This window comes from Tympanuchus pallidicinctus, unplaced genomic scaffold (genome assembly GCF_026119805.1).
Source record: "Tympanuchus pallidicinctus isolate F22 unplaced genomic scaffold, pur_lepc_1.0 scaffold16, whole genome shotgun sequence".
Classification (NCBI taxonomy): domain Eukaryota; kingdom Metazoa; phylum Chordata; class Aves; order Galliformes; family Phasianidae; genus Tympanuchus; species Tympanuchus pallidicinctus.
The window spans coordinates 4,499,979-4,644,157 of NW_026294679.1; the positions used below are offsets into that span (position 1 = coordinate 4,499,979).

Here is a 144,179-nt window from a genome sequence, read left to right on the forward strand (position 1 = left end):
TATTAAGTCATGCTCAATTTTAGATACCGATGTTATGCACCGCCTTAAATGAGCGTGTGCAGTGCTACCCGACTGCCGTCCTTCTTCGGGCACCGCTGCTGCTCTCAAACATCACCCACACGCACAGCCGACCCCACGCTGTGCATACGGGCAGTGTTTGCTGGGTGTCACCAGTAACCCCTCAGGACCCCCAAATCCTGCCGGGTACCACCCTTGCAGTCAGGTGGCGGCGGTGGTACCGCGAGCGGGTGCCGACAGGGCGTGAGGGCTGCGTGCGGGCTGGGGGCGGCCGCCTCGCCCTCCCCGCCGGGCCGAGCAGCGACCGGAGCGGGGCAGGAGCCGGGACCGAGGGCGCAGCGCTGCGGGCCGGGTTGGGCGACGGGGGCAGGGGCTCCGTACCGCGGCCGCAGCGATTGGCAGAGCCGAGCAGCGCCGTCCAGGAAACGGCTCGGATTGCAGCGGGGGGAGTGACCAGGGGAGGAGGGAGGAAGGAGTTGGAGGAGCGTGTGGAGTGAGAGAGAGGGAGAGAGAGAGAGGGAGGAGGAAAAAGAGGGGAAAAAAAAAAAAAAAAAAAAAAAAGGAGGGGGGTTGTCGACTTGACAAAGCTGCTGCGGCACGGGGAGGGCGGCTGGATGGAGCGGAGCGGGACCCGCGGCGATGCCCGCGCGGGGGAGGAGGCTGCTGGCGCCGGGCACGGCGGGCTCGCCCCTGTGAGGCGGTAGCGCCGCAGCGAAGCGAGGGGACGGGACGCCGGGCGGGCTCCTGCCTCGCCGCCCCGCCGCCGCCAGCCCCGCGCCCCGCGGGGGATGCGCCGCGCTGCCCTGCGGGGCCCCCAGCCCGCCCCGCCGGGGCTGCCCGCCGAGTGAGCGCGGCCGCGGAGCGCTTCGTCCCCCCCTTCCGTGCCGCGGAGCCGCCGCTCGGCGCCTCGCCTCGGCGGAGCCTTCCCGCGGAGCCCTTCGGCTGCAGGTAATGGCACGGCCGGCGGTGGGGAGGAGCGGGAGATGGGGGTGAAGGCGAGGAGGCGAGGGCTCGCGGCGCCCCCGACGGGACGGGGAGGCTCGGGATGCTGCGCTCCCCCCGCGGCTCGGACTGCGGTCCCGTCCGGTGCGGCGAAACCTTTAGGGGACGGTGACAGCGGAGCTGAGGGCAGCGGCCCTCACGGGAGCTCCGCACGGAGCGATGCTCGGCGGAACCGCCCCCGTCCCGCACCGGGAAAGAATAAAAAAAAAGAAATCCTCGGTGATATATAGGTTTAAATGCAAAACGGCGCGTTCAAACAGTGAGCCATTATGCGGTCGGTGTGAAACGCTATCAACATTTAAAACTTCATTGTCTCCTTTGTACCAAATCCCTGTAAATCTTCCACTAGCCTTTACTCATTTTCATCTGAAAAGCCTGTTTGGGCTGAATAGACAGCAATCAACAGCCTCTGGACTTCTCTCTCTCTCTCTCTGGAATGTCAATTAAAATGCAGATTTTTTTTTTTTTTTCTTTTCTTTCCCCCTCCTCATCTCTTAGTGGTAAAAGACTTGAGAAAAACAGGACAGTCTTGGAAAGCGAATGAAAGAAGTTCAAACAATGCGAAAGTACGGAGGCTGCCAGCCGGTTCCCATTAGTCGTCCAGAATTAATGTTTAATAGCTGTGATGCTCAGATTTGCTCGGAGACGCGTGCGTACGTATGGCTGCATCTCTGTATAAATAGGTGTCGGTATTTGAACGCATCTGCGCTCGCTGGGGAGCTCGGTGTGCCTGGATGGTTGTGGGGAAGGCTACTGGGTGCTGGCACTGGGGGAAGGTCCGTATTTCATTCAGATTTCGCTGTTCCCCACCTAATAGGGAGCACTGCTAAGAGCTGCCCGATGAGCAGCGTATTGATTTGGTTAACATGCTCTACAAATTGGACTCTCCCTGGGGAGTGATAAACATCTTATAAACAACAATGGGAGTAGATTAAAAAGAACGCTGAGCGTTGAATTTAATTAATGCCACTGCTGAACAAGAACTACTTGTTTGTGCGCGAGTGTGCTCGAAGTGGAGGAGAGCTCGGAGGAATTTGGTTGGGCTCCCAAACCAGTCTGCGTTCCCATGCTCGTCAGTTTGGCACAGAAATTTGGGCAGGTATGTGACGAGGTGAAAATTGACTTGATGAGCGAGTGGCGAGGAGAGCCATCAATCATTGGGGGCTGACAACTCCTCCCCGAAGTGTAGGCTGAGAGGAGAGACAGAGTTCCCTTTCAAGGGGAAAAATAAACACTACGTGTGGCTTTCACTGAGTCTGAGACTCCAGGAGGGATTATGGTATTGTAGTCAGGAAGCCAGAATTGTGGAGGCCAAAAAGCATGCTGGGGCTGTGTTCCAAACATTGAGATAGAGGTACATAATTACCCAGCGCAGGAGGTCCTTCCAGGGAGCCGTCCCCTGGTGACTGTGGCTATCAAACTATGAGAAGAATTTGGGTTCGTTTTGTCTTCATTGGACTCCGCTCGATTTGGGAACAGGAAGCACTCGAACTGTGATTGTAGAGTTGGGTTCTGTGGATGGACCCAGGGCTCCGGCCGTTGCTTTGCTGCACCTTTTTGAGCCTCTGCTTTGAATTTAGTGTTGCCCTGCGGAGGAAGAGTCCCTCCGTGCTGCTGTTGGATGCTCAATGTGAGAGCTTTCAGCCGCTTCCAGGTGAGCAGTGCTGTCAAGTGGCCTTGGGCTGCCATTCGGGATGGGCGCTGGGGCAGGAGCAGGCACACACTCTAAATGGTATTGGGTGCAGCCTGAGAGTCCTGTGCTGCTGAATTGTAGGTGGGATTAACGCTGTTTAGAAAAGAGTCTGGGAATATATGCTAGCGTTCTGGTATGTTTTCTTTTTGCAAAAATATGGTTAAGCTTTGCATTTATATACGTAGCCTTTAATCGGGCTTTACAGGATGATTTATGGAAATTAAATTAGCTTTACCTCCAGCCTGTTAATTAGGATTTATACCCGCTTTACAGCTGGATAAACTGAGCTGCAGAGCTGGGGCCGTGGGGCTGTGAGTCAGAGGCTGAGACCCGTCCTGGGGGCAGAACTTTGGCTCCACACCTGCATTGCCCTCTCATAGGAAGGTGCTCTGTGGGCTCTTCTCCAGTGTCTGTGAAGTGGTCTGGTGGTGGTTCTGCTGGAGGTAGAGCAGTTGCGCACTTGTGGTCTCATGCTCTGCTTCAATCTCTGAAGAAGCAGCAGAGCACTGAGCTGGGATGGGAAAAGATCCCATCCCCAGAGGTTCACCTGAAATGCTGTGTATGAACCTTTTTCCCAACTTGATCTCTTCTAAAATCTGGTTCTGCTGACCCTGGGAGTTCCAGGGGTGCCCTGCAGAATGCCTGGCCTCAGTGCTGGGAGCCGGGGTTGGGTTCCAGCCCTGAGCGAGAGGTTGAAGAAGTCTGAATTCACTCTTTAATGGTGGACTCCATAAAGGGAGAAGGTTTGTTCATTTTGTTGAGTTCTGCATGCTGTGGTACTGCAGCTCAGGCTTCTTTTTTCCTTCTCTATTTAAGGATGGGGGCAGGAGGGGACAAAAGAGGTTTTATGCTATTCTTTCCCCAAGACCAGTGTTCTCTAAGCTTTAGTTGTGTCTCATTACTTCTAAGATGAATTGTTGGCTGATTTGAACAGCTTGCTTGATTTATCCATTGACAGTGGTGTACCACCTTGTATTTTTTGGGGAGGAGAATACAGTGTGAGTTGTCAGGGTGAGCTGTTGGGTCACCCTGTGAGGATGATCTCAGTGTGGTGCTTGTGAGGTCCCCTAAAGTTTCTTTGGCACTGCTTCTCATCTATCTTCCATCAGCCCATGGCAGTGCTAACAAAACACTCAGCTCCATCTATTGAAATTAATTTTACGGGGAATGAAATGAACTTCTATCTGAAACACGTATTAATGAGGACCGTTGAAAAGAGGACGCTTGTGTTCATGTGTGTGCGTGCTGTACAGTTGAGCATGTAGAAGTGATGCTGGGGAGGTCTTCTGTACAATTCCTGCCCAGGTTTATATGTCTTTTACTTGCTGGAATGCAGCATAGTTAACCAGTACCTCTGTGAAGATGGGTCCCTGTTACCTGCATGGGGCGCTCAGATGTTAAAAGGCACTGAACTGAGGTGGAAGAGGGTACACCTAGAGGAGAGCTGGAATTGTTGAGGCAAAGTGAGGTTTTATGGGCTGTCTGAGCCTACGGAGTGTTTTTCAACTGTTATTATAGTGGAAAACTACTGAATTATTGAAAGTTCAGCTGCCTGCAGAGCTGCCTCGGTGAGGGAATGAGAAAACTTACATAAACCTTCAAACAATAACAAGAATATAATTTGTGTAATTGTGGTAATTTTGCAGCATTACAGGTTATGTGTCTGTACATGTGTGCGCCTTTATTATTTGTTTTAAACTGTATATTTTTTCTGTCAGTAAAATAGCTCTCTAAATACGTGCTGAGAAGTGATTTTGTGAAAACAAGGAGGACTTGGTTACACCTCGGGTGATGATGGAAACTGCTAACAGAAAATGAAAAGTCACTCACTTTTCACATATACTTGAAGCTGGAAAAGTATTTTTCCCATCCTCCTCCTCCTCCTCCCCTCTTCTCCTCAGCTCTGTTTGGGGCTTTGCGGGGTTTTTCGGTTTGCATGCAGGATGGTTTTGCTGACAGCATTTAATCTCTCTCCCTGCAGCCGCCGCCGTTCCTGGTGAGGAGGGATTGCCCTGGCCGAAGGCACTGCGTTCTGTCCATGCTCCTGTAGAGGTGCTCAGATGGGATTAAAGTCCACATGGAGATATGGAAACGGACCAGGAACTTACTCTAAAAAGATGGTCAGCTGGGATTTGGGTTGCCTTATCTGCCTGGTGGTGGTCACCATGGCTGGACTTTCCCTGGCTCGACCGTCATTTAACTTAGTTGTTGAAGATGCCACTTTGGAACCCGAAGGTAAATCATTCTAGAGTACTTAATTCTGCAAAAGGCGTTAAGTTTAAATACGTCAACATCTGAAATTGAAGTCAACAGCTTTATGTGCGTTGGTAAATAGAAGGCAAGTAACAGATTTGCCCTCAAGAGTTATGTTTTCCAACTTTCCCTATTCACACGCAGACTGCGTTCATGCAAGCATGCGTTTATTTAATCTTGTGCAAGCAGTGGTGTCAATGATTTCACTTGGGATTGTCATCGCGTTGTATAATCACAGTGTACAGCTGAAAGCTTTCAGGAACGGGTCTTTAAGGAAACCTGCTGCGCTTATGTACCTGTTATGTATTGCTCAAGAAGGGACACTGCTGGGTAGCTGTACGTCACTGTGATTTGAGCTACCTGGAAAGCTGGAAGGAAAAAGAAACGCCAGTTGTTTTTAATCACGCGCCCTGATTGTTTAGCTTTGCAGGGCGCTCTGCAAAGGCAGGTGTCACAGCCCTATTGGTGTGTGTGGCTGGTTGCTATAAATTTCCCTATTGTTGTTAATGTCCAAGAACAATCAGTACGCTGTCTGGATCGCAGGGTATGGAAGTGCACATGAGGAGATCTGAATAGCAAGGAGAGATTATTGCTGTGAAAGCAAAAACTAATTGAAACCTTTGCATTGAAAGAGACGTTCTGATAAAATCTCCTGCCTTGAGCCTGCACCTGTTGGTATGTTCTTGTAGGTTATCCCACCCTCAAACTTCCCAAAGTGTTTTTCTTTATGGAGCTAAGGAAGGGCTGCTTTTCTTCTTGCCCTGAGCCACTTGTATTGTGATCTTATGAGAGCATAGGATCGTTTCTGCCCACTGAACACCCTAGAGAAAAGCAAGGCTTCCTTCTTATAGTTTTATTTGTCATTTGGAGGGCTGATTGCACTTCTGTTAACTGTCAAAACAATGTAATAACCCATAAACCATATTTCGTCAGGCAAGCTTTCTGGGGGGAATTTGGCCTATCCGTGTCCTGCTACCCATGTCCAGGGATACAGCCTTGTTTTTATTTAATCCACTTTCATGCAAAACGTATTTGTTTCTATCCACTGCCTCTAAAAATAGACGTCACCAGCTAACGCATTTCTAGAACCTCTTCCAAGTACATTTTTATTGATGGCAGGGGAAAAATTATTTAGAGACGATGAGCCCTCCTCCCTAGCAAGCATTCCTGAAAAAAAAATTAATGCAGTGTAGCAATATTGTCATCTGTTACGGACAGGGACTGTTGATAGCAAAGCCTCTTTGGTTCATCCCCTCCCCTTTTGAAGGTAACATGAGAATTTGAGAAAGCTCAACTCTCATCAGCACTTACTGTATGATTTGTTAATTGCACATCTGGTGCCTTTTTTGGCTTTTCAGAGGAGAGACAAAATAGGGATAATCCTGATTTCAGATGAGCTGTTTATAGGGAAGTCCACTAGTTTTAGGGGTAAATGGGGAAGAATGTGACTGCATGAATCATGCAGGGAGAAGGGTTAACACTTTTGACTTGTGCCTTAACAGTTTTCTTTTAAAAAATGTTTTTTCCATGAGGAATACCCAGCGGGTGAGAATCAAAGTGTAAATTGCTAAAAACTACTGAAAACTTCTTCCCTGGGCTGGAGTGTTAACTTACATGAGATAATCTTAGACGTAAGAACTTGAATCATTACCAGAAAGGGGGAAAAAGAGCTTCTCAGTTAATGGTATAATATTAATGGTATAATAAGAGCTTTTATGCTGTAGAATACAGGCAATTGTGTGGGATTTATATCTGAGATTTGGGAAATAAAACCTCTTTTATATACTTTGTTAAACCCTTCTCTAAAAAAAAAAAATACCCTCTCTTTACTGAATCACCTTCATTGGTTCCACTGCTGCCACCCACAAGCTCTCCGTGCTGAAAGGAGAACAAAATGCTCTTTTAAAAAAATCCCTTCAAAGACAAAGCTGACTTTTATTGTTATTATTTTTTTAATTTAGTGAATGCCAAACATTTTGGTCACAGCTAATTTGAGGCAGTCAGGTGCTCCAAAAACATATGCTTTTGGTTGGGTTGCTGACTGAGCAGTCATTAGAGCAGTGACATTTTGGACCAGCTGAGAAGGTCGCCAGGGCTGTGACCTTTTGTGACATACTTTGATCTGTTCCTTAGTCTTCCTTCGTGGACATGCCCTGGATTTTGTCTTTTTTTTGGTGCTAAGTGCTTGTGTTGTTGTTCTTTATTGTCTTAGTGACTCAGAATATTCAAGAAGCTGCATGCAATGTTAACAGGAATTGAGATTGTGGCTTTTGTTCTTTTGGCTGTAATAAATAACCCCTGGTTGAAATACAGTAAACACGGCTTTAAGGACATTGCAACCACTTTCTTCATGGTCTGTAGTTAAATACGTGCTTTAGCACAAGCAGTATTCATCTCTGGGGGATTCAGCTGCATGGCTGTGTGTACACGTGCACTGAGGTGCTTTGCTTTGTTACCTGCAGTATATCTGATGCCTTTGGTAGCACCCTTCTCTGAGCTGCTTTCATACAGCATCAGGCTCTGGATCTGATCTGTGCTTGTTTGCTGTTACTCTGGGACACGTAAAGATGCTCATGCTGAAGAGGGTATCTTGAGCCATAGTAAACTATAGTGTCAATATTGTTATCATGGATACCCACTAGGGACTGGGTCCTGGGTCTCTTTATCGTTGGTTGCAGTGCTTCCTTTCTTATTCTGTGATGGCAAGAACAAGGCTGAGGTGGTGTAAGCAGAAGCATGACCCGTAGGAGCTGGTTTGGAGACTGTCAGCAATCGATTTCTGCCTTGTATCAAGTGTTTACAGATATGTTTTTTTATCCCGGGGAGCACAAAGACTTTCTGCTTCTAAATATTTAGAAATGAGTCTGCCCCAGCGTGCATAAAGGAGCCATTCTCTTTCTGTGTACCCAGCCCGTGAAGGCCTTTGACAGCCAATGTTACAAAAGGGCTTTGACCGCACACATGGCTTGAAGGGTTACTTTGTGAACTGAATAATTAGTTTAGACGTAAATTTGATAAATAGCAAGCTCTCCCTTGACCTTTCCTTGCCCAGGCTGTGTGTTATCGTTCTGCTGGGCAGCTAATTTAGCCTCTTCCCCATGCAGTGATGCTAGCCTTGGAGTGCCCGCTCGGAGCCTTCGTCTGGTGCAATAACAACGTGTTTCAGTTCTTTTGATTTAGGTCAAATTTCAAAGGACTAATTTAAGCTTTCCACAAGGGACAGCCTAATTCTGTGTCCCACAAAAACATCATAGTTTAAAATGGCCCTGAATGCTTGTTTGGGTATCTGCTAGGAGCTGTGATGAGCGAGGCTTTCTGTGGACTCCAGAGTGACCAAAGATTTGTCACCTGAGCTCTATCTCAGTTCATGGACACTGAACAACATACAAACACGTTCAGTGTGGTACCCAGAGGAGTACGGAGCTTTTTGTAAGCACACTGCTTTATCCGCAGGCTTGAAGGGTAACGTTGCAGGTGGTCACAGCGTGGTGAGCTGATGGGGGTTGCTTCATTAAGTGTTGTGCCCCACCTGATGAGGTCATGGGGTCCTGCAGGGTGTTTCAGGAACCATTCTGTGATGATTCTGTGACCATGCAGCAGATGGAAGAAAGGCTGCGTGGCAATGGGATGTCTGCTGTCACCTGGAGCAGTGTGCAATCTTGGTGCACCTGGCTCTCTCTATGCTGTGGGCTCTAAGGCCTGGATGCACCTCTGGGTCAGGTAGGGAAAATAAAGCAAAAGCATCCAACCAGAATTGCCTTGCAATGTTGCAATTTTCAGAAGATGAGCGCCTGTAAGTTGAGATTAACACTTCAAACTGATTAGTTAAATCCGAGGGCAATTACTGCAGGCAGTTACAGAGGAATGTGCCATCCCCACAGATTCAGGTGTGGATTGGATGTCCTTTTAGAGATCCAATTCCATAAGTTTTGGCCCAGGGCAGGAATTGCTAGCTGAGATTTTGGGGAATTGGACAGGTAATCAGATTTAATTGGTTTTAATGCGTCCATTCTGCTCTGAAAATCCACTGTCCATCAGTAGCACTGCAGCCTGGAGCTGCAGGCAGATGGACTGCAGGCATAGCTGCTGTTTATGTTTGGTGTTGGTAGGCATTGCAAACTGGTGATGGGTCAGCATGGCAACTGTTTTGCAGAGCGGCGCAAATAATTGGATATTTCAAACTAAACTGCCAATTTAAAAATCATATTTTTTTGGTGCATGTTTTTGTAGGGGGGAGGGCTAATTTTCTGGAATTTGATTCCTTCAGTGTTTTTTTGGAGCCAGAAGGTTTTCAAACATGCTGAGCTTTTTTTTTTTTTTTTTCTTTTTTTTTTTTTCCTCCTTTGACTGACTCCAATGGCAACACAGTTTTTAATTTTGAAATAGTTGTTCCTTGGCAGAGGATGTGCAGTGAATTTCAGGCTATCGTAACTTTTTACAGGCAAGTTGCAAGCCTTTGAGAGCAGCGTTTACAATGGAAATGCTGACAGCCCCGGTTATGCAAGGTTGTGTATGCATGAGATGATGGACTATTGTGGTGTTGCAATAACAACTGTCGCATAGCCCTTAATGAGTGTATGGCTATATCCAGCTTCAGCACGAATGATTGCTTGCCTTTTAGGAAATAAGTTCGAAGACCTTTTTTTTTTCTTGGTGTGAATATCAAATTTAGATAGAAATGGAAATGTGAGAAAAACGCACAGCAACCCTTAACTGTCAGATTTTAATCTGTGAAGCATTTTGTGAGCCTTTATGATTGGAGCTTTACAGTGAAAGCAGAGACTTTCCCTTTTGGAAGCAGCACTCTTTAGTGATACAAATCCATATTTTTTCAAAAGAACCATCATTCACTTAAACAAGTTGCATCTTGTCTACTTGCAGTAGCTCACCTGGCTTAACTAAAAGAGAGAGCTTATTTCAGGGCAGTTAAATGCAAAATCTGTGCTGAAAATTTGCCAGAAACCCCAAGCAAGTCTGAAAAGATGAGACGTGTTGCAGCAGTGTGACCTTATTCCCTGGTTTTTGCCCAGACCTGGTCAGATATGAGTGTTTTTTGGTCAGAATGTGGTAATTTGTGCTTGGGATGGCTGTGGGGAGCAGGGCAGTGCTCAGCACAGAGCCTGTGGGGTAAACTTAGGGAGTAATGCTCATCTTCAGTGTGTCCTGTCTCATCTCTTAACTATTGTGAAAGGTGTCTTTGTAAGACGAACTCGTTTTGTAGGAACACAGAGCGCTGGCTTCCTGTTTTAGAGCATCAGAGCATCCGGCACCTAGCACAGAGATGTGCCCCATGGATTTCAGTTTGTCCTTGCACTGCTTGTCGCCTTGCAAATGACATTATCCATCTCAAGGAGAGGGACAGAAGGGCAAGCTCAGTGCTGGCAGAATTCTACTGTGCAGCTTCCTTCAGCTGCCATGCTATTTTTATTTTAATTGTATTTTTAAAATTACTGTACTGAAAGCATTTGGTGAACCTCAGAGAAGCCGAGGAGCTCGGAGATGTGACCTACTTTAATTCCCTTCCTCACATGCCATTGCAAGTTCTGTGTAATTATTGCTTTTCCTCCCCCACAAAAGAACTGGCTCATCAGTTTGGGACATTGACTGATTTCGAGCTGCCTCGCCTCACAAGCTGAGAGGAAAGGAAAGTCAGTTTGTCCAGGGGGAAAACAGCCTTCGTTTTGGAAAGTTCAGCGGGGTAGGCAGTGTCGTGTGCTGGGGGACTGGTGAGGAGGAAAGGGAGAGGATGAGACGTTGGTTGAGGAGGAGAAAATTGTGGTGGTTTTTTTTTCCCCCACTGTTTTCTCTCCCTCTTAGTTTTCGTGAGTTTTGTTTGGAACAGGGTTCTGTGACATCGGAGTTATCGCCTCAGACTTTCTCCCGGGGGGCTTGTCCAAATTGTGGCCAAGTTTAAATGGGATTCGGGGCTGGATGCTGCGGCCAGGCGTGCTGTAGCAGTCTGTGCTATGCAGGATGTGTCTGTAGGAGGTTAAATCACGGTTGGGTGGAAGAGAAGTGGATCAGAACACCGTGCTACGACTCAGTTCTCGCACGTAATAAAATGATGTGGTATATAAAGGAAAAAACAACTACATAAGGTTCACTATATTCTTTAGGATGGCCTGGGCCGAGGTGAGCAGCTGGCAGGACAGGACAGCCGGGCATCCAACCAGCTCTGCCAGTTTGCAAAGTGCCCTGCTCAGTGTCTGTGTTGCAATGTTTAATTTGTTTCAAGAAAAGCAACATTTATAATTGTGAAGGCTGCTTTAGGCCACCCAGCTGTTTTTAATAATTAAAGAAAAAATAAAAAAGTTTAAATGTTGAGCAGTTCCTGAGCTTGGTTGTGTTGAGCATTGTTTAATCACAAAAAAATAGCTGTGCTTAGATCCTATGGTGTTGAAGTACCCAGATTCAGCTGATGTTGTTTACTCAGCCGGGGAGCACAGGTATTTCAGCCGGGCGGGATTAGCACGGAGGCATTGTAATAAATCTGCGGTGCGTGGCTGCTCGCTAATAGCCCTTCTACTAACAATTCAGAAACATTCGAACCATCTTCCATTAGTATGGCACAGTGCCCAGGAGTGGCTGCTACAATAACGAGTGACCCTGGTGTCTGCAAGTTCAGAATAACCCTTTGTGGGACGCCTGGAAGGGCAGCCCTCCAGCCTGGCTTTAACTCTGGGGCTTGCTCAGTGCTCCTCCTTGCAGCCAGGTACGTGGTCCTCACACTGCAGAGCTCCACTACCTGCTGATTAAATACTACAATCAGTTAAAAGTCTTTTTTCTTTTTTTTTTTTTTTTTTTCTTCCAAATCCCACCTTAGGAAGTGGGGAAGATGAATTTCAGAGGCAGAGTGGGGAATAAGCAAGATGAGACTTCCAGACGAGCTGCTGAAATTAAAGAGGATTTGTATAGTCAAGTAAAAATGGGACCATGTACAAAAGAAACAACTGCCGACTTGCTTATAGGCAATCTGAATAGATGTTCTCAGCCTCCAGAACTAGTGCTCGAAGGTGGAATTGTGCAATTTTTAACCTCTCGGTTGTAATTTACTACTTTTACATGTTGAATAGTAATAGTCCCAAGCACAGCCTTTGGCAAACCTGGAAAAGAAGTAGGGTTGTGTTTTTATTGTCTGGATTTATGCTGTGTTCTGTTTTGTTTTTATGCTGCTCTTGCAATGCAAATAAGGGACCTGGAGAAAAGCTGTAGATGGGAATGGATGCAAGAAAATATGGAAAACAGTAAAACCCTATTCAACTAAATATATATGCTCATACCTTTTGCCTAGGCTGTCTGTAATAAACAGAGCCTTTCCCAAGCAAATTCTAGCACTAAGCTGGACAATGAAGTTCGTTAAATTGCTTTGCTACTTGGTTGTATGTAGAATATGGTCAGGAAGATTTCATATCCTGCTGTTGCTGAAAGTAAAAACAACGAGCAAATGATCCCAGCCTCTTCCTGAATTTTACCTTAATGACATAGAAATTTCTTTTTTTTTTTTTTTTACCGTTCTTCATTTGAGATTCTGGAAAAAGGTGATACGTTTCCTTCCCCTTTGTACTGTATAATAGATTACATGAGAAGATTCTTCTGTAATGACTCTTCATTAGTTAATTATTTTTGAGATTGCGTTACAGATATGTTACATTCATATTATATTTCCCAGTACTCTCAGTTAGCTTAGGGACCAGAACTCTGTTGCTTTGTGCATCTAATGGAGTTTTTGTCTTAAAGTGAAATTTGATGCATGGAACCAAAGGTTCAAATCCTGGAGGTGACCTGTAGCTTCTCATCACATCAGTGACATATTGAAAGGCACTGTAATCATTTTAGGGTTTTTGGTGTGGCGATTCAAGCTTGGGGGTGATTTCTCTCTCCCTTGTTATCAAGCCTTTGTGCAGAAGACATGCTGATGTTTTACTGCCTCTTACTTTGTCGCTTGTCTGGAACCATGTCTTACGCTGGCTATTGTATAAAGAAGTCTTCATCCTGTAAGGAGCAGACCGTGAAGAACTGGGACAAACAGGAAGAAATCACAGGGCCGTTCCCAGCAGCAGGAGGTGGCCTTGCTGGTCTCTCTGCTGTTTACTTTGAACTTGGCATGCTCCATGTCTTCCCTGGCTTGGCTTCCAGAAACATGAAGCACACAGCCAAGCCCATGAGCATGTGATAGTTGGCATTTTTGATGTGTGTTATGTGGTTGTGCAGCCGTAACTCAACGATCGCAGCCATAAAGACAGGTAGGAGCAAGCAGGCTACAAGTTATAGGAATCTTAATCTCTGTACAAAGCCTGGACACGTACAGTTTTTTTTTTTCCTGCTTCTGAGGAGCAGTCTGCTTGCTTTAAACACGGGTATGGGGTGTGAGGTGTCAGTATGACTGCTTTGCAGCCATGACAGCTGGGCTCAAGAACCTTGGGCACCACAGGAGAATGGGGCTGAGGTCCAGTTTGCCCCTACAGCTCAGCCCAGCTGGGCCTGACTCAGACCCTTGTGGTTCGATCTCCCCTGGGTGCTGCAGTTCTGAAACTGCTGGCATGCTACAGAACACGATGCATAGCAGATAGATGTATTCATCTGTTGATAACTTTTTGGTGCATCTTTGCTCTTGGCCCAGCGATCTGCAAGTGATGGAACTCTGCTGATCACCAGAATTATTTATTTTTCTAAGTCTTCAAAGCTTAGGAAAACAAGTTAGGGCCACGTAATATTTTCCCTTAGCAGTGATGACATTGGCAAGTATTTCAATTGGAGCCAATTCTTTTATTTCATTTTTCTTAATGATCTTGGTATATGCAACCCTCAGTAGGATATTGGCACGGTGCTGTGGGCTCAGAGCAGACCAGGGTGGCTGGAAGCTCTACGCTTGCTGGGGTACCCTGCATGTATAACGTGGCAATACTTGCTGCATTTTGCAAGTCTTCACTTCCAGAGCAAAAGGATTCTTTCTGTACTTCACATCTTCACCTCAGCCCATCTTTTGCCTGGTTTTATCTCCCATGCAACCATCAGATGACTCGATCCTTATAGAGCAGGGATAATAGGGTTAAAGAAGATGCCAGGAGAAACACCTCAGTTTATTTTGGAGTCTGCTGCATGATGTTTTTGGAAGTTGCTGTGTTTTCAAATAGAACGTCCCAGGAGCTTGTTTTAAAGCAAGAGGGGAAGACTTAGACTGCCACTTTTTAATGTTTGTAGCTGTCACATGTATCCCCTGCTTGTTGTGTGGGTTTGGTGAAGGTTTCTATAAGGCCTTTGTGGTTTCTATAAGATTTGAACAATTACTATTTTTAAACAGTAAAGGGGAGAAAAAATGATTTGCGCTCTTTAGAGTGCTGTTCATAATGACAGGGGGTGTTTTCATGTTTTAAAATTATGAAAGGAAGATGAGTAGCTCTGAAAGGAAAGTATTTTATCAGAGCACAGAGACTTCCTGATTTCCTGGCCAAGGCAGAGCCTGGCATAGCTGGCAGCTAGCTGGCATAAGCACTGCACAAATAGGACAGCAGGGAATCCAGTGACTTCGGAGAAACAGATGGATGAATTGCAAACACTGTGTTGTCCTCCTTTGTGTAAGGAGACGTGCTCAGCCTTGGTGACTTTGGTTCCCTGTTGGCTAACAGCAGTTAGTCACAGCTGCCAGGAGCCACTCTGCATTTTTGAACCGGTGGCCATTGCTTTTGTAAGTTGAGTTTGCTGTCCATCATCCTATGAGAAGAAGACATGGAGCTGCTCTTAACATTAGGCTGGCACCTTGTACTGTAGGCTTGTACCAGGGAGATGAGAAGGTTGCAAACCTGGTTGATGCCTGGGCTTTCGTTAGCTGCCGAGGCTATCTCCTGCAGAGAAACAGGAAGTTTTGGTGTTTGTCTCAGTCCCTGGGGTCTGTGGCTATTCTGCTTCAGGCATAGTTCAGTGTTTCCATTCCATGAAGCTCACCCAGAGTGGTTTTGGATCTTCTGCAATTCTCAGAAAAACAGCAGGGCAGGAGAAGCAGCGGGAGGAGTGTTTGCCAGCCTGGCATCTCCCATGGGGACATTCAATTTTGCAATGAACCTCTTGGATTTGTGACAGGTCAGGTCTGTTGACCCTTCTGGGCATGCTGTAGTGAGTGTTTAGTTATTTACTAAAGCCTTTTGAAGCGAAAGTGGCTTGATGGGATCTGAGGCTTTTGTGTTATGGAGAGTTGTGTGAGAATCTTTGCTGGGGTTAGCTATTAGCTGATTGTTTAATTATTTGGCTCTGTAACTAAGTAACTAAATGCCTTGAGCTTTAAGATAAGCAGCTCTTTGTTAACGTTTTAATAAATGGAGACAATTAATAATTATTTAAAATCTAAGGAAGTATAAATCTCTCGTTTCAGTGACCAGTCTTGAATAGAAATGTGACTTGGAATATGATTCTGCACCTCATAATAATATTTAATGGGGCTTTCAGGTTCTCAGTCCTCCATTGTGGTCGCAGCTTTCATACAAACAGTATTTACTCCATTTGATGGCTGGGTTGCGTTAACCATGTTGTGACCACGTGTGAGCAGGTGAACAAAAAGTTCCCATCATGTGTTTATTTATCAGGGACTTAGTTTTCCATGGGGTGCTGTTCAGTGGCTCCACCTATAAAGTTTCAATATGCTTACGTTGATTGCAGCACTATTACAAATAAGGATGTAGCTGGGAGTAAACAATAGCAGAAGCAGTGTTCCTTGCCTTGTCCTCCCAGTGCTTTAGAATGTCAACAGAAATGTTACACATGCCTTTTGTTTGTTTGTTTTTTAAGGGTGATAGGCAGGTGTTAAAGCACCTTTGCAGTGGGATCTGATGCCACAATTATAGGATTTGCAGGTGAAGTCCCTAAGAGAGGAATCCTGGGCTGTGCAATTCTCACCAAATGAAGTGTTGGGTGATGACTAGCAGCTTATGGGGATGGCTCAGGGATACAGTTTTAGGCAGGAGGAGCATAAACGCGTTATCGAGTCATCAGATGTGATGCCAGGTCATCAAGCCTTGCTTGGCAGCTTGTGCTCTGCTGGGCCATCTCCTCCTTCCTCCTGCCTGAGACATAGCTGGTTCTTTTTGCTTAGTATCTTTATGTTTGGGAGAACTGTAGAGGACGCTGCCCCAAACACCAGAGGATGGGTGTGAGTAAAAGCTGAGCATGGCTCATTTCTTCGGTACGCTGCGAAGATGTGCAAGTGGGGAAATAATCCTCGTGTAATCCTCAGGGGCGGCGTTGCTGTGATTGTTATACAGTGTGCAAATGTGTCCCTAAATCTTAGAGCAGTGTACAAATAGCTTCTGAAGGGGTGCAGTGTCCTGGGGGAGTTGACTTTGCAGGGTACGGCTGTTTATGCACTGCTGGGAATTTGTTAACAGTTTGAACCCGTCGATTTTCACTGTGAAGCTATTGGACAGGCTAATAATGCCTCTGAATCCCACCTGTTCTCTGTTTGCATTTGGGCACCATTTCAAACCCACACTGGAAAAGTTTATAGGCAAACATTATAAAAAGTGACAGTCTTAAGTGCTGCTACATTCTAGTTTGGCAACACAAAGGCTCACCTGAAAGAGCTCACTATTTCCAAACATGACTTCATTACTTCACGACAACGCTTGGTGATGGATCTTCTCTGATACTCTGATGAGAGAGACATGCAGCAAGATAGCATTTACTAAACTCTAATTCCTTAATACTACTCTTTTTTTAATTATTATTATTTTTATGTTTTGCTGCTAGCTTTCCTTTTAAAACTGTATTTGAGTTTGGATTTGTGTTGGAAGAGTTGAACTAAATTGGAGATAGTCACTTTAGAAAACAAGGATGAGAAGTAGAAAATGATTTTATTTGCAACCTGTGTGAGCATCCTGCAAGTGTCCCAGTGCTGCTCAGCACAGCCTCACAGGCACTTCTGGGGGGGCTGAGCTGTCCTCACCCATGGTGGCTTTAACAAAGACCTTTTAAAAGACTCTCGGTACGTTTTCAGCGCAGTGTAAACTCTGTAAAAGAAATGTACTTTGCAGGTGGAGTGCATACAAAGACGTCTTGTAAACGTCGAAGTAAATTAGCAAGCCAGTGTCAGCTATTTTTTTTTAAGCTTATTTTGACACTGGATTCTGTATTACAAATATTCTCCTGTATACTCAAATGTATTTATTACAGATGTATGTGCAGCAGCAGCCCATGCTTCTTCTGGAAATGAGATTTTGAGCAGCACAGTGCTGTGCTCAGTGAAACACCTGCACTGCAGACCCATGGATTCCTGGCTGCATCAGCAAGACTGAATGAGTTTGTAAAACGTGAAGCTGCGTTGTAGCTTGTTGTAGGCTTCGAGATGGAGTTTTGCACTCTGGGAAATGCAGAGACCCAGTTATAAGATCTAAATCTGTGAAATGTTATAGTGCCCATAAACGGTCTCGCTCAGGTTTTGCTGAAATGGTTCTCCCAGCCACTGCCCTGCTGTGATGTGTGCCACTTCTGCTGTCTGAAAAACACACTTGCCTTAGGGGAAGAGATGGGAAGAGCTTTGCTGGCTTTGCAGGGGCTCGTCCTTGGATCCGGTCTCTTTTTGCATCAGGCAAACTACCATCCAGCTCCCTGAAATTGTGCGGTTTCCGAATGAGCAGGAGGGCAAACTGGGCTCGCTGCTTTCAAGTAGAACAAAAGATTGAAATGCCCAAGTGTCCCACTGGGGTTCTGAGAGAGCTTCAGCATGACCAAGCATCCACCTAATGGCTAGCTTGGACCTGGCGCTTGTTTCAGCCTTCTCTGTTGAAGGTGATGAAGGCAATGTGAGAAATGAGCACATGGGAGGAATGTGGTTTTCAGGGCATGGTATTCTTAGAAGCAAGGGTGGACACTGAGGGAATATTAAAAGGGGTGGCTCCCAACAAACAGAAAGCAGCATGTGTTGTGCTTATTTGCACACCCATGGGAGCACAGTTGGTGTCTGTGTAGGACACGTGTCAGGATGAGAGCAGCAGCCAGCTGGGAGACGTGACCATCAGGAGCAAGCAGAAAATGTGTTCACGTTTTTCTCCCATATTTGTTATTTTATCTTGATGAGGGAAAGGAGGTGGTGGGAGAGGGATGCTGTGGCTGTCAGGTGGAACCAGTGACAAAAGCAGTCCCTCAATAAATAAATAAATAAATGCATGGCACTGTTGGGGTGCTTTATAGTGGTGGCTTGGAGGGGTCCCTCCACCCCATACTGCTGCCCCATGGGGATGATGCATCTGTAGTAACTACAGGCAGATGTCATTTTGCAAGGATTTTTTTTTTAATTTTTATTTTAAAGACTGTGGTTTGATGCGCTCAATGTTTTGTTACAAAAGGGAACTGAGGGGTGAGCAGGTTTGCTCTGAATGGCTGCGAAAAACATGCCTTTAGAAGTTTTGTGTTTCTAGGTGTCTGCTGTGCTCTGCTCAGAGAGGTTGTAAAGTAGGGAATGGAGAGGAAAAAATAAAAAAGGGAAAAGTTAGTGTTGCTTGGAGCAGAGCTGGCAGTGTAGAGAGCAAATGCTGAAGCTTTGGAAAAGGTGAAAACTAAAGGGCACCGTATAGGCTGTGTATGGAACTTTGTGTTTACTAGCTTACTGTGTGTTTTCTCGGCTATTTTTCTCCAAAATAGCTCTCTTAAGGTTTAAAAAGAACCCAAAATCTAAAATCAGATGAGGACACATAAATGTTGAATTACGGACAAAAAAGCTGTGATATGAAACTGAAGTTTTTGTTTCAAGCTCTTCCTGCCTCCTCCAAGCTCTCTTTGTGCCCTTAGGTTCAGTTCTTCTCTCGCTGGGGTTGGCATGGTGTGGCTGTGGGGTGGATTCTGACTCTGTGGCAGCTGAGATAAAGGGCATGACAAGGGACCTATCAAAGGGGAATGAGCTTTCTGTGTGGTCATTTTTTTTTTTTTTTTTTTGGAAAATACAGCTTATCTGTATCTTCATGTGATTCAGTTTTACAAGGCAGGTTGCTGGGCTAATCTGGATGAAACTTTTTATTGAACGTGATTTCTGTGGATAAAAAGGGCCTTCACTGACTTGTGTTGGAAATTCTCTCCTTTCCTTCTTTCTTCTTTTTCCTCCTTCCCTTCAACCTTCGCAGAGCCGCCAACCAAATACCAAATCTCTCAGCCAGATGTACACTCAGCACTTCCAGGAGAACCACTTGAGTTGCGCTGTCAATTGAAAGACGCCGTCATGATCAGTTGGACTAAGGATGGGGTCCCTTTGGGGCCCGACAATAGGACAGTGATTATTGGGGAGTACTTACAAATTAAAGATGCTTCACCCAGAGATTCGGGCCTCTATGCTTGCACTGCTATTAGGACCCTAGACAGTGATACTCTGTACTTCATTGTAAATGTTACAGGTGAGTGAGCTAAACATAGGTTTTGCATGTAGAAGCTGTAAAATGTCATATAAAAATATATAATAATATAACTTGAAACAGTCCAGTTGGGCACAGAAAGTTTAGCTGAGTTCTGCAGTTGAGGTATTTTGGGTATTTTCCCCTTTGTCCTGATTCTAAAATGGCATTGGTTTGTATATACAACTTCTGCTTCGTGGGGTCTGTACTAATAGCTGCCGAGTAGCCCTCTGTTTTATGCCTCCATGACAGGTTTAAATTGTACAGAATTGCTGTTATGATGATGATAAAACCAGTAAAATGAATATGAGTTTTTTTCCCCCCAGTCCAAAGAGGAAAAAAGGCTGTCCTACATCCTTTTACATGGCTTTGTTTAGAGACAAATCGCTCTCCAGGCACTCAGTTCTGGTCAGCTGAATGTCTCAAAGAGAAGCAAAGCTTTTTCAGTCCAAAGATTTTTGGAGTTAATGGGGTCTCTTTGGAAGCTTCTGTAGTGTTTAAGGTTTATTAGCTAGTTTTGTTAGGATTTTGTAAGAACACGCATTCGTGTATTTTCTATAGTTTCTGCACAACTAACATAACTTCTCTTCTTGGTAGATAATATAAGACGTAGCTTATTGGTTTATCTGTCTATAAAATACTCTCTTTTAAAGCCTTGGTTGTTTTTAATGTGCAGATGCTCTTTCTTCTGGGGATGATGAAGATGACAATGATGGGTCTGAGGACTTTGTGAATGACAGCAACCAGATGAGTAAGTAACAGCACGCTGCCGGAGGTGCCTGGCAAGATAAGCTTCACATGGAAAATAGCATCCAGTTTCTTGCACTCCTGCCTTCAGAGCTCCTCGACTGTTAACTGCATGTGCTATCAAATGGTATCTTTTGTCCTCTTCCATTTTCTGTTTCTCCTGGTTCGTCATTTGGAGCAAAAAGATAAAATAAACTAATATAATTTTAAACACGCTTTCCTGGTCTGTACTTTCTGTCTCCCTTCTTGCTTGCATTTCTGAAGTTTCCTGTCTTCTTAAATTGCAATTTGGTCTTTATCTGTTTTAGTTAATCTTTGAGAATCTTATGTTTCTCTGTACCTGAGCTGAAATCTAGAAAAAGCAAAGATCCAACTCACGTTGTTAAAAGGCGGTAGTGTCGAAGCCTTACAAATGTAATTGAGGCTTTCTGAGGCAAACCCCTCAGTCCTTAACCAGGGCAGAAATATCATGGGAAAGAAGGGATTTGGATGCAATGGATTTGGTTTTGTCGTGGCTTTTTTTTTTTTGTCTGCAAAGGACCTCAAGGTTTGTGACAAATAAGGCAATCTCTCACCAAAACCACATTTTGTGTTACTTACGCTTGGTGAAAATAAGGCTAAAAGAATCTTAAACCTAGCTGGATGTTCAACTTCAATCCCTCTGGAGAATTTGGAAAGCTATTAATAGACTCTAAATAGAACAGCCGCTAAGAAAAAAAGGAAAGTAAAATACATATTGGTTCCTTATGTTCCCATGCACCACTGCAAAAGCCCATTGGGTGGCTGGTATTTCGCTACTACTCATGCTTTGGAAAGTCAATAACACAACAAACACAGAAGTCCTCCATTAGAGTTGTCAGCTGGTTGCAGAAGCAGTAGCCAGCAGTGCGTTTGCTCCGTGGACGTGTTAGCACGTGGCAGTGATACTAAATACTTGAAGCACTTGTTGGGATGAAGGAGCACGTGCCTTACTTCAGCTACCCTAGTTAGTTACTACTGTATACGACTGCTCTGTTCTGAAGCTGTGAAACATTAGATGCTATTTAAAGTGATATAAGCAGTTAGCTGCCGGCTTGGTCCCTGCCATCTGTTAGTGCATTACCCCAGTCTGATGCACAGGTGCAGCTTGAAGTGGCCGGAGTTAAGCAGATGTAGGCTGTTCAGACAAAGGAATGCAGTGGCAGAGATAATTGGTGAGTTTGGATAGGAGACATTGCTTTTAAAAGAAATTGTATGGGCAAAGACTCCAAGCCCAGGCAGTGTTAGTATTCCCCTGAAAAGAGCTTGTAGGGAGGAATTCTTTTTAGGAAACATCCCTGTATCTGTTGTCACTTCAGGGTTTTATTGGTGCCTGTCAGAAAATGGCTTGCAAGATTTTCAGAGCACAGTTGTTCTTAGGAGCTTTGGAGATGAACTGGGAAGAAATGGATTTTGGAAGCGCGTGCAGCAGGAGAAAGGCAAGGACCTGATTTCAAGGCAGCTGGTTGATGTGGTAGCCATTCCTCACCTTTCATTGAATGGGGTTAACTACCCTGTGGTATCTCCAGTAACGCAGCTGATACTGTGGCAGTACCAGCATCATTTTGAGCCACTGTGAATGCGTTTTTATTCAGGAGCTGTTGGAAGGGCGCTGACAGCTTCTGCTTGCTGGGGGTGGGCTGAGTGCTTTAGCAGGGGTCAGCTACGCTTTCCCTGCTCAGAATGAAAGCTGCCTCTGAAGCGTGACTCTTCAGGCTTCTCAGGTGGTGGGGAGCATGCAAACTTCTGCAGAGTGGAACTGAGGCAACACCAGCTGGGTAGATGGCACCCAAGCAGAGCATTTCCCAGACAAGTGCTCATAAGAGTGCCTTTCACAAGGTACCCACAGGCTGCTGGTCCCCTTGTGAGCTGCAGGTGGGCACAGGGTGCAGCCCAGCCTTCCTTCTCCTGTATGAGCATTCAACAGCAAGCGTGGGAGCCAGAAAAAGGATTGTGGCACAGCATTCCTGCAGTCTGTTTTCAATGAAAAGTTGCATCATAGTAACTCAGTTGGTTTAATACAACTTTGCTGAAAGATGATTGTGATTTGGCATGATCAGAGCTGCCTGAAAGTTAGGAGTGGGACTCAATTTGATCCTTTTGAAAACCACTGAAGCTTGCCTATCTGATACCTTGTGAGCCTTCCCATCAGCATTCTTGGCCATTACTCTTGTACTACTCTTACAGATTTTGTGTTGCACCCGAAAGGCCACATCTAAATTAAGAAATGGAGTTGTAAAACTCATTGAAAAGTGAACGTGGAGTTGAAGAGTAGTTTAAGTCTATGCTGAGAGTGCCATGGGAGAGGCAGTGCTGTGCAGTGCTCAAACTCCCTTGCTCACCTTCCTGCTGTTGGGCAGAGCCTGCAGAAGTCGGGATCCCACCAGTCGCTGGTTGCTGCTCCTTAAGAGGAGCTCCTTAAGTGTTTCCTGAATCAGAGTTTGAGCACTGCAGATCTAAAACCATTTAACTGATAATTTACATGCAAATTACAGCTGTGATCATTAAGGATAAGCAATGGAAATTGGCCTGGTTATGCCTTTAGTGATGGAAACAAAAGGCCATGGTCTTCAAAGGTTGTTGCTTTTTGATGAAACAATTCTGATAAAGTCCAGCTGTCTTGGCATGTTAATTATAATGTGATGAGGCAGGAAATGGCTGCAGTGCCTTTCAGGGAAGCTGAACCTTGGCATCCTCATTCCTGCATATTTAAATCCAAAGCTAGCCTTTTAGAACTGTTTTATTTACTAGTTCAAGTACTCCTTTAAGCTTTTGGAGAATTTTTCTTTGCCTCTGTTACAAATGTATTTACTGAGGCCAAGGTTTTCAAATGCAGGCGAAGGGATTGAGGAGGAAATCCTGCGCTCCAAGGCTGCCCTGAAAACACAACTGCTCCTGGAGGACTGAGGTGTGGGTGCTCAGGAGCCCGAGCAGCAGCTTGCTCTCAGGAGATGAGGGCACTCGTGTTGCACACGTGTGCATTCATTCAGCCACTTGGCCTGTGTGTATTTTTAAGTAAAAGGCATGCATAGCAGATTTCACACTGCGTTTGGTGTCCTCCTAGCCTGACAGATATCTTAACTGTCTGAAAAAAAAAAAACACACAACAATGTGGTAGATTTGTTCCAGACTGCATCCTGAATAGCTTTTTATTACTTCCAGCTTTTGTTGAAATGATTAGCGCTCACAGGGAAGGTGCAGGGCTGTTGCACTGCAAAACCAGTCCTCACTGTCCACACAACGGCTGTGTTGGATGCTCAGTTCTGCTCCTAGTGAGGTGCCTCAGCCTGCTGCCAGAGGGCCATCTCTAGGCGTAGGCCTAGATTTCCTATCACAAAGCTAAGGGCTGTCCTCCATCAGTTCTTACTGGTAGTGGCTCTTTGTTGGTGCTTGTTGCTTTGTCATCACTGGGATTTTGAGAGATAACCCTAACTTCAAGTGTTCCTATAGTCCTGACAAGGTTGCACTGATATTGGGGTTGCACCGAGGCCAGCCAGCAGTCGTTTGCTGGGTAACACGGGGTAGCACTGAGGATGCTTCTGGTCTGCCTTCAACTCTGATCAGGTGATGGGAAGTTTATAGCTTTTTTTTTTCTTTCTTCCTTATCATCCTTTAAACAAATTCTTCTGGGCCAAGCAATGGTAAATTGGCACTAAGAACAAAAAGTATCTAAATGTAATCCACATGCTGTGCTTTTCATGCCTTGAAGAATTTCGGAAAGGATAAAACAAGATTCAAATTCATCAGATCCTGCAGAGTGGAAACCCGCTTAAGGGAGCAGCAAAAATTGGATGCTGCCTAGAAGTGTTTTTTAATTAAAGGTCAAATACAATTGCACTGAAAAGCTCGGGGTGACTTGGTGTGGTCATTCCAGGTGCACTGAGTGGCTCAAGGTGCTCCTCGGGCGAGTTTGGAATGGACTTCTTCTTTATTTCTTTGTATTAGGTGTGTTCAGAGAAAAAAAAATAATCAAGAAATTCTGAACTGGTCCCCTGGGCCGCCTAATTTCAATTTCACATGCAGGAGATTTGCCTGATTAGATGTAATGTATTTGCAGCAGAGTTCAGTGAGGGTCAGCAGGATATTTTCTTCGCTAATGAGAGCTCTAAAAGCGATCAGGAATTCCCACTCCTTCCCCTGCTGCTTGCTGCTGCTGCTTATGGGGCTGGCACTGGTTGCTAGCGGGAGCGTCTCCAGAGATGTGTCCTTCATCCCATAAGCAGAGTGGCATGTCACAGAGGTGGTCTGTAAGGGGTCAGCCTGTGCTGGTACACTACATTTATTCTTCGTTTTAAGATGGATTTGCTCTCAAAACAAAAGCAGAAATATGCTTTTAGGTTTTGTTAAGTTTCTCTACAAAGAGAAAGACTATGCATTGCTGTAAGAAACCACAAAAGGAGTGTGAGTGGCACAGTTTAGGGATATTGCTGCCTTTCTCGTTTTCCTTAAATGTGCTGGTGAGCTGCCAATATGCATTGCTGGTACCTAGTGAAAAATGGCAGAGTATCCTACTGATCTCAGACAGTGGTTTCAGCATGTGATGTCTGCATGTTTTTCTCAGAGTTCCCCTGTAATTCAGGAACTCTAGAGGGTATTCTGATGTGAAGCTTGAGGGAAAGCTTTCCAAGTACAGCCCTTGCTCCTAGCCTGGAGTTTCCCTCCCTCTCTCCATCCCTCCCTCCTTCCCTCTGTGGCTGCTTTTCTTTATTCCTGCCAGCATCCTCCCAGCCTGTTTTCTGCTCCCACATTTTCCATGGAGTAAATTGTTTCTTCGCTGTGTATTTCTTGTATTTGAGAATTATCTGGGCACTTCTTTACAGGAGACTTTTCAAGGATGGGTGAACAAGGAAATATTGTGCAAGACAACCATAGGATGAGCTGCACTGTAATGCAATACAAGCTAGTATTTGTATAGAACGTTTTTATAAGAACTTGGCTGAATGAGGCATTTGAATACTGACCTACTCACATGCCTTGATCCTCAGTTGGGTCCCATGGAGAGCTTCCCACTGAGCTGGGTGCAGGTTGCAGAGCATTGCTTCCTTAGAGGGGTTGTGGAGCCTGAGCTTAGAGCTCCTGCTTGCCCATTGGTGCTTCCTGAGCCATCAGTGCTTTGGACACATGCAAATGCGTGAGATAGATGTGATGAGGAGGGACAATGATTGCTGCAGAGCTTTGGAGTCAGAGGAGCCTATTTGGGGCATAGAGTCAATTAATCGTTTGGGTTGGAGGGGCTTTAAAGGCCACCTGCAGGGCAGGGACACCTCCCACCAGGCTGTCCAAAGCCTTATCCAGCCTGGTCTTGAACACCTCCAGGGATAGGACATCCACTGCTTCCCTAAATCTACCCTGTTTTAGTTTAAATTTGTTACCCCATGTCCTGTCACTACACGAGCTGCTGAAGAGTCCCTCCCCCTGTTTCCTGTAGACCCCTTTAGGTGCTGGAAAGCCACAATAATGTCATGCTGCAGGCTGAACAAGCTCAGCTCCATCAACCTTTCTCTGTAGGAGAGGTGTTCCAGCCCTCTGATCAGCCTCATGGCCTCCTCTGGACCCTTTTCATCAGCTCCACATCTTTTCCTGGGCTCTGAGATGGCAATACAACCAGTTAGGGTGGTTGAAGGTCTGACGTGCTGCAGTTTGGTATTGGTCATCTTACGTTGCCCTGTGAGATGTATCTACACATCCAGGGAAAATATCCTTGTGACATATCACCACCAGCCTGTAATTCTGCCCTCGCTGCATACAGACCTAATGTAATTTGGTCTTTGAGTGTAGTATGTAATTCCTTTGGTTGGCTTTGTTTAAACTATTCTGTTGGTTTAATGTGATCCTGGTTTCAGCAAATAACATTAGCAGTAATTTTCCTTGCATTTCTAATTCACTTTAGTCTGTGTAACAATTTCTTAGTGTGCTAGTTAAATTTCCAATAGTTACCTGATTTTCTGTTTTGATTGCATGCACAAATTTGCTTTGCTTTTCTACTTCATTAGTTTTAACTCTAATTGCCACTGCAGGCAAAAAAAAAAAAAAAAATCACTTATCGTTCTTAGCATCATTTTAAGACTTGCTTTTGGAATGTTTTCTTTATACACAAAGAGATGTTGTTAAAGAACTTATTCCTGTATTTTCTATCCAGCTGTATTTTTATTTAGGGAGGGGGGCAGCAGGATTTCTGAGTTTACACTGATTGTAAGAGCTGCTATAAATATTTGAGGAACGGAAGAGTTTATTTATAGTGGAGTGTAAGGCTGCTAATGAAGGAAATGAAACAGGGCTGAGAGAAATAGAGTTCTTATTCTGGACCCCTCTAGTCCTCAAAATTCCACAGTAATCTGATTTGCTTCGGGAAAATGCCATTGTAAAAGAAATTAATGTTTCCTAGTGTTAAACAGATCTTGAATACTTAACTTTTTTTTCAGCTGTAATGGAGATATAACCAAAGTGATGTCAGGAAAGCACTGTGCAATGTAGCCAAAGTGGCATATGGGTTCAGAGCATGGGCTGGTCCTCGATGTTTTGGGTAAAAATGCATTGGGTAAAGGAAGATGGGTAGACATGTTCTGTTGTGCTGCGTTTGTCATTCTAGTGCATGACAGAGGATTGATGTTTCAGACAGTAGAGGCATTTTCCACGCTTCTCTGTGCTGGTGGGCACTAAATGACAAACTTGCTGAGTTTTGCTGATCCTCTCTCCTCTTTGGTTAAGTTTTTGGCAATATATTCCATTTGCAGATAGATTTTAATGGCATCTCAACAGTGCAATCAGCTTTGCCGTGTTGCTCTGCGAGCGTTAGCAGGCTTTCGGCAGGTAGTTGTGCTTGTCTCCCTTCAGATGGGGAGAAGATTAAGGCTGAGACTTCAAATGGTTCTGCCTTTGTCCAGCTTCACAACTGGGCTTTGCTGAGTGCTTGCAGTAACTCAAATGGGGATCCTGATCACTGGAATCTGCTGAAAGCTTGGTCCCTCTGTCTTACTCAACATCCACAAAGCGAGGAATATCTGTGGTTAATTATTGGAATTCTCTCATAAATCGTGTATTCAAGGCTGCAGACTGAGCTGCTTACAAAACTCTTGCTGCAGATGATTTTCAGTCCTGTACCCTTCCCGGAACACACTGTCCCCACTAAAACACATGCAGCTTCCATCCATGGAAGGGGCTGAGAAGGGAGGTTGGGTGCCAAGCACTGATGTTTCTGGATGTTTCTCCTTGCAACAGGGGCGCCTTATTGGACACACACAGACAAAATGGAGAAAAGGTTACATGCAGTGCCAGCAGCAAACACTGTCAAGTTTCGTTGCCCAGCTATGGGAAACCCAACACCAACCATGAGATGGCTGAAAAATGGGAAAGAGTTTAAACAAGAACATCGTATTGGTGGCTATAAGGTAAGAAGATCTCATTATTTTGCAATTTCTGATCTTGACCAATGCTGAAAAAAATACAAAAACCCAAAACAACAACAACTTGCTGAGGTCAACAGAAAGTCGTTAAATGGGCTTGGATCAAATTTAGAAGCAAAAAAAAAAAAAATTGTTTTCTTCTGAGGGAGGCAGGGTGGTTTCTTTGGCTGCTACTGCTTTAATTCTGATTTTTTTTTTCCCTATTATTCAATACCAGTGCAACTAAAGTTTGTTTATAAAGACTTATTTGGAAAACTAAAGACTGACGCTGCAAAATGCAGTAAGACCTGAAGATTTTTCTTCATTTATTTTCACCTGCATTGTTAAAGCCATGACCATCCTCAGTGGTGATTATAGGCAGTTTAATAGCAGAAGGGTCGGAAGTCAAAAGTTATTATTTTCTATACAGTTTATGGTCTGTGAAACTGAAATGGGAAGCAGAATTTGAGGGAAAGCAATAATTACTTAGAAGGGTTTGTTTGAATTTTAAATAGGTTCAGATTAGATGTCTCATTCAAAGCTGGTGGTTACTTATTATGAGAGTGGTTTGGGAAGGCCAGCTTGTTCTCTGGCTTAGTGCATGGACCTTTAACCTCCAGGTATCTGCCTAGGTCAGGTCAGAAGTCAGAATGGGGTCATCTTATCCCAGGGAATGGGAGCTCAAGGCTTGGATGCCAGGTTGAGTTTGTGAGGGTGCTGTGCCGTCCGACGCCAGATTTCTGAGCCACCCTAATCTCTGTTATGGGCTTTCTGATTGCGTCCCTGGTATGAGGTACAAGATGAGAAGTTTCTGAGTTTGTCTTATTTTGTCAAGTTTGTTGTAAGCTGCAGTGTACTGCTGAGGAGCCCAGAGCAACCTGCAGCCATCGCTTCATGCTCCAGGCGCCGAGCTTTGCAGTGTGTGGATGGAATGAGCGTGGATGTTGCGTTGTGTGCTGTTGACTCAGATTCTGCTCATTACAAAAAATGTTTTCCAGTGCAGAGGAGGACAAGCCGTAGCCTCCTTTCCTCTCTAACTACATTTACTGTAGAAAGTGTCAGTTTTTCCAACGTTTGTGTTAGCAGAGAGTGAAGCCCAGTAAATCTCCCTGCACGAACGCTAATTATCCAAGTAGACTTTTCCATCTATTTGCTTACACCATAAATTGCTGTTGCTTATGAGTGTACACCTGGCAGCACCTTCTGCCTTTCATAATGCTATGGAGTGTTAACGAATTGGCTACAATTCAGTGGTTTTCACCTTTCTCACAGTGCTTATTTAAAAAAAAAATAAATCAATTAAAAAAAACTCTTAATCCTGTCTTGGAAAATAATAGTAACCACTTCAGTACAGACTGAGATGTTGTCTGTACACTCTGCATCTCACGAAGGAGAAATGCAGATATCACATTTGAAAACCATGAAGGAAAGATGGTGTCTTGTCAGATACCTGTCTGCTTTGGAAGAGTGGTCTGTAAAGGGCTGAATCCCTGCTGCTGCTGTTGGCCTGGGTGAGAGACCTGGGTGAGCTCATTCCTGCTCTACAGTAGACATACATAAAGCAGCACAAATTAAATTTTTGGTCATGTATATTAAATGTGTACAATTTCCTAGGTACGTATGTGCTTTGGAAAGAAACTACAGATGCCTATTTCTAAAGCCAGCTGGATAAGTGAAGTATATAGCTGTAATTCTAAATCATAAAACCTTCTTACATCTCCAGTAGAAAGAAAAAAAGGAGGGCATGCAGCTGTAGGTTTTAGGCTTTCTTCTTGCTCATAAATACATCAGCTTTAAAATGATCTGGAAGCATTTACTTATCATTGTCATTTTGCTTACCAAGTCCAAGTATATTCCAGATTCTTTTGGTGTTTTGAGTAACTGTGCTTTTAAGGTGGAAACATTATCAATGGGTGACTCCTCAAAAATGAGGTCTCTAGAGCTACTGGACACTGTGTTCTTTATTTGTTGGAGAGGCTGAGGTCACAGCAGGCTTGCTCAAAATGACTGGGGAATAAAGAGAATTGTGTCTTCTCGGCAGCTTAATGCTGCGTTTTCTGCAAAGGAAAACTCAGAGAAGAGCCAGTCTTCCTGTACTGGCCCACGTGCAGCCAGCGTTAGCAGCAGCCCATAATATTTCTTGTACACCAGCTTGTCTTAAGCCTAGGCATTGCAACATATGAAGTGCTTCCGCCATAGATCTTCATACACAAAATACTCTGAGCAAATAGCATGAACCAAGTTTGGCCATATCTGCCATGACCAGGCTTAATGCTTCCTTTTGGAAGGGGCTTTAAGAACAAAGAAAGGCAAGGAAGAAGTGAAGTTCTCCAGTAATCCTCCAGCCACCTCTCCCCTGCTGCTTTGAGCCACGATATCTCTGCGTTGTATGCTCTGTATCGCAATCAGATAGCAGCCTGTAGCACTTTGTCCCTCCAACTGGGGAATGTCTTGAGTCAATTTACATTCAGGCAGGCTAGCAGAAGGGTGTATGCACTGGCCAAGATAGCTCCCAGTGCGAAATTCCTCCATCGTGACTAATTGTGGGTGGTGAAATTCAAGATTCTGTTTTTCAGAGCATACCTGCAGCAAGGAGGATTGGTTATTGAATTTCTAAGCACCTTTTTTTAATGCCTCTTCAAGTAGTGATTCTCGCTCGTATGTTTTAAGGTATTTTATGAGGTTATTTTAGAGTGAATGCTCTAAACTCTCCTTGTGAGAATACAGCAGCCTTCACTTTTCTATACACCACCCGGAAAGTAAATGTACTTCTATCAGTGGACGCTGTTTAAGTATTAACAGGTGTGTGTTTTCACATATGTCTTTTGATAAGCTTCATCTCTACGGTGGTCTTTTCCGCATTTAAATTCAGCCATATACATATGGAGTAAAGGAAAGAATGCTGGCTTCTTAGGAGCTACAGAAACCTGTGGCTTTTCTGTGGATATTCTGTACTTCATCTAATTCCCTGAGCAACACTTGTTTGACTGAACTGTGCAGACTTTGTGGGGAAATGGATTTTAGTTTCTGAGCTTTTTGCTTTGAAATTCATTTAATATTGACCCATCTATACTATTTTTGTTTTTTTGCTAGATGAAAACTTTTAATCATGTATCTATGAGATTATTTTATTATTAAAATTAAACAATTGTCCACAATTACTGCATATGTAAAAAGCAAAGTATTTCTATGACAATCTCCTTATCCATTGCATTTTGATTCCAGTTAGGTTTGCTCACCACCAAGTTATGCTTCAGAGATAGCTGTACATATTTCACATTGGTGATTTGGTTTAAAAGTTAGGTTATTTGGAGAGACTATCTGAAAGGATTGGTTAAAAATGTCATGGAGAAGATTGCCCAAAAAACCATCTCAGTGATTTGCTAGAAGTGTCAATACCCGATTTTCAGGTATTCAGAACTGAATGGTGGTGGTCTTTCAGTACTTAAAGGGAGTTTATAAACAGGAGATAGGCATTTTACAGTCTGGTAGTGATCAGGCTGTGCAGAGAGGTGTGGGTGTCCCATCCTTGGAGGTGCCCAAGGCTATGGATGGGGCACTGGCCTGCTTGAGCTGCCCCTATGGCACAGGGTTGGAATAAGGTGGGCTTTAGTCTATCTTCCAAGTCATTGCATGACTCAGAATGAGGGCTTCAGTTTGGGAGCCTTTGTTGGGAGAAGCTGCCCTCATCCCTGGCAAATGCATTCACTGGGCTTTGCAGTGCTACACTTGTAAACAGAAAGCAATCAGCCGAAGCCGAATCCTGCTGAATCCAGATTCACAACATAAATCCAGTAGTATGATAATCTGTCACAATGCTTTGTGCTGTCATAGCAGTTATTTAGCTTAAACTAAAGAGACTTTAGTTTTTTATATGAAAACATCACTTGCAACTCATTGGATTTGCTGAATTACTACTTACTGGCATTGCAAGAAGTGAAATTACACAAACAGATTCTAGTATTTCCATGTAATATATGCACTTACTGCAAGTAAGATATTTTCTTATTGAATGCTACTCAACTTCTTGTGTTCTATCAGTTAATTACTCACAGCTTGTTACCATTTTTGTTTTAATTTTTCAGGAACTCTGTTCTGTCCTTTCTGTTTTGTGATCAAAGAAGTTAAAAACTCTTGTTCTAATTCTGAATTTATAAATTTGTAATGGCAAAAAAAAAAATTAAATCAGTTAACTTTGATCAAGTCTTACCCAAAACAACTCATAAATTAGTAAAATATTGATTTACCACTGTTCTAGAGTAGTTCTTTGAGCAAATGCTGACTTAGTATTCTGTTATCTCCTTATTAAAACATTGAACTGATTCTATCTTGTTAAACTTATTTCCAAGCTCCTGATGTTGTGGGGAAAAAAAAAAAACCCCACAAAAAACAAACACCAATGCATTATTTTGATGCATAGCCCCAAAAGGGGGAGAGGGGCTGTGATTTGGGGCTGGAGGTCTTGGGGTCTTGTTGTCACACACCCGGCAGTGCAATGGTTTGCATCCATGCCCTCCACCAGATGCTGGGGGATCACCTGCATTTTATTTCCTACTCCAAGCCCACATGGCCAGTCAGGACTCCTAAGCTTTGGACTGAAGGGATTTTTACTTACGCTGTTGGCAGCAGCCCTGAGCAGCCCCTTCCTGCTGGATGTGGACCTATAGAACAGCAAAGCAAGGAGCAGGATTTCAGACCTGTAATTACAGCAATTGTAATGATCTTTCAAGAATGTATAGTTACTGGAAGTGCTGCTGATGGTCAATAAATTTTTCTGGTGTACTGCGCTGAATTACCACTTTCAATTCAGATGATTAAAATTACTGTACTAGACTGTGTTTTATTCTATTCTAAAACGTGTAGTTTGTGGTTTAAAAACTGTACATTACAGCTGTGTGATGTTAAGGTTCGTGAGCACCTTGTCAAAAGGGTAATTCTGAAATAGGGAAGTGTTGGACAGCAAGCAAGAGGTCATGTTGGGCCTTCATTTATGATGCAGAGAATATATATATGAATGAGATTGCTCTTTATCCTTCCGGTATTGGGCTGGATCCTATTTTCTGTGAGACCATTGCCAGCACTCCTTTAGAATTCAAATGGGAGTAGAACCAGCACCTTTAATGGATCACACCCAATGAATGTGTGGAATAAGTGCATATCCTTATATTCTGTTTCAGCGAGGGTTTTCTTCTCAGGCATTTCTTTGGGGAGGTGCCACCATTTCTTCCCGCTGTGGTATCCCATAGCATTAGATGTAATTCCTTGTGTCCCTGGGAGGCAGCCCAGGCACTGCCCTTCTGCACTTTGTTTCTCCAAAAGGCGGGCTGTGTAATTGAGCTATCAGAGCACAACACAGACCTGGATGTTATGGGATCATATCCATCCCATATTGCTCGTGCGTAGCTAATATTATCAGATGATTGTTTGGAGACAGATGGATAATATCTGGAGGGTGTGAATTCACGTTGGAGTAGATTGAGAGGTAAGCCTGGTAAGACAACTGCTGCTAATTGGTGCTGCTGTTTTAAGCCTGATCGAACTGGATGTGCACTGAAGGCTGAAGTGCTCAAATTAGGGCTGGGGGTACGTTCATAACTGAGTGCATGAAAGCTTCCACTGCTGCAGCCATGCTGTACCTGATCAGGCGTGAAGTATTTCAAAGTCCTGATGAACACAGAAGAGATTAATTTCGAACACCGACTACAAAAGATTGCTGAACAGCTGTTTTGGATGGGGAGAGGGGATGCTGTGCTGGGGAAGTTCTCAGTTTCTGTTTATAACCCTCCAGGTCCGCAACCAGCACTGGAGTCTCATCATGGAGAGTGTAGTCCCATCTGACAAAGGAAATTACACGTGCATTGTGGAAAACCAGTATGGCTCCATCAACCACACTTACCATCTTGATGTTGTCGGTAAGATGCTCTGTCAAACACATGAGGATGCTGTTAGTTAATGGCCAAGTTTCTTTATAAAAGCATTTAGAACTAAGCTGATAGATTTTACTTAAATTTGACGACAATTTCATGGTATTTGGAAGAAAAGAATTTGCTGCATAAACAATTCCTGCGTAACTTAATATATTATCTGTTTTCATAGTGTCTATAGGACTAATCTACCTATATCTTGGCAAAGCTGTAGTGTCTGTGCAAGGAAGCTCTTGGTAATTGCATGTTGCTGCAGTACACTTACAAGCTTACTGTAAAGAGCAAATAATAAATACTAATGCAGTTTTAAGTATTAGTGTTACAGCTTAATTTTTGCTGGTAAACTAATATTGGCACAGATTTTGTCCTGATATACCCTTGGTGATCAGCCTTGGATATAGCGTGGAATAGTTGGATGGGGTGTGGAATAGTTGTATTGAATCTGCAGAGGTTGCTATTCAAAATAATCAGTTTGGCTGTTATAACAGGACTTGGTAGTGGTACCTTTGGAGGTCTGAACTGCTGTTTCTGAAGTATGTCTGAGTGGGCTTTGCTCTCCTCAGCTCGTGGGACCATCTGAGTGTTGTAAGCTCTGGGAATGAATTAATTTCAGTACAGACTGAAATTAAAAATGAATGTTATTATTGTAAGCTATTTCTGGCTGGTGACTGGCAGCCCAACTTGTTTTCTACAATGAATCTTAATGTAACTTTCAGTGTATTTGGTCAGAGCAAGACAAAGTTTTCATTTCCCTGTCTGTTGGTTATTTTCACATGAATAAAAGTGCATCCCTTTTAGGTTTAGGACCACTTAAATCTGCGGAAACTCCCCAAATTTGAAGGTTTAGCCTTCATGCAGTAGGAGAGGAAGAAGGGAATTTTCTGATGAGGACGCCGTCAGTCTGAAGCCACAGCACAGCTTCTATATAGTGAACCAAGTGGCTGACAAAGCCATATTTGCCTGAACGTTTGTTTAGACACAATTTGCTGAGGGTGCAGCAGCGGTGGCTGCTGGTGCAGGCAGTGCATGGTTCCCTGCTGCTGCTTGACCTGCCTGGCCTTACGGGGGAGGATGAGCACCCAGGGACTTTTGGAAGTTCTGTAGAAATTATTTAGCTATTTTCTTAATCATTTAGGGAATCTAGATTTGTTCAACTCTGTTTTTGCTTAAAGCTGCATAGAAGGAAAGAAGCCTCTTTTGCAATAGTGGAATTTTCTTTGCTCAAGAGAAACTGATCAAAATTTCCCCTTCTTCCCCTGTTCCTTTTCCTCATTGCTGCCCCAGTCCCAGCCTGGCATGTTTCAAGGTGACTATAGATTTCTTCACCCATTTCTTTCTAGCAAATGTGTTGATGGTTGATGCGGTCACTTGAGCAAATATTTGTCAGAAGTCCTCTCACCTCCTCTCTCCCTTTGAGCTGTTTGAATGGCTTACATTGAGGAACATTGTGTAGACGTCTATTTTTCCTGGCAATAAATTATAGTGACTTGTGTGAATGAGTGGAATGGCAATAAAGATGATGTCACTTAGTGAAATGTCTATTTCTTTTCCTATAGAGAGGCAGAAATGTAAATAGTGAGGTCAAGTTCTTCAAAAGTGACTGCTGACCTGGGGTGCTGGAGTACACAGCTCATGGCACCCAAAGGACACTTGATTTTCCCTGGGGGTAAATTCACCTTTTTGTGATACTTGGGCCCTAGGAGATGGGAAAGCCAAAGCCACTTCTGCAGATCACAGTCAGCATTATGGAACTCAGCATGCTTCCTCGTTTCACTCCCTTTTTGCATTTGTTTTGGTGTGTGAAAGGGTATCATTGCTAGTTTAATTTGAAAGCATACTTATAGGATTGTATACCCTAAGATAACTAATATTGTGTGTTCAATATACTGAGAGTCTCTCAAGAGATTCTGCACTGGGGCTTTAAGCTGAAAGGGGCATTGATGCTAGAGAGCTCAGCCATTTCTGTGGTGCTGAAAGCTTGTGATAATTGTGGAGGTTGGGCAAGAAACCATTGAAGCAGTAAATTACAACAGGCCAGAAGGGGAAACTTTGACAGTTTTCTAGTTAAGACAGTTATACAGAAGTTAATTTTCTGGATTATTATTAATTTTTTTCCCTTTTTTCCCTCTCTTTTTTTCCTTTATATGAGTTTTCCATTCCCATAGAGCTGTAGACTGTTATGGGTGTTTGTTTAGAGGCTATTGCACATGTAGACAACATCTTACAAGCTTCAGGTCATAATTTTAGGCCAGGTTGTGTGTGGAAAACTGTCAGTTGAAAGCCTCTGAAATTGCTTTTCCTACATGGTTTAACTGATTCCAGAGTTGATTAAGTGTAAGTAATAGCAAATGGTATTAAACATGGTAATGTATTATATGAACACAAGAGTCTGACTATATGGAGTAATGTGGAGAACCCTCTGATTATGTCACAGATTTGGGAAGTATCCCAGCAAAAATCCTGCCAAGTAATGACACAATGCTAGTTAGGAATATCCAGTATGACTTGATGCCAATAATTTTCCAAACCTTGAACTCTTTCAACAATTAAAAGCCTGGAGCCAGCAGGGCTGAGAAGTTTTTCAGTGCAAATGTAGGTGTGAATTATTCTCGTTTTTACCTTGTAATTACTTGCAAGAACCCTTTTAAAACAGTCAGCTCTGCTCAGATGGTCTTGTTCAAATTTACAAACTTGGCAAAGCACTTCTACTGGATTTTTTTACAATGCGAGTTAGAAAATACTGAAAAATAAAGCAGCGAATTGTCAGCAGCCTCTCTGTGCAACACCAAATACTTGTCCACATTGACAACATTAGGGGGAAACCATGCAGTGAAGTTGGGCAGAATGTTCTGTGCTGAACGAGGTCATTCTTGAAGTGTTTGGGACACCCTCAAGGGCCCCTGCTCCTCGCCCTTCCTGTCTCCAGGCAGGGTCTCAGGGCTGCAGCTGTGCTGATGGCATCAGTGGCTAATGGTGACCGTGCAAAATGCTGTTGGAAAGGAAGAGGAGCAGTCTCCAGCTATTTATTGGAGTGCAACCCAGAGGCTTCAATTAATATCAGCTATTTGTTGCCCAAAGCAGCATGCCAGCATGTAGTAATTGCTTACAACCTAAATGCAGAGACTGGGAGAAGGGAATGTCACTGTCTGTTTTATAGATGTGAAAACCAGCTGTGGAGCAATGAAATTTCTTGCCCTGGGTCACACAGGAAGCTGGTGGCAGAGCAAAAAATGAAGGCTGGTACTCGAGTCCTCCTCCAACACCTTAATTAAAAGAATGTACTTGCCCTTGTACAATTCAGCCCATCAGCTGCTTTCTACATGAAACTCGAGTGCCTTTCTATTCTTTTGTGTTTAATAGCAGGTAGAAACTCAAACTCACAGTTTTATAGTAAGCTTGCTAATCGACTGACTCCGTTCTCATTAAACATATATAAAGTCACACGGTCTTAAGGGAGAGTGCTTGAAAACTCTGGTTTTCACTTATGAGTTGTATTGTAGTGAATCCGGGTTGTAGAAAGCAACGTGGGAATGCAGCCACTGAGACTTGTACATAATTAGATCACTGTTGGATTGCAATTATCGTTGGAGTACAATTTCAGCAGCGGTAGTTCTGCTTAAGCGTGGAAGTAACTAATTGAATTTATATTTTAGCAGCAAAAAAGGCTTGGTCTGTTCTGTGCATAGTGCAGGTAGCCATTTCTGTCCTATTTAATGTCATCATCCAGGGAAACGAACCTCGTTTTGGTTTCAGATGAAGTTCTGCACATTACCTCATTTACGGGGTCTTACAAGCAGCTGCCATGGCACGACACATCTCCCAAGAATGTGGAGTAAGAAGACCCTGCTGTTTACTATGAAAGTGAACATAACTTGTCACAAATGTGCATATATATATTTAAAAGTCCTTTTGCAACAAGTTTAACTTTACCTTGAGCTTCTAGTTTGCATGCTAGCCACGCCTTTGGCTCACATCATTAAGGAATGAGGTCTAGAGGCATTTCAGATGGCTCTCAGCTTACGCCTCGTGCCCCAGAAATTCTGCTTATGAGTGCTTTTACCGATGGTTGTGCAGAAAAGCGCTTGTATTCTGAACCCTTGGAGGTTTAGAGGGCGTTGGGGTGAATTTTACTCATGCTTTTTACAGCGTGTTATTAAACAAACAAAATCTCATTAAAATGGAATCTTCTTTTTGCTCTTGATACTTGTTCATTGTTTATATTTCCTTTTGTTTAGGCACAAGAAAAAAAACAAAACCTTCTCTTTTGTTTCTAGTCAGCTTTATTTCTGGGTTTTCCTGTGCTCTTACAGTCTCTGGCTGTGAGCATGGAATGGGCATGTTTTTTTTAACGACATGTTTCCACTTTGCCGTTCCTGAATTCGTAAAAACATATGCATTGTTATTTGTTTTCACCAAGGCTTGTTTTGTCAAAGTGAAATCCAGAATTAGTTTGACAGAGCAACAAAATGTTCCTTAATTTCCAAAGGATTATTTTTAGCAGCCAGGTTACATGCGAAAAGAACTGACAGCAGCTGAACTCAACGCGTGCCTCGTGCCTTGCATCACTCTTGCCTGGCAGGAGTTAAATGTAGGTATTGCAACCAAGCCCAAACTTGTGCTTCTGGCAGCTGGATTTACAGTTGTTGATGCTCCTTGTGGGGACAAGCTTTGGCTTGACATCCTCACCCAGGTGCCTGCGGCCTGTGGCATGATGAGACGGGCTGCAAACATGCAGGTATCCCTGCTGATGCCTGCCCTCAGGTGTTGGGTTAGACCAAGAGGGAAGAAGACTTTATTTCATGTACTGATAAGGCTGAGCGTGGACTTTACACCTGGCACTTGGCTTTTGGCAAGGTGTGCACACCTGAGAAGAAATTACATAGATTGTTCAGTGCTGGAGGCTGTGCAGTTTGCTCCCAAAAACAAAGGCCACAGTGTGATGGTTTAGCTGAAGGAAAAGGAAGGCTTAGGGGTCCCTCTCTTCTTTCTTAATAAGGCAAACACATTCCCAAACCCGAGTTTTATAGCACTGAAGCTTCTGATTTCATTGGGGTAGTCTGGCTAAATTACATTTTATGAACAAATACTGGTGTCATTACTTCATCTGCTGGGTGAACGCTGCATTTGTCATGTTTGGAGTGCTTCCTGCAGAGCCTGCTGAGGGAGGACTGGCCTCCCTGTCCCACTTTCTGTCTTATTACAGCCCCTAGGCAGGCATTTCTCTTTCTTTTGATGAATGAGGAACAGGATATTGTTTCAAGCCCTTTTATTATCATTTTTAATCATGCCTCCTAATTCATGCAGTATCACACTTGTGGACATATAAGCAGGAATTTGCAGGAGTTGCCCGAAGATGCTAAGCAGACTGTTGTGTTGTTCAGCCCGCAGTTGGCACGTGTTGAGAGCCACGTCTGTGCCTGCAGGTAATCTCACAGCTGCAGATTTTAGCTGGGATGCTCGCCCTTGGGGATGTTTTCCAGGGACACAAGCATCATAGGTTTTGGAGGTCAGAGTAGGATTGAAAGAGACGTAGAGTTGGTGGAAGCGGACAGGGATGGAGCTGAACAGCAGGTTGGAGTGGTTAGATGTCAAGGGTTGTTTGTGGCTGTAGCAAGGTGAGGTTGAGGGCAGCGGGGCTGGGAAGATGCTGCAGTGTAAGGGTGTGGGGTCTTTTGAGAGGCTTACAGTGCAGGAAAGTAAAGATCTTGAGGGACAGGTAAGAGGGTGAGAGATCTAGGAGTACTGAAGTGTGGACAAATCAGTGAGATGTGGCATTCTGTGGCTATTAGAGAAAAGGTTATCATGACAGCTTTGATGTGGGTGTCTTCTAACTGCTGTGCCAACGTGTGTAACTTGGAATCCAGAGGTGGCTCTGGATTTAAATTAATTTGGTCATTGTTGGATTACTCCCGTTCCCATGGTGCAGCTTCAGCAGCAGTTGCTCCATTTAAACATAAAAACATAGTGATATATGATTTAATTATGATGTAAAAGCCTCATTAAAAATAGTAGTTTGTTAAGTACTTTTGGATGTTAAACTACTCTGTAAATGTAAAATGTTATGATTATTATTTCATATTACTATTTAAAAGGTTTCATGAATATGCTGAAATTTGACTGCGTTCATGGAAGGAAAAACACAGATACCGTCAGAGTTTGAATAATGAACTCAATGTTGACCAGTTTTTACCATTTTTATAAGATGCTTATGAAAGTTTAAAATGTGTATTTATTTTTTTTAGTTTATAATCACCATTGTAAAGTAGGTGATCAAAGCAATAGATTGTAATTAGTTCATGTATTCTGTGTTAACAAGTTAATGCATGTCTATTTGTTCACTGTAAACATCTGATAGATGGTCAAGTGGGAGGAAAGAGCTGTGCTGATTTTACACTTGAAGGAACCTCTCCATTAGGTTATGTATAATCCCAATCAGAAAAACAGTCATAGAAGTATGACTAATAACTGTAGAAAATGAGAGAGAAAAGATTTCTGGTTTTGGAGCACAGACTTTGTGTCCATGCATGGCCAGGCATGTCTGGAAAACTTTACCTGGTAATCCAGGTAAACCTGAGTTACTAGAAATATGATGGCACATCTGTAATCGGGGTCTTATGTGGAAGAGATGGTATTTGGATGGCAAACCTCGGTTAGAACCTGGTGGGAAGCCCTGTTTGCTGGATCCTGGTGTTGTCTCTGTGGCTTGGTGAAACAGCTGAGTGCTGTGAACAGTAGAAAGAATGATGTCTCTGCATGTAAAACTTAATGCAGTTTCTGGAAATGGACAGAGCAATAAGATATTACCACTTGCCTGTGAGAAGCTGTAAGTTGGTTTTCATTGTCTCTTGTAGCCTTTTTTTTTTTAGGGCACGATCGAAAGAATATTTCAGCAATTCTTTGTTCTGTTTATGTTTTTCTCACACCAAAGTAAGACCTCTCCTCTCTTTGTTTAGACATGCATGAAGATTTTGCTTATGCATGTGCTGTGTCAGAGGTATTGCAAGCTTCAGTGTTAGCGCTGAACATCACTGTGCTATGGCTGCTTTTGCTCCGTGATGCCAATGAAACACACATGATGTGATCCTGACAGTTTTGCTTTAAGGACAAACTGCTCCTAAAGCCCTGTTGGTGGTTTTGTGTTCTACAGCAAGAACATTCGTGTTGTCTGCCATAGGCCTTGGCTTTCTGGACGTTTCTCTGTCTCATTTAATCCCCCAGTATACAAATTGGCTTAGTGGGTAGTTTTAGCTAGTTCTGATTGTGATTTTTCTGCTGTTCTCATTGACAAGAACAGGATTTGTGTTGAGCAACTCATTCAATCTTATTGTAGCTTTTTCTTCCTTGGCTTGCTGCCATGTGAGAAGAGGTGTGCAGATGAACTGATGCTATAAAGGTGTTAGGCAAAGATGAATTTTAGCTAGGATGTGTATAAGACCACAAGCTAAAGCTCTACCGTAGGCTGTCCAAAGAGACAGATGGGAGAACATAAGTGGGAACTTTGCCTGCTGTAATAACAGTGCCATTACTTCCAATTGGAGGTGAAGGTGGTGAAGCCAAGGGCAAAGAGTTTGAATACATCTGATTCATTTCTGCAAAGTTTTAAAAAGGCACTGCCTCATACTCTGCTGATGTTGGTTAGCAGGAGGGTTTTGATGGCACGGGAAGGTTGGGTAGAATGGTAAATATTTTGCTTTGAGTAGGAGGCTGCCTGCTTTTGATGCTTGTGACAAAATGTCTGCAGAAAGAAATACCTCACATTTATATAAAAGATTCCTGAATTAAAGGAGAGGTTAGAATGTAGTTGTGGATGTCAGCTACCTCACTGCCCTCCCCGTGGCCCCATGCTGCTCTAGGCCTTGCAGGTTTCTATGTGATGGCCAGGAGCCCTGACGCCCCTCAGAGCTCCTGGCCACGGAGACCACCTCTCTGGAGCATGGGAAATGCTGATATATGGAGACTCATGCTGCACAGGAATGTTGGACAGCACGAGAACTTGCTGGCTAGTACCTATTGGTAAAAGGTGCCAAAATTTGCAAGGCATGATTTCATCAGCACTGGTAATGCTGGTCTGATCTGCAGGCTGTTCTGCTTGTCAGTCTGAAGGCTCCTGCTCTTTATCAAATGCTCTTGCCAGAGATGGTCGTTATCTCTCAACATTTAATGACAGTGATCTGTTACTCCTTATAGCCTTAAAGCTTCTCATGGTTTTGCAGAGAGTTTGAGAAGGGAGCATCGTCCCTGATGTGCCGTGGATGATACCTTGGTGTGCATAAATTTCCTCAGAGGTGGTGGTTTGAAGGGTGTGTATGTATGCACCTGTAAATGGAACATGACAGTTCAGCAGCACTTCTGAATTGGCTATAAACAACACGCAGGGCTTCATACTAGGCAGAAGGGAAACCAAACTGACATGCAGCTGGTAGAAGCTGCTCAGCTCCTGGCTCACGTATATACCGTGTATGACATTAATTAGCAAAGGCATTTTGCCTGCACCTGCTCAGTTGTTTCTGATCTTCTGCAAGAGCAGCCAGCACCCAGCCTTACTCCTACACACCACTGAACAAATAGTGGGCTTAGCAGTGTTTGCCCTCCAGCCTTTCATAGAGTACAGTCCCCATAAGCAATTGCTTATTTCTAAGAAGGGAAGTGAAGGTTTGGCTTGGCCCATATGTAGCAAGCTACCTTGAAGGAGAAAATTCCTCTGGGGGCTCTGACATCTGTTTGGTTAGACCCCTCCTATGCCACTCCACCTAGGGGTATGGAAAGCAAGTGCAATTTCAAGGCAGATCCTTGGATAAGACTGTTTATAGGGAAACCTGAGTGGCAGTTCCTCATGCCTTGGCTGCCTCTGGAAATCTCCTCAATGGGGCTCTCTAATTCAGAGAGCAATAATTAATCCAGCCTCTGAGTGCTTGTGGACTGGGGCCAGATTAGCAGTTTGTGTAGGTGAGATTTTTTGTGAAGGACACTGACTGTTGTGTCTCTCCTTCCAAACCAGTTCATTGATTGTCAGCCAGAGTAGGCTGCTCTACTGGTAGAGCTTTCCTCATTTAATGTGAGGGATTAGGCATTCATCTCTTAATGGTTGATATTTAGCCCAAACTGGTAGTGATTGCAGACTGTGGTCAGCCCAGTAAATGTCCTTACACACTGAAATATTTCAATCCAAGTATATGAATGGAAAAAGCTGTGCTTGTGGTTTTTTTTTTTGTTGTTGTTTTTTCTTTCTTTCTTTTTTTTTTTTTTAAGGCTAAAGTGTCAGTCCTGCAAGTTTGAGGTGCAAAGTGAAAGCCATGGCAAGGGCACATGATTACTGCCTAGCCTAAAAGACTTTAGGATGCTTTTAGACACCTGTAATTTACAGATCATGAATGCTTTTCAAAGCAACAGATGGTGCACAGTGATTGAGTATACAGAATCTCTACTGAGGTCTGTGGATCCAGAATGGTTACTGATGCCACGCTTGGAGGCATCATTGGAGCTCTCTGTAGCTTCACAGTGTCAACTGTCAAGATGATTCCTTAGGAGTTGGTAGTATTTCAAGACTGATGATAAAGGCTCTGGTAAATGTGTTTGTCTAATGAAAAGCTTACTTCTAGTTTTATTTTTCCCTTTTAATTGAGAATCTCTCCATTGTCCCCATAACTCTTGCATTTGCTATTCAGCTTTTATTTTCTTAGCTTGCACTTAAATCACACACTTGCAAGGAGAGGAAACAAGCACATTCAAAAGGAAAAAATAAATAGTTTCCATTTTTTTTCTTTCTGAAATGAATCAAATGCCTTATCCAAAGCCCATTGAATTCCATGTGAGCTCTTCCCCTGACTTCAATGGGCTTTGGTTCTGGCTTTTAGCTCCCATGAAAGGTCCTGAACTGTCTGTCCTGGGATGGCAGGGAGGCTTGGATAGACAATTGCCAGAGCTCTTCTCAGCCCTCGATACAGCCAGGTTGCTAAGGAGACTTGGCCTTTAGATGGGACCTGGAGCTCATTGCTTCCGGGGTTATTGTCTCCTTTCCCTGCCAGCACACTCCAGGAGCGGCAGTGTCACTTTTTCAGCCACAATAGGCTCTCTCTTGGTTCTGGCAGCAGCAAGTCCTGTCCTACATCTTTCTTCAGCTGGCATGCTCAGCGAGCAGCCTCTCTTCTGTGTTTTTTCATTCCTGCACCTCCAAGATGCCAAGACCAGTGGTAAGATCAGATCTTCTGGTCACTGTTGGCTGTAAAATTTGTCTTCTGGCCCCTGTTGACCGCCTCCATCTCTTGGCATCTTCATCTCATGTCCTTGCATCATGATGTTCCTGCCTCTCACCTCTTAGATTTCCCTCTCTGTTAGTTGCTGTGGGTTAACAAAAATACTGGTGGAGATGAAGCCAAACACTGGAGACAGGTGACCTTCTGTAGGAACCACCTGCCCAAGGGCTTTAAACTGCTGAAAAGGCCAGTTCTCAGGAGCTCTTTGGGAAGCATGCAGGCTCCAGTAGTAGCTTCCAGACTGGCTTCCCTGCACTGCTGGTGGCAGGATTTGCTCCTTGCCACCCATCTCCTGGTGTCCATTTGTGCCCATTTTTAGGAAACTTGGAATTTTCCAGCTGCCTTGCATTCTTTACAGTTTCCTGTCTTGGAGAAAGGCATTCTAAAGTTTTAACATTAACAGACTAAATGAGAGTTTCTTCTGAGCCATTGGGCAGCTCTCTTTGTCCGTTGTCTTTTCCGATAGCAAACTGTTTGCCGATAGATAAGCTATCAGAACTGTTCAAGCAATTTTGAGCAGAAATATTTAAGCCCTGGATGCTTTTATGGTGGTGTAGACTTCACTTAAATGCTTGTAGCCTTGAATTTGACATTCCTTACACAATCAGTCAGTTTCACTGCTGTCTGTAGATAATTGTCTCCCCAAATGGAGCCGTTCTTATTTTGAAGCAAAACTGCAAACTGGGGAAAACAAACTGATGTCTTCTTTTTAAGCAGTCTTTCTCTCTAGGTCATTTCCAGCCCAAGCCAATCTATGAGTATATGAAAGATAACCTACAGAGATCTATACACAGTGATTTAGTTTGGCTTGCTTTCAGATCAACATACAAAAAGTATTCTTCATTTTTAAACTTCCATTGTGCTTTAGTATAACCAGAAAAGTCTACTCAAGCAAGCAGGGCGTATCCATGAAAAAACTTGTAGATCTATATGTAGTTGACTAAGTAACTAATATTTATGGTAGCAGAACTTGTATCTACTACTTTTTATGGTCTTCATAATGTAGTGTTTAGTATGCTTGAAGACAGCTAATCTTTGGGGACAATTTTCTGTAGTATAGCATAAGTTGTTTTTGAAAGGTTGTGTTAGCAGTGAGAATGGAACACTAAGTTTTAAGTAGGCAGATGGCAAAGATTTATTTCTTGATGTTCAGTTCAACAACGATGAACAAAGGGCCATATTGAGACCAGTAGAGTATCAGAGTTGCAAGCTTGTTTGCCAGCTTATTCAATATGAAAATGTTGTTTGAGTGAAATAACTAGGGGTATACAGAGTCAGTATAGTTTAGTGATGATCCTAACTGTAATTAGTACATTATGTAACATCAGTTTCAGCAGCTTGTAAGATATTTGAGAAAGCATCTTTAACTCTCATACTAGTATTTAATAAAAAGGAAAATACAATATTCCATATAATAGTACCATAGCCAGTTGTTTGAGTGGTGATAACTGCTTACAAATGTAAGGCTTGTATTTTAAATGTGAAAAAGTGATGTGAGATTTATGAATGCGGTTTGTGACAGTACCTAAGCAAAATCCCTACATGTATGTAGTTTGGTGAGAAATAGCAAAGACAGGATAACATCCTGGGGTGACAGTTTCCAAGCAATGATACTGTACAGAATTTAGTCATTAGTGGAAGTTCCGTCTGCATTTTGTTACTTTCCCCAGCACACGTATCATTTCTTATGGCCCATGGATTCCAGGATTGACATGAAAGCCCTCTGAAGGAGCATTGTGATATTTATGGTCCTCTGTGTTTCTTGTGCGCAGACAGGAGCACTCCCTTCTACTGAGGCAGGGGAGCTGAATGAACACTAGACATGGCTCTGCATGTTGGAGGGTAACTGAAGTTTCTTTTTCAGCACACATACCCTCAGAGCAGAAATTTCACAAACGTTTTCCCTATACATACGCATACCCTCTTTAATTGTTTAAGGAATTTGGGATAAGAATGTAAGAACTTTGCTTTTGCTTCTCTGCTTGGCCTTTTCTATTTTGGTAGAGGAGAGGTTTGACAGTCATTGATAAAAGATTAAATCACTGATGGCTATCAGGATAAACTAAACACATTTCGTGTGTTGGTGCTGCCATAGTGGGAACTTTTCCAAGATGTTTCAGGCCTCGTTCTCTGGTTTGCTTAAGGGCAGCGAGTAAGGTCACAAAGGAAATCAAACCCTGATGTGGAGAAATGAAACATGAGGCCTACTGACTTCTAAAAAACATTTTAAATAACATTCTCTAAGGTTTCATTTTATACCGAAGGCAGCTGTAATAAGTTTTGGAAGATGGTGTAAGGTTTCTATTAAAGAGAGATCTTGCTTGCTGTTTTTGTACCCAAATGAAGGGGTGAGGGAGATGGAATTAGTGCTTATTTAGGATAAGGTGAGAAACTTCAAAAGTTTTCTCTAGAACGGGTAGAATAGTAATTTGTACAATCTACTGTAATTCACAAGTAAAAACACAAAGTTAAACCGTTCCTAGGTCTTTTGAAAACGACATACATAGCCATGGAATAATTTAATAACTGCAATACAAATGCGCTTTTGCCACAAGTCAAATAAGAGTGCTGCTTTGTAGTGTGCTGCCAGCATAGCCTCAGTGAATAAATTCCCAGTAGATGTTTGCCGCATGCCAAATATATTGGACGGTATGAAAGATCCCATTGTTCCATGGGCATCATTATTTGCTGTTACACTCGCAATGTTTGCTTGTGAAACAGTTTATTGGAAACTAGTATGTTTAAGAAGGAGCACTTGATTTGAAATTCAGTTGATTTGGCTCTTAACGCCAAAGCTTTCGCAGCACACAGCCTCTAAAAATAAATATTTAGATTTGCTCCTTTTTTGCTGAACTTCGGAAAAAAAAGCTCCTGGAGCACTGAATCTCAGACACTGATGAGCAATGGGCTCTTCACTTCTGATTCATAGACTGAACCTGTGTATGGGTCAGTATTAACTTTATACTCATGAAAAGATATGCGTAGAGTTAAGCTTTCATATGGGCTGCCCAGGGACGTGGTGGAGTCACCAACCCTGGAAGCTGTGTACAGGGACATGGTTTAGTGAGAACTGTTGGTGATGGGCAGATGGTTGGATTGGATGGTCTTGTAGGTTCCTTCCAACCTTGGTGATTCTGTGATTCTGTGAAGAGGAAATGAGTTCCCACTTACAGATGGATTAAGAGCTGCAGTTGGCTGAAGGGTTGCTGTGTCCAGGCTCATGCCCAGATCATCACCAGGGAGATTTGAGCAGCATTCAGGTTGGGCTTGGTGGCAGTAGTGGGAAATTACCTCACCTCGTAACTGAGGAGAAGGCTCCCATCGATGCTTTGCTAAGAAACATCCACAAATCCAGGCTTGGAACGCTGGCTGCAATGCCTCTCTGGATGCCCAGATGAAGAATGTATTCAGTGATGCCAGCTCAATGAACAGCATTTATGAAATGCTTAGGCTAGCAAATAAATGATAAACTACATTGGCTCACATTAGGTATATTATTTTTATTTATTTATTTATTCTAAATAGCTCAGTATTGGTTTGAGTCCTGCTCAGGATAACAAATTGGTATTTCTGCTTCTCAATCTGAGTAGAGTGTTGCTGTAGTATTGCTCAGAGTGTTCTAAAAACTGAAGCTGTCTGGGATGTGTCGTGTATGGTGCATTCTGGTGCTGAGAGTTTTGCTGCTGCATTTAGGAAATATCTTTTGGTTTACTGTAATACCTTATTGGTTCAGTTAAAAAAAACAAAAACCTGGTTGTTTGCTCCAAATTGGTGGAGGTTTAGTCCAGTTACAGCGTTTCGAAACTCAGAGGTACTTCCTCAGAGTAACTCTTGAAAAAGAAGATATTTTCCTTGCTTGTCTGCACTACAAAAAATGCACAAAGCTTTTAGTCAAGGCTTGTCCCCTCCCCCCAAATAACTATTCTTTACATTACAAGTGTAGTGCTCAAGTCATCTCCTTTGAACTGTAGTTTTCGTTATACGTTTTGGCTGCAGTGTTATTTCGGAGGAGTCAGCCAACAGGCTTACAGGGCTTTTTGGCTCGAGTTCACTTACAGTTTTCTTGGCAGCTCTGCTTATTTATGCATCTTTATTTCTCTCTCTTTCTCTTGCTCCTCACCCTCCCCACTGGAACAGAGCGATCACCGCACCGGCCCATCCTCCAAGCCGGCCTTCCAGCAAATGCCTCAGCTGTAGTTGGAGGTGATGTCGAGTTTGTCTGCAAAGTCTACAGTGATGCTCAACCCCACATTCAGTGGATAAAACACGTAGAGAAGAATGGCAGTAAATACGGACCAGATGGACTGCCTTACCTTCAGGTTTTAAAGGTGAGGCATTGCAGATGCTGCTACTGCTGGTGACAGCTTCTTTAAAAAATGTATTTGATGTAAATCCAAGGATTTTGAGATCGGAACTTCCTTTGAAATTGGAAGTGTTTGTTACAAATGAAAAGTTAGATAAACCTTTGGTAGCCTGAATGCTAATTATGCTGCTTATAGATGCTTTTGATTTTTTTTTTTTTTAAACTTCCTTGAAGTCCTTTATCTCTAAACATTTCAGGCACGGCTCGTTCAGAAAAGAACGAAAACCCTCTTAAATAACTTCACTGATGTTCCCTCACCCTGTTTGTTTCAAAGACTGTTTAGACACATGACACCTGTTGCCAAAAGTTTGTCGGAGGGTTGGGTTTTCTGGATGCTGAGCCTGTGAGGATGTCCATTTGTCCCCAGTGTGATGTGGCATATCGGTGGCACCGGGTTGTTCTGCACCGTGGAGTTTTCCAAGCTGGTTGACGATGCTTCGGATTAAAAAAAAAAACAAGCAAACAAAACTCAGATCCTAAATGTTTTGCCCATGATGCTTGCATGAAGTGGAAATCGTATTCGTGTGAGGTGTTGGTGGTGGGACCTTAGACAGATTTGTGTCCTTTTTGGACAGCAGTTACATTGTTCTCCTGTGTTATTGGTCTATTCTAGCATTCGGGGATAAATAGTTCCAATGCTGAAGTGCTGACACTGTACAATGTGACAGAGGCGGACGCTGGAGAATATATTTGTAAGGTCTCCAATTATATAGGGGAGGCCAACCAGTCTGCCTGGCTCTCTGTTCTGCCGAGTTTACAAGGTAACAATGTTTTTTAAAGAAAGCTGGATGTAGAAGCTGGAAAAAAAAAAAATAATGGTGCTTTGGGAGACTGCAGGCAGCTTGTAGGATAACTCCTTGGCCTTGTGGTATATTTGTAATCCTCCTTTGGTGTTGCAACTGGTATTACACCAGCAGCCATGGAAAAATTCCCACAATATTCTGTGTGCTATACTCAGTGGTTTCTGACGCTGGTCTTTATTCTCTCTTGTGTCTGGTGTCTGTGTGTTCATTTATGTTCAGTTTTGTTGTTAATCCCTGCATACTTTGCAGTTCTCATCTAAGGTACTTGATGGATGATGTAATTACATCTAATTGGTGTATCACATGCACACACATACACATGTGTGCATGCACTTATGAAATGTTCACATAAGTGCCCATTGAAGCACTTATGGCCTCCATTCATCCATTCCTGGTGGGGTAATAACCCATCATGAGCAATAAAGATTGGCAACAGTGTGACTGCAACTCACAACTAAATTTACTCAGAAATGGTCTTGTAAAAATACTTTTATTCTATCATCACATACTTCAAAGTAATGTTTTTGGGTGGAATAAAGATAACAAACAACCGTCTCTATTTAAAATGATTTCTCTAAATCTCAAGAACAGAAGCTTTGGCATGGATTCTTGTTGTACTCATCCTGGGACATCTAGAGAGTTCCATGTCTAAGAGTCTCTGGGTTTTGGATTCTGTCTATTTGTAAAAGATTGGAGAAGCACTGAATCCCTGATAGGTTTGGTGCGTAATGACCTAACAGTGCTTCTTGATTTAACTTCACTGCAGCAGATGATGCAGGGACCATCGGCTGCTTGAGACTTCTGCCAAGTGGTGTCATTTGGAGCAGAATTTACCCTCTTTTGACTTTTCAATAAATATATACATATGTATTTGTAAACTAATTCTTCTGATGCGGGTAACTACATATAAAGGATACCACATTCTGTGTCTGTTTTCTCTTTGCTTTTCTTTCAACACTCTTTTATTGAAAACAAGGGAGAAGGAAAAAAAAAAAAAAAAAAAAAACAAAACATTTGTGGGTTAATTTTTCCATGTCATATGATTGCATGCATGTCTAGGTGGTGAGTTTTGGTCTGGTGAAGGGTGTTGATTACTTTCTGAGGTGAGCTGGGACCTGTTGGTAAACGCCTTTTGGAAGAGGGATTGTGGATGGGGAAGGAGCTTTGCATCTCTCTACCTCTGCCTTTCCGAAGCGCAAAGCCCTGTGGCTCCATCTCCCTATCCACAAGAGTTCTCTCAGTGTCTAGCTTTTTCTCTTGCTTCCCTCTTTTTTTTTTTCTAGGCTGCCGGTGTTAACACTACGGACAAAGAAATTGAGGTTCTCTATATACGGAATGTAACTTTTGAGGATGCTGGGGAGTATACATGCTTGGCGGGTAATTCTATTGGGATATCCTTTCACACTGCATGGTTGACAGTTCTGCCAGGTATACACTGCTTTCTTTCAGTGGTTTTTCCTCTTTTTTTTCCCCCTTGTTGAGTGCTGCAGAATTAGCACAGCTTCTGTCTCAGAAAATGACTTTGGGCTTCCTCAACATTTTTATGATGATTATACAATGATTGTATTTGCAGTCACACTTGTCGCAAGCCAGTGGATTGTCTTGTGACACATTCTAGTCTACAAGTCCAAATCCCTTTAAAAAAAAAACAAACCAAAATCCAGACAACTTCTATTGCACTTAAATTATGTTTACATCTGTTAAAAGTTCATCAGAAATGTTGAGGAACTGCATTTCTTTCTCACTTCAGTGGGATAACTGAAAATCAGCACATAAATCATTGTAAACTTCAAGAGGAGGAAATTCAAAGTTATCCTAAGAAACTTGGGGACTGATTTGGCCATAATCATCTAATGGTTCATCTGAATACACAAGCTATTCAGGATGCTTAATTCACTGTTACTTATCATCCAAACCTTTTATGAAAATTCTGATTTTGATGCCCATGGATTGTGTACAGAAGCAGTGCCCTTCATCTCTTGGGAATCAGCTCCATGCATCTTTGAACATCGCATGCTCTAAGAAAACGAGTAGTCATTTGCTTTTACTGCAAAGCATGTCTTGCTGTTCTGGGGTTGATGATGTTTCTGTCCTGAAAAGAAACAAACATCAACGTGCTTTATTGCCTGAAAATTGTTATCAGCTGTTAGAAGATGTAACCATAGTTGGTTTTGACGTTAGTCAAATGTTCTTGTTTATAGCTGTTGGCAGCTGCCTTAGGAGTTGCTTTGAAAAAATGTGAACCACCTGAGGTTTGCTGGGTCATCTTGTGCTTACCATTTATTAATTGTTAATCCTGAGTAAGAGGTACAAAGCCTGCATGTACATAATGCTGAGATTCATGGTACACGAGTGAAATTTTCTGCAGATATTAACCATTATCAAAATGTTTTGAATGGCGCAAAGTTATTACATGTCATTCTTACATGAACACCAAGCCTGCGTTGTCTGCCACCAAGCAGACAGGCAGTGCCTGTGTAAATCTTGCTTCTGCTAGCAGTGTTTGCATTTTGCAAGTGCTTGAACAGCTTATTTTAAGCAATTTTCTTGAATGAAATATTTTGTTGGCCTAGAACAAGGCACAAGAAAATTTTGGCTTGAACATGCGTTGCTTGTGGAGTGACTGCTGATTGCTGTGGAATGCTGCCTGCCTGGGGGATGAACCCCAGATAAGGGATTAGGGACTGTGTTTGTACATATAAGTATCCTGAAGATGGTTTTAAAGTTGTTTGTCAGGGTAACATCTAGGTAGAACCAATCTCATAGACTAGCAACCACATTCCTTAAATATGCAGCTTTAGTGTGGCTGACAAAGGAGGACTCACAAAGGCATATTGCTAGCAGTTCAATTGAATTTAAAAGTATGGTGAGGGACCAATTTATCCTTCTGTATTATAAGAGGAGCCCAGTGAGAATTTTGGATAAACAAGCAATGCAGACTCAAGCTCCAACTTCTATTTGCACGTTGTGATAAAATACTTTTAGAATAGCAAATTCTTTTCTTTTTTTGTCTTTAAATATGCCCTTATGTGGTTAAAAGGAAGTACAGGGCTTTTGAAGGTTGACTTGAGCAATACAATGGACATGTACCTAGTTTGAGCACTCAATTCCTTCTGCTCCCCTGAAATAATAGGGGATAATTTGATATTTTGGTGATTGTGTCTCCTCAGCAGGCAGACACAAGTGTATGCCTATATAGGTCTATTTACGAGCACACACACTGTGGCTGAGATGTTAAAATGGTGATCTTTAGAGAGGAACAGCCCTCAGATTTCAAGATGGCCTAACTATCTACAGCGATCTATATGTCGCAAAGTCACTGCTAGAACTGCTGATGTTTGAACTGTTTCATGTTGTTCCATGTGCTGAGCTGTGCTTGTACTGTGTGCTAACTCTGCGGCATGATTATTCCCTCCTGAAATCCTGCAATCCAGCTCCTGAAAAGGAAAAGGAATATCCAACATCTCCAGACTACCTGGAAATAGCAATTTACTGCATAGGGGTCTTCCTGATTGCCTGCATGGTGCTGACGGTCATCCTGTGCCGCATGAAGAACACCACCAAGAAGCCTGACTTCAGCAGCCAGCCCGCTGTCCACAAGCTGACAAAGCGAATCCCTCTGCGCAGACAGGTAACAGAAAGTAGATAAAGAGTTTGAAGAACTTTTATCAATACCCAAAGCCAGCACATCCCTTTAGTAGGAACGTTGGAAGGAGGAATAAGGGCGCGTGAAAGGAAATTGTAATGAGGGTTAGATTTGGCACCAAGGAGACTGGCATGGGAAGAAAGTGCATCTTGCTGCAGCAATCTCAAAGGCAAGAAAGTCAGGGAAGTTGGAACAAAATGTGAAAGATGGAATATATTCTGTATTAGCAGTCCTATCCATCCTATAGATGGAAAAAAAATGTATTGCAAGTAATTTGGGGCCTGACCCCACAGCTTGTTGAAGTTAATGGAAAATTTTTTGCTGACTTTGGAACAGAGTCCTGTTTAATTGTGTATTTATGATGTTTCTAAGGTGACTTCTATTGTAGTAACTAGGTATCAGATACAGAGAGGTATTTTTCAGGAAGAGGAGGAAATTTCATAGCCAAGCACCCAGGGAACACCTCAAAATGGAAAAGCTGCAATAAAGTAAAAACAGGGGCAATATTGAATCAGATCTCAGGCAGCTGATTAAGCTGCTGGTGTTTCTGAGTGAGAAACAAAAGTGAAAGTCAGATGTGAAATGCACACAACAGAATTGCACAAAGCATGATTTGCAATTGCTTGTTGCTGGCGGTGAGCATTGCTGGAGAGGGCAACACCGTGAGCAGCAACCCAGCTGAGCAGGTAACATGCCTTTGGCTTTGTCATAGGCCATCACCTGCCTGAACAGCCTCTATTCTACAAAGTATGGCCTCCTAAAGACTTTGAATCCAGGTCTGGCCAGGGCAGCGTGGATCTGAGGGTTTAGTTCAGGTCCATCTGCAACCTCATGGGTTGGGTTGAATTTCTGCATGTGGTTCTTGCAGCCAACCTGGGATGTTTTCACTATCATAGCAATATCCTTTCCCTCTTCACTGTAGGTGTTTGATAGTTTGGATGCACACTTGGGGGATCTTGGTCTTGGGATTTCAAATGCATGGCTAGAAATATGGCAGCGAAATCCCTATGTTAAAGTGTTGAAGATTGTCCCTTATGTTGCGGTGTCTAACAAAGTCTTGGTGTGAGGGACGTGACTGTTATCCAATCTGAAAAATATTTGGTTTGTTTTATAAGCAAAAATGATCATTCTTATTTTCTCTGGCTGGCTTTGCCACTTAAAAAAAAAAGAAAAAAAAAAAGAAAAAAAAAAGTTTTAGTCATTTGCTTGAAAATCACCAGAGAAGAGAGGTACGTTGGCCTGTGAGTACATCCCAGAGAGATGAGAAGCCTCAATTTATGCTCAATTTATGCCTCTGTAGCTAAAACTCAGTGTAGTTTTGTGGATAATAAGGGCTTTTCAGAAGCTGTACACTTAACTAGGCAGAGAACGATAAATATCAGCTGCTTAGAGAAAAGACATTTATTAGACTTCTGCTTGAATATAAGAGTATCATAATAACCCAGAGATGAATGGATGGCATAAAAACTGCTTGAGGTTTGGTGTGAGCTCAGTTGTGTCAGTTGCAAATGGTTCCTCGATGGGAGAGTGTTATTTCACTGTGTGACACCGGTGCCAATCACTGCCCTCAGCTTTGCTGTTTATCATTAAATGATGCAATATGGAACTTCTCCAAAGCTATTGTTCTCACAGAGGACAACATCCTTGTCATAAAACATGCTTGTCAAGTCTGTCATTTCACTTGCTTTTCCTCAGCCATAGCAAAAAATGGCATTTTGCTTTTAAAAGTGGGAGAATATATTTGAAGAACAGTACGTTTGAAAGTGGGAACCCCTAAGCAAACCCTCTGCAGAAATTCCTGCGCTCTCAATTCTCTGGATTACTCCCTCACTAAGAGGAGCTTCTCATTCAAGGGCTCTCTGCAAGCACGTCTTCCCAGAGGAAAAGAGCTACTGTAAATGTTGAGAAGAAATCTGCATCTTTGTTCTGATGATTTCACTAATCAGCTCACTAATTGTAGTGGTTTAGGGAACAGAATGAGGTGAGCAGTCCCTGGTGGCTTGCTTGTCTGCCATGAGTATTCCTCAGACATGGGTGCAGCAGTCTTTCCTTTGTCTGTGTGCTGTGCTCTGCAGGAGAGGGACAGAGGAATGGCCAAAAAGCTGAGAGCATAAGTGTGAGTGAGCAGGGGGAAGTGCTTGTGACAGGTAGGTGGTGTGAGCGCAGCAGAGAGCCTGGCCACTGGATGATTTGGTGGGATTCCAGGGAAATGAGGCCATGGTTTGGGGAATTCATGATATTGTCTTAGAAGCTCTCTGATGTGAGGTCAGGCTCCCCAAGGATGTGGGTATGAAAAGAATACTGGTTCAAGAGGAGGCATTTGCTTGGCTGTGATGCCATCTCGTTTAGGAGTCTTGCTTGCTAACATGTGGTTTGATTTGCAGGCCTGGATTCTCATACATTGGCTATTTAGTCTGAGCTGCTATGGGATTTTATCACTTCTTACATGCAGGCATTCTTTTCCTGCCAAAACACGATTCTCTTCACATTCATAGCAAGGATCATGATGAAGTTGGGAATTATCGGTTCCCTCCCCCTGCAGTCCTACCCCTCGCTCAGCTCTGGTTCCTGCTTTTCAAGATAGAAACTGCTCACAGGGAAACGTAGCAAGCAGTTGCAGAGAGCTGCAGCACTCCACTGGTATTGGCCATGTTTGCTTGGGAGTGCCAGCTCACCAGGCAGTGGGAAGAAGCACTGCAGGACTGAGCTCACACACCAATCTGCAGCAGAGGCTGCAGCTGATAGATTCCCTGAACTGATGGGCAAAGTGCAGGCATTGGTAGGAGGTGCAGTTATTTTGTAAAGCTTTTGGACCTCTCAGTTGTGTGCTTGTGTGTGTGCACGCCTTAGGAGAAAGAATGATTTTTTTTACTGTATCTTAATTACGTTGATGTTAATTTACACATACAGGAGTTGGTGGTTCTAATCCTGTATAAAGGTATGGCGCATACATTTGTGATGAGCAAAGGCTGATCGAGAGCAAGACTTCAGCTCACCAGGCAAAATGGCTGTGTTCAAAATGATGTTGGCAGCTGGAGCCAAAGAGAAATCTGGATCAAGTAAAGTAACACAGTATTGCATGTAAGATTGAGCTGTGGAAGTTTAATTCACTTCATGGAATGGTCTCTGAAATGCAAAGATAGATACGTAACTTGTAGTAAGATACGTTCCAAGGAATTTACTGCCTTACATTCTTTAGTTTCTTGCTTTATCCTTTGGTTTCTCTATATGGAAACTATTGCCTACTTGTATCCTTTGTTGCTGTGTGTTTTGAAATCTGCTCCTGAAGGAGTTGTGCTATGCCAGTGCTTACCTTAGGAATCCTCAGGCTCCTGTAGCAAATTTACCTTATTTTGTTGGATCCAGGCACTCAGATGGACTAGTTTTAACTGCACTACTTACCAATTATATACATGTATGCAGATGACTTCAAATTAACTTCTACAGCAGAGCCTTCAAAAAAGACTGACGATTATAGGAAGTCTCCACATGGCTGCTAAAATCTCACAGTGTGAGTGCCAGAGCTGACAGATACAGGCTTCAGGATATAGCATAAATCATCAGTGGAGGAAAACACCCTTCATAATCAATTACAGACAATTACACACTGCTCTGCAGCTGATTTTTCCACATAGCATCTGAAGATTCATTTAAGTTTTAAATGCTGCTCTGCTTAAAAATGCTTGTGAAGTATTTATCTCAAAGCTGATTAAATGCAGCATGTTGGCTGAGAGACAAATATTTAGTTAAAATGGGGATATAATGATGCTAAGTACGAGGTTTGGAGACAGTGGGCTTTTCTCCTTCTGAAGTGCAGGAATGGGATTTGAGATGTGTCTGAGGCTGATATTCTGCTTGGTTCTGTCCTCCTAAGAGCAGAAGGCACACAGGAAACATGTTATGGTGGAGGACTGCCTTCCTCTTGAGATTAACATATAAGCACAGTAGTCCTTCCAGTGTTCTGCTTGTGTCGAGTGGACTTCTGCCTTCCTTTCTTTAATCAAGCACCCAAATAACTCTTCAGGGTAACATAACCACTCAAAACAGGCGCTATAAATGTGGTGAGTAGGCATTGGAGATGTCTCATTCACCTCTATCAAGTGCCCCTTGCTTCATTCCTCCTGACCAGCAATGTGCTAAGAGAGAAACACCTCTTTGTGGGCTGGGTGGTTGGCCAAGAAGGTTGAGCATTTTGGACAGATGTCTGCCTTCTGCTTTGTGGCACCCAGTGGACCCAGAGGTGGCTTTGGATCTGTACCCAAATATAATTGCAAGCTTGTTGGGAAAACTGAACATGGCCTATGATACCCCTTTGTTGCTTTGAATTGTTGCATAACTGAAAGCAAAAAGAGTACATGGAACTAAGGAGAAAGCAGCTCTGCACCCCGAGGTGTGGGGATCGTGGCAGGATCACCAGTGGTTCTCTAACCTGTGTGAACAGGGGGAAGCAGCAGGCTGGAAAAAGGCTTCCTACATCCTCTTACTTAAGCATACCCATGTAGACTAAAATTGACCATGCCTACTGAGCTTCCAGTACGTAAGACTTTCCTCATTGTTTTATAGTGCACTCTGAAGCAGTGAGAAGAGATGCTAAGAGATGTGTTCGAAGGTTAATTACTTACTATTGTGTGAAAGGGAAAAGACTGTTTTAAAACAGAAAATCTCTTTTAACTGAAGCCTAGGTTGGCTGAGCTTTTTCTGGAGCAGGCTTTTATAGCCCTTCAGCTCCTATAAGTCTTGGTGTGCTCCAGCCCAGTCAATCAGAAGAACGTTCCCTGGGAGTGCAGTCCATTTTTTTCCCATACACTTGAAGGGTTCCTCTGGATTTCTCATCATTCCTATCCAAGTGAGTGTACTTTGTTTATCTACAGCATCTCCAGTCAATCTTTTATTTATTGTGCAAAGTAAACATGTCCAGCTTTGTTGAATGGGAAATCGACTGTCATTCATCTATTTTTCTATAGTATTATTGTTATTATTTAATGTCTGTGTTTGAAATGTCTCACCAGGGTATTTCAGTTTATTGCAAGTTTACATTTCCCAGTTTTTACTACTGTAAGGCTGCTGAATTGTGAGTGTTAGAGTTAGAGAAAAGACGGAGCTTTTGCAGAGATCTAAACAATGTCAGTAAAAAATACTCTATTATGAGGAAAATGACCCTGGAGCATTTTTGGCCAATTTCTGATGCACAAGGGCACCATCTAAATTTGCCTTTATGTTGTCCCATGGAAAGACGTTGGATATGTATAAATGTCAGGACTTGAATAAATATAATGGTAGAATGGCCAGAGAACAGGGGGTGGATTTTGAAAGTATGGAGGGAAGTGGTCATAGGGAATTTAGTAGTAGGTTTCCAGTGAGAGAGATGAAAAGATGAATGAAATGGGAGAAAACTGAAGTGCAGGTGATGACCTGCTGTTGATAGAGATTTGCACATTTCTTAGTGCTGAGCTGATTCATTCCGTGGAGCATCACTTTTAAACTGTAGTGAAATCATGAAAACGAGTAGAAGTCTATTTCTGGTGCTGGTTCTCCAGCTGACTTGCCATGCAGATCTGAATGAGCAGTTCAGCTTCAGCAGGTGTGTTCCTGCTGTGGGCTGGGCATGGCAGCATCCCTCTCCAAGGGCACTGTTCAGTATTCATTTACTGATTTATTTACAGCTCCGCAGTCTGCATTAATAGCAGTTTTCTGTTTGGATCCCAAGTGGTCACTGTATTTATTATTCTAGAGGAATGTGCCAGGTACTTTTATTTGCTGAGAATAAATACTAAGGCTAATGTTGGTGGGATGGATGGGGGGAGGAGGTCCACCTTCCCTGGCTGAATGGCAGCTTTATTTGTGCAGCTGTACTTCTTGTTCCTGGGCGTATCTCAGGAGTAGAAGCTGGAGTTTCTGATCTCAAGGAAGGTTCTATCAGTCAGCTTCAAAACCAGTTACCAAAGTTAATCTTTTGAAAGCAACCCTTAATGCTTTCTTCCTTATGAAACCCTTTTCCAGGCTTAGTCTTTGATTTGTGACAAAAACTTGCCAAGAGCCCAAACCTGTTTGATGGGATGGTCTTGAAGTTGCCTACCTGCAAAAAGGCATCTAAACCAAAAAATGTAACAAGGTCATCATGAGAAATTTGAGAGCTTTAACCTTGTCTTGTCAAAATACGTTGTGCAAGAGTGTGTCATGGTCACAGAAGCCTTTCAGCCGTGCTCTAAGGAGCTTGAGTCATTCAGTGGGCAGTGACTGTAATTGTTAGTTGGACTTAATATAATTGAGCACTTATCAGGTGTCATTGAAACAAGAGGATTTTGTGTTCGTATCACTGTGTATCGCTGACAGGATCTGTTTGCTTATAAGAGCTTTTTTATCTAGCTATAAGCCCTCTGGCACAAAACTGTGGCCCAGTGACATTTTACATAAGCAAACCTGGTGCTAGAGTTGATTCCAGGTGATAAGGAGAAAGGCCAAGAGTGATGGTTATAGCTCTGAGCTGCCACCGATGATGCTGCCCAAGATGTGTCTTCTACCACCTGATGTGAGGATGGGTGCCAGAGATGGCATTGCAACACAGTCTTCGCCCCACCATGGTCGCCAGCTTTGGGCTTGGCCTGAAGAGAGGTGCAGGATTCATGTTTCAAGGAGAGGACAGAGTGGTTATGCAAGCAATTTTGGATGTATTTCTGCCATTTTTAAGACAGCGGGTTGTTTGCTGGTGTAAGGGAAGATGCACCTTATGGAAGATGTGCCATTTTCACCACACAATTTTTGTTACGTGGATGGAGCAGCTGGTGCCTCCATTTTTAGAGTACTTTACAATTAAGTGGTGCTCTGAGAAAAATGTGGGCTTTTTTGAGGCCGATGATGAATTCCAAAGTGAATTGTATTTTGAAGAACGTGAAATGTTTTGTTTTTTAACAAATTCTTTTCTGCCTTGACTGCGGAATCTTTACTTGAGTTTTAAATGAACTAAATTCGTTCGTACCCCCTTACCATTGTGATAGCTTTTTGTTAGTTTCAATATTCAACACTTAGGAAACATATGAGAGGAGCCTACATTTCTTACACATGCCTGTGACCTTGGTCATTGATGCTAGTGGATTAAATAGGGGAACATTTTTGAAAATGCCATTTGCCAATTAAAAAATGAAAATTTTGGTTTAATAGCAACACCTAGAAATACTAGATTGTGTACTGATTTCAGAAAACAAGTGGTGACAAGGGAAACAAGAAGTGAATGGAAGATACTGATTGGTAATTTCTGCTCATGGTATAGGCTGCCACCTAGATACCTAAGGCTAGTGATTTAAATACTCACTTGATTAAAAAAAAATAATAATCCAGTAAATTGGGAGAAATATTTATACAAATTCCCTTCTGAGTGAGTGCTTTTAGAACTCTGCATCTGTGGGTTTGAAACTCTGAGACAGACCTATATTTGGGGCAGCAATTGGAGTCAGTGTTGTGCTAACGTGGGAGGATTAATGTAGGATAGTGCTTTACACATGAGTTCAGATTCAGCCACTCTTCTCTCTAGCACCACTGTTCTTAGCTGGCTTGGTTCTTATATGTCACTGCTTTTCAGATATTGGGCCAAGATTACATCTCTGCCTTTCTGTTTTTTGCATCTTGCATTGCAATAACAGGTGTCGGCTGACTCGAGCTCCTCCATGAACTCCAACACGCCTCTGGTGAGGATAACTACTCGCCTCTCCTCCACTGCTGATGCCCCAATGCTGGCAGGGGTCTCGGAATATGAACTACCAGAGGACCCAAAATGGGAGTTTCCAAGAGATAAGTAAGTAGCCTTTTTTCCTTACCACCACCTAACGTGCATCTGTAAAACATGACATGGTATGAGAGGAAGCCTCTTGCTCAATGTGTACCATGGTTGCTTTTGTTAAAAGAAAATCTCGATTACTTGAACCTTCCCTGAAGATCAAGTTGTATTCAATTATCTACATTTTAATTTTTCAACAGAAATGGAATTTTCTCTGCATGTTGTTCGGGTTTGCTTTCACTGCAAACGAGCCCTTGAGAGAAGCCCAAGCAATACCTCTGTATGCTAAACCATATTTCTCAGTAGTTTAGTGCACAATTGATCAATGTTTATTGATTAAAGATGTGATACGGTATAAAACAGGAGATGGCAAAGTCTAGAAAATGGTGTTTGACAAACATGCAAAATGAGCTGCTGAATGAGCAGAGGCATAACCACATTTCTTAATGTGAAATGGGCATGTGAAAGAGATGGTATTAACACAGGTGAGGGCCATGATGTTACACTGAAATTGATACTAACTTTAAGAAGTTTTCAGGAGGCTTTGAGAAACTGACATCTTCTGCCCTAGTGTTGTTTGAAAGTTCAGTGCTATGCCTTTTGGATAGTAGAGCTGCAATTTTGAACCTTCTGACAACTGTTCTGGAAATTACTTTTAATTATGCAGCTGAAAACTAGTGGAAAACACAGTAATTGCCACCTGCAGTATTCTAGTCAACAGGGGGGCCTGTATACATACTCCATACCCTTGGGGGATACACTAAATGCGGAAAATTTTAGTGTGCTAAACATTTAAAACTGGCATTCAGCACAAGTGTAGGTGGAGCAGATTTCCAATGAAAGGAAGCTATTTAGAGGCAGTTTATTAAGTTGGGGGGCAGCAGGCTCACAATGAGGGGTTTGTTACATTAGTCCTAGCAAGGCAATAGCACATAAATTAATCAGTTTCCAATGCAAATGTTTGTTCTCTGCCAAGATCCTAAATTCAAATTCAGTTCTGGATAAAGTGCAGGATGACCTCAGCATAGCATTTGCTGCCCTTCAGTCTTTGCACCTTTTTAAGCCAGCGTTTGCTTTAGAAACCAATCCAAAACAGATTGAGGAGTTCTCACCACGGCTAAGATTGTACTTGACACAGCATCCACGAGTTGCTCTGGGGAGGAAGTGCCCTTCACCTTGCCTTTATGCCTGAGCAGATAAGCAAGTGGGGTTTGCAAGCCACTTGTCCCAGTCTAAGAGCCTTCTGTTGGTGCCTGGCAGTGTGGGAAAATATAAGGCCATGATTTTCACAACCAGCTTTACCTACATTATATCTGTGAGTCCTGCTTGTGGCCATGGAAAGCCACAACTATAGAAGCTTGGTTATGAAAATGTTTGCCAAAAGCTGGCCAACGCGTTGGATAATGCTGACTACTACAAGTTCATCAAACATCCTTCATGACATCTGCTGCAGCGTTGCTCTGCAGTTCAACAGCATTATCTGTGGGTGAAGAAGACAGAATCTGGCCCATGAGCTCTGTGAGGGAACCCAAAAGATTTGGCTCAGAGGCTTTGAAGTTTGTTGTAGTTTATTTTTTTATCCTCCTCAAGTTGAGATGGAAGCCTCTGTGCCTATTACAGCTGAGCTGGTTTAGCAACCATTACAGAGTGGCATATGCAGCTGATCCAGATAGCGACTGTTCTTCTCACAAGGTTCTTTACACTGCTGCTGTGATGTGAATGGAGCTTCAGTTTCCCCAGTGCTTCCCACTCTGAGCTCAGCATGGATGCTGCAGGAAGAGAGGCATCTTCTGCTGCCCTCATTCATGACATCTGTGGCAGCAGTAAGCCTGTAGCCAAAAACCAGCCTGTGGGTGGATAAAGGCTCCTGTCTCACCCCTTCAAAGGATCAAAGCACTGGGGGAATGTGTGAAGATGTAAGAAGAGTGATCTTGCTGTGGACAGGAGGTTGTGGAGAAAGCAGCGTGCAGGGTGCACCAAGCCCTGCCAAGTGCTTTGTCCTGAAGAAGGTGCTGCCTTTTGTTGCTGGTCGTGTGGCTGGGGCAGTGGAACTGCAGAGCAGAGCTGGCAGTGGCTCAAGGCACACGAGCATCCCCCTGGCTCCCCCTCATCTTTGTCCTCCCGCCCCTTTCCTTGCAAGAAGACGGCTGTCTGGCTGCTTCCTCAGCTGCAGGGAGGAGGACAGGGGTGATAACGGGGCTGATAACCACCCACAGCTGAGCTCAAGCACAGCCTCTGCTGTGCTGTTCTCTGTCCTGGCTGATCCCTTAGGTGCAAGAGATCATTAGGCAAACATTCATGACCCACATCCACAAGCAGAAAGCAAAAATAGGAATTCTGAGCAAAAGTTAGGCTGACTGTATGTTTGACTGCTCCCTCTCTATGCTGGTATATCTCAGGGTTAGTGATCCTGAAAACACCCACCTGGTTTTGATACCACCTTTAACCACACAAGCCTCATGCCTGAGGTTGAACAAATGATGACGTGCACAAAGAAACCTTTCTTCCATCTCCTCACAGTCTGCATGAAAAAGCAGAAGATGTGCCACACCAATCACCACAAGAAGCCAGACTGTGCCTTTCATTCCTGCACTCTGAACTTCAGTTGCACCCAGATGCTCTGCAAGTTCAGCCCATGCACCGTGCAGTGCAGCCTCTCCTGTTAGAGGCAGAAGGGCAGCTTAAAAGCTGGGTTTAGCAACTGATCTGCTGGTATTAGATGTTCACTATGGTGTCACTGAGAAAACAAACCGTGGTGTGCGTGAAAACCAACACATGCCGTGCATTTCATTAGTTCCATATGATAATTGCTTAGTGCTGCAGTAAGTTGTTGAAAGCCTTTATATTTAGTTCTGGAATTGTGCTGGCTGTGCCCCTGCCCCAGATGCTGTGTGTTAATCCCCTGTTTAACACCTCCAGGCTGACGCTGGGTAAACCCCTGGGGGAAGGTTGCTTTGGGCAAGTGGTGATGGCCGAAGCGGTGGGGATTGACAAAGACCGGCCCAAAGAAGCAGTGACTGTGGCAGTGAAGATGCTGAAAGGTAAGAATATGGGCTGAGCAAGGTTTCAGCCTGCTTTCAGCCATGAAAAGTTTCCCTTGCAGTGTCTGAGCTCTGTCGTTGTGGGGGGGTCAGAGTGCACATAGCTGACCTCAGCCTTCGGTGGTTTGTGGTGTAAATCTGGGCTCTTGACAGCCTGTTTATCTTCAGCCACAAGTATTTGGACGTGTTGGTGTTGTGCGAGTTCATAGCAGCAGCTGTCTGCATGCAGATCCTAGCCCAGGTGTTAGTGCCTGTTTGTTTTGAATTTTATTATGAAGTCAACTTATAGGAAAGACATGGTTTTTAAAGGTTGATAGTTAAGGACAGGATTTTAATGCTTTGTATTGGTTAACATGTGATTGAAGAAGCAGTCAGTCTGTCAAAGAGACTGAGACTAATTTTTATTAGGACATAACACATAGCTTTGTACAGTGTACAATGTGCAGCGTATGCGAGAAAACCAACCCCATGTTCTGCATTTCAAACCACATGCTGGTGAGCCATAGAGATGCTCAGGCTGGCACAGCAGAAAGCAGGAACTGAACTTGTGTCTTGTGCAGATGATGCTACAGAAAAGGATCTATCCGACCTGGTGTCAGAGATGGAGATGATGAAGATGATTGGGAAACATAAAAATATCATCAATCTTCTAGGAGCCTGTACCCAAGATGGTGAGTAGAGAAAAGAAACTAAGCCAGGACTTTCACACGGGTCTCCAGAACTCTCATTAATCATCGTTTTTCAAGAGTTTTTAAGGAAACTGTCATGCTGTGATGGGATTTCTAGATATTTCCTTAGCTTAGCAGCGATATTTTAACTCCTGTGTCTCATTATATTTGCAGCTTTAATATGAGAAAGGGTACTACATCATGTGAAAAATCGAATCCCTAGCCGTAAGGAAAAATGACATTTTATAGTGACTTTACTCACATCTGTCATTCTGAATGGTCAGTCTTGTTTTAGCAAAACTTGTGCCCTTTGAATTTGAAATGAACAGTTTTATTATTTAACGACAATGTTTTTTTAAAGACAATTGTATATTAAAAGTTATGCAGAAAGACATACAAATTCTGGAAATTAGAAAATCTATCAAACACAGCAAAAGTATTTCTTTAGATCTTGTGACATTTTGGGTCTGAAAATGTCTGTGTTTCAGTACATGGCATGGTCTGGAAGGAATAGGATTTAGGTACTTTCAGTTGCTAATGCAGCTCTGCCACTATCCTTCTAAAGCAGCCTTGGCCAGCCACTTAATGAAGCCCAGTCCTTCTTTTTGTTCAAGTTGTGCTTAGTGGATTCACAGTTAAACATTTATTAATCCAGTTTGTTTATTGTAGAGCACCCGAAGGTTCTCTACAGAAAATCATTTTACCTTTTGACTTCACTCCAGTTTTGACACACTTCTGTTTATCCCAAGGTCCACTGTATGTGATTGTAGAATATGCTTCCAAAGGAAACCTACGTGAGTACCTGCGAGCGCGCCGGCCTCCTGGGATGGAGTACTCCTTTGATATCAACAGGGTCCCAGAGGAACAGATGACATTCAAGGACTTGGTATCCTGCACGTACCAGTTGGCAAGAGGCATGGAGTACTTGGCTTCACAAAAAGTAGGTAGAACTCAGCAAATGCTACACAGAGCGTTTGGTACATATTTGGTTGTAGGTTAAGTTTGGTTCTTGTGTTATTTATGGTCAATAATGCATTGGGAGAATGACTTTTCTGCACACCTATCTGTACTTTGAGTAAGCACAGGTGATCACGTGATTATACATACAAGTCTCATTATTTCACCCACGAGACAGCAAGTCATCGTTTGCCTTCTGTTTCTAGTCAGTCTTACCAAAATTGGTTCAGATATTGGATATTAGGAGAATTTCTTCTTGGAAGGAACAGGTTAGGCATTGGAACAGGTTGCGCAGGAAAGTGATGGAGTCACTGTCCCTGTAGGTGTTTAAGGAAAGAGTAGATGCACTTAGGGATATGGTTTAGTGGACACTATTGGTGGTAGGTGGATGGTTGAACTAAATGATCTTAGAGGTCGTTTCCAACCTTAATGATTCTATGACAGTGATGTAAAATAAATGAACTCAGTTACTGAAAGCGTAGTGTGGAGAACATCACAAGGGCAGAAATTGTGAACAAAAGAGTTAAAAATAAAGGTAAATGAAGTTCACTAGTCATTGTAAATTAAGTACTGTGCTTGAAACTTGCCTTTGGTAGACCAACAAGCTTGTTGAAATAAGTTATGCATCATGGGATGTCTCTAGACTCTTATTTCTTCAGCTTTTCTTTGGACAGATTTTCTCAGGTTGTACCTCAGTTAAGTTACAGTTATGGAACCTTAACTAGCCCTGTATAGTGGACTCCGTAAACATGTTGTACCTTAATATGAAGGCAACCATGGGTATTCTGGGCACTGTTTGGACCCAGTGTCTAAACCAGAGCACCAGATACTGATGCTAAGTACCCCCAGGAAAGCATGGAGTGCTTAGTGGGATTTATACCAATTTCCAGTTCAGACCACTCCCAACTATAGAGCTGGTTTTAACCAAAGTTTAGAGCTGAGTTTGAACCTCCAGTCCTATTGTATAGAGTTACGGGATTTTATTGCTTCTCTGCAATTGTAGAGAGAGGGGAGGGGAGCAGGAATTGAAGTCTAATTTTGCATTTATTCTTTTGTTTGAAAATAGTAATTCTTAGTTCAGTAGAGTAGACAGGGAGACACGCATGACAGTAGGACAAAATCTATAGAGTGAGCATGAGTATTGTATTAGGTAAAGCACCTTAGAATATCCCTTTTGTGAGATTAATGAAACATTTGCCTGGCAATGAGCCACAGCCCAAGAAAAAAAGGACCATTGTGAAAGGAAAAAAATAAATCTTTTGGTTGGCAAATCTTGAAAAGCTCTGATACGCTGCTGCAGGATACTGCAAGAAAGTGTGCACTCACACAGATGTACACAGCAGCATCATTTCTTCTGTGGTCCAGTTCCTTTGCAAAAACACTTATCAGTGCTGTGCTGAACTTGACTGAATGCAAAGCGTTGCATGAGGCACAGGGAAGAAGAAAAACAAAGTCAGCACATAGTGAAAACTGTACATTCCCATTCTTCAGGCATCCCACCATTTCTGTTTGTGTTTCTCCAATTCTTTTCCCCTTTGGGATCCCTTTACTGAGCTGGAATAATAAGAGATCTAGTCTTCTCATGGTATTTTCACCATGCAGGCGCTGTGAGAGAGCCAGTATTCTTGTTATTTCAGTCTAATAAATGGCTCACAGAGACTTAATGGAATATATATAGAATATGATTTTAATAAGAAGGTACTCGGGTGTCAATTCCAGTTTTTGCCTTACAAGCAATTGTACGTTGGTTCCAAGCTGGATAAATACTTTTTAAGAATTCTGTTGATGTGTCCTCTCTCTGATGTGCCAGTATAGCACAAGAGCTGCAGGGGGTAGCCCCAGTCACTTCAAAGAGACAGCAAATCACTGGGGCCAGAGAGCTGGCTGTGAAGCCTGGCAGACATGGCTGTGAGTCATGGCACCACTTTGAAACAGCAAAATTGCAGGGTATGAGAGAGCAGAAAAACCCTGAGAGAAGGTAGTGGGATTTTATTCACTTGCTGGATTCACCTGGAGGTGCTGCCTGCTCTTTGAAATGTTCTGCCCACTGGCTTGCTGTTCTAGAATGGCAGAAACATCTGCTTTAGATCTTGTGTCACACTCATTAAGGCACCTTGCCTTATCAGTGGGCATTAGCGATGTGTACTTGGGCAAGTGCCTTGAGTTCTGTCTCATCATAGCAGGTTCTTGTAGGGCAGGGTGGGAAGGCTGCCTATGTTATTTCTGCTACTGTGGCATTGCTGATGCTGAGTTAGAAGCCTGATTTGACTATGAAGGTGTACTTTTGTCTAGTCTCATCTGTGTGAAGGCACTGCTGCTGCAGTTTTTCCTTGCAGCTCCCCATAGTTGACCCAGTGAGGAGCAGAAACTTCGTAGACTCATTTTGCACGTGCAGGATGAGAGATCTCAGAAAACCGCTGGGACAAATTATGATGCAAGAAAAGATGTGGGCCCTTACTAATTGTTTTGTAGTGGTTCTGTCCAGCATGTCCATGCAGAGGCTGAAATAAGGTGGACAACACAGAGTAAACTGAAATTGAGCAGGAAAAGAAGAAGAAACACAACTATTTGACTTAAGAAGTAGTTGAATATCCTGGGAGGACTCTAAATGCAACACTGAATACCATGACCCTACTGCCACTCTGTATAAATCCCAAAAATGTTCCTTAAATGTAGGAATAATATCCAGAGCTGCCACAACTTCCTTTCAGTGTCAGGAATATCAACTCCAAGTTTTCAGGATAATGCTGCACTAAGAAAGAAGAAGTCTGAGGAAATACTGGTTGGAGTTTCAATATCAGAGCAGTTTGAAAAGCAAACAGCCGAGCCCAAATTGCCTTTATTTTTTTTCCAAAGTGAAATTGCTGTAGTCTCATGGTTGAAGTAAACATACACACCCTAGACATCTGGCTAAAAATGATTTACTAGAGATACATCTCTTAAAAAGATCTTTTATACTAAAGAAGGTTGCACTGATCTGGACTATCAGGTTTTTGTCCAGTTGATCCAACATAATGTAAGAGAAGCAACACAGTGACACTCGTTAACAGACATTTGCAATGAAAATGCTGTGTTACCTGTATCTGGGGTTTGTGTAACAATGAGTGGGTCACAAACGTCTTAGAACGTTTGAGTTCTCATCCTTGGCAAAATACAAGGCTTCAAAGGGAGGCTTTTCAAAGGGACTTTTGGGCAGCTGTTCAACATGGAAGCACCTGGCTGGACCTGAATAGGTTGCAACAGGGTAACTACAGCAGTCTTACTGCACGGACTTGGAGTAAACCTGTGGCTTTACAACCTAAGGATTTGGGTTGAAGTCTTTAAAGGAGACTTAAGTATGGTTAGAAATAATTCCATTTTTTTGCAACAGTGTATTTCAATGGGTGTTTTTGTCTTGTCTTTCTCTCCAGTGTATCCACCGAGACCTAGCTGCAAGAAATGTTTTGGTAACTGAAAATAATGTCATGAAAATAGCAGACTTCGGTTTAGCCAGAGACATCAACAATATAGATTATTATAAAAAGACTACTAATGTAAGTGGATGGTTTTCTTATCTCTGGAAACACGTGTTTCTTTCAGTGTTTCACTTCAAAACTATGGTTATAATCTGAACGGGCTTCTTGTCCAGGAGACTCGCTTTTAATCAGACAGAAAACAGACATCAAGGACATAAGCAATTCTTTCCCCCTCTTACACTGACGTTTAGCTTAAAAAGATAAACAAATAGGCTCTATTTTTTATGATTTATTATAACTGCTACAATGTAACTATCCATGTTGTGTGTCCTTGACTCCAATCATTTGAAATAGATGGAAACTTGGTTCTAGCTCATTTTGAACCAGTATTAAGATCTCAAAAAACACTGCATAAACAGTGATAGCAGTAACCATAATAAAAATCCTGTTTGTGAGGTAGTGCCACAATGCAGGATTATGCATTTTGCCTTTGCTTGGATGTAAATAACTGTAGTACTGAAGTTAGACCGAGCTTGAGAAAATGGATTTTCTGTACCTATTGTTGTTTTGCTGTTAAAGCTGTCCTGAATCAAGATGGGAACTTTGCAGAATTCTTTCAGTTCTTCAGACTCTGTTAATACTAAATAGATTCATACAAAATATTAATTAATCACACTGCCTGGCTCATTTACAAAAATAAAGCACTGAGTGATGAATGGCATTTGAACAGTAATTATCAGAGTTCTGCATAGTTCCAAAAGGCAGAGCAGCCAGGTGGGGATTTGTTGGCACTGGAGGGGATCTGAACACATTTCATATCAAATTTGGTACAACTCCTTGGCTGGAGCAAAGCAGAGCTTTTGTGCAAAGCCACAGGCAGTTGTGGCTGCAAGCTCTGGGGAAAGGAAAACAAAATTCCTGTCAGTGATGAACTCTGTGCAAGCAGACCCAATTTTAAGAAGTTTTTTTTGTTTCTTATTTCTACTCTTTAAAAACCTGTAGTGAAATAATCTTTTTCCACTTAGATTTGCTTACCCTACGTGTACTTACAAGCAGCATTTTTTTTGGAGCCCTACACCTTTTAAATTTTATCTTCAGTGTTCATATCTATTTTTTCTTAATAACCTTCCTCCTTTCATCCTTTCATCCTTTTATCAATATTTTTTTTAATGAAAGTTTTCAAAATAAACTACGTGTTTGCATTATAGGACTGATCTCTGAGAACGGATTTATTTGAAGCAAAAATCAGTATTCAAATCATCCAGCCAATGTCTTCCATTTTCATTTCTCTTTCCTTCCCCCCCAAATATACAGGGACGGCTTCCAGTAAAGTGGATGGCTCCAGAAGCTCTGTTTGACAGAGTTTACACGCACCAAAGCGACGTGTAAGTGACTTTATCTTTGTGTAATGTGGAAAATGGTTCACCTTCCTTAAAGTTTGGGATACTTTGAAATGCATTTTCCTGCTGTCCTTTTCCTTTAAGCGTTTTCAGTTTGTTTCACGTATTAATAGATGGAACAGGACTTGCCCTTAGAAAGTGAGGATTTTATGGTAGACTGCTAACCAGCACTCTGTTACTAATCTGCCTGGCTTCAAAGCACATGAAAGGTGGAAAATGCTAACCTCCTTCTGTCAGTGCGGAAGTTTCCCCCCTTGAACTTATTTACGGATGTGCAGCTACAAAGAGTCTATCTAATGTGCTTGGCTTTCCACATACTCTGCACTTCCTCCAGGTTTAAAAAAAAACAAAAAACAGTGAAAAGAAAGAAGGAAAGAAGAAGAACGAAAAAAAAAAAGAACCTTGTCAAAGTTTGTGCTGTGGTTATGTACAATAAAATATAGCCTGGATATACCAGAGGTGTTTTCCCTGATTTTAGAGATGCTTCCCAGCAGTGTTTCACATACAGAAGGAAATCATTGGACTCTGGCACTTGAGGATCTTGTAATGTGCGTGGTGTAGCTGGCTGATGCAACAGCTCCCATAATTCTGCTTCCTATTAAAGTTCCCTGTGTAAAGATCCTCAGCGCTCGCATGCACTGAGCTCGAAGTAGATGTGTATTTTTTACTCAGTGCAGATGGAGATCTTCTGTTTTTTATTTCTCCAAGAGAAGATGTTAGCCTTAAAAGGCTGGATGCTTCCCAGCACAGGTGTAAAAGCTTACTGCATGACAATGCAGAGTTAAAATAGAAAGGAGCAGGGTGGAGAAAATAAGAGGTGCCTCCTCCTCCTTTAACTTGGATGCTCACCCCAAGTTGTTCTCTCCGTAAGAAAAGCATTTACTGAGGCCTTTCCTGCCATCTTTACGTTATTTATGAAGGAAATTATATACACAGGTTAAGGGTGGAGCCAACTTTTGCTTTAAAATAACATCTTGACAAAATATTTAAGTGAATGTGAAGTAAATGGCTTGGCTGGTTTAGAGCTGGAAGTCATTGTGAGCTCCCGACAAGCACGAAGCACAGGCATTTCAGTGTTGGAACTGGGAGGCTTTTTGGCCCCGTGGTGCCTTTGGATAATATTATTATAAGTTTGTGCAAACAGTTTACTAAAATACATTGCTGCAAAGCTAGCAGAACTGCAGAGCAGCTCGGGGCCAGGGCAAGCTCTGTGCTGTTGCTCACCTGGCAGAGCAGCCTGGCAGTGGGCCTGTGGCTGCCAGCGGGACGTGGCGAGGCAGCTCTGGAAGTGGGGAGCAGGCAGGAAAACTGGCTGAAGTTTTCCCTCCTTCATTTCCTTACAAAAAAATAATAATTAAAAAAAAAAGATACTAAAAGGAGCAGAATGATGCAAACTATTTTTGTTTTGAACAGCCTTTCTTTTTGCTTCCAAAATATCCCCCCATATACTTGCAAGCCAGCTCAGTGGTGTGGATGTTCTGTAAATAACTAAACTGTGAAGATGTAGGTTTTATTTTGTAATGGCTCTGGTGTGCATCCACTGCAAAAACATCTCTGTTCACAGCAGTAAGGCAATTTTACTAATGCGGCTTTCTCTTTGTTTTGCAGATGGTCGTTTGGTGTGCTAATGTGGGAGATCTTCACCTTAGGAGGATCTCCCTACCCAGGAATCCCAGTGGAGGAACTTTTTAAGCTGCTTAAAGAAGGGCACCGAATGGATAAACCTGCCAACTGCACCAATGAACTGTAAGGACCGAGGGCTGCAAACTGCATTGGAATCATAGAATATCCCAACTTGGAAGGGGCCCATCACATGGTTAATGCTACCCCAGCAGAATGTAGCATTTTCAGAATTGTTGGCTCTAAAATAGTGGATGTGTGTGCATATAGATGTGTATGGAAACGCTATGGAAAGGTCTCCAGGAAATGTTTGGTGGAGGACACTTTACACACCCTGCTGTGATCCCTTTGAAAATGGATGAGATCATCTGTAGACCAGTCTTTGTCAGTGCTTTTACACCCTTATTTTCTCAGTTTTGGTCCATTAAACATGAAAATTCATAAATGGCACACATAGCCATACCACACACAGGCTCTTATCCTGTATAAGCTACACCCAGCTGGTTTTGTACACAAAAAAGTGTATTTGGGAACTTTTGCATTAACACAGCATTATCTACCAGTGATAGTGGAAGAGTGCTTTCCTTTTCTGATGCTTCAGTATTGCTCTTGATAGTTTTTTGCTTTTATCCCCCATTTTAATTTCTTCACAAAGGCTGCAGTCCCTTACATGATAAAATGTTTAAGCACATGTAATTTAATACTGCTGAAATGCCACAGAAGAATGCAGACTCAGGTCCACAAAGAGGAAATTTAGATGCTGGGCAAGCAGAGATACAGAAACAGAAATGAACCTTTGAGGGAAGTGACAGCATTTTATGGTTTGGGCAACAACATTGGTCCACATATAAAGCTTTGGAGTGCTCACTGCTTTATTTATGATGAAGAATATTGGCTGTGTATGAAAAGGCTTATCAGAAGGATGTGTGATTTTAATTAACCCAGGAAAATGTGCATTTCTTACAGCTATATGATGATGAGAGATTGCTGGCAGGCTGTGCCTTCACAAAGACCAACTTTTAAACAGTTGGTAGAAGACTTGGATCGGATCCTTATTCTCACAACTAATGAGGTAGGTAGATTGTTTCCTTCCATAAGCTACCAATCAGGATGAATGGTTCAGGAAGCAGATGGAAATTATACAGTTATGAAATCCTATTCAATTTCTCATTCTGTTTGTCACCATCCTCTGAAGTTAGAAGCAGCTTAACTATGTATCCTATGAAATCCCTGGTTTCTTGTCATTATGTCTTGGTTTATGTAACAAAACAAACACATTTTTAAAATGTTTTTGTTAATTTCCCTTCGTATTTTTTTTATGTTTTTAGCATAGTGTTACTGAGAAAATACACATGGCAAACTGAGAGGCAATGTTTATATTTCAGCATGAGTTTCGTGTAGAGGAGAGTAGGAGAGTTCATGATGTTTTTCATTTATCAGCTCAGTTTGATTCCCAGCCATGATATCTAGGTCAGAAAAGGAGAAATTGTCAATAGTAGGTTTCAGATTGTGTCTGAGAGTGAATTAGGTTCACTGAAGTAGCTCTCAGTGGAGGGAAGAAGGGCCCACTGGGAGCACGTGAGCAGCCATCCAATTATCCAAAGGTCCTGCCTACCACTGCTTCAGGTTGGGCTATATGAATGCAAAAGGGTTTCATTTGAACAGCATTCTTTCAGAGGACTGAAATATGATTAGTTCTAGCAAGAAACACACTGATTAGTGTATCCACACAGGAATCAGTTCTTACTTATCACATGTACTTTAGAGGAAGATCATGAGTAATGGAAATATTGATTCTTTTGGTGGAAACTTTGAGAGAAAATGTAGAAAAAAGGTTTGGATCGTGTTATATGTGTCACCATTACTTTCTAATTTTTCAGAATTCTCAGATTTATTTTTCTTAAGCAAGAAATGCTATTTTTTTTACGGACACCATTTGTCTAGTAGAGTAGGTTTACATTTCCAGTTGAGAAGATTCTTTGGCTTCAGGAGCAGCTATAAATTTATCTGAATTACTCTTCTCCAAAACATGGCACCTTCAGGAATGGTTTGGGAATGGGGCAGGAATATGTGCTCCCAACTAAGCCAGCAGCATAGCTCTGTGTAACATTACAGTTTCCCCCCCTCCAACACTAACTGAATCCTTTCGTGCATCATTTACACACGATTTCACAAGGGCGGTTGGCGGCGGGCTGGCTGCCATCACAGAGTGCTTGGTGGCTTGGATTGCATCTGCATTTGCAAAGTCTAGAGGGAAACTCTGGGCTGTAATTCTAAGCCTGGAAGAGGATATTTCTTTCTCTTCTTGTATGTTTAAGCATCTTGCCTTCCAGTTGTGTAGCGCTCGTGGGCCTGGAAGGATCTCAAAGGTAACCTGAAAAGGCCTTTAGGGTTATGTAAATGACTTTAGGCTCAAATTGTAGGGAAAAAAGCCTGGAAAAACCTCAGGAACACATCCAGTCCATCTGATCGGCCTGCAGCAAGATCCACTGTACATTTATCATGCCTGATGTGTTTGTGCAACTTTGTCCTTGAAGGTCTCCACTGCTGCATTTCTGCATTGCCCCACAACAACCCATTGCTCTGTTTTGTTACCTTTAGCTCTTGAAGGCTTTTCCTAATATCTAAGCCTTCAGCTTAATCCAGGGCAAAAGCAGTATCTTAAGAAACCAAGTTACTTCTCTTGTCTATGAGGTCATGTGTCCCATCTTCTGCCACTGCATGTGGTTTCAAGACCTGATTTCAAGTAAGCTGTGCAGTTTTGCTGAAGCACAGCTCCTCCATGCTTCAGTCTGACTGTACTTTTGCTCATTCACTCCACCCTGGTACCTTGGCTTTCCCACACATGCAGCTGTTGATAAAGGGTCAACCTGGTTTGCCCAGCAGCTCCAAAATTGACCAGCCAGCAATATGTTCTGCATTTGTGTAAGTGATTATTTTGCCTAAGCCCCCCTCTTTTTTTTTTTTATTCATTGAAATCCCAGTGCTGGAGACTTATGCCCCCTACATGACTCTGGCCCTTTATGCTGAGCAAAGAGACTGGAGAGAAGATAAGAAACCCACCTTCAGTTCTGAGCTCATAGCTGAATTATATCAAGCTTTCAATATGACAAGCTGCGTCTGCAATTCCACAAGAAAGCTTCAAATGCTGGAAGACTTTTCTCATTTGTCTAGAAAGTGCTTGATCGTTTCTGGTCACGTAGGGCTGCATTGCTTATACATTACATGCCAGGATTGCCCTTGTGGATCTTCTGAACACCTAGGGAGCAAGATAGGAAGTAATCATTGATCCAAACTGCATCCCCTTGCTGCGTATTACATTTGTCAGCATTTAAAAGCTTATATTTTCCTCCTTTTTAAAATGGTGACCATTTTTTAAGCAATAACATGGCAACGATCAGATTTCTGGCTTAGGAAAAAAAAAAAAGTCAACCAAAGAATGAAATTACCCCAACCCAAAGCACAGCAGCATAAAGCACTGACTGAGGTGGAGGACTCGTCTCGTCAGTGTGATCATAACTTGTGGTTTAGCAAATGAAGAGATTGCATTTAAATGAATGCAGCTGCCTTTAGAAGTTGAAAGAGAAGGAACATTTCAAGGGAGAAAATAACTTTCTTCTCCTGCCAAAACTGTTGTTTCTAGCAAAAGAGCCTTAACCCAAAACTTGGATTCAGCAGATATTATTTCCTTTTTTAATGACTGCTTTGGTCATGGCTACTCTGGGGCATGCAGGCATGAGCACAGACACACAGAGAAGAAAATGTAGTATAAAGAACCCAATCAAGTGAATTTAATTTTCTTTCAGTTGTTTTTTTGCACGTATGTCTGCCACTGCATGTTTAAACACAAAGTTAATATCACAGAATATAAAACAGACATCTAAATTGACCGAAGGAATACAAAGTTGGAAGTATCTTTCCCTCTCCAAATCATTACCACGTGCTGAAGAAAAATGGTTCTATTTAGGATGAAATTTCATTTTTATCATTGTAAGTGAAAAGTCCTCTTTTGATGTGGTTGGCATGTTTATTTCCACTGACGCGGCTAATGTGGATGCTGTTGGACTTCACAAAAGTACTGTGTTATTGGCTTGGCTTTCCTTTCTTTATTCAGGCTCCTTGTTTTATGAGATATTTGAGCTACAGGCAGTTTAGAATGCAATTGCATTAGGGAAATGAGTGTTGTTTTTAAACTGTTCTTTTACCCACTGCATGATTGAGCCAAATCAGAGCAGTTGGAACATGCTATTGCCAATTTTACTCGCTGGTTGAAAACTCAGTCTATTTCTTTTGTCACAGGAGTATCTGGACCTCAGCGGACCTCTGGAGCAGTATTCACCTAGCTACCCTGACACCAGGAGTTCGTGTTCTTCAGGTGATGACTCTGTTTTTTCTCCTGATCCAATGCCTTATGAACCTTGTCTTCCCAAGTACCAACACATGAATGGAGGCGTTAAAACATGAAAAGAAGCAAGAACATCAAGCTACCTACAGCATACAAAACAACATGGTTTCTCCAGGACCCTAAAGATTCTGCTTGTACATATGAAATATGGGAGGAAAAAAAAAAAAAAAAGGGGAAAAAAAAAAAAGAAAACTTGGAGGAAAGCAGTCAGATCGTACATTAAAGATCTCATAATGTGCAACTTTTATTAAATTTTCCAACGAAGAAGAATGTTTAGGAGCTGTGTCCAGATACCCATCACTATCAGTTTTCTGGCTTACCCTCAGCTGCGACAGACTTTGTTTGTACAATGGACCAGTTGGACTTGAGGCAAACTCTGGGTCTGCCTTTCTTGTTTATTTTGTAATATTTGGAGAAAATATATGTTGGCACACACTTACAGAGCACAAATGCAGTATATAGGTGCTGGATGTATGTAAATATATTCAAAATATGTATAAATATATATTATATATATTTACAATGAATTATTTTTTGTATTGATTTTAAAAATGGATGTCCCAATCCACCTAGCAAATTAGTCTCTTTTTTAACAGCTATTTGCTAAATGCTGTTCTTACACAGAATTTCTTAATTTTCACCATCCACGGGTGGAAAATACTTTGCTTTCAGGGAAAATGGTATATCATTAATTTATTAACTAATTGGTAATGTACAAAACAATTAATCGTTTATAGGGTTGTTGTGTTTTTGTAATTTAAATGGCATTTCTATGCAGGCAGCACAGAGAACTAGTAGATATATTGCTCAGACTTTACTAGTTTTCAGATCTTTTTTTTAAAAAAGAAATATTTACAGTATATAACTAATTTGGGGGAATTAAACTTTTGATTTATTTGTGTTTGAAAACTGCAGTGTCAGATGATTATTCTTATCGAAACCAAATCCTTTAACAAGAATGCCTTTTATTCTCAATACTTGTCACTTGAACAACTGAACTCTTAAGTCAATGTTTCCCATGGTGGAAAACCAATCATTCCACCAAGAAAGAAAGAAAGAAAAAATTAGAATGGATTCCTAAAGTAAGGCAAGTCATTACCTTGTCTCTAACCATAGCAGGACATACTGCTCTAAAAGGAGCTGAGCTTCTAGCCCGGGTTGCACATGCAACAGATTAAATAGATTTCTCTTCACTGGGTTGGGTAATAGGTTCCAGATCTTTTGGCCTGGATCTTTTGCCTTTCAGACTATCCCTCTATTGTAACTTAAGTTTAAAAAGAGAGAGGTTGTTTATAGTGACAGTTTGCCATAGGAATATCAGCATCTTTTTAAAGGATTAATTCATGCTGACTCCAGTATTTCCTTCTGATTCATTCCATAACAGTAGGTATAGCACTGGCCTCTGCTAAAATATCACTGTTGTTTGTATCTTTGTACGGAAGTCTCGTGTTTGTACTTTCAGAACCCTCACACTGATACGGCCATGCAATATGAATGCAAATTACACTGTTCTTTGTGTGTGTGATTTTTTTTTTTTAAATTGGGTAAAAGAAGTATTAAAATCTGTTAACTTTTGTACTGACAATAAAATGTTTCTACAGATATTAATGTTAAAATTACAAAATAAATGTCATGCAGCTTATTTTTCCTAATCCTTTGTGTCATACAAAATGGTTTCCTGAACATCAAGTGATGGAACGCATCCAGAAGCACTTCCTTCTGCCCTTATCACAGAATACTACATCCCCAAGCAGTTCCTTCAGGAATAGTATTTTTGCTTCTGCCTTGTAGAATATTGGCTCATGAATAATGTGGCTCATTTGAGTAGATACACAAACAACCTCTGCTGCTTGTGGGATGAGATGCTATGCTGGAAAATGGTTTGAAGTGTCCATAGTGTAGGCAAAATGTATTCCTTTTTTTCATTTATTCAGTCTGTATCTTTTATCTAGTGAGTCATTCATATGGGAGAATTTGGTGGATGATTTCTGTGGGAGATTTAAACAAAAACAAGTAACAGCTGATGGAAAGACAGTCCTCGTGGAAAGAATATATATATTTTTTTTCCTTACTTTTTTCTTGAAAATGAATAAAAGGAAGATTAACTAAAGTAGCTTGTGCCACTTGAGTGAGGGAACATTCTGGTCATGCTACTTTTGCAGCTTACTCAGAGAAGGGTCTTTTCCACATACTACAGAAGTGTGTCAAGCCTGATCAATATAATGGAAAGGAATCATTTAAGAATGTAGGATTGTGTATTTAGTATGGTTCTGTTCTAGGTTGTTGTGGTTTTTTGGCCATTTCTGTGTTCATATCTCTTGTAACTCACAAAGATAAAGATCTGGACATTGGAGATGGAGCACAACTTTACAAACTGATATATACTGTGCCACTTTCCTTTTCCCAGTTTTATAGTGTGCCTCTTGGATTAAGGTTTTATTATTTTCTATTGTCTGAAGATTTTCTTTTCTTCGAGTATACTGTTTATATAGAGTAGGACACAGAAGGACTGTTTTTGGTGGAAAGGCAGAAAAGTGCATGTGGAATTGCAAGAGGAGACTAGAGAGCAGGAAATAAAGCCTAGAATTTGTCCAAAGAGGGCATGTCTTTTATTGACACAGTACCTTGGGCTCTTACAATGAAAAGGAGGGGTTAGGAATTTAAATTGCTATCTCATCAGAAAATAAAATCACCATTGATAAAGTAGGAGCAATAATGAAGAGTAGCCCTATGCTAGAAAACAAATTTATATTGATGTGGGTAATGAGATTTATGCTCTGTGTATAATCACTGTTTCCTGCAGCATCTAATTGTCTTGTCTCCCATTGAAGTATTGATTCAAATCAACTCTGCAGTGTGTGAGAAAACATGGATGTAGAAGCCAGGTTACTGTGGCTGAAATACATGAATAAGATGTTGCATATTTTGTTTTTCAAAATTTAATGTAATTCAGCAAGTAGTGTGGGCTTTATACAGCAGACAAGAAAATAACTTTTGTCATTTTATCTGTTGATGTCATTTGGTATCTGTTCTGTTATGCTTTTACAAAATGGAAGCATTGAATTGCGTTGTGCATTTCAAAGTTGTCCAAGGATGAGTAGGTTTACTAATCTTATTTCAGGAATAATGTGAGCAAAACTGTAGAAAGTACTTTCTGTGTCTGTTGAAAGGATTTCCAGAAAAGAGCACCAGAATAAGGATGAGAGCCATCAGTTGTTTCAGGGAATTTCTATCTGCATAGAAAAAAAAACAACAAATGATTGACAGTGAGAACAACATGACATTAGGATAAGCTGCCTGGAGAAACACTGGAGTCTGTCTCACTGTAGATAGTCAAGACTTGGCTTGGCAGTGTTTGGTATCCTCATCTGAGGCCCTACTTCAACACAAGGCTGGCCAAGATCATCTCCAGGGTCCTTTCCAGCTGACAATTTCTATGATCCTGCAAATCTGCATTATTGGCCAAAGGGAAGCTGGCTCATGTTAAATTTGTCAGTGGGATGTATTGTTCAGTAAATTCAGTTCAGTGATGCATTTAATGAGACAGATTCCTCTCTATTAAGACATTCGGATTTTAAGAACCAGGTCCTGGCTTGCCTCTGATTATTATGGCTGCCAAAGACTTTCTGACTTTGAATAATTATGCAGTGAAAAGCCCTGTTTTGTCAAAAAACTCTACAGCACGAGTGCCTTGCAGAAGATAAACTATTTTGACCTTATCAGAGTGGCGTGACCCTATCAGAGTTATCTTGTCAGAAGGAAATGAAGTCATTTTATGTTGAGTTTATTTCATAGTGGGAGATAATATATAAAGTCAAAATGGAATACGTTGATTTTTGTCCAAACAGAACGATTAGCCTAACTCAAAGCGACGCAAAGTCCTGCAAGCTCAAAAGTCCTGCAAATAGTTTCACTTTTAAAATGTTTTCTTTTCAGTTCAGATTGAAAATCAGGTTTGGTTTTGTTTGTTTGTTTGATTTTCCAAGAATTTCTGGATGAAATTTCTGATGAACCAGCTGTGGCACAAAGCCCACTGCCCCTGCCCAGGCTGCGGTGAGCGAAGGCAGGGCTGGTGACTGGGATTCTGAGGAGTCTGACAGAGCTAAAGGGTGGGACAAACTATTCCAAAGCCTCACAGGATTCCAAAGGAGGACTAATATTTGCCAGTGGCAGTGGAGGAACTCATCTCCTCTGCTATGGTATCATGCCTTAGCATTGTCTGGGGCAACAAGGAGAGACTGAAGGCACAGGACAGTGAATGAAAGCCCTGGTGCTTTATAGAGAAATCTCTGATTTGATATACTGGAATCCAAATGTATTAAAATTTATGGAAAATAGAACAGTCCCTGGCAGTCCCTGATTTTTAAAAATCCCTGATTTTTAACACATCTCAAAGAAGAAAGTAGCCAAGGTGCAGTGCTGTGCCAAGGCACGTTTCCCTGACACAGCTATAATTTTAAGTCTATTCAGTAGCATACATCCCTTTCTTTTCCAAAAGCTTGCTGCTACAGCGATGCACAAACTGAAAGCTCAATACTGCTAAACTCAGTATGAGGGATCTGAGATGGGAGCAGTGCTGGGGAGCGTGCAGAACAGCAGGCTGTGTCCTGGTCTGTAAGAGCAGCTGTGGCACGGCTGGAGAAAATGGCATTGCATCTTCTTGCATCATTTCTGATGATCCTTCAGAAGGAGCCCAGGTGTGATGTGCTAAGGCTCAATTACCAGCTGTGCTTGGGAGCAGCTTGTTGCTGCAGGGGCCCTGTGCCCATGCACCTGGGGAAGCCCTGGCCAAGGCCTGTGACCTGCAGTGGGGTTTTCTGGCTAGCCACCAAGCACGGTGGCATGAGCACATTGCTGTTCCTTGCTCTCCTTGACAGTGGACAGAACTTCACACATAACGCATTCATTGACTTCTAGTAAAGTTGTTCCATCTAAGCTTTCTGTAGCAGCTTTCTCCATTACAGCCGCCTGCTCCTCCCACCACAGTTACGAGGAGTACTGCCAGTTTTGCAGAGGACAAGACAAGGCTTGCAGTGTGCAAGGTCCACCTGTGCACAGCTAGCTCACAGATGAGGGATTCTGGGGGCTGCTTTCCTGCTGGTGGTGCAGAAGATGCATACAGAGGGCTTCAGATGAATGGAGAGTGATGATCCAAGCAATAAATTGGAGGGGAGGATCCTTCCCAGCTGGTACTGGCTCTTAATTCAAAGCGTTTCCTTGGGAAACTGCTCATTTTCTCCTCACCAGATCCAGGAAGCCACCAGCTTCTGAAGATGTGTGTGTGCTCATCTCCTCAGGAGCTGCCAATAGGCTTGGAATAAAACAGCCATCATGCAACATGCCTGCTGCATTCAGCTTTTCTGAAGCATTTTCTTTCATGAACACTCCCTCTCCTTACCAGCTTCCTTAGCTATTTTTATTTACTTTCATTAAGATATTTGAAGAAGAATTTGCATTTTTCAGATCACTGATTTTAGAGAAATAAACCAAGTATAGTGCTAGGGAGTTGTAAATAAATAAAAAATTTTCTAAATGTAAACTTCTTCCTATCATTTAAAATTTCCACAGTTCTTATTCCTGACAGCTTTTGTGCCAAATGATGGGCTTCTTCAGCTGATGTAGTCCAAGACACAATTCACAGGAGTGGAGATGTAATATTCTACTTATTAGCAGTCAGTGAATTATGATCCACTGGTTTGTTAATGCTCGGTAGCCTTTTGGGGTGATTTTTCAGTAAAAATAAAATGTTTATCTCTCATTATCTGTAAAGACTAGATCTTACAAGAATTCTTGTAGGTCCGGCCCTACGAATTGCTAAATCCTGAGGCTAATGTCATATAAATGTTCAGTAGTCATATAATAGATGTAGTCATGACAGAGTTTTGGAAGATTCAATAAAACTGTTACAAACCAGAAGAAATTCTAAGGGAGAAATGTTTTTATTATGTAAGTAAAAAGCAGTTTTTCCCTCAGTATTTGGCAGTGCTTGCTCGCTCCTCTCATTTGACTTTTTGCTTCATTGTTCACAAATACTCTGCAGATTCTCATCTGGTTCAGCAATTGGGAAACAACAATCACATCCAGGGTGGTTCCAGCAAGTCTTAAAATCACCCCAAGAATTTCATGCCCAGTCTGCCTTTCTGACCCAACTGTCCCAAAGATGAAGGATCCAACTTGGATCCAAACTTGAAGAAATCATCAGTTTCTGGGCCCGTCTAAAGCCTACAATCCTTATTTTTCTGCTGTCTCTGCAGTTTCGTGATAGGACAATAAACAAGAAGACAGAATCTACTCTGGGTTTCCTTATGACTTCTTTCCCTGGTTGCAGGCAGACGAGAAGTGAGAGCTGCTTTCCATGGCCTGGCTCCACTGCTGCTCCTGCTGAAGCTTCCCACATCTCCTGCCCTCACACCTATGGCCTGGAGCACACGTCACATCGCTGGTTAGACAGCTTACGGCCTCAAAGATGTGCGCGTTTGTTCCGATTTCTTTGTAACTCAACTGAGTACGGCCATTGCTCCATTAATCAACCCCCTCTGTTTGACAGTCGGTAGATTTATGACATCAAGTTTATGAAACCAAAATGCAATTAAACGCAATCACTCAGTTCAGCTGGAGTTGCCAGATACTGCTAGTGAAATCTTTTGCAAACAGCACTTGAGCTGAAGCTTCGACAAGCATGGAGTGAAAACAAAGGATGAAAGGTTTTCCTGATTCTTTTTAAGTCACTTAAAAAAAGCCACCAAATGTTCTGAAAGCATTTTTTAAAGCAGTAAGGACCTGGGAGTCCCTTTGCCATTTCAGACTTAGGGCTTTGCTTTCACTCATGGGGCAGAAGTGGGAGGAAAAGGAGCACTGAATGACAGAGTGGGAAGTCAGAGGGTCTTTTTTGGTTTCTGCAGGCACAATGTCTGCTTTCAGTCCGAGTGGAGCAGCAGGCATGAATGACATGTTCCTACTGGGGGGAACATTCCCACTTAGTTAATTCATAGCAAAGATATGATCCCGACATAGCCAAGCTGCATGCTGAATTGGTAAACACTTTCTTAAATAGCTTTGGGTTTCTTCTTCTCCACGTTGTTTCTCAGCACACCCATAACCCAGCAACTGACTTCCAGAAAAATAGCAAGCAGTATAAGTAACTATTATTACTACTGAATGCAATTGTTTTTCCTCAAATTGAGGGCAATAGCTGTGTAATGAGTCCCAGACATTTTGAGGTTTTCCTCTTCCATCCATTTTATATCTTTTGAGAAAGAAACGCTTGGTATTCCTTGAGGTTAGGCACATTAACAAATGCAGTGGCAATAATGTTGTTGCTATATCTGTTGCTGCTAGAAGCATGTATGATTAAAATGTGCTCCTCATTTAGTTGCAAAAGGGAAAGATGCTGAAATATTGGTGCCTGTGCTCCTTATGCTGGCTACATATTGAGTTGATTCTCATTTGGGGATCAAGAGTATATTCCTGCACTCACTAGAGGAGGATGTCCCGGCATATTTTAACCCAGTGGAAATAACCCAACATTCTTCTGACAATGAAAGATAAGACTCAACTTCCAAAGAGATACACAAGTTAAACAAACAAGCAAAAAAACCCACTGGTTTATCTTTTTGCTGTGTCCATGTGTTAAGTCACTTAAATCTTTTGGTGTTTCTGGCACCTACGTGTCCTAGTTCTGTGGTTAATAGTTATGAAAGGGTAGTAATAATTGTCATAAATTTATTATAAATTATACTGCTATCTTTATCTGAACTTCTATTTTGACTCTACTATGGAGCCAGCAACTAAGGCTCAACTTTGAGTAGTAACAAGGGTCCTCAGCAAAGTCTTGGTGCAATTGCTGCCACTGAGACCCACCCATTTGCTACTAATATTGTGGTTAAGTTTCTCACGGTGTCAGAGCAGTGCAGTGAGGAAGTTGCCTCCTTCTATAAATCCCTGCTCTGAGCTGTTGTTTAAGAGGCAAATATTGAAAGGTGCAATGCTTGTTTTTAGCATACCATTTTGAGAAACGTGCATCACTGACTAGTAAGCTTCTGCTGAAGAAGGGCTGTCTGTGTATGTCTAAATAAGTGCCAGCATTTTGAATGCTGAGGCCATCAGTTGGATTTTATGTTGAGGGACATGGTTTAGCAAGTACTGTTGGTGACAGGTGGACGGTTGGACTGGATGATCTTGAAGGCCTTTTCCAACCTTGGTGATTCTGTGATTCTGTGATCAATCTGAAGGGGACTACTACTGTGTACTTACTGTCCATGTACTTGGCCATTTCATTACAGTAATTTGCTAGAGAGAAGCTTCACATAAAAGGAACGTGTTTACTTCTTCTAAACCACCAGCCAGCCATACAGAACCACAGCTGCATGGCAGATACTCTGGCAGGTGTGCTATTTCCTATCTCATGTGGCCATGGGCCTGGCAGTCAGCAGTTACCAACTGGAGCTGCCTTGCCGCAGTGATCATTGCTTCTCAGATCTAACAGAAAAATGTTGGTTTCCCCCCAGAATCTTGTGGAAGCTGGGAAGACATGGTGAGCCCGTCTGCTGCCTCTCCACTGAAGGGCTGCTGAGAGGCTTTGGAGAAAAGGCACTGTAAGTCCAAAACTAAGTCCCTGAGAAGAATGCTGTATGAGAGTCACCTTCTCTGCTCTCCAGGCTGCTCTTCCTACAACAGCACTATCAGAAGCAGCAGCAGCAGCATATGGGGTAAAAGTGCATTCTTCCCTGTTTGCTTTCTTCCCCAGAAGGGCCCCCCATCTTTGCTGAAGCTCTGCAGGTCACGTGTACCTGATCCACATCAACACTGCTGGCTGCAGGAGCAAGCAGCTTTCATCCTGGCTGCGTTGGCTGCCACTTGACCTCCTTAAAAATGAATCTCAATTTTGATTTAGAACAAATAACCACCTTCCAGAGCTTTTGCAATATGATCTCCTAGAGACAGCTACTGCACTGACTGTATAACCTGGACACTGCACTCTAGATTTTGGATGTGTTTTGATTTTGCCAATTATTAATTTTATAATGCGTCCCTCAGGTCCCGTATTAATGGACAGCTTACAGAGGAGGTCTGGGTTACTGTTTATCACAGCCCTCAATACTTTGGCATCCCTTGAGTCAAATTTAGCTCTCTGGATTCTGCTTGCCAAGTTAAAGCCTTTAGCATTTTTATAATCTCCAAACACACGTTTCTTCATCTCTCAGATTCAGCCTTGGTGATTCAGTACACGTTCGCTGCTTGAAATCAAACCATGATGAAATCTCTTAATAGTCACTCTACAAAAATATTTTGTTTAAAAAACACTCAAAACTTAATTGGAATGAAAACACCAGCAGCTGGATTGTAGTTTGAAGCCGTAAGTCTGAGACGCAGCTGGAACAGCAGGAATCAGAGAGACACTTCTAAATCTTCCTCTTCCTACAGGAACGTTTCAAGGCTGCTGCGTTTTGGCAGGCAATGCAAAGCACCCACTTGGGTTCAGCCTTCTTTGACCAATATCGTATGCTGCTGTCACATCTGTCACTTAGATTTGCAGATAGCCAGAGAGCACAAATAAAGGGCTGTATCTTTTCCTAAGCTCCACAAAGGGTGCTCATGAACATGTGCCAAAACATCGCTACTGCCAGCTCTGAATAATGACTTTAGTAAAGTAGTTAATTTCTTCTCAGCACCTCTAATGAGACTTACTAGAAGATACGATGTAAAAAAAGATTATGGATAACTTGTTAATTGGAGGAGTTGTATTTATCCTTTATCTGCATCGTCTGGCTCTTAGTTTCGCCCTAAAACTGAGATCTAATTAAATTAATATAAACATTCATGAACTTCCTAGACAATTTGTGCTGTATTTTATTTACATTAGGTCAGTTATCCAAATGGCTTCAAATCCTGTATATTCACAGTGATATTCCTGCTATGAGTTCAACTGGCAAAATGCTGTAAGTTTTCAGAACCAGTTCCCTGTTCAATTTCTGCTAGATAAAATTCCTTCCACCTCAAGAACAAATTGATAAGGATGGAATTAAATGCTTGGAGGCATTGCCATTGCCCAGTAGAGTGAATATTTACATGCCGCATAGCAGCATCTTGTTTATAGTTGGAAACACTGGCTCTTCAATTTGATCAGAACATTTTGGTTCAGATAAAGAGGAGAACAAATTTATGAAAAATGTAGTTTCAACACTGATGCTGTAGGAGGGACATATGGGAAAAAAGAATATCCTTAAATTAATGCAAATGCATTGGAGCAGCTTTTGGATAAATTCTTCAATTTGGATGTTTGCTTTTAGGTTACAACAAGCAAGCTATTGGGATGTGTATGGCATTTTCCAAAGTTGCAGATACAAAGATACAAACTTAGCTCATCACACAGCGAGAATATCAGCAGCCTCACGGGTCAGAAAGGAGGCAGTCCCTGCTTCTGGAGGAGGGCCCAGCCCTACCAGCAGCAATGCAGCAAATCTACTGAGTGCTTTGGAAGTTTAAAAAGGCATCAAAAGGCATTTAGCCATGACTGCAATCTTAATGCTGCTGACAGGTCTTTTGTTTTATTTTGGTTTTTGATAACGTGGCATGAAAACTGAGATCAGGTGGTCCTAACCAGCTGACTGTGATTGCAAAGCAGTGTAAATGGTTAAGGATATAAAGCAGACTTTCAGCTTGAAGGAATTGTCCTTGCTTGAACTACTACAGAACCACATAATTATTTTAAGACAATTACTGCTATGAGAATAAGGAGAATTGGAGGCAGAATGTTTTAAAGCAGAAGGGGAAAGGATATCTCCTGTCACTCTGGGCCACTACACCTTTACAATGCCATAAATAGTTTATTAGAGTATAACTCATGCTCTCTTTATATGTATTGCTTTTGCTTATTCTTTACCAGTGGCATTATTGCAGTGTTTTCTGTGTGAGATGGAGATGACCTGTGGGGAAGGGGTTTTAGGTGTCTTGACTGCTTCACGTCAAGCAAGATCAGCTCACGGTGACAAAGCAGCTGTCTCCTCACAGACAGGAGCGTGTCTGGTGCAAGCAGGACATCCCAGAACTCTGCATTGCCTACCACTGATCACCTTTGCTAGGGCCAAAGTTGCCCAGAGGAGGAGAAACTCAATAGCAAATATAAACAAGTCCATTTTAATAGCTGGCAACTATAAACTTTTTTTTTTTCTTTTTTTTTTTTTTTCCACAGAATCACAGAATTGTAGGGGTTGGAAGGGACCTCTAGAGATCATCCAGTCCAACCCCCCTGCCAAAGCAGGTTCATCCAGCTTCCAAACTCTGTATTGAGAAGTTGCCTTTCTGGACTGTGCTGAGGACAGCAGGAGTCTCTCATTCATTTGGCCGTATGAGAGGGTCACAAATCAAATGTAGATATGAACTGGACTGTAGAGATTCTGGCAAGTATTTGCCAAAATATTTGAATATTTGTTTGGATTTTGAACAGAATTCACTTTGGCCTCATTCTCTCTTCTTTGGTGCTTTCGCATGATGAGTCCTGAATTCTTACTATCTCTGGACATTTAGAAAAACAACCTTTAAAATCATTGGCTTCAGCAGAAGCTACATTCTGTGTTTTCTTTGTTTGCATGAGAGGTGCTTGCCTAGGTGTATGGTAACTGCTGAGTCTGAACCACTGATTGAGCACCTGGGGAAAGGACCAGGTCAGCCCTGGGAGCACAGGTGAGGGCAATTCAGCTGTGTGACCAGAAGGGCTGGAGTCTGGCTGCACCTCTCTTAGACCCCATTTAAGGGCTGACTGCCACTGGGGAAGGTTCTCTTCCTGGAGATCCCTCCTCGGTGAAGCTTTCTCGTGTGAACCTAGAATCTTCTGGTACAGGTGAGCAATCACCTTCTCTTCCTTTATAGTACGTTTTTATTGTGCCAGGCTTTTTGTCATCACATCTCTGTTGTGATGCTTTTCCCATCATATTAATCTGCTCAATTGGTATGCCAGGTCTCTGAAAGGAACAGAAGGAAAAAGCAAGTGCAGCACTTCTGGCTGACTGTAGCAGTGTTAATGACTAAAGAGTTAATGTTGATAATTCTATCTCGTAAGCATACTGTAAGATTAATTTTAGGAAGAAAAAAGGTATAGGGAAATACAGTTGGTCTTCCTTTTGCTGAATGTGAAGTTTTGGTCTGAATGGGGCAAAAGATGTGGTAGCAGGACGGAAATACCCTTGGGGAAGTGGGGTGAGGGGCAGCTGTGTATTTATTAATAGGTGTCAGATGATGTGGCTTTAGCACAGGGCATCCAGCAGTTCTCTGAGCAGTTGAATGGTGAATGAAGGGGAGAAAGGAGAATGTCAGGACAGAAGTTCTGGCCTGTGTTTAATAACAACAGCATCTAGTTGGGATGTAATTTGTCTGTGGATTCTCTGCATTCTGCTGAACTAAATCTGTCAAATATTATATCAAATGTTAGTTAGGGCAATCAGGGAGTTTATTCAAATCCTAAATAAGCACACAAAGCAATAGACAGACACTGTTTTGAAATCTAGTTAACTGTCAAACTGTTGAAAGGTGAGCTCCCAATGAAGTCTGGTAAACCTGCTTTCCTTTATCCTTCTGGAGTAGCCAGATTCACAGTCCCGGATATGGTTTATCTTCCCCAAGGCAGAAATTAGGAAAAAAAAATATTTTACCACATATATCTTAAGGCTAATGAACAAACTGTTTTTGGGATTCAGGTGCCAGGTCATCATTGGGTTGATCAGCCATGATACATTCAAGGCACAGAGTTTTTTCTTGAGGTTGTATTAAATGTTAGAGTAAGGACTCTCAGAGTAGCTGGGGTTGGAAGGGGCCTCAGAAGGACCTGACCAAGTAATGTGTTTGTATTGGCAAGATAAATGAGAGCATCAGCAAGTGTCAATGAACATAGTAATATAAGCTAATAGTGAGCATGTTTGCATCCATACACACACAGAGAGTCTGTGAATTGGACTTCATTCTGTACCAGTGGAACCTTCCTACATCGTGTTTCCAAAGCAGGATTAAGTTGCTGTTACGGTTTCTGGTTGTGGCTATTTGATTACAAACTAACTCTGTTCTAACAAAAGCAGTCTTTAACACAAATGGTGTATTTGGTGTTCAAAGCTTTCCTCTGTTGTGAAGGTATCAAGTAATCAGCAAACCTCCATTTCATCATTCTGACTGTAGCCTTTAGCATAACAGGTTCTAAAATCTGCTCTAATGGCTGTTGGAAGACAGCATAGTAGGGGGCATGTATGTTATGCAATAGCTCAGGAGAGGCAAGATTATTGCTTTTAGAGCTACTTTTAAATTAACTTTTGGAAGTGTAGTGTTTGAGGAACTGCTCAACACCTACCAGTTCTGGGCTACATGTGAAGTCTTCCTGGCATCTATGATTATGTGAGCAAAATGATGTTGTCTTTCCTGGATATGTCTAATTAGGAATAAAAAAGCTAAAAGTGCCAATCTACGGATGTCTTCTAGGAGGTATTACAGGTTTCAAGTGCCAGTTTGAGTCAATATTCTCCGAAGCAATACTGTAAACTCAAGGGCTATAGCAGTAGTCATTGAGTTTATGGTATGCTGTAGCAGTTGATAATATTTCCTACAAGCATTAAACCACTGTTACAAATGATTCTGTGACCTCCTTGCCATATCCCTTTATTTATCCTTGTTATTAGATTTTTCTCCCATTTGCATGTCTTTCCCGTGCTAAGTGTTGTCTTAATTACTGTAAGTCAGATGAGAAACACCTGCTCAGTATACTGCTCTAAAGCAACATAAACACCAAAAGTATTTGATGGAAGTAGGATTAGGTGGATTTTAGGGTGGATGTGTGTGCTTAGTGTCTTTAGTAGAGTCTCTTGTGTAATTATCGCTGTTTAGGGGTTGGTAAGTTCTTTTTTTGAGTAGAAATACTTTCCTGTGAGGAACTTGAAATGCCAGAGAGCAACAGAGAAATCTGCTTTTACTTCATTTCTTATTCAGAGGGAGCATTTCCTTTGCAGTTTTCTTAACAATCATAAGATGAAGACAAAGGATATTTAAAACATCTCATTTAACAGTTACAGAAGTTAGTGTGGCTCTATAAGAACTAACAGTTGATCTCACACTCCTTTTAACTTTATGGTCATTCCAATTCTATGATATTTCCCAATGATAGTGAGATTTCCAAAGCAATACTCTGAAGGCTGAAATGCTTATGGAATCTGGGGGTTATGAAGAACCCCTGCAGAAAGCAGCCACCTCTTGCTATGCATTTTGGTGATCAGGTTCAGCAGGTGCAAGGAGTTGAGTGGTTTGGTGATTGTAGAGGGGCTGCAGCTGGGTTGCTGCTGGCTCAGGGTGCCTCCCTGGTGGGATTACTTCACTATGGTGTGGGAATACACCAAGTAAAGTGTAGTAGCAACATTTCTGGGGAATATTGGTGAATGTGAGATGTGTCTTCAGCTGAGGCTGTGTGAAGTTTCCAGAGATGCAGCCTAGCAAGGGAGCAGGTAAGGCTGCACCCAGGCCCACACCAGGAAGGGCTTCTGTTGAATTGTTTGCCTGGAGAAATGCTATGAGGAAGAGTAGGAAAACCTCTGTTTTCCTGGAGCAGCTGGCTCTTCTTTTTTGGTTGCAGTTCTGCTTTTCTGCCTGCTCGTGGCTGTTTGAACCTACAGTGTGAGAAGTGCATCAGGAGCAGCTGTGTAAGCTGGGTGTACATCCCCATGGGCTGGAAGGTGTGCATGGCTGTGTTCCTCACTCTGAGGATGATGCTGCAGTATGTGCTAGGATGCTGCAATATATGTTAGGCCACTGCTGCCATTTTTGTTATTATTATCATCTCTTCTCTTTAACAGAGGAACAGACTTGCCCTTGTGGTCTGGAAGGTCATGCACTTGCTGGCTGCCTATTGATGGGGATGGGAGGAGCTGCTTCACGCTGTGCCACATCCACCTGCCCCGAGGTGAGTGTCCACGGCTCTACAGACCCCTGTGTGAACATGCTGTGAGTCTCTGCATTGTCGGGGCAGTGCTTCAGTTCTTGAGAGCTCGGTCAGTGTTTGCATAGGGTGCTCCTTGTGCTGGCTGCCGGCCCAGCGCTGTGATGTTTTTTTATCCCATGTTGCTCTGTTGGCACCAGGCAGGCGCTGGCAGTGGCTGTGTTTGGGGCACCGTGCAGCTGGGTTTCATGGCGCCTGTTGGGAAGGACCTTTGAAGTGTTGTGCAGAAGTGTTTGTTTCTGTGAAGTGCAAGATAGTGCTGAGGCCCTGGGCTGTGGATGGTAAAAAATATGTGCTTTGGGCTGTGGACGGTAAAAATTGTAACATCTGATAACTTCTTCTAATGGTGAAGTGACTGAACCCTCTCCAGCCAGTTCTTCCTCTGTGATGAAAACTTTTGTATGATTTTCTTATGAAAGCTATATAAATATAGATCTTCTGTTGCAATGCAGTAGAGTTGCATTTCTAAGTGCGTATCGGTTTGTTCCTTTAACTTAAGCTGATGAAAAACTGAGGGCTGGGCACTGTGGCAGCTGTGTGCTCCTGCAGTGTCACCAAAGTATTCTGGCTCCCTACAGGACAGTTCATTTGATCTGTTTCTGAGGAATGGACCTGTGGATGTTAATATTGCTGCATCTCTCCAGCTAGTTAGCGCTCACAAGTTAGGAGGCATTGGTTGGTCTTGTTTGCTGAGTCAGATTTCTACCAGTCTCTTTAATTCATGCTGCATTCTGTTATAAGCTTATGACTATTTCTGTGATGAGCTTTCTAAGAATATATACAAATACTTATTTTCACGGGTCAGAGCATCCAGACATGAGTGCCATGCATGTGTAAAAGTCATGTTAGACTTTATTTCTGTTGTGTGTGTGTTCTGCCAGCCTGATCCTGACTTTACTGTTGCTTTCCAATTGTGTTCCTATTCCAACTCCTGTGCTGGATTGGGTAGAAAAAAGAGGTACAAGGGGCAGGGAGGACTGGGGATGTATCTAGTACCTATCTGGTGGAATACTGTGAGCAGGGCAGTGCTGCTACTCAGGCATGTGCAGGATGGCTTAATTGAGCCAGTTTTGCTTGTAGGTAGTGCTCAGAAGGCACAGGTCCTTGTCATGGAGGCAAGGGAGCAGTGCTGCTCTCAGAGTTGTCCTCTTGTGAGGAGCTACAGGCCAACATATCATTTGGCCCTGAGGGCTTTGCCAAAAAGGAACTCACACAGGGCTTTAAAAGATCTTCTCTGACTACCCACAGAGCTTGTAGGTGATTTTAATTAAATGTAATAAGCACTGCTGCCATGTTGAAGGAAGATTAACGGTGATCAAGCCATGCAAGAGCTGCCCCTGAGCTCCAGGGCTACTAGTGGGGCAGGTCCAAAATATGTCTGTAGTGCCTATGAGAGGTGCTTCTGCTGTCCCTGTGGGACACTCTCTTCAGTTCACACTTTCTATGAGATACATCAGAACTAATAATTAATTTCTTCCTGAAGAACCCTGGTTTTGATCCTGCTCTCTTTAATCTGTTTATTGATTGCATTTAAGTGCTGCTTTGTGAAATGCATCCTAAGTGGAGGAAGACATGCTGTGAAATAGGGCCATAAACCCTAACTTGTTTTGTGATGGATCTTCCTCACAAATTATCTAAGTAAACATGGAGTTCAGAGAATTAAAATAATGACTTCTCTACACTCTGGTTGGTCCACGTAACTTTGAACTGCACTTGAAGGAACCTGCATTCACTTTTTGCAGTGACAAATGGATGTGAAAGCTGCAGAAACAAATTCATGTTCTCCTTAGGACCAGATGCTTTTCTGGCAGACAACAAGACCTGTGCAATTGGTCATCTTGTCCCCTAAATCCATCAATTAGATTGGAGGGATGCGTACCATGCCACCATGTCGAGCTCATCTCTCAGCTTCTCGTTGCATTGTGAAACTTGTGTGGTCCTATTAAAACTAATAGATCTGTTTCAATGCTCAACAAACAGTTATCAGTTATCTTATGTGCTTGGTTCACTGTGTAATTTGCTAATAGTATTTTCAATACCTTGCCAGGGAAGTGAGTGGGACTGTCTGACCTCACAGCTGTACTCAGTGAAATGTATAGTTCAATGATCTCTTTTATACAAACCTGTGTTTGGTTAATTTTAAAAATAATATTCTGAGTTTTCACAAGAATGAGTTGGAGACACAGTATGTTCCAAGTGGCAAGCTAGAAAGAAAGCCTTCTCAATTGAACTGCAAGAACCTCACTTTTGACAGGGCATAAATATTGTTTATGGCTCTCTGTCCTAATCAATGTGAACATGGTTAAATATGTCAGTTTTAACTAAGCTTTGCTGTCGTTCTTTGAGTAATATCCCATGAAATATAATAATACCCCATGAAATAGAGTTTCAGTATGTTGTAGTCTAATGTTCATTCTCAAATATTGCAAGGCTGAGAGGGTTGGGTGATCTATTCTGAAATGAAAGTTCTTATGCTGTAATGAGGCATCAGGTCAGCTGACAAATGGCTCCTTTTGCATTTGAGTAATGCAGAATCACCTCTGTCCTGTTGGGGTTCTCTGAGAATTCCATTCTACTGAAAACTCTATATAATACTTCCACCTTTTTCTTGTTTGTAACTTATCACTGCAAAGCACAGCTGATAGTTTATATCATATGTTGCTGCAGCAGTGTAAGTGATGAGCAGTGAACAGGAGTGTAGGGAAGGTTTGTGTGTGTTGAATGCTTTTGAAAGGGCTTTGATCTTTGCAGATACCTGGGGACCAAGACCTCAGTCTTAAGCAATATTAGGCAATGTCTTGGTCAGGTCCCCTGCCTATCTAGTCTGCAAGGTGAATGGCATGGCAACTGGGCAAAACACAGGTTACTTCTGGGGCTTGGGAGAAATAAGGAATAAACCAACATCCCTTTTCATGTCTAGTATTGTCATATGCTTGACATGTTTCTTTATGCAGTACCTAGTAAAATGAGACTTTACAAATTGTATGGGTACAAAAATTAGCATTACATAGTCAATAAATCATGCAAGAAATTTGGTATCTGTATACTTAATCTAAATTTGTTAACACTGGCAAGATAGAAGTCATTTTGACTCTATGCCGACACTTGAATCTGGAACACAGCTCAGAAATTTGAGGTTTCTTCATCCAGCTGTGTACATGTGCCTTGTTATCTAATACTTTAATTGCTAACTAAACAGTGGGTAGTAGAGAATATACTGTTCTATGTCAATATTTAAGCAGGACTTTACTTATGGCTTAAGTTTATTCACCTTGCAGAGAGAATTTTTGCTTCGCTTCAATAATTGGGCAAAGAAAAAGCAGGGTTTCAACTTGCTCCTGTGGTCTGTAGTTAGTGTAGGCAAATAAAGTATGTGAGCTATTTCTGTAATCCTTGTCTTTCACATCCAGTGTTTTTGGAAAGCTCAGGAGCTGTTGAGACCTCTGAAACATCTGGGACCTTTCCCCTTTTCCTTTCCCTTCCCAATGGGTGAGGCAAATTAAACTGTCAGACTTGTTGGGACAAATATTTGTTAGAAACTCCTAAAATTCTTCTGCAGTGCAAATTTGGAAGTGTCATTCTCTCTAATTCACTTTGTGAAAAGCTGAAAATGTGAATAGGGACTTCTGTCACTGTGAGCCATAAAAAATTATTGCAATGACAATTAAGGAGAGGCTTTAAAGATTTGAGGCCTGCTATGTGCGGAGGCTCAGTTGGGATAGTTTTGCCTGGAATCTGTTCACATGTTAAAAAGTTATGTCCTTTTAATATCTTGCATTCACAAACATGTGGTAGGATTAACAAACCAACTCTTGAAGAAGTTGCATGCTTTGATCATTTTCTTGTGCTTCCTGAGAGCATCTCCTGAGCCAATCTTGCTTCCAACTTCCTTTTACATACATGGGTTCAAATTGTAGTATCTTTTCAACAGTTCATGTTATGTTGGGATGTGAAATAAGTAGTGAAAAGAAAACATAGATTAAAGAAAAAAAAAAAAAAAAAAGGATACTAAGCTCTTAGTGCTTTTGTTCTAGGAAATAAGACAACGCTGTAAACCAAATGTAGCATACTTATAGCTATGCTTTGCATTGCAGGACCATAGATACCAGGAATCAAGATGTCACATTCTAATACAGGTCTCATTATTAGATGAGTAGCTTACAGCCATACAGAAACAAAGTGGAAGAAGCAAGCAAAGAACACATACACCATAACTCAACGCGACTCAAAGGCAATTGAGGAGAGGAAGAAGAGGCAGCAAGCTTTGAGCAAAGAATTTTTTCTATGCAGAAGAGTTGCACACATGCCATGCCTTTATAATCTCTGCTGAATCAGGCCAGGGTTGTTCAGGAAGCTGACTGGAACTTGTCTGTAGATCTCCTGGATGATGCAAGACCCTAACTAAATCTACTGAAGGGAAATGGGAATTACTGTTACCCAGTGCTGTCTGGGGTCTGCATTGCTGTATCTGGTGCAGGAAAATATAAAGGGAAGTAGAATGAGCATTTGGGCTGTGCTTAGTAAGCGGGCCAGCAGTTTTACTCAGTTGGATCTCAATTTTCTTTCAAGGTGAGTTTTGGAAACATTTTAGTTAGTTTCAAGCTGTGGCAAATCCCATCCTGGCTGCTGTTCGTGAAATACTTTTCCTTCCATATCCGGTTTCTAATCCAGATTTTCCAGTAGCTCAGAGCAATTATTATTGACAAGTCCAATGCCAAAACACTACATTTAAATACCTAATTGTTTTACAGTCAGTTCAGTTCTTCTGTGTTTCCAGTAGGGGTACTTATGAAAGGGCAATATTTATTTTGCCAGGACACGACTTTGTGGCATTATGTGCAAGGCAGTCATGTTATTTGCTCTGAGGATCAAAATGAGTCCTGTAGTTCACTGCTGTAGTTCAACCTGAGTATATAAAACATTTGTTCCATCTTCCCTGTCTCTATATTTAGTTATGTGCTAGACACACTAAAGTCTGCGATCCTTTTTATTATACTTGAAAACTGCATTTGGGATCTTTACAGTGTGTGTTTTTCTGAAGCTTTTTGGAAGAGCATGCAGCAGAAAACTACCTTCTAAGATAGGCTAATGATCTTTTATGATCACTCTAAATTCTGGGGAAGAAAATACCAAACATGGATTAGAATGAGGAGTATGAGATGTCACCTAAAAGGATGAAGTTAGAAACAATATTTCCAGATGTGAAAGAATGAAATTCATTGGGTTATAGAAAGCTTGAAACCCTACCAAATCCAGCCATGTTCTGTACCATGTCATATTCATATAACATTAATTCTGAATGTATTTTTTTCTCCCAGTTTTGAGTATCAGCAGGCTGCAAAGAACCATACATTACCCCGTGTCAGTTGTTCTCAATCATTCTTGTGATAATATTATCCCTGTATCAAAATAGAGTCTACATGCAATGTATGAATATTTACATGACGTATTCTCCTATGTATCCTCAGTAAAGTTCTAAGAGTCTTTCTAGCACTGCAAGGTATCTTCTTGCTTTTCCCAAGTAGCAAATCTGAATGTAGTCTTAATAGGTGCAGAATCCTCTGTGTTACAAACAATTCTTAGGCAATTTATTCCAGATAATGGAATTTAAAACAAATGGTTTAACTAGCAAAGTCTATCACTTAGGGTTAAAGTCATACCAAAATTTGTGTTCCTTTGGGGCTTTAATCAGCCACTTTGGCATTTAATTGTTATTTTGGCAGACTCAAGGAAGGAAATTGGGATTTTTAAAATTTCATACCAAAGTGAACTGAAAACAATTTGAGAATGAAAGTTCTTTTTGGCATAGAGCATCTCTGAGTTACAACTGTCAAACCTTTGAAAATGCCAGAGGTTTTACTTATTTTTATAGCTTGTTAGGCTCCTTTATGATTTCAATGGCAAGCTCCCACTTAGACTGCATCCTGCCTAGCATCTCATCTACCAACTGTTCCATCCCAATGGACCTGCTTCATGGATGGCTTTGTGGGGCTTTGAAAAGTAACATACTCAGTGTCCCCTTTGCCAAGCTAAATGTTCCTGTATGTCCCTGTCCTGGGTTGCATTTCCTACAACAGCCATGCATTACAGTCTCACTGACTTTGACCTCTCTGCTTAGTATCATAAGTACAGCCTTGGCCAAATGTATTGTTATCAAATATCTGTCCTCTGCTGATTCATCCACTAAAAAGCAGTGGTATGGTTCTCAGTCTAGAAGGTGGCTGTTTGTCATCAATATCCACTCTACTTTAAACATTTTTAAGTGTTGGAAACCTCAGAAGCCACTATTCCAGTTGCTTATAATGTGTTCTTTGTTTTCTGCTTGGCTTATCTTTAGGCACAATACAATCTTAAGGAAGCACACCCACTCCCTAATGTTTTCTTTGGGAGCCAGAAATGTGTGCTGCAGTGTATTTGTGCAAGTCAAAGAGAAGTGTATGTTATGAAAGCAGGAGGTGTGGGGGATGGTAGTGGTGGGATGCAGGAAATTATATGTGGACTAAAAACATTTATGAGACGTTAGGATTCAAAAGTGTGCACCTGAAGTACAAAATCTCAACTAACAAATGCAAAAATGCTGAGCTTCCCTTGTTTAATGGATGGCTTTTTAAGGCTGGTACACATTGTGTTAGTACAGCCAGTCTGCTAAAATGATCAGCATTATAATCAGCAGCTAAAATGAAACTAACCATTGTTCAAATACTTTTGTAATGAGAGTATCTTGTTTACTTTAATGGTTTTCCTTCCTAATAGGCATGCTGTGTGTTCCAACCCTCAACAATTCTCCTTCCTTTTCTAACATTTCTAAAAGTGACTATTTCTGTTTCCTCAAATACTTGTTTTCTTTGAGATTGTTTTGAGAAGAATGGTTTAACTCCTAGATTTTATTGTAGCTAATGCTAAAAGACTGTGTGTAGAAGGCTTCATATGCAGCTGGGAGATTAGTAGTCCAGATATATATGTGTGCATGTGTATGAGGAATAAAACTGTAAAAGCAAAGTATGGTGTCTGATGATGCTGCAGGTATGAGACACAGCATCACTGTGCATCATGTCAATCACAGCTACATGTGGCAAATACAGGGTACTGTGGCCAAAACTCTGAATGTGAATTCAAACTTGTACATATATGTGACCTCCAATGGTTCATCTGTGACAGGACAGCAACCTATTATGGTGCTATCACTGGGGGTGTTCCCTCTCCCAGCTCTGAGGTGCTGTTTGCTCTGAACATCTCACTGCTCTTCAAAGCTGCATGGGGCCAAGGTGGTGATGAAAGTGATTGAAAATGCATGAACTTGAAGTCATGCAGTTGTTTTACATCCCTCCTTAGTACACATGACAACAGAAACCAAACTGAATTTTAGAGTCACCAAGCAAGAAGCCTCAGTTCAGAATCCCATCAAATGTCACTGTGATTTAATCTTAATGCTGTTATAGTGAAATAGCTTGTGATTTTTGTCTATGCTTGAAGGCAGACTTTCTTGGAGCTCTATTCAGATGCTGCTAAAAAGGCAATTGAAAAGCTGATTTTTTGGAAGACCTCTGGTTTAACAGATAGCATATAAATGGCGTAAGGAGTTTTTCCTCCAAATAAAGCTCATAAACTTTGATTTACACTTAAATTTCTTAAAGCTGAATGCTGTGTATGAACAACTGCTGATGTCCTGCTCCATATAAAGTGAAGCAAGGTAGGGTCAAGGCTGTTTCTCTACTGAGTAAATAGACATTAATATTTTACTGATAGTTTTCAACTGGAAAGGTTGGCCCCACTGTTCCTAAAGCAGCAACATATGTATCTGAAATGTAAATAATTGATATTAACAGCAACAACTGCGGTGGAGTCGAGCATTTGTTACAATGAATGGAGGAATAAACAAGTAGATCCCCCAAGATCTCTGTCCCATTTAGATCTGCAAGGAATATTCATTGACTAAATTAATCCATTTGATTGTTGTTATGGTAATGCTATTCTTCTATAGAGATTATATTTTCCTGAGAGGTAGCTTGTAGCCAAGGAGTACTTGAATTTAAGTAAAACAGAAAAAGCACTCCATACTCTCTAATTGAGAGATTAAGCGTTCAAAATAGCTTTATTAAATATCAATTTTATGCTAATTTAATATTTCCCTTTTTGTTCTAGCTTAAAAATCTTACGGGAAAAATATGGCTTTCCTTATATTTCTGATTTCTCATTTTCCCTCATCCTTTCTGGACAGGGAAAGAAGTAGGAAAGAGGGAAAACCATAACTAGAAGAATAATAGGGAATAATAACATTGTTCAGTTCTTAGAAGCTGAGCTGAAATATTCTGAGCAGAAATTGAAGTGTTTTGTGAAGTGAAAATGAAGGAAAAACTCCCCCAAGTAGATCTCTAGGTGTTGGTCAATGTCTTCCTTCTGCAGCTCTGTATGCTATGAGTACAGCAGTTCTTTCTTATTTTCTTTCTGTCCTGGCACAGAAAAACACTTTGCAAGACATAGAGCTTCCATTTGACCATCTTTTTTTTTTTTTTTTTTTGTTTTTTTTGAGCATATTCCTTTACTATTATAACTCTCACACATACATATTTCTGAAAGTGGAAATGTGAAAGACTGTGGAATGCCCCTGTCTGTGCACTCTCATGTACATCTGTGAAGAGTTTTAGACTGGGGCTACCACTACTTTGATGCTGTTTCCTGGCAGTTGGGTGGGCTAAGTAACTAAACTAAATCTACCTTGATAAAAAGTTGAAAGTAGTACTTTATTTCATTGCACTTAAAAAACAAAACAAAACAAAAATAAACTTGGGTTGTAGATGTTTCCCCTACTCATGGACTTCTATCATTGCAGCTACAGCTTTAATATTCAGTTTCCAGGTTTTCTTTTGTATGGCAGAGGAGGAAGACGTTTTCCCCTTCCAATGCTTATTGCTAAGTATTATTTTGACTGATTTCTTTTTTTGAAGTATTAGGAAAGATAAGGTGTGTAGTGGGTGGTGTTAAATATTGGTCCCACTCCTTTGCTTGGTTCTATGTGATCCAGTAGAGCTGATGGTGTCTGTTGGTCTCCATGGCAGTGCTCACTGCAGAAGATTGCCATTGTGACAGTCTATACCTGCTGGTGTTCATGCACACTGTAGGTCTGCCTGTTAGGTGGCTGTTAGTGCTCTCTTGTTTGTCACTTTTTATGCCTTTTTCCCTAAAAGTAACAGTTGTGTTTCCTTTAATGCTGCCTTCTACTCAGGCCAGCACCAAAGTGTTTTTTTTTTTTTCTTGTATTATTCACTAAATGAGCGATTATAGAAATGTTACGAGATTTTTTTAAACTTAAATCTCATTACTGAAAGCAGTGAACTTCTGTTCTTGACATTTTGTACCTCCTTGATTGAAGAAGGGGAAATGGTTTCAAATGTAAAGAGAGGGATATAGACTGGATATAAGAAAAAGGTGGTTTGTTCTTTTTCTTTACAGTAGAGGTGGTGAGGTAGTAGTGCAGGCTACCTACAGAAGGTAAGGTGAGCAGAGATGAGCTCACCCAAAGATTAGCAACAGCTCAGCATCAGCTATGTGCTTTGCTAGAGCAGCATCCATCACAGACAGTGGGGATACAGCAGCGTGGTTTGCCTTATCTTCTCTTTCCCGGCAGTTGTGTGTTCTCATACCTAGACGATTGGCTCATTAAAATGAGTGTGTTACTGCTGAGCTCAAAAAAAAAAAGACAGCCTTTTTTTAAGACTTGAATTTATAGCTCTGTGTTGTAATCGGGTACCACAAATTCTTTCACAAGCCACCATAAAACAAGTTTTCTCATGAGAGGAGGGGGAGGGGAGTAAAAAGGCAAGTATGCTGTCGTACATTAAACAATTGTGAATTTCTAGTTTAATGCAAGCTGAAGGGAAAATGGGGACCTAGCAGTAAATCATCTGTGCAGCTCTCAGCCATAAAGTTTCTTGAGCAGTCAAAAGTGCCAGGACTTGTTTGGATGACTTATTCTTAGGCAGAGGGGGATGGAAGAAAGTTTATAATACAGCTGCAAACTTTTGCTGTCTCTGGTGTCATTGTTGTTTATATTACGTGATAATGTGCTACAGAAACCTCCTCTCATTTCAGAGGTGACATTTTCTTCTCTGACCTTGTGCTGAGATAATTTCAACCAGCCCACAGAGCAGAAAGCTGTAATTGTCCAGCACTGGTACGTGTCGGTGGGGTTGTTACAGAGAAGGAGGGAGTTGGTGTCACAGCAGCAAAGCTTGTCAAGCATAGTTGGAGTGAGGAGAGAGGACTGTGAGTCTGCTTGGGTTTGGATCAGGCCCTGAAGTACTTTGATGATGGCAGAAGTGGTGTGGGGTGGTATCCAAGTGAGAGGACTGATTATGGCAATGCTTGGTGCTGAGGTTGGTAGGGACAAGGGTGCCAGTTGGCTTGGGAGGCCCATAGCCCTTGTGTAACCTGCTGCTCTGGAAAGGCTGCCAGCCTAAATCATTAGATCCTTCCTACTGATGCTAATGTTTTTCTTGCTCATCTTAATTGAGAAAATATGATAAAAGAGCTCTGGCGCTGTAAAATATTTCAAATTTTACTCACTGGAAACTGTGTACTGTAGTAGGAGGGTTTCAGTAGGAAGAAATGCTTCAGTGATGTAGTGTTGCATCTGATATCAGGATGCCTTGGGGAGCAGAATCACTGTAACATATGCACGCATTGATCTGCTTATGCAGATGGCCACTGCCTGAGCTATGGGAGCTGATGTGTAAGAAAAATACTACTGCAGAGCAGCACAAATTGCCCCAGTATAACATCACATAGGCACATGAATGTAACTACTTGTCTCTCATAAATCTGAACTTGGGTAACAGTTCTTCCCTCTGGGGAGAGTCAAGGAAGAAAAGGGCCTTTCTTCTGCAGAGGACTAGCACAGAACATTAACGCAAACTGCACCATCACTGCCTTTCCCCAAGAGCCAGAATTAAGATGTGCTGTTTAAGTCAGGAGGGCTTTCCAGAGTACAGATATTTCAAGTAAATGCTTCCTCAGTGTGTCTTGTCTGTTGACATAAGTCAACTGGCAAGTTAGGGGAGGTTAAATGTGTCTCAACTGTGTGTTTTGGATGAGCAACCTGTGAATTTGATTATTAATTTACGGTTTGAAGGGGAGCTGGGGGGTAATTGGAAGAAACCAGGCCTTAATTGGGACTGTATTCCTTGTGCTTCTCCTGGTTGTTTTTTTTCCCCCTTGCTTTCCTGTGCACAGTTACAAGAAAGGCACATGGTACCCTGGGACTTCTGACTGAGACTTAACAGATGAGTATCTTTTAAATTAAATAAAACTCAGCCTGACCTGGCTCTGTCTTAAATTTCTTAATGGTATGAAATCTACCCCTCAAATGATTTTAGCCCTGTGGTTCTCCCTTCTCCCCTTATTCTAAGGCATGATTAGTGCTTAATGGACCCTGAAAAGCCCCTTTTTTTATAATTGCCGCAGGTTGCTCTTGTCTAGATATTATCTCCAGTTTTTTTTCTTGCAACAAAACCCAAAATAATGGGCCACATACTTGGTTATGATGCTCATATATACTACTATTTATTTTTACAACCTCTTTATATATGTGTATACACACATACACACGCTTTCTTTATGCCAAAAACAATGGACCTCTTTATGCTGAGCAGAGCTGATAACAAGATATCCATTACACAGACACCCAAGGGTTTCAGGTGGCAAGAAGCACATTTCATGGAAGAGGACATCTGAGTCCAGGGCACTTACTCTGCACATGTGGAGGTGCAGAGGGAGCAAGAGATAACATTCTTGTGCTCACTATGTTTTGCTACACAAAGAGCTCAGAAATGATCAAAATATCAGCCTCTATGAGAGTCAGAGCTAGTTACCTGCCTTGCATTACTTACTGTAATGCAAGGATAGAAGTCCTTAAGCCCAGGGCTTTAAGAAAAGCAGCCCAGCAACCAAACCAAAGTCTGATTTCTGCAGCGTTTCCTCTGTTGAAATAAAGACTAGTGAGTCAGACTTGAGATTTAAAGAGAGAAATCTGCACTGGTGATATCTGTGCGTATGGTTGAGTACAGTTACAAACGCTTATTAAGCTAACTTCCAAGTCACATTCACTCTCTCAAACTCTTCTAACTCAGTGCAGACTAGCAAACAGAATGTGAAGTTTTTGAAGCTAGTAGATCTTGTGTGGCAAAATAGTAATTACCTTTCCTAATGATGTTGAATCCCTCTGATATGCTAATCATGAAGTATCAGCATGCACATCAGTCTACCTAATTAAATTCCTTGGGAATGCATTAGTGTGAAGCTTTTTTTCCACAATGGCATCAAATCCTACTACAAACTGTTCAAAGTTCAGATGCTCATATGTTGGTGGTATAGCTGAGGCTCATTTCTGTTCTATCAACAATAATGTTATGGCAATATTAGTGTTCCAGCTAAGATGGGCTGCATCACCCTCTATAGTGCCTGGCATATTAAGCAAACTAAGGAACAAAAAGTGTCTGTGTTAGATCTGGAATGAGCAGCAATGCTCTCCTGAGTTCCTGCTGAATTACTTAATCAGACAATAATCTTTTTCAATGTATTGTTTATTATTTTGAATAATGTTCAATCTGTAATGTACAGTAAACATTCACCTCCATTATATCATTTTCAGCTATGCTGATTTTCCAGTAGCTAGAACCCCAAGGGCTGGATACCATCTGATTTACGGTTCCAAACATCTTAATGTTTAAGGACAGATTTAAGGAAAGCTTTAAAGGGATTTAAGTGCCTATAAAACATTGATTTTCATGCTCATCTTGCTATTTAGACCATGATGGCTTTTGTTGTTGTGAAAGAGGTTCAAAAAATAACCCCCAAAAAACCAAAGGAGCTAATGTGCTGTCCTTTTTATGCCTGATCTGTGCCAAATCATGAAAGGTGACTCAATCTGTTGATTGAGAGTCCATCATTATTCTCTAAGCTTCAGTACATGACTCAACAGATAAATATTCAAAAACAAAGCAATTTCTCAATGTGTTTTCACTGGGTTGTTTAAATGGGCTGATGAGGCCAGGGAAGTTTTGAGCTCAGATCAAAGTAGAACGTATGGTGAGGCAGTGCAGTGTGAAGGTGGTGCTGAGAAATTGCTGCCTGGTTATACAACACATCCACCATTTAATTGAGTATATTTGGACTCTTCATAACTGAAACATTTCAGAAATGTTTTCTTTTTTAGTTATACAGATAATTAGCGCTGTTCTTGAGTGCACTAATGCTACATGGTTTAGTGCATAGAGCAAATACAGTAGTAAGTGAAAATTGTGTAGAAGAATAAAGCAAGGAAAAACAATTTGATATGAATGGGGGAAAATATATTCACATTTCATATTTCCTGAGTAGCAGTCTGGAGAGACTTAAGGAATCTAAAGTTGAGGTATTAATGATCATAATAGACTGTAAAGATGAAATAATAAATGAGGGCAACAAATAGTGAGATGTGTTGTGCAAAGTCATGAGAAATAAGGCTTTTTTAATGTAGTTTCATTCTTCCATTCCTAGAGCATCTCATCTTTGATTCTCTCCAATAGTACTTCCTGATTATTCCCTTTTCTAAATGCTCTCCTTAATCACTGCAAAGCATTCAGAGAATAATCATACTTTTTTACTTTGCATTTGGAATAACATCAGCACAGTACTGTATCACAGAGGCAGTGTACTTCCTTCCTCAGAAGGGAAGGTTGTGCAGGTGTGACTTTTACTGGTTGCACTGTTGGATGCTTCACAAGCAGCAGAAAATCCCAGTAACCTTTTAATAAGCTCTACTGAAGAGATGAAAGGTAGAAGCCTGCTGCAGGCATATGACAGCAATGCCCAAGTGGGAGCCTTGTCAGGGTCAGGATCAGGGAGTGGAACCCAAAAAGGTGAGCATACAAGGTTCTGGAAGTCTTCGCTGCAGGAAATGGGGCAGTGAAGTGTCTGCAGCGGCTCCTCTTCTAATGATATCCTCTCAACATCTGAAGAAAAGTGCCCAGCAACCCACTGACTTGATGTTTACACATGTATATTTGTATATAGGTATTTGTATTTCAGCTTGTATAATAAAGATGTTTGGTTCTTTTTATTACTAGCTGCAGATATTTGAAGTATTTGAAGTATTCTCTGCACTGCCATTTTTAGAGTAATGCTCGTTGTTTACGCATAAATTACTGATAAGGCCAAGGATCTTATTCTCACTGCTTGCTGAGAAATGTGAAAAATGTGAATCCTTTGGACCTACTTGCATTATCTGGTGGGAAATTAAAAAGCAAACAAATCTGCTCCCATCCTCCCCATACAAGAAATGGACCTGGTATGCTGTGATACTTTTTGCCAACCCGTGGTTGGAGGATTGAAGGGGTGGATGCTATTTCCATACTTGATCCTGACTGCAATCACTTTTGTTTTTATTATTTGTAGAAAAATTTGATGCAGTGAGATCTCAACTGGAGCAGAGTTTTAATGTTGATAATACTGGACTGTGCAAAAAAATTCTAGTGCAAGTAGCTTAATTCTCCAGGTAGGACAGAGCTGAAGCAGAAAAAATCCTGCATGCTGCTTACCAGAACAGAGAAGGGGTACTTAAAGAGGATCTGCCCCTGGATACCCAATGCTTTTCCTCAGACAGGACAGCAGAGTTGCAGCAGGTGTGTTAGAAATGCTCAGCCTGGGTTGCTTTGCCCCTTTAAGAAGAAAATCCAGTTCTGAAGGAGTCACAGCTAGGGTGCAGGGTAGGAAGGTTGGAGAAGTTTTGCTGTCGTCATCTTTGTTTTTATGCCCAAAGTCTGTACCAAATAAATCAGAAATTTGTCTGCTGCACTCATAACTTTCTGGCTAGAGACTGTGCTCAGCACAGGTTGCAGACAGAAATGCTTGTGGTGGGGTTGCTGAGAATCAAAAGCATGATTTGTAATTGGGGTAGGACCCTTTCAGGTTAACCACCTGGATATCGTGTACATTGTGTATCTCTTATTGATTCATATTTACAGTATTTAGTTTCTTTATTTTGCTTTTTGATTCTTGAAATACCATCACTCCTTGAACTCTCTTTGTGACCACAGCAGCTTACACAGGAGGCAGAGCACTCCTTTTAAAGGGTGAAATCTTCACGGGCCTCTCCTGGAGAGCAGAGTTGCAGCCACTTAAGTACCTTGGATTTAGCGACTTGAAACTGTCAGTTATTTGATATTTATTGTGGCAGTGATTGTATGACCATAGAAATACTTTCTGTTGTGCATCAGTGGTGAGTTAACATGGCCCAGCATGAGCTAGGAGAGAGGCACCTCACGTGGTGCTCTATTTTGCAAAGTATTTATGGAGTAAAGCAGGAATGACATCGTATTTTGTAATTTCGTGTTTTATCTGGTGCTGTTTGCTTCCACAAATTCATATTAAAACAATACTGTTGATACTAATTGTTGTTTTAGAGCTAGCTAGCACTTGGTATGCAGCAGCCTGTAGCTCTACCACCATCCTTTTGCTGGTCAGACCAGTTGCCCTCAGCAAATTATTATTGCTGAGTTTGTAAATAATTCAGCAATCCCATGCAAGGTTGTAGAGGCTGGGGCACCTTAAGTGGGTGCTTTACCTATGAGGCATCAATGTTAGTGCACTGCTGTGCTGACTAATTGCTGCTCTGACAGTGGGAAGAGGTCACGTGTATTTCCAACACATAATCTGCCAGTGAGAGATTACAGAGGTCAAAAGAAGCAATTGCTTCATTTCTGCTTTGCCCCTCTTTGAGGAAACAATTTCACTTCTTTTAAAGAGAAAAGCACTGAGTATCTATTGTAAACCTGCATTGATCTTTTGGTGGCTCTGGCACAGGCAGAGTACAGGATGGCAGCAGAGCCCGTCTGGTGCTGAGGGCAGAGATCTCAGAGCAGGGCAGAGGAAAACCCTGCGAACCAAACGTTAGTGTGGGGTGGTGGAAGAGCTCAATTTTTGTTTTGTTTTCACACATTAGGTTTTGTTTAGAGCAGACAAGTACCAGGGAGAGCGTTCTGAAAAGGGGCTTTGTATAGGAGCTGGGGCTCTATCCATCAGATTTGTCATTTCAGGAATGCAGCCAGATGTATTGACTTACTAGCAATTGCATTGGTGCCATCTGGCCTGCTGGAGGCTGTATTAAAGATGGAAAAAACGTAGCAGAAAGAAGTGAAATTTGTTCATCATGCCATTACCCTAGCTGCTTGTTTAAAGAGGGGAAAAAATGTAACTACTTGGCAGGGGGCACACTGTTTGAAAATAAAATGTAAGGTTTTCAGGACCACAAGCTTCAAAACCAAGTGCTGGTGTTTATAAGTTGACTTGAAAGTTGGGCCTCTCTGTTGTCATTTTGTGTCTTTTGGAGTGGAAAAATACTCTCAAATCTTACTGTTCTGAGTCAGAGAGCAAAGGACAGCCCAAGCTCCTGCCTGGGCCGCTGTGGCATTTATACTCAGCTATCCACAGTAGTAGATCTGCTGTCTGAATGCTGGGCTTCTCCCAGGAACTGAAGTTTGGATGTGCTGAGTTGTTATTGCCACACTCTCCCTCTGTAACCTTCGAATCATTTTTTTCCCAACTTACATCTTCTATGCATTCTAAATAGAAAACTCGTTCCTAGTAGCTAATAAAATCACATCACTACTTTTTATGCTTACCCTCATAAATGCTCTTATTTTAAGAAACAAATACGAGATCTTTGGGATTTCCATACTCTTCATCTAGCAAAGTGCTGTTCTTAATATTAGTTTGAAAACAGCTATTGTTATTTATTTGCATTCTTAATCTTGATAAGAGCAAAACCCTTTCAGTCTATCAGTGCACTGGGGCTGTATGGCACTCCCCAGCTTTTTTTTTTTTTTTTGACTTTTATGCCCATGTTCATTTCCAGTTCTACAGTCAGTCTTTCTGAGTCGAAAGCTGGGGCTCTTTTGTATCATTTGTATCATAAGAGAGCTGTGGGGCTGAGCTCTCCCACTGAAGAGGATGAGGAAAGTCAAAGTTGGACCTTCTCCTGTAAGAGAAGTTCTTCAGTGCTTTCATAGTTGTGCTAGATAATTTACTGTCATAATAAAAGTTGTTTACAACTACTGACAAAAATGGAACAATGGAAGTTTCCTTTTTTCTATTTTTAATATTTTTTTCTGCTCTGCTCTTTTTACTTCTATTGGTTTTGTAATTTAAGATAGAAAACCCCTGAGGGCAGGGAAGTAGAACTCAGTAAAAAAGCTGAACTACTTGTGAGTGAAGTCAGTGTTTTAGCACTCCCAAGCACATATTTTAGAGGAACACACAATAGTTTTAGGATTCTGACAACCATGAAACCTCCTTTCTAGCACCGCCTGGGTCTTCTCTGTGTGTTTTTAATTTTTCCAATGAGATGAGAAATGCTGGCACTAATATCGGAAAAGTCAACAGTGACTGAATACACTTAAAGGAAGATGTAATGTTCTTACTCATAGCAAGTCATCAAGCTATAGGTGAAAAAAAGACCCACTTCAACCCTCACGAAAGAAGAAAGACCAAGCTGCACCTAGCTGGCATGGTCATGGGAAACATCCCCTGTGTGTGATGTGCTTCATCTCCTGAATTTGGGGGGGTGCTTACCATGTGCTTATCATAACTCCCTATATCAGGATGGAAAGATGCACCTTAGTTATTAAAGTTAGGGTTGGCCTGAGCAGCTGCTGCTTCAACACCCATAGCAATGTCAGTGCCTTGAAGAGCACCAGGAGGTTCATAGAATCAATGGCTTGGGTTGGAAGGGACCTCAAGCTTCATGGGGTTTTGTAGCTACTCAGCTTTTAGCTATTGGAAATATTCAGGAAAGTTAAATGTTTTGTTTTTTCCTAAATGAAAATGGTATCGCTCTTCAAAGGATTAATTAAAAGACCTAATCTCTGTGGCTTTTGTTTTGTAAATTCTGAATGTTGACATTATTTTTAACACTAATGTCATGATTAGCAGGAAAACAGCTCAAGCTTATGCTGCAGGGGAGAAAATCTCTCTGGGCCAGGAACCACACACTGAGCACAACGGTAAGGGTAGAAAATACTCTGGGAAAGGAGAAATGTTGACATTTCTCTGCAGGGGATCTGTGCCCATGCAGAAGTTGCCACCAGAGATTGGTATTTCTGCCAGGAACAGGAACTTTTCTGAAACCCTGTGGGTACGTTTTAAGGGAAAGGCAAATATCCATGGGCCTTAAAGAAGAAATGAAGTGACAGGAGGAGTTGTTGGATTTACAAGAATAGGTTGTACAATTGGTTTGAGGAAAAATAATTTTCTTCCCTGCGTTTCTCACTCTTATACTGGTACAGTAGGAAGTAGTGCAACTGGCTTGAAATTGAGAGTATCTTCCGAAGTGTTGTTTTCCTTTTTAATCTGTCAGATTGCACAAGTACGACATGCATCTAAGCTCATGCACTGCATGTGTGTATTTATCAGTTTCAGGTGCAGGTTATGTGTATGATTGGTATTCCAGTGATAAAGCTTATTGTGTAAGAGAAGCTACTCACTGCTTCACTCAGTAATGTCAATGCACGTAACAGAAGTCCATAAGAAGAATAAATTAAGAAACAATTCTAAATAAAAGCAAGTAATTAAGTATATTAACTAGAAAATGTAAAGTGATGTCTTCCTTTTTTTAATCATTCATTAGCATGAACGTTAACGGTGTGTTACACACAGGTGTATTAAACCTGCACGTAACTTTTAGGAGCTTTTATTTGTTTTTTAGGTAATATAGCATTTATAAAGAAAAGCTCCCCTCCTCTTTATCTAGTGAGGATGTATCAAGCTGTAGCCCAATATGTAGTATGATACAGGGAGAAGTCAGGAAGTCAGGGAGAAGGCAGGAAAGGTTTTTCTTGTTGTCTAGAATGATTTCTTTGTTTTCCATTTTACTGCACTTCTAGCACCTGGTAACGACATGTGACATTTGCTGATGCTCAGAAGGCACAGATATCACTTCATTTAGTAAGTTAGATGGGATTTTAGTAAGGGCTGGTAAAATGCCTTTATACACCAGGAATTTTAAGAGAAGACCATGTGGGAGGAAAAACTCCTTTGAGAAGATTCTAACAACCTGTGGCAGCACAGCACTTGTATGTTAATAGTTAAGCCAACAGCACTGTAGCAGCCAGGGATAACTGTGAAATCAGTAGATGTTTTCTCCATGAATCTGAGAACAGCATTGTGTCAGTCTGTTTTATATTAACACAAGCAGGTTAGTGGCAGTGACATAGGTAGTGACATGAGGTGTACTTATGATAAAGAATGGACTGCCAAAGGGGAGAACTGTGCAAAGGACAACTTTCATCTGTTCTTTCTGGTGATGCATGACCTACTCTCACTCTACACACCTTTTATCATTCTTACATGAAAGAAACATGTTTGAGCCAAGTTCATGTGGACTTGATAGCTCTATCTTTGTAGCCTTTTATGTAGCACTCCCCAGTGGGCTGGTAATAATGTGTAGTCATCCACCTTTAGGGCATTGCTGGGTCAAATCAGACAAAATATGCTGCTTTCCAGGACTTCAAGAACTTTGTATAGCTGACAGGAGAAATGAAAGCAAATATACATCCAGGCAAAATAGCTGAAGGTAATGAGGAATTGCAGTGGCAATCTGCGGGGCAGTCTGAATGGATTGAATGCCTCTTTCAGATAGGGTTTCCACCAGGACTTGTTGACAGCTGCCACTTTATGTTCTTGTTGTTGCCTTTCTGCATGCTGAGTCCTGCTGCCCATGGAGGTCAGTACAGTCAGATACTCTAAAACATGGTATCTAAGAAGAGTGGAAGAAACTTTGCTTGTTGTATTCTGGAACTCTAAAGGTGAATACTATGTGGAAGTTAATCATGACTCCAGCTGCACCAACTCTTCACCCCTTTCTGAATGAATGAAGCTGCAGTTCTTAAACAACACAAACCATCAGTTTTGTGTACTAGGCTTGCAGTTAAGATGTTACAGTCTAACAAGGAGTGTATTCTTTTACATTGCCAAAAGCAGATACTAAAAACAGCGGTGGTAGCAGTCCTTGCTGAAGTTCAGATTCCTATGTTGTTAAATGGCATATTGTGCTTAGGTGTTGGAATACATTTTACTGTTATTATTGTTCTTTAATTGAAATTAAAATAGTCCCTTTAATTCACTACTTTCTGAAGTGTATATACAAATCAATGCCAGCATACCTTGAGTGTCAGGAGACCTAGCTGCCCTTGATAGTTCCAGTATCCCTGTATTAAGCAGAAGGACATCTTTAGTTTTGAAATAAGAAAAAGTAATTTGATGATACACACACAGACCAATGGGGCACGTGTGAATGCATGCAAACAGAGCAGTATCGCATGGAAACTCTTAATGAAATCCATATGATACGAATAATACTCAAGTTACAAGTGTTACAGCTTATCTACTGCGTGTGGTAGGTGGTAATAACTCTGCAATTCAATCAAAGTAGGAAAGTAATTATAGTAAACGTAATATCTGATGGCAATTTTCAGGTTAATTCCTGAGTTCTAATGTGTAGTAGTCTCCAAAACCATCAGGTTATTTTCCAAATCCAATTTCCAGTTGGTGTTGGTGGTTTTTAATCATTAGTACCACTTTGCCCACAAGTTCAAATCCTTGTTTCCTCATGTTCTAAGTGTGCTGTATTGATAAGGTTATAATTTTCTGAGCAAGCTGTCAGAGTGTACCTCATACTGGAAACTGAATTGTGATGTGGGAATCTGGAATATGATAACAGATTGACCTATATGTGTTTGAAGCAGAAGCCTGAAGACATAGCAGGTCTGTCTGCAGAACTCCACATGTAATATTTGCTATGTTTTACTGTAGGGGATCTTAGGGATGTCCAAGACTATTGTGCCTAGCGGGTTTACAACAGATATGGCAATGAACTTCACAGATACAAAGGGTATTGTAAAGCCAAATACATTCAGGATATCAAAAACAACTGGCAATTCTTTGCCTCTCCGGGCACTGAAGTCTGTTAAGTCTATTTGGTTGCAGTCCCTGGTGCAGAAGATGCATCAGCTATTGGCTGATGAGGTGAGGAGAAACCCTCTCCTCGCTTTCCTGTTAGACAACATCCCTGGCTATTGATTCAGATTAAATAAACTTCACTGGACTGAAAGCCTTCAAGGCTTTTCTTCATCACAAGAGAGCTACTGAAGACATGAATAGGTTGGTTTTGAGTTCAGTCTCTGGCCACTCCTCCTTGGCTTTTCCTATTAAAAAGTAAAGCTCACTAGATAATGGAGGAATTTCATCCCTCTTAAGAACTATTCTGCAAGTTTCGCTGCACTGGTGGCAGAGTTACCTCCTCCAAAGGTTGGTATGTGGTTGAAGAGAAGAATCACACCCCTACACCTCTTTATTCTCCTCTCTCTTTCTGTTCTATTTGCCTGCAGATGGGGAATGATGGTCCTTAATGCCAGTGGAGGATGGGGAATGCTGCTCCTCCCCTCCCTTAAGTACCCACAGGGACAATCCAGCTTTTCACTATTGCAGTCACTGAATCAGGCACTCAGCAACAGAATAGTATCAATGTCATTTGAAAAGACACATTTTTATTATCTTGACATAAAGGCCTTAGTCTATGAAAACTCTTCTTTAACCATGCCAGGGAAATAATTGGAAGCATATTTAGATGTATGTATGTAGAAACTTAGAGGAATTTCATTGGTTTTGTGGTTAGCTAAGGAAAGATGCAGAGAGACGTATAGAGGAGGACTTGTACAATCCATGCATTCATGTTCCTGAAATTTGAGAGAATACTTTTGACAACAGCACTCATTTTAAAAACGGAGTATGTTCTTTAGGATAGCTCTTGCGTGCCTCTGGCTGCCTCAGTAATAGGTTTTGGAGAGGGAGTTTCAGTCACGGTTGAGATTTGTTCAGGGAAGGCAGCCTGGACCTTTTTGATGTTGACGCACTTCTATCCACAATCGCACGCTCCTTAGGTAACGTTTCAGTGATTCTTTTCCAAACAGAATCTCTCTCCAACTAGTGCAGTCAATGCAAACTTTCCATTCAGATCAAAGCCCATGGGCTGGCTCTGTGTTATCACCTGACAACATTATCATTGGGAATATTAAGCTGTCAGCAGCAGATCTGAAGGAATCGTTTACCCAATCTGCAGTGAATTACAGAGGATGGGAGTCTATCACACATAAAAGACTTTCCATTTTCCAAGTCTGCATCTAATTCTTTCAATCTGATCTCAGACTAGATTTCCCTCTTGTTTTAAGCCATGATCAAGACACCTTCTAATAGGCTTAGTTACACGATTTGTAAAAATTCAACACATTTGCATACTTTATTATGCGATCTCATCAGCTGTATTTAAGCCTCTAAGAACCATTTTTATGTCTGGGGAGAGTGGCATCTTTCTTTTTGCTGAAACAAATGCTACTGCTGTCTTATACGTCTTTCACTTTCGTGGTGCGTTTCTGATTAATATGTTGTTTGCCTGGCTTTATGCTAACGTACACATCATTTGGGACTGAGTGGGTCAGTGTCAACTGTTACAGGATTAGGATGTGGGAGGCTGCTAACGTTAATGCTTAGCTACTAGGGTTAGGATAAAGCCGTAATTGAACAGTTCTGCTGACCTGGGATTCATCAAGAGATTTGCAAAACTGCTTTGCAGTAGTATGTCAGGAAAAGGAACTTTTACACTACCAAGGCAATGGCCACATTGCAAAGCTCTAATTGCAAAGAAGCAGGGTTAAGCTGTTATCTCTTATTGATGTACAAATGAAAAAGTCTCTGCTGTTTTTGGTGTCACAGTCTGTTCTGCATGTTTAGAAGATAGGAGGACTGCAAGAAATTATAAAGTATTTTGTCAGAGAAAATTCACAAAATGGCAGAGAGACAATGGTATTTTGTGAAATCCCACTAAAAGACAGTATCTGATGGAATTTGAAGGGACTTGGAAGTGATTAAAAAAATATAAACCTCAGGGCAATTTGAAAAAGATATTTTAAGTGAATGACTAACTCCAGCAAGTTACAATTTTGTAGAGAGAAAATTTCACACACTTCTTTCTTCCTGCCAGTTTCTGGGATGGGAAGGTAATGCTGGCTTGAAGAAATACATCAAAGATAAAACTAATCGCTATGTACATGTTTGAAAAATTATGAGTAGGAGATGAGCAGTACATAGGCTTTATGACTGTCTTCTGTACAAGGATGATGTGATAATGTGATGTGATAATACACAGGAAAGATGGTCTCCCCAGTCTTGATTGGTCGCCCAAAACTGTAATGGATTATTCTGTCGAAATGTTCAAAACATTGATATGTTCCTAAAAATTGCATTGTTTTCACCTAAATCTGTGTTCCAGCCACCACACTCTTGGCATGTGTTATTGCAGGGAGAGAAATCTCATTTGTCTTGCTTGGCTGGGTTCTTTTTTTTTTTTTTTGGGGGGGAGCAGGATTGAAATAATAGCTTTTGATGACATCATAGCTATGGCTAACATTAAATCTACTCCCCTGGGGAGTGGTGGTGGGATTTTTGCTCTTTCAGTTTCATGGACATGTATATTTGTACTGTGCTGGCAGCAGGCCAGTTTCTATGATTGTTTTATTGGGTGTCCAGTGTTATTAAGTCTCTCTGTGTTTTTTCCCCTTTCACTTTTTACTTCTGAATTGCATTTCTGTAACCAATTTGCATTACTTTACGTTAAGTTTCACGTGCCATGTGTCAGATAAATTATACACCAGATCTAAAGAATCAAAGCCCTTTGAATTCGTCTCAGTGGCTATGCTATATTTACTATTAATTCACTTGTACGCCATTGAGGAATTTCACAAGTTTTCAAATGTTTTCTGTGTCTGAAGACTTACATACAGGATAGATTAAAAGATGTATACATAAAGGGAACGCTTAGGGATATCTAGCAATACAATTTATACCCTGCTGTATAACAAGCCTCTTATATGTTGACTTTTATGTACATTCAGCAATTGCGTTATTCTGTTGATTTGTGAGGACAAAAAAGCCTCTTCTTTGTCTGTGAAATACATAGCACAGATAAGTCTTGATGTCATCCCAAGAGAACCAGAAGGAGCACATACAAATCATTAATGAATTATTGCTGTAATAATGTCAGATTGCTATATGTTCATCTCCTTGAAATTCATAGTAACCTCGAGGTAGTAAAAATACATATCTTGAAGTTTTAAAATACTTTTACTATTATTATTATGTAGCTATGTTGATGTATTCTCAAGGCTCGGTAAAAATAATGGGATCACATGGACTGCGTTGCAGTGGGCTCCATCCTGTTCCCAGAAAGCACGAATTTCTGAAGATTCAGCAATATCACCAGAGCTGACATCTTACTTTTCATCAGTTCACTCGATTCCTGCATGGGCCACCCGTGAAGATTCCCTAGTGTAGCTTAGCATTGTGTCTGATTTTTTTCTGAACTGGTCTTTGTTGAAAGAAGAAGAGATGTATCAAGCGTGATCTCCTTTCTTTCCTTCTTTCTTTTTTTAAATGTTTCGTTAATCGTGGAGAACACAGATAGCCCAGAATGACTTAATTCTGATCTTCCATCCAGCTGAAGTCAGCAGAGTAATGATGATGTAAACAGGGTCAGAGTCAGTCTCTCAGTCACGATAAATTTCCGTATGCTGGTGGCAGTATGTTCAGAATGCTTTGAAGTGCTACTTTGTCAGAGTTCACAACAGTTCATTTCAGCTCCAAATAAAATATTATCTGACTTTGCCGGCTTTCCAGCACCAGTCGATGAAACAGTAGAGCTGTTCTAATTCATTTTATGAATCCAGTTTTCTTATACTAGTTTTTTTATTGGAATTCATACAAAGCTTTCTTTAAACACAGCTTTTCACTGAAGAATAACAAAAGAGTGTTTACATAAGACAATAGGGCAGACATCATTTACTGTATGGGGTTGATTTGAGTTTATGCAACTAAGACAAAGGGAAATGAACACCTCTGTGTGGTATAACCCCCTACAAGAGGTTATAACTTTGTTATTTTAAGGTTTGAAATGCTGCATCTTTTAAAGTTTGAATTATTGAAGAATATATTCTATAACACGTACTTGGTTCTGCAGAATGCAAGCACAATAGTTTCCTTATGTTTTTTAATTTAGTATGCATTCAAAGCAAGGCAACTTCCACCTTCTCTGATGCAGTTTGCAATGGGCATTTATCCCAGTTCTGAGGCTTAAACAACTTTCAGCAGCTGTTGATTTTTATTGGTCTAAAAATATCCATGCTAACACTTAAGCAACTGCTGCACAGAACTATTTGAACATTTGCTCTTAAATTCTCTATCTTTCCTTCTCATAGTCTGCCTTGTGAAGTTCTGAGCTAAATAGTCCCTTGAGGCTCTTTCAAAGATTGTGGAGCTATGTGCGGGAGTGGTGAGGACAAGGCTTAAGTACAAGGGATAATCCAATGGATTGCAAACTTTTCACTTTTCACTTCCAAACTTATATAGTTTTTGGATTAAGAGTGTATCCTAAAGTAAATTGATTAAGATACAGAAAATGTTTGCAAGTTATATATCTGATTGCAAAGAATATATTATATTGTGAGAGCTGGCAATCATGCAACCCCAAAACACTACTATGAAGCTAAAATAAATCAAAAGGAATTAAGTTGGCAAGATTAAGAATTTGTTTTCCAAATTTTTTGTTTGTGATAGGAACTTTAAAAAAAAAAAAGAAGAAAAATAAACTAAAAAATTAAAGGACAGAAGGATAAACATGAAGAGAGCTATTATCTGGGAGGAGGAGAGTTACATGGCTCAGTAGTGAATTTGTTTTGTTCTAGAACAGACTGTCTCCGTCTTTCAAAGTAAAATCTGTGCAGTTGCTCAGGTGTGATCTTTTCAACACGGGAGCAGAGGGATGGGAGTCTTTTCTCTTATGAATGACCCTCTGAACTTTCTTTCTTTCTTCTGCCCTGCAAGTCATTAATTCATTATCATGAATGCCTTTCCGGGCAGAGGTTACGTGCACAGGTTACGTGCATCGCTAGTTCAGGGATGTCTTTATGTGTAGCTCAGGAACCAACATCCAGGCTTGAGAGCATTGGTTACTGTAGTCTGACTCCAGTACCAACTGTGCAAAGGATGTTTGAATTAGCAATGCTGTATGCATTTATTTATGCAGTGGATTTCTGTTGTAGTATTTTTACTAACTTGAGAGTAAATGGGGACTGGAAGAGTTCATCTAGTCCCAGAGCAGTCAGGTAACAAAAACCATTTCTGACAGAATTTGGATTATTTTTTGAAGCTTGGAATGAGGAAAGATATTTTATATTCTCTTCTGTTCAGTCTGGAGTCCAGACTTCAAACCCTATCCTACATTCCTCATGCTGGGATATGACAGTCCCTATTTTTGCTTCCAGAAAATTTTGAAGGATCTCACCTATCCAGTGAGAAAAGTAGGAATGCATTGACAGACTAGTAACAGATAAATAATGCAGCCCACAGCTATCCTGCTAACAGAATAACTGCTAAAACATTATTTCAGTTGGTAGAGGATAGGTCATATAGTTTAAAAAGCAAGTAGTGCCATTACCCACAGGTAAGAGTTGTCTGTACGTGAATGACAGTAAATTAATAAACTGAGATAACTATGCAAACAACCCGTGCTTTATTGGAGTTTCTCACAATGTACAATTTAAATTTAAAGAAGAAATACTGCTGTGGAAAGGGAAAGCTTTATTATAAAGGGTGAATAGAGACATTCAGCTGTTAATAAGTAACTAGGAATATACAAAATGAAGTGAGAATTTTTTCAGTAGTAACGAGTTTTGTCAATGTGGGCAGATTTGGGGAATCAATTTCAAAAATCAGCTTTATTTATTAGTAATAACTGCAGACTTTTCACATCTTCTTTCTGCTATGTGAAAGATTCACTCCCAGATGGTCCTTCCCATAACAAGTGAATGCTCAATTTTTCTTTGTCAGCTGCTTACTAATTAACAAAGGCAAGTTTATTTTTATTGAGAAGGAGATTGAAAGTTTCATTTTGAGAACTTCAAATAAAGAATAAATCAAGATAGTTTAGAGATGAAAAGAAAAGAAAAAATAAGTTTGGCTGAGGCCTCATACTGGCTTTTCCATACGGAATACCAAATGAGTTGACTTTTTTTTTTATGGGCACAAATGCTATTCTTTTTCAGTGTCTGTCAGAAACAGCCAATTTCAGCTTCCTGTACAATCAACCACTGTGATAAGGCAATGAGTTTGTCCTTTTTATCCATTAGACTGAATAAACACTGGAATTTTTCTCATCTTTTAAATCCATTACATGTTACTTCCCAGAACAGTTGAGCTTTTTATTTGCTTGTGTGTCAACTGCTTGAAATATGGTATTTTTCCCCAGAGAAGTGTTTCCAGGAAAACCTGAGTTTGACTTTCTATGTGCATTCAAGGGCTAAAAACACTCCTCAATATGCAGACACACTAAGTTTAATCAAAGACGAGGCTACTACCAGATTAGAACTGTAGATTGCTTTTGTCATCAATGCTTTCCAGAAAAACTTTTGACAACCAACTGCTGAAAATAGCAGCAGAAAACCCCCCAATGAAAACCAGCAGTGAAATAATCCCCACTACTAATTCATTCAAATGTAAAGAAGGAATAGCTGAAGACCCTATCTCAGCTTAAATTAATGCTGGCCTCTTTGTGGAATAATTTCTTTTGATGATCTAAGCAAGCTGTCTTGATGCTTTATGTATGTGTTATGTTGTATCTATTTAGAGCCATATTAGAGATTTGAGTGTGAAATGCTTTTTAAGTTTGAGACAAACCCGGATAAAAAACTTGACAAAGAAGAGGAGATTTCAAAGAGACACAAATATAGTATTTCCATGTGTGACAGTGAAGACTTTAAAAACTTGAAAAGAGAGAAAAAGAGAAAGGAGGTGCCACAATAGAGAAATACTTCATCAGGAGTTACTGCATATTAGATATTAAATCCAGGACTGCCATCCTTGATATTTGTCAAAGTTTATCTGACCAATAGTTATGAAAATAAAAGTTTGAGAATATGCTCCCATCTTGATATTCTGTCAGGTCGAATGTAGATTCAGTTGCTTAAAGTGGATGTATTCTGCCTTTTGAGATACTTTAGAGTATTCTAGCTTTGAGTTGTTAAAGATCTTTGTCTCCCAGATGTCTTCTGTTTTATTTACACATTCTGTGCAGGTGTCTCATGCTCTGGAATGTCTTACATAGCATAGGGTGCTTATGTTTAGGCAACTGAATTCTGTGCTAAGTTGTGGACTGGGCTTCCATGTAATGGCAAAGGCTAAAACTGTAGCAAGGAATTCTGTTGACGCTGGGAGACACTTGGGTCTTTGACACAAAAACAAATTGCTTGGCATCAAAGAGACCAAGTAGAAGAGACAAAACACCATGTTGCTCCAAAACAAATTTTTGCCTCTAACAGTTTTCATACAGGAAAAGAAAATTTAAAAAAATGAACAAAAGTGGTGTCTTAATGTCGCAGTTAACATCAAGATTCTGAATGCTAGGGATATAAAAGTGTCTTTGTGACTCAGCATGTCATAGGCGTCCAAGAGGACAGATCCCAGGGCAGACAACTTTGAGTTGTCCCCAGGTGAACTTACAGAAAATCAGAAAGCACTGTAGTACTGCACTGCTAGTGAGTTATAATACCTTTAATGAGACTCTTAATAAGCCTTCATTAAGCATTTCATTAAGCACTATCACACTACGTGCCTATAGACCTAAGGAGATCTAAATTAATGTTTTCATTTGCTGCATTATTGTTTTTTAGGGAGACTCCAGCTTGAGCGAGATACACTGAGATCTCGCAACTTTGCTTCGCTGCCTTTTGTAGGAGATCCAGGAAGCACTGTAAAGATGATTTGCAGCTCAGATCCATTTCATTGGGATTTAGATGGTTCAACTCCTCAAGTGGATCCTAACACAGATGTTTCTGATGATTTACCTCTCAAAGCATAAGGCATTTCACATGATTCTGTCCAGTCATCAACAGCTGCTAGAAATCTGAGTTTCCAAAATATGAAGCTGCTGTGCACTCTATGCCAACATACAAACTCTTCAGCATTATTTGTACCATCAGAACATTGTATTTGCCACAAATTGTAAGTCTTTTCCAGTTTTTTTTATTTCTTTTTTTCATTGTGCTGTTATGAAATCTTAATCACTTGTCCTTACTTGGATAAGCAAATATGATGAGTACAGAAATTGATGAAAGGACTCTTCCTAGGCCGGTGCTTTGCTAGATCAAACATTATCCATATTTAACTATTCTTTGTACAGATTAGAATCTCATAAGATTCTCTTGAGACTTTGATTCTTGTTTTTCTAAATAATTATCTGGACTGCCTGACTTTTGCTTGGCTGTCAAGCTTGCTGAGGTTAGGAAGACTGAGGATAAGTTAATGTGTTCTCCTGCTGTTGATTATGTCAGAATGGACTAAGTCTGTGAAATGTGTATGTCCATGATGCCAAAGCAAATATTCTCATTCCCTTGAATTCATTAGAAAAGTTTATTTTAGATGTGATAGAATGAGAGCTATTATATGCAGGAGCATATAATAGATACACAGATTAGGATGGATCAAATTCATGCATAAAGCAGGCCAGTATCTATTGGACAGATAGTAGATATCAGTGTCTACTTCCTTTTTAGAAGGGCAGAAGTGGCTTAATTGATGAATACATTTGTAATTACAATTTTTCTCAATATTTCATCACTTATAGGTAGATATTTTTTCAATCCTTTTGAGTTTCTATCATGAGTGGAAATAAGGTAAATCCATTAACTGGCTCATATTTCCTGCTGAAAGAAGAATGACAGCAATAATTCAGTGTAAGCAGTATATAGGAGCATGAACACCATGCAGAAATTCATGAAACTTTATTGAGCTCAAGGTTAAACATGAGCAGCACGTCAGTATCTGAGGATATATCTGGTGCGTTTTTGTTTCTTTCCAAATTGTAAGTCTGATATCCGACTGTGTTAACAGTGCAAGCTGCCATTTAGTCTCAACTGAACTGCCAGAGCTGGAGAATTATAAGAGCAGGAAATTCTTGAAAGATAATTTCAAGATGGTAGCTGCAACTGGACTTCTCTTCACTGATTACAGTTATCGTTATATTGTTAAACATACTTAGAAGAAAACTAGAATGCGCTTGATTATTTTATTCAAAATAGCAGTGAAAAAAAAGCCATCTTATCTCACTTTGCTACCATGCCATCCCCAATATGTTCACTCTTGAACTCATTCTGTTTATAGCTTGCAAGGGACAAGGTTTATTTGAACTGGTTATGTTTTGAGTTCATGTGGGTTTCTGCCTTCGACTGCAGAATGTACTCCACAAGTTCTCGTGTCACTCTGCCTAGCTATTCTTTTTGTTGCCGTGCCAGGGTTTATCACCACTCACTTCTGGATAGTGTTAATGATGCAGTCACTTCCTGTCTGCCAAACAATCCTAACATTCACCAGACTTTCCTGCATGTTACGGAGCAAATCAAGTATCATTACCTGAAATGGTAAAAAAAAAAAAAAAAAAAAAAAAAAAAAAAGTTGTTTATAGAAGAATTTTTGATAGATGCCGAACACAGTTTTGAAAGATTAATGTGAGGAAAAGAAGTCATTTTGGGTATCTTAGCTGCATTTCAGCTGAATGACAACACTCGGTTTTCCTTTCTATATTGGTGATGGAGTGAGCTCCTCATTCTCATCTTTTACCGCAACAAAATGTATTTTAAAGGGAAACGAAAACTTAGAGGAAGTTAACAAATGAGGGAGCTGATTTAGCAGAGAGGTTGGACTTGACGATCTCCAGAGGTCCTTTCCAAACCCTACAGATCTGTGATTCTGGTGAGGAAGGGGTGAAACCAGTGCTGTGGCACTGCCCAGTGCTGTGTCAGCAAACGTTGTGGTATGGCTGACATGGACATCCCACACAACTACAATTCCCAAGTCATCTCTTCTCCTTCATAGCACATAAATTACATTTTATTAAGGGGACCAAGTAGGAAAAAGGAGGAACCGTAAAACCTTACAGAGAAAGAAAGCTGAGGAAGACTGAAGAAATGCGTTTGAATTCACCCAGTAAGAATATGTTATTTTAGAGAATCCTGAGAAACAGAAATAGGTGTAGAACTTCTGTTGAAGGCTAATAGGTTTACCACTACAAATTTCTCAGTAATTGTTGAGAAGATAATGTTTACTTTCGGAAAACAACCACTGGTTCCCCCTAAACTGGTAAGAGCAACTCTCAGAATACAATGTGTTCTTATTTACTTAAACTTGACTGTGTGCAAGAAAATAGATCCTGTTCTCCACACTTGAAGGGAAAGGATATAACAGAGCTTCCTGACCCTCTGTGACACTGAATCAATCCATCTCTGTCCCCTAGAATTCTTTCTCGAAATCAGGTGGAGGATGGATGCCTCAATATAAACTGATCTTGTAAGAGAGCCTCCTCCATTACATGGAGAGCAGCAGAGGCCAAAATCTTAAGTGAGATGCAAATTTTTTTCTGAAGATGGATTAACGTGAAATGTAGCTCCATAGCAGTGCTAAAATGAGGCTTTTTTTAGAGCTGGTTCTTTCTTCTAAGCTTGGACCAAGGAAGCTTTATAAAGGAAGTTTTGTGAAAATTCACATTCCTCATAAAAAAATGTTCTGTCTGACCAAATCTGTCTCTTATCGACTTGTCCAACTCTATAAAACCCATTCTTAAAACGTCCTTCTTTCATACTATCAGCTGTAATTGTGTTTGATTACATGAGAAGAAAGAGGTTTTTCTGTGTTTCTGGAATTCATAGCAGCTCCTGTGTAATTGTAAAGCAGACAGAGAAGTGACAGGTCATTCAGAGCTCACAAACAGTGGGACTCCATCAGCAAGTGGGAGCCTAGGAAGTAACAGCTGGCAAAAGCTGTCCTGAATGAGGGAGAGAGAACAAAACAAAAAGGGAGGGGGGGGAAAAGGTTTGCTTTGCATCTCTGAACCTCCAGCATTCCTATTTTGTCACCTCACTGGCAGTCTTCACCTCCACAGGCAGCAGAGCCCAGCTCGGGAGGTCTTGCTTTGGCACCAAACCTGAACTAACACTGCATGCATCTTTTAGGCAACCCAGGGGAGAGAGGCTGCTATGAACTCCTCTGATCTCCAGCCAGAAAGGGGAGGGCTCTTGACTCTGTAGACTCAGGAGCCAGGATTTTGAAAGGAAATTAAGAAATGTCTCCACATCAAGTTAATTCTTACAGTGAAATGTCTGGGAAATGGAAATTCAGCATTCACTCTACTTTTCTCCAGCTCCTGTGGAAAAGCTCTCAGCTTCAAAGACTGAGAAGAGCTAAATTTAATGTTCTTCACTGCACAGTAGCATCTGGGGCGGTGTGATTTACAACCAATTGTCAGTTTTTACGTTTGTGTTTCCTTTTTTTGATGAGTTAAATGGGAGTTTAAGTTGTTTAACAGCTGTTGCTTGGTAAACCCACTGACTTCATTGAAACATTCAAGGGTCTAAAACCCAGTAAAGTGTTCTCATGTAATCGTAGATGTTTATTTTTAGAAATTTCATGTAAAATTGAGGAGCAGGGCAACTGTGGTGACTAAGTTGCATCCTCAAGGTAACGTTTCAGTAGTTGGATGTTAAATGTAATGAGCTTCAACTATTCTGGCACTTGTCTTCTCAGCAGAACTATTCCAATAGGGAGATTTTATGGAGAGCTGTATAAGCAAAAAACAAATGCATAACATTGACATGCCCTTTAGTTGTTTTTGAGCTTTGGCTAGACAGTGTCATTTGCTACTGTGTTCTCACATACAGTCACTTACATGAGCATGGCCTGGTAAGGAAGAACTAATTTCCTAGCAGGTCCTTTTATACCCTATGTAACATAACATCTACACCATAGAAGTAGGAAAAGTTAACAAAAACATAGAGGTAGCACTAACAAAATTGGAGCAGATTGAATCTATAATGTATTTATCTCGATCAGTGTCTACTTTCCTCCTATGGAGATGTGCTTTGTGTGGTACCAAGCAGTGACTCAGTGCACAGCTACAGGTGTAGATTTCTGTACAGTAGAATGCACCCTAAGGCGATACGAAGACACTGTTTGAGAGAAATGTATCATAAATTCAATTTACATCCTTCGCTGTCACGTTCTCTTTAGTAGCAAATGTAGAAGCACTGTGCACAGTCCGTGTGAGATACAGTAAGTCTGCCCACTGGATTTAAACAAAACTGACTGGAACACAGACCAAAAGGCTCTATTGACTGACCGTGCTGGGATGAAGCCTCATTTCATGATACAGTGATATTTCTGTAGTGATATTCTAGCAGGACATCCATATAATCTGCTGAATTAGCTGGGTGTGGACTGAATGACCTGCTAAGCCATCTCCTTTCTCTTTCCAAAGCCTGGGAAGCTAACACAAAAGAATATTTTAAAATGCACTTTTATGACTAGGCAAGAGTTGAAGAGTGGAGAATGTATCAGTGTGGGCCCATATATCAGTTACACTTTGTTTATTTTTTTATATGTTTGCTCTAGTACCAAGAGGCATCACAGCATACTTTGTTCTGTATTACCTCAGTGACCTTTCTACAGACTTATCTTTTGTGATGCTAGGAAGAACCAAGCGTCTATTTAGTAGGGATGGTTAGTATAACCTTTATTAGGTGCATGTCCAACTACCTACTAGCCTCAAGGGGGCTAAAATTGAATAATGGAGTTAAATACGTTCGCAAAATTATTGTTATCCATTAGGTGAAACTCAAATCCTTGCTGAAAAGGTTGTTTGAACGAGTCACAAGTTAGCAGCACGTTTCCTGCTCACCACAGATATATTTTCTTAGCTGAGGTCTTTTATTCATACGGAAGGCGTGTGTTGGCAGAGTTTGGCAAAGTTTAGAGGAAGTCTGAAAAAAATACATATGACATTCTTACCTGAAAACGTCAGGCAAACTTTTCCCTTCCCATGTTTGTGCCTGTGCGTGACCTGGAACACAATGATGTGTGCTTTGAACTTAACTTGCAGTGCTTAATCACACAGAACATTTTAGAACAAACTGTTGCAAGTTGTTACTCAAGGGTGATGGATGTCACCTTGCAATAAAATACCAAAAATCCCTTAAAGTATTTTGTTCCCAGGTGTCCTGGCAGGATGTTAAATGGTAACACCTGTGTGACTCAACTCCATGCAGTATTGGGGTTTCTGAGAAGCTGGATTTTTATCTGAGGGTTTATCTCTTATTTCTTCTTCATCAAGTATTTGAAGTGTAAAAAGAGGAAACTGATATGTTAGTAGTTAATTGCTGGCTACTGACTCAAGTCATGACAATTTTTAGGATATTCGGTGTGGTAATCATAGCCTCACCCCTTCATCTTTTTTACAGATATCATTACATCCACGTAGGACTTGAAGTTCTGAGAAGCTCATGTCACAGACGTAACCTTGTGGCATTTTAAGCACTGTTGTTGTTTTGTAAACTGTTACTGAACATTTTCAAGGAATGGTCTTTAGTTAATGTTTTTTTTTCTTTTTTTTTTTCTTTTTCTGATACTACTTTTAGGACAATATCCTTTTACCAAGTATAAGTTCCTGGCTAACTAGAGAAAGCAAGCTGATGTGTGATGCACAAGAGCCAAGCTGTGGGAAAAGCAGAGCAGGTATGGTCAGGGATGCTTTGGACAACTACTGTAATTGAACAAGATTTGCCAAAGTCTTGTAAGTGGATGCTGTTGTTGCAGATAATGCTGCAGCTCTCTTGGGATAAACTTTGTATTGTAAGCCCAAAATGGCAGTTGATACTTGCTGGATAAAGGGCGTCTTCAATGTTGAGGGGTTGGAACCAAAAGAGTGGGTTAGGCTTGGCATTGCAACACTAGAATGATAGTTTCCTAAAATACATGGCAGCAAGTTAGCAGCTTGAGCTCTCTAAGTTCCTTGGTCTTCTGTTTGGGTAGGCACCTAGTCTGGTGTTGGGAAAAGTGCAGGATGAAGTCCTTTCAGTCAATGGAGGAATCTGAAACAGGCTCCTTGTTGAGTCTGCTGTGTCATAGCACAGTGGTAGGTGTTTCTTCTGTCTTGCTAGGAAATGAAGAGTTGTGCTGTAGAAGGAACTCGCACTGGGGCAATACATGGGGGCTCATCCAATTTTGAATTCCAGGAAGCTGATACATGAGACAGAAATCAATGTTTTTTGTGCTTAACTTTGGATTTCTGCCACCTCCATGCCTGAGAGCTGATACGTAGGTAGTTGTATGGGTTTATTGCTAGGAACCATGGTACCTGCCTCCCTGGATAGACAGTCACAGCTCCTCTGACTTTTCCCAGAGCCCTGGAGACTGAAGGAGCTCTGCACCAGAAGCAAGACAGATGCCTCAGCCCCAGACATACGTATTCTCAGCTGGATTATGACGGGTCCATCTGTCCCCATAGCATGACAAACCTGTTCTCTGTCATTTGTTCTGGCAGGCAGATCTCTTTGGGTTTTGGATACCTGTGAAGTTCAGCATTGTTATAGGGAATGGAATTCGATCTACAGGAGCCACTTTGGGGAACAACTTTCCCAAAGAGAAATATTAAATAAGTGACTGGAAAAAAAAAGCATACAGAAGTCTTCAGATTCTGCTCCAACCTTAACATGGCTTTCCCCCTTTTTTTTTTTTTTTCCTCCTCCATTTTGTTAAAAAGAAAAAATCTGTCCCCATCTTAGCAAAAATCACACCTTTTATATTGACATTTATGGCATAAGATTGTCAGCAGGCAGGCTTTGGAGCTGTTGGGAAGCTTATAGAAAAGATGCCTGAGCGAGGGACCTAATAGTGGTGTCTGAACTTGGATAAAACAAGAAGGAAAGTAATGCCCAACCTCCTCTCCTCCTGTAAGATCTGTTATATAATTCATGGTCTCTCTAGGATTTCTTGCAAAAACAGGATGTAGTAAAATCCTTTAAGATATACAAAACTGCTTTTTTTGTGTGTGTGTGTGCTGAAAATATGAGAAAATTAAGTTTATATACTCCATGGTGAATGTCATAGGAAAAAAAAAAAAAAGACATTAAATGCCTGTGTCCCTTTAGGGAGAATATGACAGATTCAAGACAGATGCATGTGAATAAATCTTCTTCTAATGAATGACACTCTGCTCTGCTGGGCTGTATCAAAAATATTGCCACGGTGTCTGTACAGCTTCAGCAGCAGGAAGCTGAATTGCCAAGGAGGTAATATCCTGAGTCTGATCATTGTATCATAATCAAACAGACTCTAAGCAAGAAGAATAGAGTGTCTCACAAGCCATATTGGATTAAACTAGCTTGCTAACTATCCATAATTTCTGTGGGCTACAGTAACTCTCTTAAAGGGCTAGATAGAGGCAGGATCAGGGAGTGCATCATTTCAAATGATCGCCGTCCCCCTCAACATTGCCCTTTTTGTAATATAGTGATGAATGCATCACTATAGTTAATATTCCATTATAGACCTCATTTTCCCAGGGTCTATAACTCACCCATAATAATTTGCTGAAGGTTGAAACTTGGCAGGCAGGGCTGCAGACCGGGAATTAATTTTGGTAACACTATAATAAGTGCTCTTTAATTAATGTTAAATGAAAATGGAATTCCTAAGAAATTACACACAGCAGTCATGCGACATGCTGGATGAATTCATCATGATTAATGTTACTAAAATGAATATCAAAAGTGATAAGTGGGATTTGCCTCTTATTAAAAAGTGTTGCCAGCATCCTTTTACTGATGTTTGGCACAAAATTGCTTTTAAAGGGACAGCATGAGAAAGGAACTACCTTTTTAAGAAGGAAAAATAAAATAAGCAGGTTGGTCTTATGTTTCTATGTGTGTAAGTACATCTAAACCTGTGAGCCCTGGTGACTGGTGCAGCCCAGAATGGTTCAGGGCAGCCACCTAGGACCTGAGTTACAGCTGGTGATAGTTCTGCTTCACATAGGGGAACTGGACCAAAGCCCTTCAGCAGTCCTTTTCAGCATATTGATGATTGCATGATAGTAAAATTTAGGGTCTGGGCTATATAGAGTTTTGTGTGCTGTTATGTGTGTAAATATTAGAGCGATGAAGGGATTGGCTCTCTGTCAAGGCATTGTCCTCCTATTGAAAGCAGGGGAAGAAAAAGCAGAAAGGAAAAACCCAAAGATACTAGTCCAAGACAGTCAGAGATTTGGTAACAGCTGGGAAACACAAGTCAAAGCTGTTTATTTGTGTTATTGTATTTTTTAATGTTCCATCTATGTTCTTTATCTAATAACACCTTTACCTGTTGCGACTGAAAATCTTTCTAAAATTCTGAGACCTTACATAGAATCACAGAATCATGAAGGTTTAAAAAAAACCACTAAGGTTCCCTAATCCAGCCATTAATCCATCACCACCATGCCCCCTAGAACAAAACCATGTCACTCAGTGCCACAAATTTCAAAGTTTTAAATTATTCTTTGCTGCTCAGAGATAGATTTTATTTGTTTCAGTGTTCATTTCATTCATATTAGGCAATGTCACTAAAGCATAAGAAAATAGATTTGGAATGTCTTTATGAAAATGTATTGAGGAACACTGGGTGGATCCCAAATTCTCTGATGAATGCTGCTAGGTTTTCTGTACAGGAATAATGTACAGGAATCTCTCAGCCTGAGCTGATAGATTTCTAGGCTGGATGTGGCTCTGGGCAGCCTGGTCTAGTTTCTGGCAACCCTGCACATAGCAGGGGCTTGAAACTTGATTATCATTGTGGTCCTTTGCAACCCAGGCTATTCTATGATTTCCACTTGCTAAGGATTTAGTGAAATTCGGTTATGCAGACTGTGCTGAAGCAGAGGGAAGAGATCACCTGGGAAACAACAGAGTTCATTGGTAGAGCAAGTAGGAAGAAATCCTTCTCATGCTAATGATGTTATGAAGATCTACAAAGAATTATTATTCCCAGAGCAGCGGATATTTGACTACCTCATGCAAGTTGTCCCTGCAAGCTAGGCCACGTGAGAGTGGTAATCTGCTCTATCCTATGGCTCTGCCAGTGTTTCACAGTCTACGAGGGTCCCTTTATACAGAGAGGCCATAAATCAACTGACTGCATGAAGCAGCATGGCAGGTGCAGCTTACTAACAAAATGCTCTGGAAAAAAAACCCAAGCCATTAAAAAGACCTTATCATGCAGTTCACAAATGGAAATATTTTGGTTTTGGTTGGATTTACCCAGAAAGAAAGAATCCAGTTATCTGAATTTAAAAAAACAAAAAATGAAAAAAATGATATAATCTGAATTTCAAGAGGAAAAAAAAAAAACACACATTAATTTTGCAATTATACGCATTTGCCAGAAAATTCTTGACCAGCAACAGTTCTGTTGCTCAGATAAATGGGGAAGCTTGTTCCTAATGAGTCTCTTTCCTTAGGAAATAATAAATGATCATACTTCTTTGTTGGGCAGGCTGTTAGATGAATTGTTTGCTTACGTGGTGTTGATGGCACACTGCAGCCAGTCCCTGTTTCTGCTTTACTGCCACTCGATTTCCAGTTGTTTGCATTTATTTCAGTGCCTTTTTTCAGCTGCTCTGTAGAACTCTCCTTTCTTTATCTTTAAAAGTTTTGGTTTTGTTTTGTTTATATGATGTGCAAGAATGCTGGATGATTACCCTTACTAATACATTCTGCTCTGTCTCCTGTGATGTTAATGTTATAACTCCAAATGTCCCAGATCTGGCAGGAAGACATACATACAGCTAAACACAGACACGCTGGTGCCAAAGAAAACAAAACAAGTGATAGACTCCAACCAACTCTCTTTGAATGTACATTGTGTCTTTTCTTGTAAGGGTAATCAAATATAGTGATAAATGAAGAGCAAGATATGTACTTCTCTGCGACAGCTGTAGGCATGCAAAAGTCTGGACAAATTCGAGTATTTGTAGAGGACCATTTTCTAAACCAGAGCATACGAAGTCCAGAAAGATTTGAAAGGAACCAAATCACATCACCAATACTATTGTGCAAAAGAAGGAAAGCACATTGGAAAAATGAATGAAATTAAACTTCTTTTGACAAGTACTGCTGACATACAACATCACCAACTACACAAAACAATACAGTTAGCTGGAATTCTCTGCTTTATAAATCAAACTAGAGAAGATATCTCTACTTGAGATCTTCCATATTTCACCCAGCCTAGGGGAAGGGTGGATTTTTGCCTTTCTTTCCAACTTGCATTCATCTTAATTGCCTTAAATTTTCTGTTCTGGAAATCTCCTTCCTTTCTTCTTGTTTGTTCCCTTGTGCTAGGGGTCAGTATTTGAGCTGTGCTCTGGTGGGCAGCAGGAAACATATGAGTACTGTGATGTGTACAGCATAAGAGTGCTTCTCCTTTGCTCTGTAAGTCAGCTTACACCAGTTGGCTGCCCAACATTGTGGTCTGGCCTCGATTTCTTTCCTCCCACTTCTTGATGGGAGAATTTTAAGAGTTGTCATTTATCAGGGAGCAAAGCAGCAGTAAAATATTGGCCAAGATCAGGTGGTGGTGACACAGATGTTGACTAAGAGATGACAGTATAGTACAGCATGGCTCCTTAAGGACAGCAACATATCTCTGTATTAGAAAGAACTGTTGGGGATAACACTGCCTTTATTTTATTTTCTGAAATGATTCCAAGACACCAAACTTCAGTATTTTCCTTATTAATGTGTTCTGTTTTTTTTTTTTTTTCTTTTTTTTTTTTCCTCTGATTTGTGCTTTTCAATCCATTATTTTATTTCTTCCAAGATGATTTCTTGAGGTAAATAGCATTTTTCTTAAGTATTTTGGAACTACTCTGCTACCATAGTCAACTGTGTATTAATAGATTAGGAGAAATCAAACAAAGAAGACCAGACTTCAACAGATGGCTTTCAGGTCCCATATGCACACCTCTGTCCAACAATCTGTTTACAGTTCAAGTTTATTTTTCTAGTGATCATTTATTTGGACAGAGATAAGTGCTGTTTTTTTTCCGAAAGAATGAGTGATGTGCTCTACAGGGACAAGGCTGAATAATCTTGGCCATGTAATGTCAGTTTCGATGTGCACAGAACTGTGCATCCTCTGAAATTAGGGAGGTCTGAACAGAATTAATAGGAACTGCAGAGGTAAAACTTCTTGGTGCAAAGTATTCTGTGAAGATGTGAGTCAGGAAGCCTGTGTAAATTCCTATGAAAGGTGAAAGAGAGTCACACCAGAGGTCAGTCCATCATCTGGCTTCCTCTTGCTGATGATGACTCAGACATGAGCCCTACAGAAGAGTTTAGATCCACAAAAAACAGATAGGAAAAAGACTGCAAACACTAGAATTTTATTAGTTTGAAGGAATGAAAAGGGAAAAGGAGTTCCCTGAATTTTTTCTGAGTTGTTTGTCTCACATACTTTCAGCAGCATATAGTAAAAAGGAAAAAAAAAAAAGATCAAAGAAAGGAGAAAAAAGGATTCTACATCAAACTACATTGAAATAGTGATAGTGTCAGCAATCCAGCCTGTTTTGCACACCATTGGGATTAGTGGGAAATGCCATGGCAAGTTCTTTCTGGAAAATCCAGACACATTTAATTTCAAACATCTTCCATCAGACCAACACATTTTTGTATCTAAATTTGTACGGTCTGGAAATGGAAGTGAAAGAGCATATGCTATGAATGAATGAAGGAAAAGTAAATAAAGACTGGTATGCTGATTTAGTTTAAAAAAATGAGCTTATACCAGACCTCCCTTGTTTACTATCTCTCTCTCTCTCTCTCTGTTTTTAAAGCATCCTGCATGATCAGAGAAATGACATATTTATTAAAAATAACCTTGATACCTTGTGAGTACTTAAGCTCATTCCACTTTCAGAGTTTGCAAGAAAAACTGAAGAAAATGGCAAGCTTCTTGTCTCAGTGTCACGCACTGAGAGTTAGTTTATTGCTTTGTTGCTGGTTTCTGTGAGCAAGAGATTTGAGACGAGCAGACCATAAGACATCTCCAAGTCCTTTGCAACATGCAAGAAAAGGTGCGTTACACAATAAAAATGTTTTGCTGTTCAATGGAATGGCCCAGGGGTAAAATCTTACCAAGGGTGGAGTTAACAAAAAACAAGACTGGAAAAGATGGGGCTGGCCAGTTACCTGAGGGCAACTCTGTCACTAATGAAGAAGCAGGAGAATGTAATCTGAAGGCTGAACATGGTTGGAAAAGATCCAGCAATTTAAACTCATCAGTATGGAGAATAAGTACATATTGACAGGTCTACAGGGCAAAAGAAAAAATAAAGATGCAAAGATCTTATTTAACTCATCATGGTTTTACCAATCAGTCTTTTGTTAATTGAAAAATATTTGAAGGATTTTTATACCACGTATGAGAAATGTTACTAAGGTTTACTAATGTAGATGTACAATGGATAAAAGGAGGAAAAAAACACGTGATGTTCTCTTGGAAAATCTAACTTCCTAATCCAATAAATTTAAAACAAAACAAAACACACAAAACTTGATTTGAGTAGGTATTTTAACTTAGTTATGCAGAACAGTGTGCAAAGCCTTAGGAAGAGAGAGAAAGGAAAAAGGAAGCAACTGGAGTGTAACTTGAGTTATTTGGGAGCCTATTCCAAATGAGAAAAGGCAGCCATTCATTTGACTTAAAGGCCCAATAGATGAGCTATGTTATTGCCAGGCTCTTCCTGCAGGTTATAGAAGGTTTCTGTCTTGCTCCATTAAAAGCTGAAGTGAAGAAAAAACAGTGCTTGGTTAGTAGTGTTCGGGTATCAGAAAGGAAGGTGTAGACAAAAGGGATCTCAGTTCTCGTATTGCCAGATCTCTGGAACTTTTATTATTATTATTATTTCTTAATAAAGGTGTTTGGAACAATACCTGTTGAAATAACGAGATGCAATGCAAGTCTACTTCAAGGCAAAACTTAGCACATTTCCATTAATCTTATTTCATTGCCAGTGCCAAAAAGCTCCAAGCTCTGTTTGCACTGTTCAGCGGGTTATCTGATCGTCCTCCTCGTAACATGGCATGCTGCAACTTATAGCAGGCAAATTAAATATAATCATATCAGTGTACTGAAATTACACTCCTTTTCCATATGGAGCTTGTGGGCAATAATCATGTTGTTATCCATTTATCTGTTTCCCTCTAGGAGGTTTTCAGACTAACTAGCCAGAACAAATTCGAAGGCTCTGTCATAATTTCAGGAATTGCAGTGCCAGAGGGCTTCTAACACCTCTGGTATTTCTAAGTTTCCTGCCAATGAAGGAGGGGCCTTTAGGGTTGGTTGTTTTTTCTTCTGCATTTTTTCTCTTTCTTTCTTAAAATTTTAAATTTAACGTTTTCTAGCACTGAGTTCTCAAGGTGAAGAAAAATAAGACTGCAGTGTTTAGCTTATGTCTGTAGTCACACTAACAAATGTATTTCCTCTAAATGCTGATATTATACAAGGCTGAATGACATCATACTGCTGCTTCCAGTTAATTCTTCCCTTACAAGGGCAATATTGTATGTTTGGTAATTTGTCAGAGATACTAAAAACGGCTTGGGAGCAACAATAATCACGAATAGGGTGAGTAGGTTTGCTGTTATGACTTGTTTCAGGGGCTTAACTTTTGGAAAAGAGCCTAAAAAAATATCATTTTAAAGAAAAAAAATAGAACCTGGGGCATTTCCTTGGGCCAGACATTAGTTCCATTTAGACCTTAAACCATCCCACACTTAATTGTAGGTCTGCTGCATTAGCTTGTAGGAGTAGTAAAAGCGTGTAATTCGATCTAATCAGATCGGCGCAGGAGCTGGGTACTCTGTGCCAAGTGAGCCCACGGAACAAAAGGACAAATGTGATTGCAGCAAAGTAGCTTTCCAGCGCCGTAAAAAATTCCTGCAGGACTAGTTGATCTGTGCAGAAAGAACTGTCAGGACAAAAATATGTAAGAAAAAAATGCCAGCATCTCAGCAGGTTTTTGTACAAGTGCAGCAGGCGCTGCCTCATGGAGCTCTCACTCCATGAGCATGCATGGGCCAGCACCAGTAGGTTTTCCATTTCACTCATGTTTGTCTATAAACTGGGCACTCTTGATGTGTTCAGTAGAGATGTGACTCCAGAAGACAACTCATTCCCTGCTAAACTTGGTGTTATGAGACTTGTTCACTGTAATTATCAACCATCCTTGATTGAGTGAGAAGACCTTTGTTGATGAGCGCAGCTTAGATGCCTCATGGGGATCCCTTGGGATGTTGATACAGTTTCTGTGGTTTTAAGTCACACCTACGTGATTAGAAACTAACTTTCTCAGTCAAATGATCTGTAGATGTGCCTAGAGTGTGAGAGCAGAATTTTGTGCAGTTCATGTGAATCATTCCATGGAAAAGCCATTTCTGGGAAATTATCTTCTCTTCTGAAAGGACACGTGCTCTCATCAAGTAGTTTTTCTCCAGTCGCTTAAAGATGTAGAGATGTCTCCATGATAACATCCTGGAGCGATAAATATTTGCCTGAAAATGTTTTTGAGGAAATTCTTGGTGTATGTGGAAGCTTCAGCCTCTGTTGATATTTCCGCTCTCCCTGATTTCCACAATAATATTCAGTCCTTGCTGAGATTCATGTTAAGTTTTATGTTGTCTGTGAAGATTAATGACTGTGCCTTATCATGACTTTCAATCGCAGCTATGTTTTAGATATTCTCTATCAATATTGGGTTGTTGAATATCCAAAATTGTTTCTTCCCCCTCTTTTAGTTTAACCATTTAACACTTCAGGAAAAAAACACTAATTGAATGGGGAAGAGGAGGGCTTTTCTACAGCATTTTTTTAGCCAGCTCAGAATTACTGTGGTACATTTTGAGTGTTCATGGTGGTAGATAACTCATATTTGTTCAGTCAACCGTTTAAATCAAATTTTCAAATACAAAGTTGAGCGTTAATAACTATTTTTCCCCACACAAGTCAAAAAAGGAACAATAATTAGGCAAAACTTCGGTAAAATAATTCAATTAAAAAAGAAAACAAAAGGAAAAAAAAAGTGAAGGATGTTGTTTGACCTTAACCAGAGACAGCAGCTAAAAAAGCAAACAAGCATAAAAAATACCTTGAACAAATGGAGTTAATTTCATAATAGAATCTTCCTACCAGAAGTTAGAAAATTTGAGAAGTGCAGCTTGTTACAATCCTACATTTCTTTTAGGAGAGGTAAAGAAAAGCATTTTTGTTTGTCGCTATTCACTGTCAGTCTATTTGGGACTCATGGGTCCCTTATGGAAACAAAAAATGGAATGAGAGCTCTGTAAGTACTGGAACAGCAAATTACTTCAAATGGGAGCAAGCTTTTGCGTGACGAAGGCCAATTTGGCAACAGTCCCACCCCACTGGTGGCCTCTCAGGAGGTCAGCCCCACCAGCCGTGGGGTTCTGCTCCCCAACACGTTGAGGCTTCATAGACCATCTCATGCTGGTGGCATTAGAGAGGGATTTCCTGCACATCTCTGTTTCTTTCTCTTTTCAGCATGCCCTCTTTGGAACAATTATAACATGGCCTTTAAATTACAGCATCACAAAAGCTGAAAGTGTGAACAGATTTAGTGGAGCATTAAAAAAGAGAACAATCTGATCTGTCAAAGTACAAAAACAAATCCTATGTTTAGGAACAATGAGCACATTATAGATGTGCTACACGTTTGTTTGAGTGTATGCGATGTGTATAAACATTCCTAGCTCATTTAAATAGAAGTTCTATCTTTGTCTGCATGACACTTTTGTTTCTGACATCCTAAAAGAGGCCATTAAGTAAAGCAGAAATAAAAGGGGAAAACCATGACTTTGATTGTGATATAATTTAGCAGACTGTTAATTGGTAATTAAAGACCGTGTCTGCCTTGGACAGAAATTGTTTCTTAATGTTTATCTGCTGTTAGGTATTAGACCAACTGCTTAGGACGTGGAAAAATGTTGAAATGTGCTGAGCACTCTTGGAGGCAAAGCTGAGAATAAAATAAAATTTTGTATTTCATCCCTTGTTTTATTCTTGTTTGGGACAGATACCTTAAATTGCAAATCATAATATCATAGAATGGCTTGGGTTGGAAGGGACCTCAAAGATCATCTAGCTCCAACCTCTCTATTATGAAAACAAACCACTTAAATTATATATTAGAAAAGCGAGGTCTTGAGATTAGAATACTATCTCTGGACACTGAGTGTATATTAAGATATGTAATTGAGATCTTGCATTTCCAAGTGATGCTGCTATCCAGCTGTGCCATAGGTCCTTGATAATGTGCATGGTCTTTACATAAATTGGAATCACTAGCACTCCAAGAAAACTGATTTAATTGAAACTTCTTTCTCTCCATTTTTTTTAACCTGGCTTTATCATGCTGTCAATTCATTCTGAAATCCCCCAGTTTCTTATAACAAAACTCAGTCTTTTGTCTTATTTGTCCAGGTTGCTTGTGTTTCAATTGCAGTTTCTGCACTGCTATAACTTCTTAAACCTTCCTAAAGAGATGAAAAGTAGGAAACTGAACACCTCTGTTTAATTTCTGTCCTTTTATGTTCTCTGAGTCCTACTTCAGTTCAGCTCGGTTGTTCTGGCAAGGAGAAGCGTTGCTCTGTGAGGGTCCTGCCCACTGCCTGTGGAAATCTTACAGGTCATTTTGCACATTAACTTTGAGTTTGGCTGCTGAAAGTTCAACAGTTTTTTTATTTAAAGAAGAAAAAATCCTTATGACTGACTACTCACTGGGATGGAAAGCCTGTTTGCTGCAGAACTTCCGTACTGACTTTCACTGATATATTTTTCACTCTCTGCGAGGATTATTTCTCTCTCTCCCTAAAAAAGAAGTAGGAAACACTGACTTATTTGCCTTCTGTTCTGACCGAGAGGTATGAGGAGTGGCCTTCTCAGCCAAGTGTAAACCAGATGATATCTGCAATTTATAGAGAAAGCCATCAAAATTGAGCTGGAGGAAACTTGGTCTATACCAACCTATACCAACATTGAGATATACTGATACTGTAGCTAACAAGCTCTGACATGTTTGCAGTACCAGACATGCTCACAGCAGCCACCAGCTGAATACCCAATGAATAACTATAGAAATTTCTGCTGGGATGTGAACCTGTGGCTCTATGAAATACTGAGGCACAAATGCTCTTCTGAATTTTCTCATTTGATCTTAAATCTGCAATGCACTTTTGGCATACCAAGCAATAAACCAAATTGATCTGAATGGAGAAAAGTTGGTCACTGTGCTGGGACTAAGCCATTCCGTGTATCTGTGGGCTGAGGTTCACGTTTGATGTTGGTCCAAGCAAAGTCTCTATGCTTCATCTGTAGTTCTGTATCTGTAGATACCAGGCAGCCCATCTATTGTGAACCAGTTCTGTTAAAAATACTGGACAATAGACAATGTTTTGATGTGTCGTAAACTGCTTGTTGTAGAGCTATTAGAAAATATGCTGCTATTTGTGAATAAAGACCTCTGGTCATGACCTGTGCAACAATAATGTTTGTGTAAGAGAAGATGGGATAAGGCAGTGTAGGTATTAGATTTGAGATATTTGATAACACACTGGAAAACTGGTTTCTGCTATGGTTTTACCCTTTAACTTCAGAAGTATGCAGTGCCACATAGTTAAGAACTGAAGTATCGCAGAGAAGCAAAAATTTATATAGATCTGGAATGTGGGCTTATGAAAAAAATGGGTTGTGTTTCAGAATTAAATTCAGTTTGGTATACAGAGTACACATATGGTATTTGTTCATTTGAGAGTACCAAGTTCCACATCTTTTGGTCTTCAGCTGCTCTTTTTATTGTTTCTTGTAATGATAAGGAAATGGATTGTCTCAGAATAAATGAAAGCCATACGTACCAAATGTACATGGAAATGTCAGCTTTTGTGTTGCATATCATTAAAACCCCACTAGGAATCCTTGTTAGGGATATTCTGAGAATTTCTTGATATTAGCCAGCAGCTACTCCCTAACCTCTGCACCAACAGTAGTCAAACTCCCTCTACTAAAGCAAAGTTGCTGATGACTCAGTGACAGAGGCTAAGCTGAACGTGCACTGCTGTTTTATTGGCTACAGAAGAATAAGTGAATGGATCATTAAGTTTCCAAGGTATGCTATTTCTGTTTGGACTCAAACAGCTTGGATGTGCTTTAAAGCAAGTAACAGGGCATTAATCTTTCTACTTCCCGTATATTTTTTTCAGGGAAATTTGTTGCTTAGTAACATTAAATCATTAAATCCTTCCCCACCCCCTCCTGCCCCTCCTTTTTCTTTTTTTTTCTTTTTTTTTTTTTTGTTTTCCTTTTTTGCCCTAATGCTTCCATGTTGATCTGACACACTTTTTTGGAACGTATGTTAGATTACTGTTGAATAGGTAGATGCTGTTAATACTGTTCTATTGCTTGTTCAAATACTGTCAGGACAGGAATTCTATGCAATCAAATACAGTTGATAATTCAAGTTAAAAGAATAACTCAGCATTTTAAAATTTTGATAAATGTATAATTTAAAACGCGTTGCTACTTTTGCTGCCTATTCAATTAGGGACTCCAAAAAGATGAATTTAAATAAAGAATGCAATGTGGATGTCATTTTCTTCACTTCAGATGAATTTCAGGTGGTCTACAGGCTCAGGAAACACTGTTGTAATTTTGAATAATGAGTAAATATAAGAATTTTTGAAACCAACTGCAAAGATGAAGTTGGTAGATTATTACCTGATTATTATCTGACCTGTGAAAATCACTATCTCAGCTTTCTCAGGTGCAAAATAGGATAATGATTAAAGATGTCAGAGACTTCTAAGGAGATTTAGATGCTCAGCTCCAAATGAGTTTCAATGGGCATTTCTTCAGGCTTCAAAAAATCCTGGGCTCCGAGCTCACATAACTACAGTCTCAGTACGCATTTTGGTGTTTTAGTACCGCCTGCTGCTGTCTGCTTCCTATCTTGTGTCGTGAATCACATCTTCTACCTCACTAGGATATGAAAGATAACATGCTGAAAAAGTGATGAGAAGCTGTTGAAAAGCTGCAACTTGAAAAAAAAGTTTTAACTCCTGTAGCAATACCTGCCACTGCTTTAAAGCTCTCACTGGTTTTGTACTCACTGGTTTTATGTAAAGCTCCCAACATTGTGCCAGAGGCTGAATAAACAGCCCCAAATGGCAGTGCCCCAAATGGATTATCTTCTGTTCAGAGAGGTGATTATGCCTCTCAATCTTTTCACCTGTGTCAAGAGACAAGTATAGTTGATCTTTAACCTTGGCTTTATTATAGCTCTGCAAAGCAATGATCATCCCATCCCTCCCCTTTGACAGCCAAATACCTTCTGCTTTGTGCAGTTTTCATATGGGTGCATTGTGTTAGAAGGTGATCAGGAATCCAAATTTGGACTCGAGTTGTAACAAGTCTTCCTGCTGTGTTCCATCAAGCTTTTGGGGTAGCTTGCCCTGAGCAAAAACCTGTGGAATAGTCTGGCCATGCCTATTGACGTTGTGGAAGAGAGGGTGTTGCTTCTTGTGTTAACTGAAACAAATGTTTCTGGAGAAGTAGGCCAAGGTGTCGTAACATCCATATTAACCTTAATGGCATTCTCTAACTTTACGTGCAGTTGAAGCTCAAATGGAAAATTCTTAATAAGTATAGCATATGTAAAGTCAACAAGCCTACAGACATTCAATAGGGTTGTGTGTAAATGGCTCTGTAAGCCCCAAGGGTTTAGCAGAGAGGGGCTGTCTTTGCAGCAGAGTTTTAGAACCTTGCACTAGGATAACATTTCCTCTTGCAGGACCACATAAAACTATTAAAATGTCACTGTTTGTTGTTAAATACCTTAGGATTTTTCACTGCAGGAAGAACAGTTGAGTGAACTGCTTCTCTGTACATCTTGCCAATGTCTTCTCTGAAGCAGCAGAAGATCCCTGGAATTTGTATCTGTGCTTTGAGAAAGGACATCAATGCTGATGATAGCACTGGGACTTCGTGTGCTTCACTGCATGAGCGCTTTACCAAGTTGTTTACAGAGAGGTTATGGCAGCAAATGCTGTAAACAGGCATACATTTTCCAGAGCAGGATGAAGAAACCCAGAAGGAAGTCAAGATTGCACCAGAATATTTTAAGTAATTTTAGAAAGCTGGATGAACATCCAAAGGCTGCCGAGCATTAGACCTTTGTTTTCAGAAAGTTTTCAAGTACAGGCCTAATTATAAACACATGTTTATATATGTAGCTAAACAGCAAAGTACTTGCACAGAATATTAATTTAACAATAACATAATAGCTTCAAAATAATAATGTCTTGTATTTTTCCACTTAGAAAGCTGTAGCTAATGTAGGAATAAGAAGCACAAAGGAAATGTATATGACTTTGCCTTTCCACGGTAGGAAAAAAAAAAAGGAAAAAAGCCATAAAATAGGAGAGGTCATGTGGTAAGTGTGATTTACCTGAACTTTAAGTACCTTGAAAATGAAACACCAGGAACAGCATAATCAGCCAGGAGAGCAATTAGGGACTCCATTACCACTCAAGAGAAGCGGCAGAGCCCATAATCACTTGCCCGAGGAAACGGTTTTCACATACACACTGAATTCAGCATGTTTTCTCTGGTATCAGCAGTGTGCAAGTAAGGGAGTGTCTTAAACTCTTGACAGGCATAAGAATAATACATGGGGAATGGGGCGGTTACTTGGGGAATCTGTCTAGTGGTAATTTATTAGTTCTGCTTCGTATCTGGAAGTAGTTGCTAAATACGTTCAAAGCCTGGACTTGCTCAAGGTATGTGGAATGCTTCTTTTGCTGACAAGCTTTGCTATGTGTTCAGCAGACAGGGGACACAGAGGGACCTTTAACTCCATTGCACTCTAAACTACAGGAATAGCTTTAGTTTGCTGGAAGGAATATCTCTGTCCAAAATCACTCTCTTTAAAAAGAAACAGAAAGACCAGCAGGGACAAAAATGACAAACCAGGGATTTATGCGATGAGAGTTTGGAGTGGTGACTCTCATCTGCCTGACATGAACCCATACACACACAGGAGACAGATATAAGTTTAACTCCAGTCAAAACACACTGCTCAATGGCAGAATGGTACAATGAAATGGCTTGAATTGGAAGAGGATTATAGACAACTCTAAATGTCACGTGTAAAATACTTAGGAAGTCCATATTGAACCTATTATTTTTACTATGCGTCTCTTGTGTTGATTGGTGAAGTCCAATAGTAATTTAGGCTTGCTTCTCTACAGAATCTATTCTGTTCCAATGAAGCATCCCCATAGGCTGAATATGGGAAAAGAATTAGCATATCTGGCAAGGACAAACCAGTTAGGCTGGTGCATCCCTCCAGAGGAAGGTCAAGATAGGTTTCCTTTGGGAGTATGTTCTGAAGGATCCAGCTGGAGCACTTACAGAGGGTCTGAGAAGAGCTCAACAATTTCAGGATCATTGAACCAACAGTTTGTGGGAATTGTAGGGCTGGATACATGTTAGGAGGAGTTGCATGTGATTGAAGGACAAATCCAGCAACTGGCAATCCTGCCTGTGGCAGGGGGGCTGATGATCCTTGATGTTCCTTCTGACCCAAGCCGTTCTATGATTCAGTGAAGCTGATATCTGCTTGCAGCTAATGCATTACTTTTGTTTTTTTTTTTTTACAAAAGCTACATTTTAGAGAAAAATTCAAACTCAAAACCATGATACAGTGCTTGTAACAGCAAAAGACTTGAAAAAGAGTCTGTCTCATGGAGAAGATAGTATGACAGTAAACCCAGCCAAATGTGCACACAGACACTGAAAAATGCACAATAACTTTGGAATGATGAGTTAGGAGTCTTAAACACTTTATCTTTTTCACTTCTTGCTTTTTGATATGGCATTTCTATAATGCCCAATAAAGGCCAAAAAAAAAAAAAAAAAAAAAAAAAAAGATCATGCTTGCACTTTGCTATGATTAAACTCAATATTTGCAGAGGATTTATATGTTAAATAGACTGAGAGCAACTGTGGATCTATAGTCCTTTCAGCATGCCCTTCATTTTAGCTTTAACATTTTTTTATTCCACTATGGATTTTGTGCATTCATCCAAAATACTCAACCCTCTAGCAGTCCTACTGCTCTGACAGAGTTGCCGGACATCTGGAAATCTGGATGTGCCAAGTGCATTAGCATACACGAGCTCCACAGTTCATGCACTGTAAATCTGGATCATGCAGGAAGTCTCTCCTCAGGTCCCATACAGTGAGATGTACACATGCACAGCAGCTGTTGGTGCATCTCTGGCTTCCTAGTAGCTTCTTGGAACTCTCTTGGAGAAGTAAGAGAAAACTGTGTACATCTCACTACAACTGTGGTATAAGAAATTCATTTTGCTGTAGCATATGTGCATAAGAGGAATATATGGCAATTTTCAGGACTGGACTTAAAGTGAAGAAGAGTTATTTAGTTATGTATTTTCTATTTCTTGGCAGCAATGATTAAAGTAGATTTGAAAGCCAAATTACAACTAGAACTTTCTATGTGTGTAGAAATGTTGATTTTATGAGCTTTGATCTAATGGTATTCCTTAGCATGGGCTCAGATTCAAGCTCGTAAGTGGTTTCCCTGCCAGAGGTAAGTACACATCAAGAAGTTCAGAAGGCAAGATTAAGTTAATAAGACTAATCATACACATCCACGCTTTAGAAAGGAAAAAAAAAAAACCAAAAACTTTGGGAGCAGCAGCTGTGTTATCCATTGCTCCTGAAAAATATAATCCAGATTGTTAGGGTTGGTGATGACTGATGAATTTCGGTTCTATTGTTTATTTTATTTGTAATACTTTCAAACTGTGTTCACATTCTTTCAGACCAGCTTTCGTTATGATGCAAGGCACATTCCTTTATCTCCATTCTTTCAATGCAGGATCACTCTTCACAGAACCACAGCATGGCTGAGATTGGCAGGGAGCTCTGGGTCCACCTGGTCCAACTGCCTGGTCAAACAGGATCACCCAGAGCAGTGGGCCCAGGAGATACAAGGACAGTGTGTGTGCTAAATATTGACCTGCTCCCCATGGAAATTACATCTTTGTCATAATTGAAAAGCAGAGGAATGTTTTAGGGTCTCTGAATTTAACACTTGGGTTAATAATTAAGGCAGTGGGATTGGTGGGTTCTTTGCTTTATCTCCAGCCTTAATCTTTAAAACACAAACTTCTTTATGGTGCTCTTCCTGATTGTGGCAGAACTTATCTTTGAAATGATAGGGGCTTTTATTTGCCCTTCTATTGTGAATAAGTTTAGTCAAAAGGTCCTATTCTAATTTGTACATATTCTTGTCTGACATATGATATACTCATTCTTTTCATACACTCAGGTAATTTTTTGCTTTATGTTTAGCATGATCTTACAGAATCAAGTTTTGTGACTGGCTCTCAGCAGATTCAGTGCTCTGCAGCTTGAAGTGTCAGACTGTGGGTGGTCCATTTCATTTGAGGTATTTTGAGCCAAATGTGAATAGAAAACAGCTTTTGTTCTGCAATTTTGGACTTTACCCTCAAATACCTATCGGACTGTAATCATCCACACATCACCCACTGCCAATAAATAACCCATTTTATTATCCAAGTCTCTAGATGCAGAAGAACACTTTTGCTGAATTCAGCTAGAGGCAGCAATATAGTAGGTTGTCCTTCTTTTTTTCCATTTGAAAATGAGCAAGGTATTTTTGTAGAGTGGCAGTGATGTGATTATTTCTTCTGCTAAATAAGAACACTGATGCTGAATTTAAAAATAATGATAATAAAAAAGGGAGTCCAATTTTTTATGTGCTATGTAATGATATAAAGGAAAGCAGAATCTTGTCAGCAGAGTTTTTCATGCATACGAAGCCAGAATATATGTGCAGTACAGGGGTTAAGAAAGCACTGTTTGATAACCACAGTGATACAGTTTTATAAGAGCCCTGAGGAATCTTGGTCAAATCCTAGGCGGCATGGGCCTAGGAGATTAAAATATTTCTATTTTATGAAAATGTTTCTATTTGCTCTGAAAGCTCATAATCTAGGTGTCAGGTAAAGCCTAAGAGGTGGATGAAAGAAGTAGGCAGAGTAGACAAAGCTGACAGATGACTTAGAGCTGCACTGTGCACAACTTAGCAGAACAGCAGATGTTTTAACCAGCATTTTCCCCAACTCAAAGTTCAACATGGTAATACATAGCACAGCTAAGATTAAAGAGAGAATATAAAAGAGTATAAATTTGAATTTAGCCTTCTAGTTCCTCTCACCTTGTTCAAATATTTAGAAAGTGCTTGCAGTCCCAACTACTTGAATTCCCAGAGTGATAGCAGGGTAGTCCACACTGCTCCTGATTTGAAAGGATTCGAG

General features: G+C 41.1%; 1 protein-coding gene across 8 annotated transcripts; it reads left to right on the forward strand.

The window, feature by feature from the left end:
• Positions 1 to 833: 833 nt before the first annotated feature.
• On the forward strand, positions 834 to 75,977 carry FGFR2 (fibroblast growth factor receptor 2). Of its 8 annotated transcripts, none has more exons than XM_052677094.1 (18): positions 834 to 966; positions 4,695 to 4,948; positions 19,069 to 19,335; positions 20,009 to 20,083; positions 27,316 to 27,485; positions 33,268 to 33,391; positions 47,794 to 47,984; positions 48,633 to 48,780; positions 52,257 to 52,459; positions 60,106 to 60,257; positions 63,159 to 63,280; positions 63,841 to 63,951; positions 64,698 to 64,888; positions 68,316 to 68,438; positions 69,675 to 69,745; positions 71,369 to 71,506; positions 72,347 to 72,452; positions 75,680 to 75,977. In XM_052677094.1, the coding sequence occupies exons 2-18, from the start codon at positions 4,774 to 4,776 to the stop codon at positions 75,842 to 75,844; spliced, it is 2,532 nt and encodes an 843-aa protein (XP_052533054.1). In that variant the 5' UTR covers positions 834 to 966; positions 4,695 to 4,773; the 3' UTR covers positions 75,845 to 75,977. The 8 variants fall into 8 exon arrangements, with proteins under 8 accessions (XP_052533054.1, XP_052533058.1, XP_052533057.1 ...); XM_052677098.1 differs by having other exon boundaries at positions 52,257 to 52,453; XM_052677097.1 differs by lacking the exon at positions 48,633 to 48,780 and adding an exon at positions 50,106 to 50,250.
• Positions 75,978 to 144,179: the final 68,202 nt, after the last annotated feature.

What these genes read in the sequence shown, in the direction of transcription:
- FGFR2 (XM_052677094.1), top strand. Translation starts at nt 4,774, where the DNA reads ATGGGATTAAAGTCCACATGGAGATATGGAAACGGACCAGGAACTTAC. An exon ending in CTTACCTTCAGGTTTTAAAG is followed by an intron (nt 47,985 to 48,632) that starts GTGAGGCATTGC and finishes GGTCTATTCTAG; the next exon opens with CATTCGGGGATAAATAGTTC. An exon ending in TGTTCTGCCGAGTTTACAAG is followed by an intron (nt 48,781 to 52,256) that starts GTAACAATGTTT and finishes CCTGCAATCCAG; the next exon opens with CTCCTGAAAAGGAAAAGGAA.